This window comes from Coptis chinensis, chromosome 4, assembly GCF_015680905.1.
Source record: "Coptis chinensis isolate HL-2020 chromosome 4, ASM1568090v1, whole genome shotgun sequence".
Classification (NCBI taxonomy): domain Eukaryota; kingdom Viridiplantae; phylum Streptophyta; class Magnoliopsida; order Ranunculales; family Ranunculaceae; genus Coptis; species Coptis chinensis.
The window spans coordinates 4,596,380-4,714,430 of record NC_141459.1 but is presented as its reverse complement, the minus strand read 5'-3'; the positions used below and the strand labels follow the sequence as shown (position 1 = coordinate 4,714,430).

The 118,051-nt window shown below is 37.2% G+C and overlaps 7 protein-coding genes, 1 long non-coding RNA gene and 3 pseudogenes across 46 annotated transcripts; 5 read left to right on the top strand and 6 right to left on the bottom strand.

The window, feature by feature from the left end:
- Positions 1-25,984: 25,984 nt before the first annotated feature.
- On the bottom strand, positions 25,985-35,036 carry LOC147501362 (uncharacterized). The gene is given in 10 exon segments (XM_086606409.1): positions 25,985-26,255; positions 27,925-28,018; positions 28,103-28,172; positions 28,386-28,496; positions 28,978-29,139; positions 30,370-30,513; positions 30,667-30,754; positions 31,257-31,656; positions 32,288-34,530; positions 34,532-35,036. Coding segments are annotated over 4 exon segments (3,072 nt in total). The 5' UTR covers positions 34,954-35,036; the 3' UTR covers positions 25,985-26,255; positions 27,925-28,018; positions 28,103-28,172; positions 28,386-28,496; positions 28,978-29,139; positions 30,370-30,513; positions 30,667-30,747.
- Positions 35,037-45,380: 10,344 nt separating this feature from the next.
- On the bottom strand, positions 45,381-49,210 carry LOC147501361 (putative RNA helicase SDE3). The gene is made up of 4 exons (XM_086606408.1): positions 48,978-49,210; positions 47,759-48,447; positions 47,344-47,559; positions 45,381-46,691 (listed from the first exon to the last, which is right to left on the bottom strand). Exons 2-4 carry the CDS (start codon positions 48,428-48,430, stop codon positions 45,699-45,701), a joined length of 1,881 nt encoding a protein of 626 aa, XP_086462534.1. The 5' UTR covers positions 48,431-48,447; positions 48,978-49,210; the 3' UTR covers positions 45,381-45,698.
- Positions 49,211-54,715: 5,505 nt separating this feature from the next.
- On the top strand, positions 54,716-79,104 carry LOC147501358 (zinc finger CCCH domain-containing protein 6-like). Of its 2 annotated transcripts, none has more exons than XM_086606407.1 (4): positions 54,716-55,086; positions 77,368-77,577; positions 77,753-77,877; positions 77,955-79,104. In XM_086606407.1, exons 1-4 carry the CDS (start codon positions 55,027-55,029, stop codon positions 78,913-78,915), a joined length of 1,356 nt encoding a protein of 451 aa, XP_086462533.1. In that variant the 5' UTR covers positions 54,716-55,026; the 3' UTR covers positions 78,916-79,104. The 2 variants fall into 2 exon arrangements, with proteins under 2 accessions (XP_086462533.1, XP_086462532.1); XM_086606406.1 differs by lacking the exons at positions 77,368-77,577; positions 77,753-77,877; positions 77,955-79,104 and adding exons at positions 58,444-58,653; positions 58,829-58,953; positions 59,031-60,189 and having other exon boundaries at positions 54,719-55,086.
- LOC147501360 (uncharacterized) lies at positions 61,534-62,106 on the top strand. The gene is made up of 2 exons (XR_015221365.1): positions 61,534-62,010; positions 62,042-62,106. It is a non-coding gene; the product is annotated as an uncharacterized LOC147501360 (long non-coding RNA).
- LOC147501359 (putative disease resistance protein RGA3) lies at positions 62,029-69,860 on the bottom strand. 27 transcript variants are annotated; one of them, XM_086606402.1, is made up of 14 exons: positions 66,088-69,859; positions 65,049-65,318; positions 64,637-64,876; positions 64,445-64,574; positions 64,093-64,195; positions 63,823-64,017; positions 63,656-63,742; positions 63,289-63,525; positions 63,002-63,183; positions 62,827-62,920; positions 62,647-62,742; positions 62,498-62,560; positions 62,326-62,388; positions 62,029-62,200 (listed from the first exon to the last, which is right to left on the bottom strand). In XM_086606402.1, exon 1 carries the CDS (start codon positions 69,709-69,711, stop codon positions 66,145-66,147), a length of 3,567 nt encoding a protein of 1,188 aa, XP_086462528.1. In that variant the 5' UTR covers positions 69,712-69,859; the 3' UTR covers positions 62,029-62,200; positions 62,326-62,388; positions 62,498-62,560; positions 62,647-62,742; positions 62,827-62,920; positions 63,002-63,183; positions 63,289-63,525; positions 63,656-63,742; positions 63,823-64,017; positions 64,093-64,195; positions 64,445-64,574; positions 64,637-64,876; positions 65,049-65,318; positions 66,088-66,144. The 27 variants fall into 27 exon arrangements, with proteins under 27 accessions (XP_086462528.1, XP_086462529.1, XP_086462530.1 ...); XM_086606403.1 differs by having other exon boundaries at positions 63,289-63,400; XM_086606404.1 differs by having other exon boundaries at positions 62,487-62,560; positions 63,002-63,082; positions 63,289-63,400; positions 64,093-64,297; positions 64,445-64,876.
- Positions 79,105-80,322: 1,218 nt separating the features above from the next.
- On the bottom strand, positions 80,323-82,478 carry LOC147501357 (uncharacterized). Its single transcript, XM_086606378.1, has 2 exons — positions 82,038-82,478; positions 80,323-80,485 (listed from the first exon to the last, which is right to left on the bottom strand). Exons 1-2 carry the CDS (start codon positions 82,392-82,394, stop codon positions 80,459-80,461), a joined length of 384 nt encoding a protein of 127 aa, XP_086462504.1. The 5' UTR covers positions 82,395-82,478; the 3' UTR covers positions 80,323-80,458.
- A 1,176-nt stretch (positions 82,479-83,654) lies between these two features.
- Positions 83,655-91,717, bottom strand: LOC147501356 (disease resistance protein RGA2-like). The gene is given in 15 exon segments (XM_086603679.1): positions 83,655-83,826; positions 83,953-84,015; positions 84,125-84,366; positions 84,451-84,544; positions 84,626-84,807; positions 84,913-85,150; positions 85,281-85,641; positions 85,718-86,199; positions 86,262-86,500; positions 86,673-86,942; positions 87,714-89,226; positions 89,228-89,394; positions 89,396-89,568; positions 89,724-90,630; positions 90,633-91,717. Coding segments are annotated over 5 exon segments (2,856 nt in total). The 5' UTR covers positions 91,342-91,717; the 3' UTR covers positions 83,655-83,826; positions 83,953-84,015; positions 84,125-84,366; positions 84,451-84,544; positions 84,626-84,807; positions 84,913-85,150; positions 85,281-85,641; positions 85,718-86,199; positions 86,262-86,500; positions 86,673-86,942; positions 87,714-88,326.
- A 1,597-nt stretch (positions 91,718-93,314) lies between these two features.
- Positions 93,315-97,223, bottom strand: LOC147501355 (uncharacterized). Of its 5 annotated transcripts, XM_086606375.1 has the most exons (8): positions 96,593-97,223; positions 95,578-96,507; positions 95,347-95,465; positions 94,765-94,849; positions 94,609-94,662; positions 94,295-94,386; positions 94,103-94,206; positions 93,315-93,696 (listed from the first exon to the last, which is right to left on the bottom strand). In XM_086606375.1, the coding sequence occupies exons 2-3, from the start codon at positions 96,472-96,474 to the stop codon at positions 95,427-95,429; spliced, it is 936 nt and encodes a 311-aa protein (XP_086462501.1). In that variant the 5' UTR covers positions 96,475-96,507; positions 96,593-97,223; the 3' UTR covers positions 93,315-93,696; positions 94,103-94,206; positions 94,295-94,386; positions 94,609-94,662; positions 94,765-94,849; positions 95,347-95,426. The 5 variants fall into 5 exon arrangements, with proteins under 5 accessions (XP_086462501.1, XP_086462500.1, XP_086462497.1 ...); XM_086606374.1 differs by lacking the exon at positions 94,103-94,206 and having other exon boundaries at positions 94,565-94,662; XM_086606371.1 differs by lacking the exons at positions 93,315-93,696; positions 94,103-94,206; positions 94,295-94,386; positions 94,609-94,662; positions 94,765-94,849 and adding an exon at positions 95,010-95,257 and having other exon boundaries at positions 96,593-96,874; positions 96,981-97,223.
- A 612-nt stretch (positions 97,224-97,835) lies between these two features.
- On the top strand, positions 97,836-102,338 carry LOC147501354 (2-hydroxyacyl-CoA lyase pseudogene; annotated as a pseudogene). 7 transcript variants are annotated; one of them, XR_015221326.1, is made up of 5 exons: positions 97,836-98,182; positions 98,317-98,546; positions 99,341-99,410; positions 100,975-101,181; positions 101,554-101,791. The product of XR_015221326.1 is annotated as a 2-hydroxyacyl-CoA lyase pseudogene, transcript variant X7 (transcript). The 7 variants fall into 7 exon arrangements; XR_015221325.1 differs by having other exon boundaries at positions 98,317-98,686; positions 100,980-101,181; XR_015221324.1 differs by having other exon boundaries at positions 98,317-98,686.
- Positions 102,339-102,518: 180 nt separating this feature from the next.
- Positions 102,519-103,899, top strand: LOC147501353 (uncharacterized; annotated as a pseudogene).
- Positions 103,900-105,161: 1,262 nt separating this feature from the next.
- LOC147501352 (formate--tetrahydrofolate ligase pseudogene) lies at positions 105,162-105,415 on the top strand (annotated as a pseudogene).
- The last annotated feature ends 12,636 nt before the right edge of the window (positions 105,416-118,051 follow it).

The window sequence follows — 118,051 nt, the reverse complement described above, 5'->3', positions numbered from 1 at the left end:
AGTTGGAACTTCCAAAGGAAAGGAATTTGTGCATCTAATTATCGAGAGGCGTGGTTTTGAAATAATCTTGAGCTAAGCTCTCGATCATGCTAACCTCTCCATCCTAAATCGTATCTAGGAACTGTTTGGCCATTTTAAAACATTTACCTCAACAGAAAGATGGCCAAAAGACATGGACATCGAACCATCGCGACAGCTTTATGAGCTGCTGGCGATAAGCCAAGAAAGGGCGCCCTAAAATGATCTAACAGAGTCGATTAGCGACTTTTGTATTGAGGATAACAAAATTAACAGATAGTAGAAATCCCGAACCTTAACAAGCACGTTTTCAACCACACCCTTAGGATACTTAATAGACCGATCGGCTAATTGCAATGTCATTTTAGTAGGTTGCATCTCCCGTAGACCTATTTGTTTATATAAATAATACGGGAGTAAGTTAACAACACTTGCCCCGTGTCTAATAGTCTGCGGTCGCCGTGTGGGAATCTCCTAAGGTGCATTGTACAAGGGGATCGACCGTGGTCCTTTGTACTTAACGATTCTATTATGTTCGGTTAAAGTTGGAAACCGTTTAGTTAAAAAGCGCGCTTTTAGGCATATTTGTCTTCGCCTAGTAGTGCACAACTCTTTGAGAAACTTAGCATGGTGAGGTAACTTTTTAATTGCTTCAAAAAAGGGTAGGTTTATCGTTAGATTTTTGAAAACTTTCCTAATCTCATCGAAATTCGTATTCTTGTTTAACATTGTTAATCTCTGGGGAAAAGGTGGTTTCTCTCTATATTTAGCGTATGGATCAACATGATGTCTAACCTTGGCTTTCTGTTTCTTAGGTTGTGGTTTAACTGGTACCTCTATAGGGGTAGGATCTTCAGTTTCTATTTCAATATCTAGTTCAATATCCGGTGTAGGGACTACTGGTAGGGTAACTATAGGCATAGTTACGACGTTATCAACCACTCTGCCAGAACAAAAGTGGTGATGGCATTTAGCTCACCTACATTTGCATTGTCCTTACTAGTATTACCGTTTACCTCAAAGGCTGTGTTTGTTGTTTTAGGATTTGGTATCGCTTGACCTAGAAACACACTTTTTGGTTGTACTTTCTCTTGTGCTAACTGCTGTAAGAAAAATTGGATGACTTGTAAAATCTGTTGTTGGGTTTGCATAAAGGTGTCGAAACGATCCGGTTATGGAGGAGTGTTTGCTATAGGTTGTGTGACAGGAACTATGTCACGTTGATTATTAATAGGTGGGTTGTGATAGTTATGATTAACCGGAATGATACCTCTATTAGCATTATAATTATTATTGTTATAATTATTATAATTTTCTTGTCCTTGTCTCGGTGGAGCTTGATTGTAATTGTTTGTTGGCCTAACGTTTTGATTATTATACGCTGGAGGTGTAACTTGTTGATTATTTCGCCAACCGTAGTTGGGGTTTTATCTCCAAGGTGCGTTAGGTTCGCTATTAATGGAACAAACATTGTCCGGCTGTGCGGATTGTTGTCCATAGACTAGAGGACAATAGGAGTCGGGATGCTCCGAACTCAAATAGAAATTACATGGAATAGAGTTGATATTCATGACAGGGGTAAGCTTTTGTTGAACAGAAAAAGCTTATACCTTTTTAGTGAGGGATTCAATTAGAGTTTTAAGCTCAGGATCGGATTTATCCTCAAACATACTGGTAGCCTTAACTGTTGAAGAAGAACTAGCAGAGCGGGCACCTAAACTTAATCTATGGTCATGTAGGAGTAGTGCAGATTTTAATTTCAAGTCTTTTACATTCAAGTTTTTATTGCTTTATTTACTTTTGTTCTTCAATACAAGTTTTCAATTCAAGTTTGTTATTCAATACAAGTTTTCAATTCAAGTTTATTATTCAAGTTTCTATCCAAGTTTGTTCTTCAATACAAGTTTTCAATCCAAAGTCGTTAGTAAAGTTTTCATTCCAAATTTGTTATTCAAGTTCTTGTGTTGTTTGTAATCTCTATTTAATGCATTTCATTCCAAACCAAGTGTCTTTTCATTATTTGCATTCAACCATCCATTCAATACAAGTCATGAACTTTAAAGAACCACTACCTTCCCACCTTCATTAAACTCTCATTCATCCATCTTCAAAAGTCTGTGGTGAATCTCAAACTCCTTTATTTCTACAATAACACGTAACTTAAGATATATATGCTAGCTAGAAAATCAATTTCAGTTTGGAGCTTGGGTTATAAACATCTATTGGTTTGGGCTTTGTTAGTGGGGGTGTTTTGGGCATGTGGTTGTGTGGATTGAAGATTCAGTTCAAACCAGGGTCTCCTCTCTTAGAAGGGGAGGGATCAATATACCATGGTTTATACCATGTGTCCATACCTCACAACTTCACCTACAAGACTTAACTAGAACTTAGTTTTTGTGGATATGTCCAACAAACTATCAAGATCACCTCCATAAAATTTAAGCTCATTTGATGATGTTTAACTTAACAATACCAAAAGTTGATTGCAAAATCGAAGAATTTGGGCTATAAAAAAAAAAAAAAATTCAAAGTTGTTAATTTTTTTTTAAAGTTGGTTAGAGGTTTTAAATGAGCTGAATTTTTGTGGAGTAAATCTCTAAGTTAGTAGATCATATCTACAAAATATTAGCTCTTAAATGAGTTTGGTATATACGGTACGGGGTGTGTAAATAACATGATCATAAATTTTGACTACTAGGGGATAAATGCTCAAAAAGTGTATTTTAACCAGCAATTATACCTCTTGTTTGTCCCTTTTAGTGGACGAACATGCTTGTAAGTTAAGCTTTGTTACTTTACAGGTGAGAAAGAGAGATTTGCAAAATATTAGAGAAAAGGTGGGAGCAAAATAGAGTTCTTAAGGATCATATGGAAAACTTATGGATACATTTTCGGGAAGGCCCAAGATTTAAAGCCTATGAAGAAAGAAAGGACTTGGACCAGTTTTAAAGCCTATTTGGAAGCCTAAGACAAGTGTCACACCTCGAATTTCGACAGAATTCGGAAAAACAATATTTGTTCTCGACTCTTCGATTTCCGAGGTGTGACGCACTCTCCACTTCCAAAAACCCATAAACAGTTTAAATATGCGGATAATTAAAAACCAATAAAAATTTCAATTAAACAAAAGTCCTCTTCATTACAAAAATTCACAAATAAGATTAGGTTACAAATCTCTTTTCAATAACTCTTTATTTAAAATTACAAATGAAAATACAAATAACATTGTCTCAACTGAAAAATCTATATCACCTCAAGGGAAAACAAAACCTATCTTGAAATGCGACGCTAACGCAAACCACAAGCAACAACCAACCTTCTTCAACACTAAACCTGTCAAGACTTATCAACTATGTTCATTTAATGAACACACCCGATAAGCAAACATGCAAATCGGGTCAGCATTATAAAAATGTTGGTGTGAGTAGTTCTAAAATACAACATATACTTATACATATACATACACAATCTATAAGGCAGTTAGTTCCTCCACCGATGCGCCTTAACTTCCAAAAACTAATACGACATCTTTAAGTATAATAAGTAAGACAGGTAGTTCCTCCACTGAGGTGCCTTAACTTCCCACTAACCACACAACAAACCATACGCATAATAAAAAGGCATTTAGTTCCTCCACGAGGCGCCTTAGGTTCTAACTAAACTAATAACCAGCCAAGCATATTCTATACTTACCTCATTTCATGCTCAATTACAGAGTGGGTCGTCTCTGCACAAGTAATTAGTTTGACCCACCCTTCTGCAAAACCATATACGATCATCTATCTAAAGATATATCATTAAACAACATATTACCATAATTATATTAATTAAGGCTTTCTTTGCGTGTCCCTAAAATCACGTCGTATCTATGTCTTACCTAGTTTCCCTGGCTACCACAATCGCTTCCCAACGCCGAACATATACATCCACATGCCTCCCTTTACATAATGAACCACTCCGTGCGTAACTACCCTGAGCGGGATGACGAACACCAGGTAACTCTCACACGAAAGCCATTATGTAAGTACTGCCACTATTCGGCATAAAATATCGCGCGTCTCGTTCTAATTTTGTGAACGGAATAATCAAGCCACCATTCGGCTACGCTAGAAAGGCCATTTAGCTTCACTGAAACGCCAGAAGGGCCAATCACATTACTTATGCCAGAAGGGCCATTCAGATTCACTGAAACTCCCGACGGGCCAATCATATCACATACGGCCATCACAAAGGCAAATCACATGAGTTGTGGTAGCTAGGTTCTAGGATTTTTGTTACGTAATTTATTCAAGTGTCATACATTTATATCTCATAATAATTTCACTATATCACGTGCATGCCAATTAATTATTGCACTAAGCCACACTATTTAGAAATATCTCAATACATCTCATAACACCTTTCATTCTTTCACGTGCCAATATATTATTGCACTAAGCCACAATCCCATGGGAAAATATTCACCAATACTATACTACCTCATAGTAGCATCTCACATATATAATAATGGAGCGTTTATATACATTTCTCAAAGATATTGCATTTAATCGATATCCTAACATATGATATCATTTAACAAAACAACAATTTCAACATACCCCATAACGTCCACGATAGCTCCAAATGTATCGCGATAACATTTTTATAGCGTTTTAGGAATATTATATCTCATAAAATTTCACTCTTGTCACGTGTCTAAAATACAAACTATCAACGCCACATCCGCCTTAGATAATGACAACCAAGTTTATATAGACTTTCCCGACATTCTATTATTTGATTTGTCCATACAATTTACAACATAAAACGTAGCACAATTAAACAGCCCACAGTCCACAATCAAAGCCCAAAAATCTAAATATTTAAAGACCCATTTGGATCTATTTTTAATTCATATGGACCGCCCCAAAATAAACTTGAAACTGGCCCAAAGAAAGCTAATCGATTTTGGCCCAAGCCAACTAAAAATGTAACATAAACTGGCCCAAAACTTTACTTGGTTCGGCCCAAAGAAAATAAAATAGCTAGAACGGCGCAAAATTTCTAATGTGGTTTGGCCTTTACAAACTAACCAAATTGGCTCAAGGAAGCTAATCTAATCTGGCCCAAAACAAAAGTCTAATTTCGGCCCAACACTAACAAAATAGAACTGGCCCAAACTAAAGAAAGGAACTGGCCCAATACAACTAAACAAATTTTCAGCCCAAAACAAAAATATAACTCGGCCCAAAAACTAAACAAGTTAAAGCCCAAACAAAACCAACAATTTTCGGCCCAAGGCCCAACAGAATAGAACCAGGTCGTCTTCCTCATCTCCCTCACCACCAACAAATTCCACCACCATGCACCAGCTTTCGTAAGCCCACCACCCCATCTCTCCCCTTCATCCCGGTTTTGACCCTTGACTAAAACCCAATAACTTTAATAAAAGAAAAACACAAATCATTCAATATATGTTCTTTATCGAAACTAGATCTCAAATTCACGCTGCCATTAATGCTTCTCTCCGAGCTTTGACATCCCCCATTCGACAGCCCCACACACAATACACTAGCTACCCCATCACCTACAACCCATCCCAATCATTGTTTAACAGTTTAATCGCATATACCAACACAACAAATTTCTAATGGGGCTGGTGCCGCCATTAACGGCTTCTCCGAGTCTTCCAACAGCCCAGACATCAACCCAACCTCAAACCCTTAATCAACCAACAAGATTTAATATATAAAACAAGCATTAATCGTATACAAACGGTTCCAAATCATTATCTGGATAATCTGTTTGTTTTGGCTCGCCGCCATTAACGGCTTCTCTGAGCTTCGACAGTTCAAATCTCGATTTCAGTGTTTCAATACTACTACCCTTTAACAAGTTTTAACAACACGACATACACGACGTCGAATAAAATAGGAAAATAAACGAAAACATTTGACAGTAGAATTTTGTCTGTATACCAGTAAAACTCTGGATTCCATGAAATAGACAAACTATCTACTCACCTTAATTAACAGCTCGACGAATTCCTCCTAGTCCGAATCGTCGCGCTCCAACGCTCTAGCCAACGAGCTTTTATCTCCGCCTCCATTTTTTTTTTTATTTTATTTTTTATCTCCAAACCCTATATATTCTCTAGAAAAATATGAATATATACTTGGGTTCGAAACCTAAGCCCAATACAGACTCGGACCCAGAAATCAGGCCCACATATTCCAAATCCAATCCAGCGAATTTTATATAAATAAATAATTAATAAATAAATAAATAAATACGTATTTTAAATATGGGCGTTATAACAAGTGTACATATTGCTTGGATTGAAGCCCGCAAGATTAGGGCCTAAGGAGAAAGTTAGGATTCTAGAAACTGTGCTTCATTGTGTCTGGGACGCAAGGCTTTTTCCTTGATCGAGCATCCAGATGCATGCACCGCCCACAACTACAATATATCTTGTTTTTGGAAACATAAGCTAGGCTTGCAAGGAGGTCAATTTTGTAATAAAAAATTGGACTTGAAATCCCATGTTTTAAGATTTTTCTAGATCTCATTGTAACCCCTATATAAGGAGTACTTCGGTGCCAGTTGTAAACATCCCATTTATTGTTATTGGTCTCCAGAACTTGAGATAGAGAGGTTAATAATAAAAGGCCAGGTTTTTATAGCCAATGCAAGATTTAATAAATTAATCTTCTTAGTCCATGATCTTCTTCTTCTTCTTCTTTCTTCATGGAAGGCTAATAATTTTCTCCTTCAAGGGAGGAGATGAAGCCAATGCTTAGAGTTTGGTGATTTTTTTGGTTCATGGTATTCTCAAATCAGGTTAGTTCTTTATGTTTTTAGTTATTAGTCTCATTTCCCATACTAGGGGATGGAAGTATAGAATAAGGTTTATGTTTTGCAATTTAATATCATGCTAATGTTCTTTATACTTTTCTTCTAGTAGTGTGTAGTTCTTTATAGCTAGGGAAGTATTTTTTGTGTTTCCCTAGAAAGAGTAGCTAGCTTAGGAGTAGGCTGCCCAGAGAAGTATTCTTTGTGTTTGCCTTAAGTGGTGATTCATTAAATGACTGCCTAATTGGGAAGTACTCATTGATGTTGTTCCTGGTAATACATTGAATGGATGCCCGAACTTATATAAAAGGAAAGAAGATAATAGTAACATAAACATAGGAGCAACCTTAAGTAGAAATAATTGAATTGATAACGAAGTTTCGTCCAAAAAGGCACTACTAAAAAAAGGGGTTGTTGTTAAAGTAGTTAGAAAGTGGTGAGTTTAGTTTATTGAGTTGAAATCGTTAATCCTAAATCTTAAGATGGGAAAAATGGTGATGATTAAAAACAATAACTTTTTCAACTTTTCTTATTTATTGTTCTAGATCTAAAAGGGTATTGAAAAACAAGTTGCTTATGAAGGGAAAAACATTGAAAACATTGAAGTACGTTGGTGTGGGATTAAAACATCATGAAGTGAAAAGAGAGGAAAGGAGATAATCACCAAGTCACACTCATTTGATGTTTTCAAATGAGTGTAACTTGTGTTCTTGAGATTTAAATGGCAAGGAAGTTTAGAAACAAGTTTAATTGGAATAACAAGATTGAAAACAAGTATTAAATGCAATGAAGAACTTGAAAACAAAGGAAAATAATAAGATTGAAATAAAAAGAAATAACAAGACAAGAAAATAAATTGCAATAATGTAAATCTATCTAAAAAACATGATAAAATTTGATCTCAATTTTGGGTTGTCAAACCAAAAATTGGATAATGTTTTCTCTTTCTACTTTTTGCTTTTATATTCCTACTTTTACAATGATTGATTTGCCCTCTCCCTCTAAAATTAAGACACCTCACACATTTACTTTTTTACTTTTCCTTTTTTCCTTTATGCTTTTGCTTTTCTTCTTTCTTCTTGAGCAAGCTAGGGTTTGAGCAAGGCTACTTTTGAGACAAGGCCATCCATCTCCAATCTTCCGAAGTTAAAGACGTAATTTTCAGTCTTCTACGCTTTGAGTCCTTATCGTTGACTTTGACTTTTCAAAGACTTTTTTCATATAAGCTCGAGTCTTCATAAGAAGTGTTAATAGAACTCCTTTTGGTGCTAAAATGCATATTTTATAATAAGTGGTCTGAAATGACACAGAACCCGCAAAAATCTGATAAAAACTATGAGTTGTTTGTTTATTATGTGTAAAAAAAACTGTAATGCAGTAATGTAAAGGGATAAATATGCACATTTGAGAGCTTATCAGTTGTGTTGCTAAGAAAAAACTGGTTGTGTTGGGTATATAAGAAACTGACACAATAAACTTTCTTGTGTCAATTTGTATTAAGAACAAGTTTCTTGTGTTAATTTACTGAAAAGCGACACGACAAAATTTTCAATTGTGTCACTTTTATAGAAACTGACAGTACAAATCAAGTTGTTTTGTCGCTTCTGATAAAAATCTGAGTTAGTTTTTGTAGTGGTTCATTAGACCGACACATTAAAATTTCGCAGTGAAATGTTTCAAGTCTCCCACTCCAAAACCCTAACTTCTAGAAATTAAGAATGAGAAAAACTCTTCAAAATTCGAACCTCTCTCTCTTCTCGTCTTTGCCATCTCACTCCAAAACACAAACCACCAACGTTGTTGGAATTTACAACTCCCACATCCAACTCCCAACTTTCACCCCACTCAAACTCGTTATAAATTGAATATTAAAAACTAAATTAAATATATCAACATTCATAAATTCAAAACTATTAAAGATAAATAGCCACAAGATTAAGTTTAATATTTCCTAATCAAACTTTAAAAACATGTCATAAGTCTTACTGAAATAAAAACTTGAAAAATTGAGTTTTTTAGTATTATTTTGATTTATTTTATATTTTTTTGAGTCAAAATCCGTGTCCTGACCATGTTGACCGCGTCTTAACCTATGTCTGATTTACTTGACCGCATCCATGCCATGTCCGTGCCCGCGTTTGCGTCCGACGCGGACACAACCCTTTGGTAGTTGCGTCCATGCTTTAGAGGTTCTCCGAAACTGCCCCCACCTGTGTTACTTGGAATCATACTAAGATAATATCTCGTATTTTCTTCTTCTTAGTGTAGTCCGGTTATGATTTCTTCTTCCACTTTTTCTCAAAAAGTCTGATTTCTTTAAAGAAAATGAGATTGCATTTTATTCATCCCCAACTACACTCTAGATTTTGCCATTAACTCATAGATGTCTTATTTTTGACATATGGGTTCTCGATTAGATGTTACTGATGTTTCTCTCCGACTCAATCACCCACTGAAATGTTTTGGGGATTTTTTAACAGACTTGGTTAGCAGGTAATTCTTTTTACCCATTTTGCTTTTGAATGGTTTTGATGCATTTGGATATTCATGTGTTTGATTAATTGCTAAAATGGTTTATTTTTGTGAAATATATTGGGATTTCTATGTTTATATGTTTTTTAATATAAATATTATGATAATCTTTAAGGTTTTGCTATGACTCTATTTGTTAAATGTTGTGGTTGTTCCTTTGTGATGGCTAAAGATTTTTGTAGTAAATGTATGACCTGTTGCAGAAACTCCCTGTAAGATAAGTTGAATTGCAAAAACAGCCATACTGAAATATTGTAGATTCGACTTATAGTAGCACCATGTGTCCTGTTGTTCAGTGAACCTCAATCATTGATTCTTATTTGGAAGACCAAATCAAATTTGATAGCATTAAAACTATTTGAAGTTATTTATTTTTTCATCTTGTTGTTACTAACGATTGCTTAGGAGTGATAATTAACGTGCTCTTCTCCCTTGGACATTTTGTGTACTACTTTATATATATTAAGCAATTGCCGTTTTGTGTTACTATCTTTGTAGCTCAGATTAGATACTAGACTAAGACTAGCTACTAGGCGTTAACCCATTAATTGCATGCATGAGACCCCATATAATTGTAAGAATTCTTTAGTAGGTTAGTTATATATTGGAGCTTAAAATTTGAGTTAGTTCGATTAGGTTGAATTGTTATAGGTTGTTGAACTATGGACTTTCATTAGATTAGCTTTGGGATATGGTTTTAAATTTACTTGAACCTTGGGATATATTTATTTATTTCTTCTTCTATGAATGAGACTTCTTTTATGCGTATGCCAAAGGGATATATTGGAGTCTTTTACGTGGAGTCTTGTTGTACTTGGAAAAATAGAAGTAGGTGGTGAGTACCCAAGTAATTAAGCTTTAAAAGGTATGATCCTTATTTACTTTAGTTTGAAAAGAAATATATATATACATTAGTGATTGTTCAACAAAACATGCATAACAAATCTACGTTTATGCAGTAAGTTATCACTAGCATTTTATTATTCTAGGATAAGTTCCATTAATTAAGTGTACATTGGATTTTGCTAAATAGAAAGATTATTCTACTTTGAAAGGAAGAACTTGTTTGAATTGTTAAGAGTATGCTACTGTTTGTATTGGATCATATATGAACCTGCTTGTTGGTCACCGGATTTTTCTTTATGAACAGGAGTAGTTGATTTTAGTAGAACTACGCATAAAACTTGTTATTGGAAAATATTCATGATCCATCAACTTTTTTCTTGACTTGATGGAGTTGGCTAGCAAGAACAAGTACACGACCAGTGAAATAGATGCACTCCACAACTTCATTGATTTTATCCAAGGATCATCACGACTATTTGTGTATGTAAGGTCCTTTGGCACATGTTTTAAAATATTCTACCTTTGTCATTAATGGTCACCGACAAAGGTTCGTGATGCTTCATGAGTCACTCAAAACAATGGAACTTATCCTAGAATAATATTCTCTATATGCTTTTGAGTTGTCAAGTTATATCTGGTTAAGCTTGTTTCTTTCATTTTTTTTTTTTATAATTATTTTCTATCAATGTGAAGTAAATTTACATAATATGCCTATTAGTTATATTCTTTTTTTGCTATGAGATGGACTAAGATAATCCTCCATTGAATTCGAGGTTGTGACAAATTAATTTTCATTTGTTCTTGAATTAGGTAAGTAATGTTCATTCATTTTTTGTCACTTTTTCTTATGGTCAACTTAATTGCTGACATGTGTGCTTTTAACAGGTTTTGAAGCGTAAGCAAATTTAGGGTTTAGGGTGCCCATTCACTTAAAAAAATAAAGAGAAGACATTTAGTTGAGGTACCTTCCGGCGAAAAAGATGTGAGAGGTCAAATAGTGTCTCACGACATTAATAATAAATAAGATGGTTATGTTGGCCTTTCTGATAAGATGGTAATCAGTTCTATATGATTTTTGTTGTGTATTTTTTTAACTGCCCAGTTAGAATATGAAGCTACTTTTACCCAAGTTAAGTTCATGCGAGGTTACTGCATTTGGACCCATCCATTAGATATAGTGGTTAGCTTTATGTACTAGTATTTCTAAATCAACTTGGGTTCATGGATGCTATAGCAAATGGGTTCATGGATTGTGGATTGTCCAGAAGGATTAGTTATTGTTCAGTAGAAGGCAAGGGTGGTCCCCCTCATTCCTAGTTCAAATAAGGGGTGTGCGCCCTCTAGTGGATGTTATTACGTGTTTTATTTCCTTCAGTAGTTTTGGGCCCTTGTTTGGTCCATATTTTCGAGTTTGTTTTGGGTTGCCTATATATGGCTAAGTGTAGGGTTTTGAGAAGACAACTTTTGATTATTATTCTTCACTTAATCAATTCTTGGTTAAAGATTGATTAATTACTATCTTTTCTTGGTTAAAGGAGAGATATTTGGATTGTTTGTGAGTTAACGTTCTTAGTCATACATTAATTGGTATCAGAATCAGTAATGAGCTGGACATGCCTCGTCTAGCAGGAAGAGGGCGTGGTAGAGGACAGAGAGTAGCTGCTCTACAAGATGTGTATAACTATGAGTGAATGACCGAACTTTCTAGGCAAGTTGCAGCACTAACCCGCCAGTTAGAAACCCTAAATTGGCAGGTCGATCCCTCACAAGATCGCGAATAACCATTAGGGGAGGACGATTTTGAAGCAGAGGATGCTAATCCTTTCGCCGGCCTGGAAGACGAAGATGACCTACCGCTTTGTTCCACCTCACGAGAAAAATATGTGTTGGGAATCTGGTTTAAAAATTGATTTGCCCGAAGTTTCATGGTAGTTTGCAACCGGATGATTTGATTGATTGGATCGGCATCGTGGAGGAGGTTATGGAGTTCAAGAAAGTGCTAGACAACAAACAAGTGGCACTTGTTGCAACTCATTTTCGTGGTCGTACTATGGCTTGGTGGCAACAGTTGAAGGCAACTCGTCATAGAAGAGGTAATCTAAAATCCTGGCTTGGGAGAAACTAAAAAAACATCTTTGTGTAGATTTCTTACCATTCAATTATACTTGTGAACTATATCAACGCTTTCAGAACTTGCGTTAAGGTTCCAAATCTGTGGATGACTATACCAAGGATTTCTATCAGCTATTATCTCGTGTAGAACTGACAGAGTCTGATGATCAGTTGGTGCCTCGTTATATTGGGGGTTTTCGTTCTAACTTATAGGATGCTTTGAACTTGTTTGATGTTTTTTCTGTCTCTGATGCTCATCAATGCGCCTTAATTCTGGAGAAACAACTGAACTGCAGGGGTAGTGGTCCTGTTACCTGCACTCCCAATGTTCCTATCACTAGACCGCAGGGTCCAAAAATTGTAGGTTGTGGCACTAATGCGGTTAAGTGTTTTCGTTGTGGTGAGATAGGCTACTATGCCAAAAGATGTTCAAAACCGCTTGTTCCTGGTAAGGTTTTGTTTGCTGAGAATGAAGATATTGATGACGATCCTAATGGTGGTCTTCTTGGTGCTCCCATATTTGATGTGGGTCGACGATATACCGAAAGAGATAGTCATTGGTGACCAGGTGAACTTACGGTGGTGCGGCGATTGTGCTTTACTCCTTAAGAGACTGATGGTGATGGTTGGCTCCACAATCATATTTTACAGTTGAGTTGTACTCTTCTTAGGAAAGTCTGTAAGCTGGTTGTTTAGACCCCCACCTACGTGGCAAACGTCCATTGGTAGGAGTCTCCACTTTATTCGTTTAATCGACAGGGCTAAAGCCCAATTCGCAATATCATGGATCAATGTACAGGCCCGTTAACTCATGTGGCTAAGGTTGAACCTTAGCCACATGGCTTGCTACTAATGTACGTTGATTTATGTCCAAATTTCGCTTCTTATCAAAGAGATAATTATCGGTTGAAAGTTATAGTATATCACAATTACTCAAGCTACAAGATTACTTGAGCTACAAGGACTCTCTACTCTACATATATAAATACCAAACTATTTTTCATTAAGAACTACGTTCTTGAGACTTGATCCCACCGATAATTTGGGTATGCGGGCAACCGCAAGGTACATCTCATCATTCCCCGATCACCATCATTTTTCTAATTACTTTTCTAATTCTTCGCCTTTTTCATCAACACTTGGTGTTTTGATCATATTTGGTCGAAACATAATTGGCCGCCTGCGGTTCTTATACTACACCCTCGATCACGCTTTTGCGAAAGTTATGACGATACTTGAAGAGCTCAAGGTCCCGATGTGATTATTGACGATCATCACGAACATGATGGTCAAGGACAACTTGCTTACCGACAAAAATACCTTATAATAATCGTCGTTCCACCAATATGCCAAATTATTCAACGCGAGGTTATTGCCTCGACGATTCTCCAATTAGATCGATGCGGATAATGTAAGTCATATGTCTCGAGAAGCACTTCTTCAAAAGTTAAAGACGTCCCGTAAACGTAATAATTACTACAGCGCCATCTTAAACGACGCCCACCCACTAGCGGATGATGTTGTATCTCATCACACACACAACGCCACACACGCCAACACATAATAGTGTGTGGGATCGTTTAAGTGGTGAGGATGAGATTCACGATATTTGTAACAGCCATCAACGAGTTAAGAGTATTGGGCTTAAATTCCCGACCTCCACGCCGGAAATCTCCACCCACTTGGTCACGCTCGGTAGGGCAAGGTATGCTCGCTAATAATCGTCCGATCGCTGCACCCCACGATCCTACAAATTTTCGGCACGTCCCGAGGAATTCAATGGCTAACGAATAATGATCGCACTCATGATCGGAACCATCGATAGATGGTGAAACACTTCAAAGAACGCTCTCTTATCATTCAACATTATCGCATCGAAAGCCCAACGTACCATCCACAATCATCTCGACACGGAAACGATGAATCTTCATCGTTTTCTTCGCTCGTTCGCTTATTCCCATAGGCGCCATCGCGGACTATGATCACGATCCAACAGATACTGGATCGATGACTCCTCAACGTGTCGAGAAATGATTAAAAAGCTCTTACGGACGAATGATCCTTTTGAATCGACACTAGAAAATCTGGCAAATGAAGATGGTATTTTGGACAAATTTTCTCTCGCCATTCCAAAGGGCTACTTTTCAAACAACCGTGAGTTTGATAAATATGATGATGTCGAGGGTTGCCCTATGCTTCATGTGATTAATTTCACAAACAAACCGGGTTTTATCGGAGGTGATGATGCTTTAAAATGCAAACTTTTCCTTCTACATTAAAAGGGGAAGTATGGTTTAGCAATTACCTCCGCTTCATTCGTTCAAGGACTTAACCGAAAAGTTTTCAAGACGTTTTCATCATAATCTCAAACGCCCAAATGGAGTCCGAAGTTCTTTTCAACATCAAGCAACAACGCGAGGAAACTCTCCGTAGTTTTATCCGCACGCGTTTCGCTAAGCCGCAACGGTGAGATTTTTGAGCAATCGATCTAATGGTGGTTTACGGCTTTTAAAGAAGCTATCTTGTTTGATAAAATGGGTTATACAACTCTCTTGTTCGGGATATTCCATTTTCCCGACGCGTCGTTATACCGGTGAGTTCAACAATTTATCAATGTTGAAGACGACACGGTACCGCTTTCGAACTTCTTGTGACAAAGATAATAAAGGAAATGATTTTAATGATCAAATGAAATAAATAGAAGAATCCGACTTTTTGATCAACAAGAACCCAAATCGAAGCCTCTCAGATAAAAAAGAAGACTCCACGAGCAGGACCGAAAAGCCTTTTACTGATTTTGAATTAACTCCACTTAATACCAAATATACGGTAGTTTACGACAAAATCAAGGATAAGAGTTTGCTCACTCCGCCGTTTCCCTTGCGCGACGACACTAAAACAACTCGCTATAAATCGTTATGGTGCAAATTTCATAATGATTATGGTCATGAGACGGAGAATTGTCGGTCTTTGCGGGGAAGAATTGAAAAGCTTGTGCAGAATGGGAAACTTGATCAATATGTGCAGAAGAAAGTAACAACTCAAGCTTTAACTATCACTGATCACAATGTCATTAAGGTTGGACATTCCATCATTGATTCATTGTCCATATACTCGAAAAAACTGCTCGCCGCTCTAAAGTCAAATATCCGCCTAATTTGTAACGGTTAATCGGGATCAATTTCGTGGAAGGTTTTCGCGATGGAGACTATTAAAGATGAACCATTATGTTTCATTGACCAAGATCTAATGGGCGTGCATGTTCCTCATTATGATGTTGTCGTGATAATCTGCGATATCACCAGATGTATCGTGTACAACGATAATGATCAATAATCGGTAGTTCAAATAAGCGTCATGTTTTCCGGGTGTTATCGCAGTATTCCTTTTATTGATAACTTGGTCACCCCCCGAAAATGCGCTATCGTTGGTTTTGATGGTACCGCTTACTCATTCGTTGGAAAGGTGTCTCTCCGGTCACTCTTATGCGGAAAAGAAGTCAATATTGATTTCTTATTGATGGATTGTAAATCCCCACAATGTCATCCTTGGTCGAGATTGATTTATTATATGGAAGCCGTCGCCTCAACATATCATCAAGCCATCAAGTTCCCATTCAATAAAAAGTCCGTAAGGTGCTTGCAATGATCAATTGGCATCTTTAATTTGCCACGACAATGTTCTCGATGATTATAAGAAGTCTGAAGTTGTTGGACAAAACTATTCTAAGTTCCAACGCCGTCAAATAGCAATTACAAACATCCGGACCTTCGGTTTACTCACCAATAGAAATGTTGAAGGACCCCGACATACGATCCACTTTTAGAAGTTCAAATTGGCCAACTCCCCGAAGAGACTACTTTTATTTCAAATTGAACTTCCGTAAGAGGAGAGACAAGAGCTTATTTTGTTATTGCGGAAGAATAATCATGTGTTTGTTTGGCGAATAGAGCAAATGCCTCGTATAGATCCTTCGGTGGCTTGTCATAAACTTCGACATTGATCCTAATGCAAAACCAGTTCGACAAAAGCCCCGGCGGATGGCCCCGATAGAAATATGAAAGTGAAAGACGAAATCAACCGCCTCTTGTCCGTTAACTTTATAAGGCCCTCGTGACTTATCCAACATGGATGTCAAATGTTGTCGCAAAGGCCTAAAAAGAACGACAAATTACGTGACGCGGTTTGTATCGATTTCACAAATCTCAATAAGGCTTGTCCGGTTCATCCATATCCATTGCCTCATTATATCCGAAATGGTCGATGCAACATCCGGGTTTCAGCGTTTGTCTTTTTGGATGCTTATTCCGTTTATCATCGATTCCATTATTCATTGAGGACCAAGAGTTCATCAGCATTCATTACGCATCAAGGCATTTACTATTACCGTGTAATGCCTTTCGGTCTGAAAAATGCTGGAGCTACATATCAAAACTAGTCAACACTATTTTTTCTGACTTACTTGGAAAGACAGTCGAAGCATACATCGACGATATGGTTGTCAAATCTACAGAAGCACCTGATCATCTTACTGATTTGCAAGCTGTTTTCGACAGACTCTCCAATGTCAACATGCGTTTGAATCCGGCTAAGTGTTCTTTCGGTTTATCATCTGGTAAATTCTTAGGATACATGATGACTAGACGCGGAATTGAAGCAAATCCGGATCAGATTCGAGCTGTCCTTGAAATGCCTTCTCCGACGTCAAAGAAAGAAATTCAACGACTTACAGGACGCTTGGCTGCCCTAAATCGCTTTATCTCTCGGTATTCTGATCGATGCCGTCCTTTTTTCCAAACATTGAAAGACGCAGCAATTTGGACGGAGGACTGTGAACTTGCATTTCGTCATTTGAAAGCATACTTAGTCCAACCTCCAGTTCTTGCCAGTCCAGCAACGGGGCAGCCTATAGGTCTGTATTTAGCCGCCACTGATCATGTCGTAAGTGCCGTCTTATTTGTCAACGGTGGCGATGGTCGTCCTATATTCTTTGTTAACAAGACTCTTACAACTGCTGAAACAAGATATTCTCGAGTGGAGAAAATTGCATTGGCTTTGGTTCATGCTGCCCGACGTCTTAAACCTTATTTCCAGGGACGAGTCGTCAAAGTTTATACGGAATATCCACTGCGAAAGCTTTTTCGCAATGCTTTCGTGAATCAAGTCGCCTCGCAGAATGGGAAAATTACCTTAGCTTATAGCATTGTGTTTGAAACTTCGCTGCCGGTGAAAAGGGACAAGCTTTGGCTTCGCTTAATGGCTGATTTTCCAATTGAGGATATTCTTATGTCTGACGCATTACTAGACGAAGAGAATGTCGTCGACAACACGCCATTACCTCTCAGGGACGATGATTTGCCAAACTTATCAGATGTATCTGCTGATTGTTGGATTGTTTACAATGATGGTTCGCATAATAAGTATGGCTCCGGTATTGGGAGTGTAATCTTGCAACCGAATGGAGAAAAAATTGAGAAGTCAGTGTGTTTGGGTTTTGACGCTTCAAATAATGAGGCCGAGTACGAAGCTGTCATTTGCGGCTTGCGCACTGCTCTTCACTTGGGGGCGACTAAGCTACAATTATTCACAGATTCTAAGTTAGTCGTTAGCCAGTTTAGTGGATCGTATGCAGCTCGTGACGATAGAATGGCGGCTTATGTGGACTTAATTCATCGGATTGCTCAAAATTTTGATTCTATCAATTGTTGCGGCATCCGCCAAGGCATGACGCGCGCTACATACGCGGATTCTCTCGCATATTTATCCACGCAGTTAAGTCGATAAGTCTCGCCGAGATTACCATTGAATTTCAAAAGAAACCGAAGTATCGATCCGTCCATCGAGGATGTGCGCCGATATGTACATCACTCATAGTTGTTTTTCATCAAGACATTTTCTCGAGGAATCACGCCATGCCAATTTGATATCTCCCCGGCCGACTCTGAAAGCGCAAGCGCGATCTTGATAATCAAGCTATCATTGCAGAGAAAACGCTTTGATCCATTAACTTATGCTATCGATGACCACAATGATCCTTGTCAATGATATTGTCTCGGTCCATACCGAATTTACGATCATGAAGCCGACAATGCTCCGAGGTTCCCCGATATAGAGCTAAGTTTTCCGCTTACACCTTGTGATGAAGATGATTGGCGTCTTCCTTATATCACATATTTACATGATCACATCTTGCCTCCCCGATCATAAAGTGGGTGATCGTGTCAAAACGCGATGCTTGGAAATATTGTCTCATATCGACTTGAACGGTCTATTGCAACTTTATCACAAAGGCACAAGTCTTAACCCTATGCCGTTGTCTCCGGCCAGAGAAGGTTTGCTCATCCCCGCGGAAATTCATTCAGCCTATGTGGGAACCACTCCCGGCTAAGTCTCGCCATAGAGCAATGACACAAGGATATTGGTGGCCGTTACATGCAAAAGGATGCTAAACGTTTGTTTAAGAAGTGTGTTCCTTGTCAGAAATATGCTAATATGGGAAATCTTCCAGCAACGGAACTTCATCCAATCTTGAGCCCTTGGCCGTTTGCAAAGTGGGGTCTTGACATCGTCGGTCCTCTTCCGAAAGCTCCCGGTAGTGTTCGCTTTTACTCGTCGCGAATTGATTATTTTACTGAAGGCTGAAGCTATGCCCTTAGCCCAGATCCATGCTTCAGATGTTAAAAAATTCTTATGGCGACATTGTTTGTCGTTTCGGTATTCCAACATCATTGACTTCCGACAATGGCAAACAATTTGATGCTGAAGAAATTCGACAATTTTGTTCTGACTTGAAGATTAATCACAATTTCTCGGCACCATACCATCCTCAAGCTAATGGACAAGCCAAAGTTACTAACAAATCCATTCTTGCAATGCTCGCTTAATTTCTTCAACAGTCAAAGGAAATTGGGTTAAGGAACTTCCCCGCGCGGTTATGTGGGCTTATCGAACCACACCTAAACATTCAACCGGATTTTCTTCGCTTAATCTTGCTTACGGTGCGGAAGGTCTTGCCTACAGAGTTGATGACACCAACCACACCGAACTTCTAACGGGAATTGAGTTGAATGATCAAGCACTTGCTCAAGCCAAAAGCCTTGATAGATGAGACAAGAGATGTTGGTCTTCAACGCTTAATTCGCTTATCAAAGTCGATATGAAACGAAAATATGATAAGAAAGTTCGACTTAAAGTATTTGAGAAAGATGACCCGGTACTTTTTGTCGAAAAGACGAGGTTGATAGATTCCCGTAAATTTGGAGAAAACCGATAGGTCCATACATCATAGATCACCCTGCCACCAAAGGATCTTATTTTCTCCGAGATTTAGATGGGAATGTTCTCGATAAGCCATGGAATGCGTTTCATCTGCGTAAGTTCTATAAGTAGATTTTAGTTGTGTTTTTTCGTTATCCCGAGAAAGAAAATAATACAATATTTAGTTTGTTTCCAGCCTCGGGCATGTATTTTCCGTTGTTATCTTTGCATTTTTAAGACTTCGGAATCAATAAAGAAGCAGTTCTTTCACTTCAGTTCAATGGTATGATTTTGGTTTTAGCTTAACCTTATAATCGCTATAACAAAATCGGCAAATTACCACGCTTAATTTCACGTTAAACGCTTTTACGCCTTAGTTGTTACTATCGCTGAACGCTTTTACGCCGCTTTAGTCGCTTACTATCGCTTATCAACAAAATCGCTATAATAAAATTACCACGCTTTAAATTTACGCGCGATTCCTAAGTTGAACGCTTTTACGCCGCTTAATCGTTACTATCGCTACAACAAAATCCGCGAAAATTACCACGCTTTAATTTTGCCGGTCTAAATTGAACGCTTTTACGCCAGCTTAGTCGTTACTATCGCTATAACAAAATCCGCGAAATTACCACGCTTAATTTCGCTACCTAAGTTGAACGCTTTTATGCTCGCTTAGTCGCTATTATCGCCCGACAAAATCGGACGCGATTACCACATTTAATTTTGTTAGTCTGAATTGAACGATTTTACGCTCGCTTAGTCGGTTACTCACGCTATGTCAACATCTGATGAAGTTACCCGCTTCGCTTTCACATTACCAAGGCCGGAGCATTTTTTCGCTCAATCTAATTTTGCAAGCTTAAAGTTAGCATTGGGGGCGTTTCATTCTATTTCGTGTCATCTATATAATTCAACAACATTGTCAGTTTTCCATAGATATGTTATCTGACATCACAATGATATTCAATTACCAACACATACTTTATTTTATTCAAAAAGAATTTTTAGCTCTATGGTATTACAAACGCACAATCACATGATCATTGGTTTGGGCAAATCCAATGGTTCCTAACAAACTTTTCGCATATACAACTCGTACAAATCTTTGTAATTCATCTTCTCACGTTCTAGTTCATCTCCCGTTTCTATTAAAGTCTCTGTCAATTGTCTTACGGACGATTCACAATGTGTCATTTGCACGTGATCTTGGCCGAGCCGCTAGTTTAAATCTGTCATTCGCTTGTTATTTTTCTATGCCTCTTTTTGCGCACGTTTAAGTTCCTGATCTTTGGTCGCCACGAGTGCCTTTAATTCTATCACATCTGCTTTTAAGTGTTTGTGTTCTTCCATTATCTCACAGGCTTTCCCAAAGTCTTCGTACGATCTCTGCTCGGCTTCTTCCATCTGCTCGATTAAGTTTTTGTTTTCGTCTTCTTATTCTCTGTTGGTTCCGCTTAACGCTTTGTTTGCCTCTTCCAATTTTCGGTTGAATATTTTCACTTTCTCTATTTCTTCTACGGCATTGACTTCATTCGGAATGATACTTTTCTTCGCAACTTTTTCATGAATTTCTTTGGCCCGTAGTACCGCCGTTTTAACCTGCGACGAAAAATATCTGTTTTCATCAATCTTTCAGACTTAAACACAAGTTTGCAATAACTGATAAAAAAAAAATACTATCATACCTGGTTCATATTATCGAAAATCATTAACATTGCTCTGTCATATTCTCCGATGTTCTCCGTATTCTGGTCACAGTTTTGATATTTTTCGAGCCCCTCCATTGGCGTGGTCCCTGGCGATACCTTTGCTTCGTCGTCCAGACTTGAACATCTTTGCTTCATCTACCAATGTCATCGGTTTAGTGTTGGACATAATTTCTTTACCGTCCTAACGCAATAGTAAAAGTCAACGGTCAACTTACTGTTAACAGATTCTGTGGTTTTCCTCCATGAGTAGTATTACCCCGGACCCGAAGACTTGCCGCTGGTGTTGGATTCTTTGCTCCTGCATTTTGTTTTGCCGCTTGTTTTCTTTTCACCGACTTTGTGTTCTTCACCGCACTATCTTTTGTAAGTATCACGGTTTCGTTCTTTTCCCGCCATTCTTTTCCTCAGATATACCAAACCGTGAGCGAGATATTACATCTCCCCACACTTTTACATATATATGTTTTCTACGGTACATACCTTTTCCTCTTTGTGTTGAGAATGTACTTTATTTCGTCCCAGGCTGTTTTGTGCATTGTAGTCTCGTCCCTCGAGGCATCATACATTGTAACGCTGGTTGTCTCTCTTAGTCTCCGTCACCCGCTTTTCTTGTGGAACATCTTCTTTTGTACAATTCGCTATTTGTGTTTGGCAAGCTCAAAGACTAATTCTCGGCCGTGTTAATTCCGCTCCATCTTCTTTTTCACTATCGCTATCGCTGCCAAATATTGCATTTATGAGAATCTTATTCTTCTTCGCCATTTCACTATGTGTCTTCTTGGACCTATCGAGCTGTTGTTCAATACCCCCATAGTGTTGGAAATCAACAATATCATCAAAATAGCTCGATCTACCAATCTTTCGTTAAACATTCATGAAAGAAGAAACGGGTTGTTCTCCACTTCCTTGTCCAATTCAATGTCCGGTAGTGTACTCGCAGCGTTTTCTCGTTAGACACAAAATAACTTCGTGTTAGTCAACGGTTTTACTCGTGAGTACAATTTTCAATACTTATGTTTTGGCTTACCTCGAATTTGTTCGCACTTTAAACTCGGCCAGATTCCACTTCCCTCATCGCAAGCGTACAGAAATCTATCACATCCGTGTATACTTTTGGGAACCCTTTAAAAGTTTTGTTTGAATCCTTGAATTCAACTTCAAATTTTATGTACCCTTTCGTCGGATGGCTTTCGGTCAGATCAACGCCAAGATTTCTTGAGCCCCAAACCTTCATTTAAATTCATTTTGTAAACGGTGCGCCTCGTAAAGATTAACCGTAACGATATTGATGGTTGTCCCGCAATTTGCCACCACTCCAATAATTCGCGCAAGATTTTGTTTGTTCAACGGAATTGTATTCCTGCAATTTAATTGTGTGTGTAAGCATTACTACTTCATCTTCTTCGACTTTCGCTTTTAAATTTGTACACTTCTTCCATCTCAAATTTCTCGAGTCCTAGTATTTTCAGTATTTCCTTTTACCACCATCGACGCTGTTTCGGTTTAGTCAGCCAGATTCATCGCCACCTTCTTTCCACCTCACCAAGTCTTCGATCGTCACCGAGTTTTTTTTCTTCTCGATTATCTTTCATCCGTGTAATACAGTCGTTTCTACTTGCAAAAAAAAAAAAAACCCCGTTAGATAGCTCAAAAACCGGATGCACTAGCTCCACAAGGGTGAACCGGGTCAGATCAAGGCAATCACTCCACCGAAAAAACCCATGAACCCATATATAAACCCAAACAAATAAACCCTATCGTATTCATAAAAAAAAAACAGAAAAAACAACAACAACAACAACCGCTCACATACTCTATTTATCGTCTCCTCCATTTTCTATTATTGCAAATTAAAATTTAAGTCTTATACTCTTCTATCCAAACGCACACTTTTACACCTACCGGTTTTGTGGAGGTAATTAGGTAACCCTTATATTATTTAATTTTTTGTCGTCTTTTTGTACTGATTCTTAAACCATGTTATTTAGATTTTTATATATTTGTGATTATTATTTTATTTTGTGCACATCATTGGTGGTTTATTTTAATTCGTGCAATTTCAATTAAATTGATTGGTGGTTTATTTTAATTGTTTAAATAGCTATACTAAAGTATTTGATAAAAGAAAATTTGTTTCCCGCTCAACCAACTAGTAACACAGATCATGTTGTTAGTGTTGAAATATGATCCTCTTAAAAGCGAAATCATTTGCTGCTTTCGATAAGTAAAAATAGATCTATTTTGCTCGACTTTATCCCGATAATTTTTCAGAGATAGATTAGATGAAATTAGCGGCCTAGCCAAAAAAATAGTCAAGACGAAGAAAGACATTGTGTACCCACTTGTGTATTTATTGATTAATTTGGCGCTGATTTTACCTGTTGCTACTGCTACTGTGGAGATGACATTTTATGCTATGAATATCATAAATAATCGTCTGCACAAACAAATGGCGAATGAATAGTTGAATGATTGTTTAATAACATATATTGAAAAAGAAGTTTTTGATAAAGATTGATACCGAAATGATTCTAAACGCTTCCAAAAATAAAAGAAAGACGACAAAAAGAAAAGGTCGTCAAGACAACCATGAAGTACTTGTTTATATTGAATTATTTTTTCTCTTATTATTTTTTTTATATTACATTTATTACAATCATTTTATATAATTTTTTTATGTTTGAAATATACTTGTTTTGTAATCGGGTTTGAAATTTTAGTTAAAAAAAAATTAGTATATATATATTTTTTAATGCTTGGATTTTTTTAATTTTTTACGATTGGTTTCTGGGTGGCTCCCCCTTTCTTAAATTTCTGACTCCGCCAATGGACATGGAGTACGTACTCTTTAAAATTTTAAATTCGAGACCAAATGATTTTGTGGTCCAGTTCGTCTATACGAGGTTGTCTTGTTGGCATTATCACGCACTTTTCTTTAACCAGGGCTGCATCGAGCAACTAGTAAAAAAGGGTTGCTTTTAAAGTATTTTTGACTTTTAACGTACAAGAGTTGTTTCTAAGCATTTCTCTTTTCTACTCTAAGAAAAAAGACAAAAAAATAACTTTCAAGTAGAGACGCCAGTTGTCTCTCTCTTTGTTTGTAAAAGGAAAAGTAGAAAGAGGAGAGAAAGTGAAGTACGTGATGGGCAACAACAGTTCCTCTCAAACACAGAAGAGGATGGTCTTCTTTGACTAACACACAGGGGTTAATCATCAATGGAGTAATGCCTTCACCAACTCCTTATTGTTGAATTCCTCACTTGAGATATATCATCTGATCAATCCACTATGGTAGTAATTGTGCTGGAAGCAGGTTTTCTAAATATTGGATGTTGCAACCCGAGTGTGGTGACACGTACAGTTCAACATTGCGGGTATATACAAGAGTCTGGCTGTCCTTGAAACCTGAACACCAAGTATTCACAAGCAGAGCCAACTGGGAGGGTCTCAATAGAAGCAGTCTCACAAAACACATTACAAGATTACAGACTAGCTCAATAGATGCATAAACATTCTACAAACAAAGATATTTACCTGAGTGTCACAAAAACACAAACCAGTTATCTCTAAGCAACTGTTGCCCTGTAAACACGAGCCCGTAAGGTGGGATGTAGATCCAGAGTCCTGTAAGAACAAAGAAGTGTTGAGCACCCTGTAAACCTGCCAACATCAAGCTACAAGGGATGAGTGGAATACATGCACCAGCTAAGCACACAAATGAAATACAGACAAAGCATGTAGTCTACAATGTAAAGGTTCCCAGCTATGCTTTGAGGAATGAGGACCCAACAGAGTTACTGAGCACCAGCAGTCACAATACCACAGAAAACACATACTTTCATAGCCCAAGGAGCCACCTTCGAAGTTTTGTTCACCTCAACATATTCATTCAAAATTATAGCGCAGACGTGTTGATCTTTCTGGCTGCATACTAATGCCAGACAACAATCAAGACCAAAAATCCCACAGAAGGCCAGTTTTACACACAAGGTTTATTGCATGGACAATTATCACGATACGAAAAAGATTAGGTATGAACATACAAAGGGTAACCTCCTGGAAATACATACAACAGCACTCACAAGACTAGTCCCATACTGTCATGCACTGTACCACAGAAAACGCCCGAGTCCGATGGGGGCGATGGGAATGCCAACAGGGTCCAGGTCAGCCAAAAGTCGTGGGTGGTGGTACTTTTAAACACAATAAGATAGAAGTTGAGATTCAACAATTCAACCACAGACATAAAAAATATATATAAACCAAGGTCATAACATTCCGCAAGTGCCGACTAGCAAAGTCAGTAAAACTTTTGGGTGATAATACCAGAGGTCTGGGGCTCGAACCCCGCCAGAATCAAAGAGTTACTGATCTCATTTAAAACAGGCTTACCAATCAAAATAATAATAACATCCCCTTTAACCCAACATCTATGCTAATGCTTCTAAAGAAGATGAGCCGACAATCCTCAGACAGAAATTTTCTAGATTACAAACTCAAAATGTGCTCTTTTCAATGTACACTTTGAAATCAACTAGCAGATAAGTACAATTTTGGAGACATATAGCATACAGCAAAGTTTAAGGACATTTCAAGCAATAGCAAGAAGGAATAGATAATATAAATATGTATGGAAAAATAAAAACAGGTATAAGAACATTGAACGAAAACAAAAGTAAAATTAACAAGATTTATTTAATAAAGATGTACGATAAAATATTCGTCATAGAACAAATGTAGCAATTACAAGAGCTTCCTTCAGTCAAGAGGAGGAACCTCATCAACTTCTTCTGGAGAAAATTATTGTCCTCAACTGAACCTAGAGAAAACAGTTGGAAGGGGTGCACAGCGGTCGATCATCACCAATGCCTTGGATTGCCAACCCTAAGGCATATCCTAAGGGCCTGTGCAACTGGGATTGCAACTGCATTCCCTACTTGTGTGTACCTTCAAAGAAATATAAATCAAATATCAATATAAAACAATGGAAGCAATTAAGCTATGGTAAGATTGTACTCGGAAGCAAAAACAACATAAGAATAAATATATTGTATTTGGTTGTATATTGTTCAAGTGTCACTATATATTAATTAAAAACAACGACAAAATAACACAGATAAAGTATGCCACTTGCACTGCTTTTATAGAAAAGCATAAACATCTACGGGTCTAAAGAAAACATAAACTAAAGAAAAGTAGAAAACAGATCCAAAAAGGTGTCTAGAAGCCAAGGCAGATAAATCCAGTAAACAGTATACCACTGCAGTTGCTGCTATCACGCAGGAACAAAGCATATCGACTGTGACTAAATTAAGCATCTAATGTATGCATTAAGAAGAGATACCAAATTCAAAAGCCAATGAATACCATGACCATTATTCCTGGAAATCAATGCAAGACAAACTTATGATAATTATACTTTCATTATTTCCACCCTCAACAATTTTCCTTCTAAAACCAGGAAAAGAAAAAGTTCCGCTCCGTCTAGACTCCAATATTTGAAGAGGATTTCATCAAAAATTCACCAGTACAAATCAAAGAAGTTTGACGACCAAAAACCTAACACATTGACTATACAATTTCATCTTTTCAACAATACATACAATCATTTGTTGTTTTATTGATATCTCGTGAGGTGAAGCCTATCATGTAACCCATCAAAGAAGCCCACGATAACTTGCTGATGAGTGACGAAAAGGAAGCCTCACCAATGCATATGCATATGATGGGTTTGTTACTGAAAATGATTCATGCACAGTCTCCCCATTCTCAGTAAAGAGCCAATAATTGGAAGGAATAGAGTTCAATGATTTATCCCCCAAGCTAGGGATTCGAACAGTGGCAAGGTAGGTGGCTAGGCAGGTATTAAAGCCTACACACTAGAATTAAACACTGTTAATTATTTTGCTGGCAGACACGAAAAGGATTCAGGAATAACTTTAGGCAATTCTATGGTGTCTAAATTATATTTTAAGGATGTGTAGGTTCAAAGTGTTGATCAGATCTAGGAATTTCTGAGCAACTAATCTAAGGTGAATTCTTTTCCTCTTGATAAAGTACTAGACAAACGAGTAGAGAATATTTCATCAGCGCATAAACTAAGTACCAATAGAATAAATTTAGACACTTATGAGGGAGAAGAGTTAAACTGATCATATGAGAAGTTGTAACAAACCATAGACATATATCTTTATTTTCAAAAGAAAAAAAAAATGAGTGTTGTTCCAGATCTTACAGTAGTCACAGTTCTTTTTACTTTTTTTGTTCGAATCTGATAAACACTAATTAGGAAAGAATCAAGCAGAAAGGAAACTGAAAGGTGTCTACGAAGCCAGGGAAGATATCATTATACGTATACAACTGCAGTTGCTACTATCGTGCATGAATGAAGCACATCGAATGTGACTCAATGAAGCATCTATTGCATTAAGAACAGATACCAAATCCAAAAGCCAATGAATTCCATGATCATGATTCCTGGCTTTTGAACTATGCCAGTATACTACCTGTATAGAATAACATAAACTTCTACAGATCTAAAGAAAGCATACACTAAAAGAAAACAGTACAATCACAAACATTCAGTCAAACATCCAGTTTACAATTAATTATCTACCTTTCTTTAGTTGGGCCACAAAGTTGATAAAAATCTGGAAAACCCTGAAGGCGTGCATTTTCTCTGACTGTAAGCACTCTGGATGAAGAATGATCTATTGACAACGACTATTATTACAGATGCATATAAGAAATCACAATAAATACAACAAATATAACCTTAACAGCACAAATTATACCTGGTTATGTGGCTCGGCACGGGTGACTACGATGGGAACAATTACATCCCACCACAAGCGCCGGAAAGGCCTGCACATATTTGAACATTCTTAGGAAAAAATTAGAGAACAGATTTTAAGTAGTTAAAAGCACGTGAGATCTCAGAAAACGGCACTCTTTGGAAAAAACATCCTTAAAGGTAACTGCATAATCAGGGACCTAAAACAAAGATATCGATTGGAAAAGTAAGAAATCAAAGCACAGTTGAGACATAAGAATGTAAATACTCAAAAAAGTATTTACCAAAGGTTTTCCCGAAGAGACTGTAGCTCTTTCAACAGAAGCATCAAAGTCAATCTGGTTATTACCATGGATAATTAAACCGGCAAGATTAAGATCACGAAAGTTTGCACCCTAACAAAACCAAATATATCATAGATGTCAAAAACATATAAATAAGGTTATCACCTGTATCGGTACTTATTCTTCAAACTGTTGATCGAGGAGGTGGTTCCAACGGAATTCTGTGAAATTCGTTTTCACGAGTAATGCCCGCGTTTTTTGCTTGCATTTAGTAGCTTATTTTTCTCACATACTTTTATGAGGGTAGAAACTAGGAAGGCTCAAAAGAAACTATAATTAACAGACTGTTTTCAACATACTTGCTAAATCTGACAAGCTTTATTCATCTTAAGTTCTTAACCTCTAAATATCCAATAAAAGCATTCAAGTCTGTCATAGGTCTGTTGCAACAATCAAAGTGTACATCATGAATTACAGTGACTACATTCAATACCCTAATTGATATAGATCTTTCACTGGTCAGATTTACTGATAGTTATTTAGCCAATTCATTAACCAAGAAAGATATCTATATAAGTATTACAATAAATACCTTTCCTCTCCTTCCTTCATACACATTTGTGTCTGATCTTGAATGATGGGACCTTGATGATATTTCGAAGCTTGAATTTGGGTTGACGATGATTATAACAGCATCGGATCCAGCAAGAATTGCTCCTTCTCTTGTGCAGATTTTGAATATCTTGATAGAGCACTGCAAATTTCATTCATGTTGTGTCCTTTAATATACAGATAGCACCATCCAACTCAGTCATAGATAGAATAGAAACCAGTAGCTAAAATGTAAACTATCAATCTTACAACGTCCCGTTTGTGTCAAATATATGAAGGCAAACATTCACTAAGCTGAAACTTGTCATTTGTTAGTATATACAAGAAGGAGGTTTAGGGCTGCGAACACTCAAGGAGGTTAATCTGGCCCTTCTCATGAAACTGGGATGGAATGTACTAAATGGTGAAGATGAGTTTGCATTGTTTATGAAGAGAAAATTCTTCTCCAAAGAGGGTATTAAAATCAGATTTCACAAGCCGTCTTCAATTTGGAAAGGGATTGAGAATGCCTTGAAGGAGATAAATCCAAATGGAAGATCTATACAACAAATTTTTGGTCTATCCAAGTTTCAACTGAAGAACTACACAACTAAGTTGTCTCTAATTATTCAGGATGGGCATTGGAATATGACTAGTAGATTTAAAGACATGTTAGCAGCAAAAGGAGTGAATGTGCTGCTCTTGCCTAGCCCTAACTCAGAAGTTGTAGACGCATGAATATGGAATCCTGACCCTAGAGGAAAGTTTACTGTTAAGTCATGGCTTTTGTAAAGGATCAAGTCCCGTGGAAGGTTAGCGCAAGGTGGACCAGCTGTAAGAGGAAGTTTACATATCTCCTAGTTTCACATACTTGGAGAGAATCGAACTTTGCTGCAGATACAGCGGCAAAAAGAGGGACAATAGAGAGATGTTTCTGTAATCTATGGTGGTCGACCTCCTTGGCTCTTTAATTTGGAGGTGCCGGACCAAAAGTACTTGAGATTTTTCTGATTTTGGTTAGATGTGTATGAGCTTACACAGTCTGACACACTTGTATTTTCTTTTTCTTTTTCTTTCTTCCTTTTTTAAAAAATCAATATATTCTTCTGACCAAGCAAAAAAAAAAAAACCCAACAGTCATCTGAGATCATGACTCTCAGATTCCATGCTTCAGTCAGCACCCATACAACTGAAACGTTACTCTTTACTTTACTGCACTGGTACTCCAAAATAGAAGCCATTACACTGTTAGGCTTACCAATTTTTTTAACAATTAAATAAAATACGTTGTCCCCGGTATCCCAATTTGACTTATTATCATTACTACAAATACAGAGGTACACCATCTGGTATGCCATGCCAAGACAACAAAGAAGCCAGAGTATATGCATACCATTCAGTACTCCAGCATCAGATCAATTGAAACAGTAAGGTTATCGGGAGTAGAAACACCGCCAGACATTTTCTTCAGAAGCTAAGAATCCATGAAAGCCTACAACCAATGTGTCCCAGATAAGATGTATTCTCTCTTCAATTCCTGAAAATTCCAGATGGCCCATTGAATTAACAAGTTGAATAACCAAAAAGAAGAAGAAGAAGAAATCGGACAAAAAAAGGTCTCATTTCAGTTACCCTGTACAACCTATTTAACTTTCAAATCACTCTTTATGTGACAAGAATTGAAAATTACCATTAGCACCATTAGGAATTTTCTGAAAATCATCGATTCCAAGAGCTATTTGTGTTGAATTGAATGTACAATGATCAGTTCCTACAAGCTGCACAAAAGAAAACGACAAACTATTTAAGAATTTCCTAGCTTAAATATTAAATATTAAATGCAATACTGTGTTAATCATAATACAAGCACAGTTGGAAGGGGAAAAAGAGAGAGAGAAAGAGATTATCAAAGTCGTGTTAGTAAACCTCGTACTGATTTCAATTGATACATTCATATGCACGATAGACCAATAGTTAGTATTTTTAAGGCAAGACTATCTCATCTAAGAACTAGATATTGTAGACTATTCCTTCTCACAGCCGAAGGAATTTCACAGACAACATACATTCATACTAGATATCATATTTATAACTATAGAAAATTCATGGAGAGCCACCTACTTTTTTTTTTTTTGGTTTTGCCGTGATCAACTTTTGTGGGATATATTTCCCAAGATATTAGACTTCATACCAGATACTATTGAAGACAAAAAGATATATGAGGCAATGCAAATGCACTTAATTTCAAAATAACAGCCAAAGAAAAAGATGTGATTTTACCTTTCAATTATGAACCTAGTACCAAGAAATGTCTCTCTGCTAGCGTGCAATTCTTTACTCACATCTCTAATATCCATTCTCTCTGACGGTGATTTAACAGAACATGCAACCCCAATTCTGACCATTGTAGTCAAGCACTCTAGCAGTTTTGCTCTTCTATGATTGCCGATTTTCATACTATTATAAGTATCTCCTAGCGTGCCATCTCTTTCAGATAGAAGTATTGGATCTATGATCTTTATAAGTTGATCTTGCAAACCATTGCTAGCATAGTTATGGAGGCATAAACCGTCTTTAAACATCTCGTCGGTTGGTCTCCTTCCTGTGGACATCTCCAACACCAGAATTCCGTAACTGTACACATCACCTTGTATGGATGCATCAGCTCCCATACCATATTCTGCAACATATACATCAATCACTAGTTTCCATAAAACCATTTAAATGTAAAAAAATAAATATATTAAGAGTCACATTGGCAAGCAAAAAGAAAATGAAAACAGCCAAAAATAAAAATAATATATATATATATATACTATAGAGAAATTGAAAAGGTCCTCACAATCGGTCAGTTAAGATGTTGATAGAAGTAAAGAAACTGGCTTAATTACCACTACAACCACAGTTCTTTCATCATCCTCGATCTTTTCAATTCTAACTCAACTAACATGTACAGAAAAGAAATTAGATTAAGTTGATAGTTTTTATTCAATCTAACAGCTTTTCATTTGCACTAACAATTCATTTGTCCTCTTTAAAGATATCTAAATAACTATGCTATAAGCTCCGGAGCTGAAAACATCTAACTATCCAAGACCCTCTTGTACCTATATCAGCTCGTGTAACTGGGTTGTTAATGGTGTCTAACTTAACATGGGGGAAAAAGAGGCAAATAAAAGCATTTGAGTGTCATTAAAATACGGCGGCACATAAATATTATAACTAATGCAGTATACCAGATATTGATTTTCATGCATTTATGAATTGGAAAAAGGACTGAAATCAACTTATGTCAATCTTTAAATTCCTACCTGGAGCGGCATAGCCAATAGATCCCTTTACCCCTATTGAGGTACTTTGATTGTCATGCAAGTTCTCTATCGATCCCAAAAGAAGCTTTGCTAAACCAAAATCACCAACATGGGCTACCATATCATTATCAAGAAGCACATTACTTGGCTTTAGATCACGATGAATAACCAAAGCGTGGCACTCGTGATGAAGATAGCTAAGCGCAGAAGCAACATCAATGACGACATTTAGTCTTTGAAGTAGGTTCAAATTCAATTCTTCATCTTGTTCACTGATCTCTGGATGCAACCACTTCTCTAGACTTCCATTTGGCATGAACTCAAAGACTAGTGCTTTGAATTCATTTCCTTCATAATCCATACTAGAGCAAGAAGTTAGAATCTTAACAAGATTTCGATGGCGGATATTACGCAACGATTCACACTCTGCCGTGAAACTCTTTGAAGCTCCTTTCAATTGAAGTTTGAAGACCTTAACAGCAACAACGGTTTCATATTGGTTGAGCATTCCCTTATACACAGTGCCAAAACCACCAGAACCAACAAAATTAGTCGGAGAAAATCCACCAGTCGCTTTCTCAAGATCTCCATAAGAAACCTTAACATGTTGCTTGAATGATTGCAAAGAAGTCATTTTAAGTTTACTTTTTCTTCTCAAGTAAAATATTAGAGAACATGATGCCAAAAGAATAAACATGGCCACACTGATCATAATTGCTATTTTGGACGGATCGAACCTTCCTTGCTTTTTTTCATCTTGCTTTTCAGATTTGTTAACTCGGCATGGTGGCAATTGCAGTTCATGTATACCCCCACAAAGATCAGAATTTCCAACAACTGAAAAATTACCTGCAATTTTAAAAATTCCGTTGACTGGTACCTCACCTTCAAATTTATTGAAGGATAGATTCAACAGCTGGAGATACGGAAAGTCCTCCCAATATTTTGGAATTTCACCTGACAAATTGTTGCTTGATAGATCTAACTCTTGGACATTCTCTAAAGAGCTCCAAGATTGAGGAACAGTCCCTTCAAACAAATTATCTTGCAAGTATAACTTTTCTAGACTCTCACACCCACCAAGAGTACTAGGCAATAAACCAAATAACTTATTTCCAGACGCATCCATTGTACCAAGATTTTTAAGTTTTCCTACTACTAAAGGTAGGGAACCAGTGAAGGAGTTGAGAGAGAAGAAAAGTTGAAACAGAGAGGAAGTATTAAAGATCTCTTTAGGTAGGGTACCATTTAGATTATTTTGTTCTAGATCCAGTCGTAGCAATTGGCTAAGAGCACCAAGACCGGAAGGAATGTTTCCTTCCAGTCTGTTCCTTCCCAAATACAATACATTCAATTTAGTATTGTTTGCTAGAGAAGATGGGATCGGTCCAGACAATTTGTTTTCTGACAGAGCTAACCCCTGTAAACTACGAAGTTTTCCAACAGAAGATGGAATACTACCGTAAAAGTTATTAGACTCGAGACCTAATGCAAACAAATTGACCAGGTTCCCAATCCCTTCTGGGATAATTCCAGATATATGATTGCGTCCTAGATACAACTTCTCCATTTGGTTGGAGAGATTGGTAATTGAGTTCGGGAAAACACCTCCAAAATTGTTTTGGTCCAAGGCCAATGTCTTTAGATTACTAGAGTTGGTCAAATAAGTGATAAAGCTCAAATCATGAGCTTCTCCTGTTCCTAGATAATTTCTTTCAAAATTTATAGTTTGGATAGTTTGAGGGAACAGAAAATCCTTAGGAACTTGTCCTTTAAAATTGTTTGTTGAAATACCAAAGTTTTGAAGTTTAGAAGCATTAGCTAATGAAACTGGGAGTTGTCCAGAAAGTTGATTTCCACTCCCAAAGAAATCAACGAGATTAGGAAGGGTGATACCCATGTCTTGTGGAAGACTACCACTAAATTGGTTAATGGCAATTTGTAATCTATTCAGGGATGAGATGTTGAAAATTGATGAAGGGACCTCACCAGACAGTCTATTAACTGCAACATCGAAGTATATTAAGCTTGACAGTGTACTAAAGCTGGCTGGAATATTTCCAGCCAATTTGTTTTCTCGTGTATAGAAGCTTTGAAGCAACGAAAGATTACCTAAAGAAGGGGGTAGCACTCCTGTCAGATTGTTTTTTTCAGTAAGCAACAATACAAGCTTTGACAATGAGCCAAGCTTTGCCGGAATATTTCCCGACAATTTGTTCCAACTTAAATCAATGGACCTGAGTTATATTGACTGGAATTTCTCCTTGGAAAGTGTTATCCCACAGATTGAGTTCTTCAAGACGAAACAACCTACCAGTTTCTTGTGGGATCTCACCGTAGAGTTCATTGCGCTGTAGGTTGATGACCCTAAGGAAACTGAGGTTTCCAATATGAGGCGATATCGATCCAACCAAACTCTGGCTGGACAGATTCAAACTTACAACTCTTTGATGACGCTTGCCGCATGTAATGCCTTGCCACTGACAGAAATGAAAAGATTGGTTCCACGAGCTTAAACCTTCAATTCCATCTCTAATGGCCATTAGAGACTGGAGATCTGTCTCATTTCCTGAGGTGGCCACAGAAGGTTTTGTTTGTGACAATTGGTTAAAGAGTAGGAAGATCATGTAAAAGTTGAGTAATGTAAATGCCTGCTTTGAAATCATCTTTGCTAATTCAGTAGGAATAACATGTAAACGTTTAGTAGTATATACTATATAGGAGCAGACTTCAAATTTGGTCTTGCCACTCTGTCTGTCTCTTTAGATAATGACTCATTTTGCCGGCTAATGAATCATTCCCAAAAAGTCAAAAACTGTCACTTTCCCTTGAAATCAACAACTGGTTTTAAATTTACTTTTATCTCCGCCTACAAGAAAATAGAGCCCAAATTAGTAGGTGTTGACGTGAGATGTTACGAGTTTAGTATAATAAGGGGTGTTTGGATCCTATTTATAATTTATATAATTTATAATTTTGTGTTGTTTTTTTTTTGATAATATAATTTTGTGTTGCAACTTTTCAATTTTTAATTGAAATTTATATTTTATTTTTATAGAAACACCAAAAAATGAAAAATTTGTGGAGAAAAAAATTGAATGATTTGTAGAGAGAACAAAATAAAATTTTGGTTAGATTGTAATTAACTAGAGTGAATCAATCCATAACAAGATGGTGGATGGCAAATCAATTCATAACAAGATAAGAAGATGGTGGATGGGTAGTGAGGAGACTTTTCGCTCACAAACAAATCAATTCATAACAAGATAGCAAGATGGTGGATGGGTAGTGAGGAGACTTTTCGCTCACAAGCAAATCAATTCATAACAAGATAAGAAGATGGTGGATGGGTAGTGAGGAGACTTTTCGCTCACAAGCAAATCAATTCATAACAAGATAGCAAGATGGTGGATGGGTAGTGAGGAGACTTTCCGCTCACAAGCAAATCAATTCATAACAAGATAACAAGATGGTGGATGGGTAGTGAGGAGACTTTCCGCTCACAAGCAAATCAATTCATAACAAGATAACAAGATGGTGGATGGGTACTGAGGAGACTTTTCACTCACAAGCGCCTAGGAGCGAATGTTTCCTCTATGGGCTAAAAAACAACACTTGTCAACTATATTGGAGATCCAGCTAGCAATATATTTCTTAAAATTTACACTTCTGATTTTACCCTTAGAATATTGGTCATTCTTTCTTTAGTTATTTAATTTAATCAAAAAATTCAATAATTATCATTTGAGCCCCAATAAAAAAGAGATTTATGGGGAATCACTTTATTCATGAGTCGACATAGAAATTGAAAAAAAAAACACATTTGAAAGATCATTACCTATTTTTTGAAATAAATATTTTATATTTTCTCTTTAAATTTTGTCGAGGGCAAATTAGTAAGTTTAAGAAAAAGATGGTTATTGGTAGTTGGATTTCAAAATATTATAGACATGTGTTTATGTGTTGGTTTTTTATTCAAGAAATTGGGCTAGAGCTGCTTCAAAAATAAAATTACTTTTAAAGATCCGGAAGTATTATTTTTGGGTTTTAATACCATTTTGGTTATTTTCATTACTAAAAGTCGTTATTTTTTAAAATGTTTTCGAATTTGGGGATATGACTCGAGACTGCCAGCGAAACCTTTTTTTTCAAATTTTTTTGTCTTCTCTTTTTACCCTTTAACTGTTTTTCATTGCATTCTTGATGTTGCTAGCAGTACATTGAGTCTCTGCCTACCCGATTTTGACTTCAATTCTCTGGCTGTGAATGCTACCGTCCCCTCAAAACCACAAAATGTTTTGGCGGAAGCGTTCTACGGTAAGATTGTTGTTGGTCTCGAGAGAGAGTTTGATTTATCTGTTCGTCAAAAGGCAATCATGGGATGCTTGCAGTCGGAACACTCAAAAGATTTTCTACTTGCTATTCCGATGGAGGGACTTGGACAGTGTATGTCACCGGTAGAGTATCGTTCTATTCTCCAATACCGTCTCATGATCTCTTTGTACTCTGACGGTGGTTTGTGCCCTGTTTGTAAAAATAGTGGATTGGATGCTTTCGGGGACCATGCAGCACATTGTCGACATTTTCCAGGTTTCAAATACTGACATGATCATGTCAGAGATATTTTATGTGATGCATTTTGGGGTGGGGTGAAGAAGAAAAGCTCCCGGTAACTTTCTCACCGATCCGAATGAGGGAAGATCGACTCTTCACTGCGGATGTCTTGATTCTGATTTGTCCGAGGGAAAATATGCATGTGTTGATGTAATCGGAGTCTCTCCGTTGATAGGATTGGGGAATGGTGACTTTGAGGTGGGAGAAGCAGCTAAGAGAGCAACGACAGGGAAGATGGAGAAGCATGAGGAAGCTTATGGGGCTAACCAAAGATTGTTTCATTCCGCTTTAGTTTTGACACTTTTCGGTTTCTTGGAACAACGATCAGTGTGGAGTTTGTCAAGAGACTTGAAAAGTTATAAACAAAGTAATGTTATGACAGCTGGTTCTAACGAGTTTGTTTTTAGAATGATAGGATTTGCTATTCAGAAAGGACTTGCGGCGTAACTTGTTGCACGCTTGTCCTAATTTTTTTGTAAAATTTGTTATCAGTATCAATAAAATTTCCACTTCCAAAAAAAAAAAAAAAAAAACTACTTCACAGAGTTTCTGTGATTCATATTCTTCACTTAAATTCTTTCTTTTTATTTCAAATTTATTTCTTCCACAATCTCAATGTACATAAATTCCGTCAGTACTCCGGTATTATTGAGGTCAGACTCTTTTCTCGATTTAAAATGCATTATATTAACGTCAGTACACTATAGCTTTTTTTATTTATACATTAAATCAACATTACACAACAAATTATTTATCCACATTTGTTTGTTTGTGTTGCAGTTCAATGGGATAATCGAGTTGTCAGGGGTTTCGTACAGTATGGATACACTTGCTATTCATTTTGTGAGGATTCTATAGTTGGCAAAGTTAAGCGCACATATGTGAAAAATGGCGATGGGGATTACCTTAACGTTCCTATAAGTTTGTAACCAAGCCTTTTATTGAGATGGGTTCAGTTGAAGATGAGAATCTTATAGTTAAAAGAGCAATCAAAGAGGTATTGTTAGTGTCAAATCTGTAGCACGATGCACTACGTGTTCACTTCCGTTGTTTTGATTCACAGGAATGCAAATAATTGTTGTAAAGGCTTTTGAAGAGGGGTAGCATGTAATGTGGAATGGTGTTTGAATTTTGATAATGCTTGTTTTTTTTATAACTTTATAGGTCATTGTATCTGCTTCCTCTACTCTAGCCATAAATAAGGTTTTCTGTAGCCAAATTTTATATGTTGTAGCTCGTCAGAAAAATAGGGGTTTGGCCGTCTAATCAAGTCATTTCTCTTGCTTGGAAATAACTCTTTCTATGAGTTTAAATTTTAAAATGCATAGTATAGGTTTGTTCTTAGTATACTATTTCAGAATATAGGCCACTCATAACAACAAAAGGTACTGGTGTATTGCTCCATAAAGTATTGTCCAAGGGCCTAGAAGCCTGGGCACGAGTACACCCTGCGCACCCTAGACATCCTCATTTATAAATCCATTTATTTCAGAAGAATTCTATTAAGCGTAAAAAAACACTTGATTTCTAAACTCATAAAAGCTAATTCGGCTAGATCTAGACATATTTCCCTATTTCTTAAAACTTTTCACTCAAAAATATTCTTTTGTTATTGAGTTTTTCCTATTTCGGTAATAAACTGAAGATATTTCTGATTTGATAACTGTTTCTGAGAGATTTGGGGGAGAGAAATTGTTTAATCCCCGTACAAATAGTTGATGACTTGATGTTCTTATCTCAAAAGGTTTCCTTTTATGTAGAACCACTACGTTTTGAGTAGTTAATTTTGGTTGTTTGCAATATGAGGATATTTCATCTACTTCTTGTAAAATTAGGTGACATGTGTCAGTTTTCTATTTTGGTCAAATTGAAGTATTAAATCCAAAATTTTTTTTACCCGAGTTTTAGGACTAATAAATATTCTTAACTAACCCCTCTAGCCTAATTTAATTTTTTGCTTTTTTATTGGGATTGGAGCCCTTGGAAGAAATATTGTTGGGAGCAAAAAATCCATCTTTGGACTCTGCTTTCATATTAGGAATCCTCTCCTTATGGAAGTCTGAATCTGGACCATATCTTATTAGAGGTAGGTTTCCTTGTTGGTTATAATATCCCATTGCATATGGGAAGATTAGATCTAAAAGGTAACTCTTAAAGATATCTCATTCTGATTCCTTCCTTATCATCAGAGATCGCCTCTCCAAGTTTCTTATGTTCGAACTGCCTTTATCGGCCCTAATGACTTGAGAACTGGGTATATTCGAGAGGCGGGGCCAGTCATGTGACTAGCACATGCTTATTTACACACACTCGATAATAAACACGAGATAACTTATTCACAGAACTAATCCGATGGTTCTTGTCTTATTCCAGGTATCCATAGTCCTATGTCATTTCCCATCCACGTGTCATCTAATCAATGATGGGAAATCCCCCTTACAACTAGATTCCGGTGGACCAATGTTGGGTTTTTTAGTACGTTTAACAAAAGTGTAATGGTTTAGAATATCGGCAAGCCTGATTTTTTGGGATCTCCGCATGTTGGGATAAAGATGGGCATTGTAGTAGTTGCAAATATGCATCAATCTCCAAAAATTACCCATGCCTTGGCCGGGAGAGATGTTTAAATGGTTCAGCACCTCGCGATTGAGATCATTGAACGGGAGTCGTAGACCAGCAGCTAGTTGTCCGGCGGTAATGATAATGGAGCTTGCATCACCACTATGACATTTAGTACCTTTCCTAGCTCCAGCATAGTGTCGGAGGGTGACATTGTCTAGTATCTGGTATGCAGCTCGCACTAATTCTAGATTTGGTCTTTTTGGAAAGTAGGGGTTTAGACCTCGACTCCATATACTAGTATCTTTAGTAATTTCACGCTCCGATTCCGAGGTCGATCACGGTCTCGAGAGGATGGCATGGCAAGCTTTCTACAATATAAGAAGGCTCCCAGGTTTGTTCATTATGAACGCATATTTAGGATGTCGATGCTGATACGAATGAGGTAACTCGAACATCAGACTCGGTGTCTTCACTAGACATATTGGTATCACTAGAAACAACAAATTTATTATTAAGATCATATCCTCTATCGACACTACTATCACTATACTCAATACAATTATATATTATATTATTTATTACGCACATGTCGAAATTTCGTGGTGGCGATGACAGTGTTCGAAGTGGTGGGTTTTGTCTCAAAAGCATACATTATTGTCGTCGAAGCCAGAATCGTTTCGAGACGGTTCGCCTAAAGTTAACACAATATTTTGTCCTAGTCATATTGAAAAAAAAATAAAGACATATAATTCAAAATTCTAACTATCATAGCATCAAAAATTTCAAAAGGCTCGAGTTCTAACCCTAACCCTAGCCGTTTTTATTGAGTTTATGACTATTTAGTACCATGTACTTTCATTTTTTTTTCCTAAATAGTACCCGTACTTTTTTCTCGCCTATTAGTACCTTGAACTTTCAATTTATTTCAATTTAATACCTCAGTCTCTTTTCCGTCTCAATCTGTCTAATTTCGCTAACGGCGAGCTCACGTGAATAGTCAATTTGAGCTTGGTTTCTCTAATTAACGAGGCTAAATAACCCAATTAGGTATGTGGACACATTACAATCGCGTGGAAAGGCAAGGGGATCCAATTAATTTGTGTCCACATAACTAATTGGGTTATTTAGCCTCGTTAATTATATAAACCAAGCACACGCCGTTAGCAAAATTAGACGGATTGAGACGGAAAAGAGACTAAAGTATTAAATTGAAACAAATTGAGAGTTAGTGGTACTAATAGGCGAGAAAAAAAAAGTAATGGTACCATTTAGGAAAAAAAAATGAAAGTACATGATACTAAATAGTCATAAACTCTTTTTTATTTAAAAATAAGAGGAACAGACGTGATGTTGGTGATGAACAGATAGAGTGAAAAGTAATTAATAATAGTAAACGTGCATAACTAACCTGTTAAGTTTGCAGGAAATTTCGGGCACTTTAAGATCTATCGAAGAGGTCAGCAAGTAAATCCAAACCGAAGCTTTTGAAGATTTGTTAATGGCGGTGGGGCTTGGATGTTTGAGTTTGCAAATAATTTAAGAGAGAGAAAGCGACGGCAAGCTTTTATACTCGCGATTTTGATATGACTTTTCATTTCCAACAGTAACCGCCTGATATTTTGAATATTAAATCTTTGTATTTCAAATTAATCTTTGATTTTCGCAGTTGTTTCTCGAAACATTCAAATTTTCGGGGTCGAAATTTGAAAGTTTCGAGAGGGGGCGATGTCGTGGGAAAATATCGTTAGGCCGATATTTTAGTCCTTGATTTCGTGACTAACTCGAAATGTCAACATGATAGTCGGTATTTTCTCTTTGTTAAGTTCATATGTTGTAGAGAGCGGAAAAAAAAGAAGGAGAAGGAGAAGGAGAAGGAGAAGAAGAAGAAGAGGAATGGACATGCGTCAAGACATAATTGGACAAGACTTCAGCTGGAGGACTATATAAAGTGAGGATCAGGAGAGAGAAGGGGCATTCTATTTTTTCCACAAAACTTGTAAAACCAGAGCGATAGGGAGGGAGATTGAGTGATGTGTAACCGCCATTGCTGTTCAATACAAAAGCTTCACTTCATCTTAAACTTCGATTCAATCGCAGTCAAACACTCAAACCTTAATTCAATATCAATTACATTGATCTTAGCGAATTTCCTCCAGACACTACACCAACCTCCTAGACACATTCCATGAATATCTTCATTACTTCTGACGGATTATTGAAGCCTAGAAAACCTAGTGCGAGTCGCCTCTTTAAGTTTAACAGATCTAGCTCAATATAGGAAAGAAGATAGAGAGCGAATTTGTGGACAGACTTGTCCACAAACAGCAGCTTCTCACTGGTCCAAACAATTTTCGGGCACACAAACAGTTTTTTCGAGCATAATAGCAGTTTTCTCGGGCACCAACTCCACCAATCAAGCATTTAGTTGCCTTGTGGACGACAAATAGTAGCCCATTCCCACAAAGTTATTCCTCCAAAGAAGATACTAAATTTTACATACCTTCCTTTTTGTATTTGAGATGTTTGGTTGGTTTACGCCGACGTGCACCTTTTACATGGAATTGGGATACCCACCCCCACCCACCCCAAGATGAGCCAATTAGGATCCCCTAGATGGGAAATTAGGGTCTCCCCCCTAAATACACATAAAAAAAATCAAATTGGGTTGACCGATGTTTTTTTTTTGTACTTGGAAGGGAGACCCTAATTTCCCATCTAGGGGGGATCCTAATTGGCTCATTTAGGGGGAGGGACAAAAGTCGTCCAACCAAAATATGATACAATCAATTTCGAAGCAAGGACATATAATATGCTGAGATCGATGAAATCAAAAAGAGTTTCTTGGCCATCAGATGTAAATCTTTGTCTTTTTTTTTGTCTAAAACTTGTAAATTTGATTGATCTCTGTGTTTTTCATTCCCGCTTTTGCTCATCCAAATTGCAATTGTTGGTATTGAAGTTGATTGGATTCACAAATTCTTATCATTCAAATTAACTTTAATAATTAAGGTATAATCTATAAAGTGGATTGATAAAAGCCCAATCTTTATGCGTTTGATTCTTGGATAGGGTTTTAATATCCCCGACCGTGTTTTTTAAGTGAAACGACTTTGTGTTACAAATGAGAGTGAAGATGTGTCCGTAATCTCGCCTACGATTCTGAGGAGTTTAATCGTTGGAAAAAAAAAAATATAATAAATATGGAAAACCTGCATTTTAATCAATCAAGAATATTGTAAAAGGGTCGATTGAATGTAGAAAATATGCACCGCTCATCGAATGAAGGAGGTGACTAGGGTTAGTATGAAAGTAATGGGAAACTATATGTTCTGTCTTGAGCAATTATATGGAAGGATTTGGACGAAGTGTATATGAAAATTTGTGGTTTCTGCCCACTAATGCAATTCGAAGACATAAATACACCTAACATGGCTTAAAATTTTCCGACAGATTAATCGAAAACTCTGATGGCAGTTAAACTGCATAATAGTATACTGTAGGCTAGACTACTTACCAAACCTTGTGAAAATGGACTTTCAAGTTAACAGAAAAACATGACTAAATGGCATCTTATTCAGCACATAGTCGACTCTGTCAAACATATTTATCGTCATATTTAGTTGAATCAGGGGCCTATATTATGTTATAAACTGATTTGGGGTAACAGTTATATGAAAAGTTGTTGTTACTCATTTCTGCACACTGTCACAAAGTTGCAAGCCATAAACCCAGATATTGAACACCAATCGACTAATAGCTCGGACAGCAGATTAGTCTTAATACAAGAGAATGATCTAGATATTTTGAAAACCCTGCAGTTTATGTGGTTGAAAGTAACTATTCATTTGCTACATTATTTTCCTTTTAGGAAACCAAAATGTGAGATCTATTTGGTGCTAGAACATGATTTTAACCGAAAAGGGAAAAAAATACGAGGAAAAAGAAAATTTACACAACTTGCAATAATCATTACTGAAAAGTAAAGAAGTTGTCTAATTATTAGAAACAATGTGATGCCAAATAAATAACCTGGAAAATCAAATAAAAAAGATTTGAACAAAATGACAGCAAGAAAAGCAACAGTTTGCTGGAACACTGGAGTGCATAGCTTCATTGAAACGACATGGCCACATCCAGTTTTTTTTTCTAAGTCCAAATTCCAAATGACATGGCCACATTGTTTTGGACTCAGTCCAGACAGTGTGACCAGACCATTTGGTGTGCAATACGAACGACCTAGCCAGGTCGTTTAAGCCTTCGAATTTTCTCTTTCAGTCACATCACTGTACACATAAATAATTACTACATGCATAATTACTACATGCATAATTATGTTTAATTTAGATTTACCTTATTCTTATTAAATGCATCATCATCCATTCCTCTATTTTCTTCACTTTGAACTTGTTCTACATTTTCTTCTTGAATGGGGTCACTTGGAACTTGTTATACATTTTCTTCTTGAATGGGGTCATGATGCATTACATTTTCTTTTTCATTTTCATGTTCTAAAATGGGGTTGGGCTTTTCTATTAGTGTTTAGTGTTAATGTTAAGATATAATTTTCTTTAGGGTTTAAGGGTTTAAAGGTTTAAGGTTTTTGATGGTGGAAGAGAAGATAATATAAGAGAAGAGCTGAAAAAGTTGCAACAAGTCAAATTTACTTTGGCTTAGGAGGTGTCAACACAAAACAACTTTTGGGGCCAATGACACATTTGTAATAATTGTTTTAGTTTTTGGGTCTGCCCAACACAATATGGGGTCCGGCAGTAACAAACACATTTTTTTTAATGCTTAGATTTTTTATTTTATTATTATTATTATTATTAGTTTATATTATGATTGGTTTATGGGTGGCTCCCCCTTCCTTAAATTCCTGACTCTGCCAATGGACATGGAGTACATACTCTTTAAAATTTTAAATCAGAATAAATTTGTGGACAAGCAGCTGTTTGCTGTCCACAAGACCTCAATTTCTTATTGGTGGAGTGGCTGCCCAAAAAATCTGTGCTACTGCCCAAAAAACCTATTAAACTGACCGAAAAAACTGTTAACCAATAGAATTTTGCTGTTTGTGGTCCACAAATTCGAACTCAATTTTAAATTCGAGACCAAATGATTTTGTGTTCCAGCTCGTCTATACGAGGTTGTTTTGTTGGCATTATTACGCACTTTTCTTTAACCAGGGCTGCATCAAGCAACTAGTAAAAAAGGGTTGCCATTTTTACGCACTTTTCTTATTCCTGAAAGTAGATCAAAGCCTTGTTAGCAATTCAGGATACGGCAATAATTCGTGAATTATTCGGTGATTCAAAAAAACGGTACGGTCAAATATTCGGTCAAAAATTCGCAATACGGCAATTATGCGGTGTTTAATTAATACGCGTTTTAAACGTTTGGTTGCAAAAATTCGGAAGTCAAAAATTCGTGATATTATGTTAGTAAATATTAATAATAGTTGTCATTCTTTACAACATAACAAACATATCTAAACAATTTAGCTACAAAAACATTGAAACCAATTAAATGATCCACATAGGTACCTTCATTTATTTGTTCTTGGATTGAAATTACCGTTCAAATTTCAAAATACACACACACACCATGACATGACAATTTAAATATTGCCCAAAAAGTATAAAAACAAAGCTTTTGGATTAATTTATCACTGAAAATGTAAGAGTGAGGATATAAAGTACATAAAAAATAACAAAAATGCAACCGAATTTTCATTATTATTATTATTTTATTTTATTTTTTAGCCAATGAATTTTTAAAAAATTCAGCAAAAATTCGTATTATTCGTTTCAAGGCAAAAAATCGTGAATTATTGCGAATCATTCAAACATTCGAAAGTATTATACGTTTTGCCCTTCAAAAATTCGATTCGCGAATAATTTGGAGAATTGCTAAGAAGGAATCAAAGTGCTGCCATTTTCCATAGATTACACTTGCGTAAACCATACATCTAAACAAGACAACCGAAAAATATATACAAACTTACAATAAACTTCGCAATTACAGTATTGGCAGCAAAATGGAAAACCATTACAAGGTAAAAACTTCACTGCTTTATGCACACACTTCAACGCAGTAGACGAATAGAGACGGGGCAATGAAAAACAACATGTTCAAATTGGCTCACGGTACCCCACTGAAATGAGGTTCACACTAACATTCCCAAATGATGTGGTACTAAATTACTATCTGACATAGTGACATTCATGATATCCATTCAGTATGATTGATGTGATCCCGACTCTCCCCCATTGTCTTTAACACACGCAACAAACATAGGATCAAGGCTACTGTATGGCGCGGTCTCTAAAAGCCTGTGAAAATATGATATCTTCAATCCATAATTTCGAGCAATATCTGATCGAACCCACCCTGAGTAGTTGTTAGTAGCACCAGTGACTACAACTGCTGTTTTTTCATCAGCAAGATTTGCAAGAGCCACCATCGTCTCTGGTTCAGTAGTGGAAGAAGCATCGACCAGAAAAATATGACTAAAATGGCCGGAAGTTATGCCTTCATTGTGTAGCCGAAAACTACTCACAAACGTTGATAGTACCACCTTAAATCTGCGGAGCTCTTGCAGAGGTGGACATGTAAAACACTCTCTGTTATAAGGGCACAACGGAAGGATTTCATAGGGTACACCATCAATCTCTCGAAAGGCAGCGTTAGCTCGAAAAACTTCAGATTCATGAATCTCCTCCATCAAGCTTTCCATTAGCACATCACATGTGTTATTGGTAGGTGCACTTATAAGGATTCGGCAACCAGGAGACCTTCTGCAAATTTGGAGGACTGCTTCTCGAATTACCAAACCAGTTGCCGATAGTCTCTTTTCTCGAACAGCAGATCCTGTACTTGACAACCTTCTTGTAGTATATACAGAGAGCTGACCTACAACTAGGAAAGGTGGAAAAGCGTTGAGACTTAATATACCGCAGACTGCAGAGACCTGGTCCTTGTTGAGGTTTCGGAGGGAAGTGACGACACTTGGACTGGCCCAGCTAATCCTACTTTTCTGGCTTGGAAAGAGAAAGTTGCGAAACAAACGGTCAGTTGCTGATGCGACTGCTTGGTGACAACGTTTTAAGCAGACTCTATTGAATGAGAAGCTAACATCATATCTACGCGTCGGAGAATGTTGCAGACGAAAATCATCTCCAAACTCTGCTAACACAAGATTACTTTTTACCACACGGTACAGAATCCCCTGTAACGAAGATATTAGAAACAAGTAAAGGTAAGAACCGTAAGACTCAGACAACGAATATAGAATCTTAAACTTTCTGTTACAATGAGAGCACAGTAATGTTTTATTTTGATTTATGAAGTATGCTTAAGCAGGAGTCAGGGTGTTTAAGTGTGTTTAACATCAGACCGTTGGCAAATAATAAAGGTACAAAATACACTCACCAACTCAGTCTGCGTCAAGCTTTCTTCAGGTTTGATTTGGCTTCAACTTGCATATTGTACCATAAGACAGCTGACAGCCTATCTCATCCGGTTTCCAATAAAATCAATGCAGACATGATAACTGGTTGGACTTGACTAGTTCATGGTTTCACATACGAATGTCTTGTAATAGACTAATAGTTAACACTAGCGGCACAAGCCTGATAATCACTTGCTACTCGGTGCCAAAGCCCATTAGAATGGTTATGTAGAGATTGTGTAGACTAAAGGCTTCCAACATAGATCCAAGTTAAACGTGAGAGTCTAGTTTTCTTTTCTTTTCTTTTTTTCCCGGGAGGCCGGGATAAATCAGCATTTACATGTTCTGTGTTCTTACTAGTTACTAGTACTCATCATAAATTATTAAAGATGTGGAACAGGATATGATATTGGATAAAATAGAGACTAACCTGAAATGGTTTTCCATTCTTTCCTGAAGGATGTACAAGAACAAAGTCCCTTGATAAGAGGAAAGGCCGCTTCTCAGGAACAGAATCGATTCGAAAGGCTACAAAAAGCTTGTCTTCATCATTCTCAATCAAGTTCTTGTTCTTGCTAGACTTTGAATATATCGCTGCTTTATGCAATTCTAGCTTGACATCATGTAAACAGTAATCATTCCATTTCTGATACCAATAAAATTCTAGTTAGCTCAAGCTTGACTCGAGCAACATCATTGTATCATAGCATAACTGCATATCTAGCCATACTACATACGAATTTCATAAACTAAATAATTAACAACTATTGCAAAATATGCATGTCCAGGTCCAGCTAGTTGCTAGTTTCATTGTTATGCAAACAAAAGTTTCAACAGTTTTGTACCTCGATGTAGTAATCCTCGGCATAAAGCAAAGCAGCAAAGTAGTTCCCATAGGTTGACGGAGTCAAAGGTTTGCGGAGAACTTCAGGTATGATGTCCTTCTCAATCAATTTCTTGATACCATCTGGAATGGAATAAAGAGGAGTAGTAGTACCCTTCTGAGCCCAAACATAATTAGTTTTGTTGGGTCCATTTGAAGGAGTTGGAGTTGATGGAGATGGTGGGGTATCTAAGGAACAAAGCGCAGGCGGCTTGAAGGAATTAGGTGGAAGTGGATCTGCTCCTGCTCCATTCCTATCTGGAACTGATGAGGTAGAGGTATTAGGAGCTATTGGTTTCTTTTCCTCCAACTTCGAAACATATTTCTTGGCAGTTGTAGTAGTTGGAATTGAACTGGGAACTTTTATAGAACGACTACATGATTCTTGAGTCTTAGTTAATGAACCCGTAGGATAATGGGTAGATAAAGGAGGAGTTGGTGGCGGTGGACTGTATATTGACTTCTGAACAAAGTAAGTTGACGAAAAAGAAGAATATCCATCTGAATTGCCGTGGATCAGAGGTGATCTTACTGAGTTGACACCAGAACGTTCGTTAAAATCGTGATGAAACTCAAATGATTCTTCTTCAACACAGCAAAACATGCACCGCAGAATTTTAAAAAAGCCTACCATCTTCCCTATGTAGTATTCTACACAGTGGAACCAGGAAATTAAGTGAGGTTGAGCCACCCAGACAACCAAACATAACAAAAAATAAAAAATAAAAATAATCATTTTTTTAAAACTAATATTTCAAACTCAAAACAAGTATAAGATAAATATCAAAAATCATATAAAATGATAGCAACAAATGTATTATAAAAAAGAAAAAAAAAAAAAAGGTGGGATGTAGAGTGTAACTATATTAGTGTGTTACTGTTTTCGGGTGGGTTTGGTTTCTTTTTTGCGTTTTTCTCTTTTCTTATTTGCTTGTGTTTTAGCAGGTTTTAGTTACGAGGGAGAGGAAATAGTACGTGAATATGATGAATAGTGTTTTTTTTTCTTGTTTTTTTTGGGAAAGTGAGTAGTAGAGAATAGAGATAGTATTTTCATGGGGAATTGCTTTACTCGGAAGCCTCCACCTCCACCTCGATCAAGTATACACATTATTAAATGTATACTGACACACAACTAAACACTATTAAATGTAAGCAACATAGTTAAGAGATGGGAATTGAACCTCGATCAAGTATAGATATCTAGGGTATTGAGATGATCCAATAATAAAAGCTTGTCTATGCTACTGAAATATGCTGTATGCACTTCATCTGCTACCGCCACCGCCACCGCTCTAATGCAAGTGTTGTTTGATAATTTGATTATCCCAATTCCCAAATTTTAATGGTTTTAAATAACCGCCAGTAAAGTGCGCTTTCCTCTTTCCCCATGGTAATACTATCCATTCTCGAAAGTTTAGTACGAACACTGTTACAATTCATGAAATTGGTCCCAAGCCACCACTTTTTTTTTAAAAAAATCATTCTCAAGAACAATTTTCAGATGAAAATAACTTGAAAACCTATTTTCAAGTAAAAATAATGCATAAAGACAAATATTCCAGATTTGAAATAAATATTTTCATATTTTACCATTTCGGTCGTTTTGCTATAAACAATAAATGTTCATACCTTATGTTGATGTATAAACAATGATTGCCTCATGTCTTGATAGGTGAACATACCTCATACAATATATTAATGTATGAACAGTGATTGATAATATCTCATGTTAAGGTATAAATAATGATTGTTCATACTTCAATAGGTATTCTTACTTATCATACACTGTGTTGAGGTATGTATATTGATTGTTGATACCCCAAATAGATATGAACAATGAGTGTTCATATCTCTTGTTAAGGTATGAACAACCTAAATAGTTATGAACAATGATTGTATATACTACAATAAGCTAAGTGTTTATTGTTGATTATATATTATGTTGAGGTATGAACAATGATTGTTCATACTATATACACTAGGTTGTTTCGGTTGGGGCGAACCATTTATTATTTTGTGCTAGGGGTATATTTGGTTTTTTATCTACTCGAGCCATTTTTAATTTCGCAACAAAGGTATACTTGACCTTTCATTTGCAGATCTACCCTGTCCTTGTGAGTGATTTAAAAAAAAAATAGTTTGAGAGTTACTTTTTCCCCCGATCTGTCCTGGAGAGTAACTCCCTGTAAAATTCACGTTATTCAGATTAATCTGTCTAACTGTCCCTAACAAGCCTTTGGGTTGGGCACTTGGTCCCATATTTACTATCCTAAAATATTTGGCACCACATTTTTTGCAACCCAGCCCAGCTTGAAAATGGTATGGGTTTCAACCCGAATCCGACCATATCCGAATCCATTTTACCATATATGGTTTCTATGTTTGTGACTAGAATCTGTCTCGAACCATTTTAACAAGATTAATATTTTGATGCCTAAAAAATAATTTATATTGTACATTTATATATGAAATTCATTAAAATAGTGTATTTTTTTAATGTTTTTGAATGGATATGGATATCCGAAATCCGACCCGAATACAGAATCCAAATGATTCTAATATGGTAAAGAGTTTTGAGTGAGAATCCGACCCAAAACCCGCTCCATTTCCACCCATACACGTTCCTATGGCTACATTCTCTCATAGTAAAAATGTCGGCCAAACTCTCCAAAGCACATAGTTGGAACACTGAGGGTGATAATGTTATTCTAAGGTTATGGGATGTCAATCCAAGACCAAGGAGAGCACCAAGCATCAAGCAATGTTGTTGGATACCTACTAACAACAATATCATCAAGCTTAATACCGATGGTTCAACTATAGGTAACCCAGGTCCATCAGGCATTGGTATAGTTTTTAGAAACTGCTTGGGTGAATTTTGTCACTGCCCGAATTTCTAAACAATTACAAAGTGAATATTTGAAATATAAATATTTCAAACATCGCTAAGTTCAATTGTCTAAAAACCCAGGCTATGACGGGGTGGATACAACACATGCCAAAATCGAAAACCCACATCATAAAGAATCAACTTAACAACAACAATCTTCCAAAATTTCTCAATTTCACTTTATAAAAAGACTATATTCTGTCCCAATAAAACATCAAACAAACTCTAAGAATAAAAGTCTTCAATATCGTATTCGTATGTCATATGAATATGAAACTACGTTATTACATACTTCCAAAAAGATCAGACCTAATAAAAGAACTAACAGACTGCTCCATGAAACAAATCCAAATCAAACGCTGTGGTTCCACTGCCTTCCACCTATGTTCACAAGAATACACCCACGTTGCCAAAACAAAGTAAACATGAGTCAGCAAAATGGAATTTGCTGGTATGAGTATACTAACAACATAAATACAATATCATACTTTAATTATCCAAACAATCACTATATATTTTTTTCCATAACTTAATCATTCTCAGCTTGGAAGACAGGTAGTTTCGTCATTTCAACCGACATAGTTTCTTCCCAAGCAAGACTTCCATTCTATTAACTCATTATAATAACTCATCTTAATTACTTAATAATTGAATTAAATCTCACCGATATCCACTTCGGTATAAGGGTAGAACAGCGTCCCTGCACAAAAGATTATTAAGTCCTACCCTCCTGCAAATGGAAGTTAGAAATTTTATATAACATATGTAGATATCCTATAGGTATTCAAATGTAAACCTAAGCACACTCACCCAATCAAAATAATTTCTCTTATTAATTAGTTGATTACTTTTCTTATACACACACCCTTTAGTACCTATGTACCTTAGGTCATGCTCGCCACATTCAATGAATACCCACCTATCACATGACATCTTCAGTCATAAAATCTCATTTTCAAAACTTGAGGCGTGGAGAGATTCTAAAAGGGTGTGGTAAATTTGTTGAGAACATTATTGAATTTTATTGTTTCTTGTATTATTGTTTACGCGTTATTAATATAGATTGATGTCTAAGTGTCATAGCGCCGTATATCATAAAAGACTGATATATCACATATTAGTTAATACACGTGTATATATATATATATATAAAGCCTTAGCCTAACGCCAAACACGTTAATAGCCCTAGTCATATCATAATAGACATAATCATTTGTCGAGTCAAAGGTCAAACTTGGTCAACTGGTCAAAGTCAACATGCCAAGGGTCAACAGCAGTCAACCAGTCCTAAACTCATCTAACCAAAAACCCAAAGACTAAGGCCTAAAGTGTTTAGTCTTTTCCAAGCCCAATCTAAACTTAAGCCCATAAATTTATAACCTGACCCACTTGGATTTATTTTAAGTTCTATGGACATCACCCATCCAAAATAGAACTGGCCCAAAACTAATATGAAAATGGCCCAAACCACTAACTAACTTAATCCGGCCCAAGAACTAAAATTTAAAGCCCAAAAACTGAAACCGGCCCAAACCAAACAGATTTCGGCCCAAGGAAAACAAACTAAGGCCCAAGCCCAGCTAAGACCCAACATGTCGTCTTCCTCATCTCCAGCGTCAGCAGGCTGCAGCTCTCCTCCACCACCAGCCACCACTCGTCAACCACCCTCATCCTGACGGTTTCTGCGAAAACCCCTACCACTTTAACCAAAGCACAAACTCGATTCGCTATCTCGCTCTCACTCACTCCAAACTGGATATGGATATTTTCGACCTCCATAAATGCTTCTTCAAGCTTTAACAGCTCGCCCCCCCCCACTTTACAACACTCAAACACATCCCCTACAATCAATTCTCAGACAACCAAAACCACTACAATATAAATTGCAGCGAACCCTTTCTCCACACTAGATCGCGCTGCCATTAACGACCTCCACACTTCGACAACACCCAACCAAACTTCAATAACCAACATCGATCCCTAAATCAACCAACAACCCAAACAACAACATGATACACATTACACCCAAGTTCAAATCATATAGAGGATGATTCATTTCTTTTGGGCTTGCGCCGCCATTAACGGGCCCAATAAGCTTCAGCACTACATTTTCAGAGTTTCACACTTCACAGTTGCAAACACAATATGCTAACATTTACAACAATTCGGTAGGATGAAAAAATATCGACAGTAAGCAGAACAATAAAAATATACTGAGCGGAAACAAAACTATGACAGTAAAACTTTTTCCGTAGATTTGGTGAAATAGATTTAAAATATAACTACTCACCCGTGATACGCTCCTGCTACCTGCTGATATCAGCTATCAGAAAAATCTTCCTTTTCCTCTCTCAGTATAACTATCTTTTTTTCCTATGTGTTTAAACTCTCCCCATAAACTCTTACGCGCGTGTTTTCCATTTTTTTTTTATTTGAAAACCCCCCGAAAATAGGGAATGGGGTTTATCCTCTTTACCTTATCTTTCTTTATCCATTTTTATTATTATTATTATTTATTATACTAGGAAAATATAATTAATAAAACACGGGGTGATATAAATTCCTTCTCATTGTGTGGCAGATTATTGGAGTGGGCACAAACTTCAGAGCTGAGTGTTTAGCAATTATTGTGGGGGTCGAAACGGCTTTACACAAAGATTGGAAACAACTACGGGTAGAGTCTGATTCTGAAGCGGCTGTCAAGACTTTTGAGAATGACCAGATCCTTTGGGAGCTTGTATCGAGATAGTTGAGCTACAAACTTGAAGTTCAATCTATCAAATTCACTGCAATTTGGCGAGAGGCCAATATCATTGCAGATGCACTTGCATTTGCACGAGTTGGTGGTGGTCTGCAAAATCAAGAAAAGTTCATTTACCTAGGAAGACCAAGTTGGATTTAAAAGTGGAAGCTCCTTTCCAAGTCTTCTACAGGTGTAAATGAATTATAACTAGATTTAGGTCTGATTTGGCTAGAATATTGTGTATAGCAGTATGTTGCCTACACTAATTATTTTTGTACTCTTTCTCTTTTCTTTTAATACAATTTAAACTTACTTAGCAAAACAAAAAAAAAAAACATTCTCTCGTAGTCTGGTACCCTATAGACATGGAGTACGTATTCTTTAAAATTTTAAACACGAAACCAAGTGATTTTGTGTTCCAGTTCGTCTATACGAGGTTGTCTTGTTGGCATTATCACGCACTTTTCTTTAACCAGGGCTGCATCGAGCAACTAGTAAAAAAGGGTTGCTTTTAAAGTATTTTTGACTTTTATGTTTATTTTTCACCCTCCTGAAGGCAAGAGCCCATTATGTACAAGAGTTGTTTCTAAGCATTTCTCTTTTCTACTCTAAGAAAAAAGACAAAAAAATAACTTTCCAGTAGAGAAACGCCAGTTGTCTCTCTTTGTTTGTAAAAGGAAAAGTAGAAAAAGGAGAGAAAGTGAAGTACGTGATGGGCAACAACAGTTGGGATCGGAGATGAATGTCATAGGTTTATTTTTCCCTTACTGTAGTGAGTAAAAGGAGTGGAAGGAGCTGAGGTTGTTTTTTTATCTACATTATTTCTCAAAACTGTGAGCTTGGTGGAAAGGAGAACCTACACTTAACTATCTCGTTTCACATGTGTTGTGCTGAAACTGCCGATGGTAAGTCGATCTACTACTTACCTTTTATTTTATGATGACTACTCAAGTTTCTTATTTAAAGCGCATCCCTTTTTTTTACATAACTTTTGGTTAATTAATTACTTTCCTTTATTGTTACTCTAAAAGTGTAAAGTGTTTGAAGATATGCATATAATATCATATCATTCTATTACATAAAGATTCACTTGCTTATTACCAAGTTCTAGTTTTTCTTATGTACACTTGCAATTTTGAATTTTGAATTTTGAATCCACTGGCAGTTGGTTAGTTACTTGGCCTCGCAAGTTGACTTGTAGTCCCATGTTGGGTTGGATACGAATTAGAAAATACAATAAATTTGAGCCCACTTAAATTGGTGAACCGCAAAAAACTGCAAAGTATATTAAAAACACGCCGAGAGATAAACTAACAGGAAGCGGAAAAAAAAAAAAAAAAAAAAATAGTTGCAAAAAAACAGAGGGCATCTAAAAGCCTCTATGTTTAACTAGGGCAAAAAAAATTGTTTCTCTCTCTTCTCCATCTCTCTCCTCTAAAACTGGATTAGTAGTTGGAAAATATCATTATAAGGTTTTAAAACATTAAATTGGATTTGATATAGAATCTAAAAGAACTACTAGGGTTTCTGGAGATTCAGATTTGATTTCTAATTTTCAATAAATTTGACAATCAATTTCGAAGCAAGGACATATAATATGCTGAGATCGATGAAATCAAAAAGAGTTTCTTGGCCATCAGATGTAAATCTTTGTCAGGTATAACACGTTATCTTTTTTTTTTGTCTAAAACTTGTAAATTTGATTGATCTCTGCGTTTTTCATTCTGTTTTGCTCATCCAGTTGCAATTGTTGGTATTGAAGTTGACTGGATTCACAAATTCTTATCATTCAAATTAACTTTAATAATTAAGGTATAATCTATAAAGTGGATTGATAAAAGCCCAATCTTTGCGTTTCGATTCTTCAGATAGGGTTTTTAATATCCCTGACTGTGTTTTAAGTGAAACGACTTTGTGTTACAGTGACAGTGAAGATGTGTCTGTAATCTCACCACAGTTACAGGAGTTTAATCGTTGGAAAAAAAAAGATAATAGATATGAAAAACCTGCATTTTAATCACTGAAGAATATTGTATAAGGGTCGATTGAATGTAGAAAATATGCACTGGCTCATCGAATGAAGGAGGTGACTAGGGTTAGTATGAAAGTAATGGGAAAGTATATGTTCCTGTGCTGAGCAATTATATGGAAGGATTTGGACGAAGTGTATATGAAAATTTGTGGTTTCTGCACACTAATGCAATTCGGAAGACATAAATACACTGAATATGGCTTAAAATTTTCTGACAGATTAATCGAAAACTCTGATGGCAGTTAAACTGCATAATGGTATACTGTAGGCTACACTACTTACCAAACCTTGTGAAAATGGACTTCCAAGTTAACATAAAAACATGACTAAATGACATCTTATTCAGCACACAGTCGACTCTGTCAAACATATATCGTCATATTTAGTCGAATCAGGGGCCTATATTATGTTATAAACTGATTTGGGGTAACAGTTATATGAAAAGTTGTTGTTACTCATTTCTGCACACTGTCACAAAGTTGCAAGTCATAAACCCAGATATTGAACACCAATCGACTAATAGCTCGGACAGCAGATTAGTCTTAATACAAGAGAATGATCTAGACATTTTGAAAACCCTGCAGTTTATGTGATCGAAAGTAACTATTCATTTGCTACATTATTTTCCTTTTAGGAAACCAAAATGTGAGATCTATTTGGTGCTAGAACATGATTTTAACCGAAAAGGGAAAAAAATACGAGGAAAAAGAAAATTTACACAGCTTGCAATAATCATTATGCTGAAAAGTAAAGAAGTTGTCTAATTATTAGAAACAATGTGATGCCAAATAAATAACCTGGAAAATCAAATAAAAAAGATTTGAACAAAATGACAGCAAGAAAAGCAACAGTTTGCTGGAACACTGGAGTGCATAGCTTCACCGAAACGTCCAATGAAGATACTGTGGATCAGGAAGAAGCTCATTATGAAACTAATGAAAGCAACTTTTCCTCCTTACCAACCATGGCATATGATGTCTCTAATATTAGTATAACTGCTATACTGTATTGTCCTTAATATTGTTACAAGAGGCATTAGTTGTTGCAGAGAACAGTGAACTTGATCTATAGATCGGTCATAACTAGACGGCAGAAATGAGTGTATTGCTTAGATATGATTATTTATGGCCGTATCCCATCCAGGTAATGGACTCACTTATAACTACCTTGAAGAATGAGATTATGCAACCTAGATTAGCCGTGGAAAGATCCATAGTATAGAGCATGACTTATACTTGGATATTTGGTCAAGAGTATATCTACACACAAGTACAAGCATAACATATCATAGTCTAGTTGGAACAGGAGGAAGCATTGTTGAATTTGTATGTGTGTTTTGTGATATATAATAATTTAAAATAATCATGAGTAAGATTGTGAGACAGTACTCCTCACATTCTACTCTATACTAAAGTTACACGCTGCAGCACCAAAATTTTATGGATGGAACAATTTTTATGATCTTGTTGGGCTAGGCTGTTGCCCTAATTTACCGAGTTTTGAAGTTATGTCGAGCATGATCACTTTTATATGGATTGCGAGGGCCTGCATGCCTTTTTTGTTTTTTTGCTTATATATTTGTTTGTAATGCTGTGCTGATGTGATCCTTGTTTTTCGAGCTGTTAGATTATAGAAAAATGGATAATACTTCGTGGCAGAAAATTGAAAGCCTTTGAAATAATAGTTTACCCTCTCTAGTCTGATGTTTTGGTGTTCAAACTGAAGCTTACTGCTACATTTTGTTTGGATTTTTGTATCGGACATAATAAACCAGTACAAGTGCAAGCTAAGAGCTGTGTCAGAAATGCCTACCAAAAGTTTATCTTGTCCAGTATCTTGTATGAATTCGTAGATGAATAGGTGTTTAATTATCTTACATTTGATCAGTTATCGTTCTCTAGTTTATTCCTTGGATGTGTGACCTGTTTTGGGAGACTAATCCAATGAGCACAGAAAGAGTTGGTTCAATGCACAATTGCACATGTATTTACTGCCTTGCGAGATTTGTGTTACTGAAACGAAAAAGTACAGAAAGAGAAGGTTGAAAAATCTGTTAAACGGGAACCAATTAAGAAACTGCAAACTAGAACCATTGAATCATATAATAAGTGTGCAGACTCATCGATTGTGTTTAAGCCACTTGTCGTATAATAATAATAGTAAAAGAGAGTGCCCTACAGCGAACCGTCAGATAAATCTGAGAATTTGCAGAAGATTTTTAAGTTGCTGACAGAACCCTTGACAACCAAGATGATTCTAAGAAGTGACTCCAAACACAGTTTTAAGTATCTATTGGACATGCTTAACTAATTACCAGCCAACTTATATTATGACGAAATTTGTGCGTCAATAACTAAGTTTTTTAAAAGAGACAAATAACCACTTTTAATCCGTGACAAGAAGTTGAAGTTCTTTTGGAGAGATCCAAATCAATCATTATGGAAAAATGAAGGAGCATCTGGGAGTAAGAGTTTGAACTGTCTCATTGATTATATTCACTATTTGGTATATCTGGCATTCTCGCGAAAGATAAGCTGGATACTTACTGAAGAAACACTGCCAAGGTTGTCAGCAGATTTTGCTAACTGATACTTGTTTTTCGTGAACATTTGGTCTGGTGGTAACTCCTCTCACGATACCAAATGGTTGATAAATCGTACATTGCACTTCGTTGCTAACGGTTGATAGGAATAGAGTTTATGATTGGTGTTAAGATTAGTATTTGTTGAACTTGATTAGATTTTGATTAGTGTTCCACTTCTTTGCCCTGTAGACTTATCCTCCAAGTTTATTCTCTGCATTGTTATCCATAGATCATTTCATGCATCGTTATGAATCTCCTTATTTATATATTATTGATTTAAGCTTGTACATTTTGAAGATTATTTCTATTTCACAACTTGTAGAACCTTGTTTATGTTGTCATTGGTTCTTAAGCAAGCCTCGTAACATGTGGGTGATCCAATGGTTTCTGATGAACAGGTAAGGCTTTTTCTATCTGAGGATTCTCCTTCGCAAGTTGGACTTGGAGCTCAAGATAACCTCCAAGTGAAGGCATCGTGGTTATTGCATTCATCTGGAGTTGGTTTTGAAGACCAATTGCCACCTGGTTTTGAAGGAGCTCAGTCTACTAATCAGTTGACGAACAAACTGTCTCAAATCCCATTGATCAAATGGGAATACCCTCCCAGAGTAAGCTAGTGTTTGCACATCTCTTTTGTATTCTCTTTAGTTAGCAATGTCAATGATAAATTTTAGGTGTGCTGTCACATTTTTAAGTTTAACTAGTTCTAGTTGGACCTCTTTCATTGAAATATAAGATCTGTAGTGCAACCTTTTGACTGCTGGGTTGTTATTCGGTGTATAGTTTTTGTTAAATCCACATTGGCGAGTTGTTGCTGGCGAAGAAAGCAAAGAGGCAGAGGTTCAAAAGCAGCGGGAGATGAGAGTGTTTGAAGCTATTTATCCTCGCCCTTCTGCCATACCTGCAAGGTCTGTCTTGCCTCCCTGCAAAGCTTCATTAGGTTTCTTTTTATTTTATGCTAATCTTATACATTTACTCTGCACAGCCCATCTGTTTCATCAGAACTGGAAGATTCACATAATGAAGATCATCAGATTACTCTTATTCCCATCACTCCCATTGAAGATGAAGATGTGGCTCAACCATCATCAGATTCAATTAGAACAAATAACAGTCCCATAAATTCACAGCTGCAGTCGTTACCCCAAAGCCTGGTTCAAGGATTTACACAGAAACCTCAGAGGAATATACTCACTGCTCCAAAGCCTCTTAGTTCCAATGAAAAATCTAGTGCTGGGCTTGTTCAACCAGATGTGGTTGCAGCTGCCTCTGCTGCCTTAACTGCATTCATGAGAAGTAATGAGCAAGGGAGCTTGATCGATCAGGAGTTGCTCATCAAAATCCTCAGCAACCCAGAAATGATAAAAAATTTGGTTACAGATTATGGACCAGCAGCCAACGTACAGAGTGTACAGATGCCAAGTACATCGTCATTGAACTTGTCAGTCACACAGCCAGGTATACCACCTGGTTATATCAACAGGGTAGAACCTAATATACCCTTGTCAGTACCACCTACATCTGGACTCTTCCATCCTGTGACAAATGCAGTGACATCCATGCGGCATGCACTGCCTTCACCTGGAATTGCTCATATAACCGCACCTGCAGTTAAACCCCCTCCTGTGAAGGATATGAACTATTATAAAAGCTTAATACAACAACATGGTGGAGAAAAACCAGAAGCTCATGACAGGACTCCTCAATTCGTCAACCACCATCACATGGGAACTAAAACAGAAACATTACAGAGTTCCAAACTAAGAGAACCTAAAACCAAGAACAAGAAACATTGCCTCTACTTCAATAGTTCTAGAGGATGCAAAAATGGTGCCAACTGTGCATTCCAGCATGACATGTCAGTTCAGCAGCGGATTGGCAGCGTGCAGGAAGCACAGAGTGCAAAGAGAATGAAAGTAGATAGGCAACTTACAGGAAGAATATGAAAGAAATATTTAGGAGTACTTGCATGTCTTAGTTTCAAGTGAAAGTTGGTAATGGATTCTTGGAATCTCTTGCATCTCGTACAGTAAATAGAAACTTTCTATTTATTTCTTGCCTTTTTTTTTTCCGTCCGTTCTTGTAGAGAAATGACAGAAATTATATTTGAAGAGAAATAGCTTTGATAGTTAAATTGCAACCAATTTTTTTTTCCTGAATTTAAGGGGTATAGCCCGTTCTACAATATGCTTCATAAAATGGAGATGGGGCAATTGTTCTTTGTTCGGATCACATAATATGCTTCATAAAATGGAGTGGGGCAATTGTTCTTTGTTCGGATCACATGCCTCGGCAAAATCCTTGGTCGACACTCGACATATGTTTGTATCAAAACCGTTGAGAGTCTCCCTTTTTCTGGGTGGCTCTCTTATATGCTTAAAAGAAAAGAAAATTAATAAAAATTAAAATAACAGCAAGGGTCTGAGAGTTTGACACTACGATATAACAGAGGCAGTAAATAAAATAAGCATTGTCGAATTTAGAATTGAAGATACTCCAGTTTATATTATTGTCAAATGAAAACTTCTGTGGTACAAGTACTCACCATTGTTAGCTTGTTAGCAAAACGGTACGGAAATAATTCAAGAATTATTCGGTGGGTCAAAAAAACGGTAACGGTCAAAAATTCACAATACAATAATTATGCTGTGTTTAATTAGTACGCGTTTTAAACGTTTGGTTTTAAAAATTCGGAAGTCAAAATTTGTAATATTATATTTATAAATATTAATAATATTCTCTACAACATAAAACGTGTTCAAATAGTTTAACTACGAAAATATTGAAACCAATTGAACGGTCGACATAAGTACCTTCATTTATATGCTCTTGGATTGAAATTACAATTTAAACTTTAAAAGACACACCGTGACATGATAATTTAAATATTATCAAAAAAATATAAAAACAAAACTTTTGAATTAATTTATTATTAAGGATGTAAAAGTGGAGACTTATAAGGAGGACATAAAATACATAAAAAATAACAAAAACACAACTAAATTTTCATTCATTTTTTTAATGCCAACAACCAACGAATTTTTGAATTGAATTTTTAAAAATTTTACCAAAAACCATATTATTCCAAATCGTATTATCTTTCAAAGATTCGGAAGTATTAAACTAACGTATGGCCCTTCAAAGATTCTATTCGCGAATTATTCAGCAATTGCTAAGATTTCCACTGAGAAGACTAAACCAAACAAAACAAAACACAAACTCATATTTTTGCTTGGTGTTTGTATCTGTTCATTGTAGTAATCCAAAATATAATAGTTTTCTGCATTCTCCCATTCGTCAAAATTAGATTTTGAATTTTTTTTCTTCGTCCTCATTCGGTTAGTATTCATCTTCATTACTTTGGTATGATAGTGTTTGCATGTTTATTGATGAGATAAAAGAATAAGAGGTTATTGAAAAAAAAAAAAAAAAAAAAAAAAAAAAACAACAACAATAACAACAACACTGTCTTTTTCTTCTACACACAATAAGAGGTTATAGTAAATGACCTGTCTTAGTCAATAATTATCTTGGGTACGGCCTAATAAAAAAGAAGAGTAATTTAGGAAACTAAATGTGTCTAAAATCATTTTATTTATTTATTTTAAAGTGGGGTAAGAGAGTGTTTTGTTGGGTATGTCCAAGATCACCCAAAAATAAACGTACAGATACAAAATTTACAGATTTGGCATTTGACCCCAAATGGTTAGGGAGTCCTTTGTTAAGTTTTCATTTGCAAGCTTATGAGCCAGAGAGTTTCGTTCCCTATGAATATGGGAGATCCGTCCTAAAACTATCTCGAAGAACATTGGGGTAACCCTCCAAGGTCCACTTGACGACAAGTTCGGACTCCCCTTCAATCCACACTGGGCTGGAAGGAAGGGTGGAGAGTAACTTCAATCCATTCCAAAGAGCCAGAACTTCTGAATCTACTGACGGCACTTCTCCAGCGGATCCAGCATAAGGCTTTTTTTTTTCCAGCGGATCCAGCATAAGGCTTAATGACAGGTCCATCACTACTTGAAATTGTACCACCAAAACCAGTAACTCGTCTGCTTCCCATACAAACCTCTTTACTACTTCCAACGAAGTTGAGCTTGAACCATCCTGAGAAGGTAGATGCCAAGAATCTGATGGTCCACCAACATGATTAACCTAAACCAAAAAATAAAATAAGAGTATCAAGCCAAATTTTACCTAAACCTACTTCTAACCCTGTGAATAAGAGTAACAATCCAATTTTTACTATTTTTTTTTATACACAATGGCAAAACTCTAACCTGATAAAGATCTAAATGGCTTGTTTGAGAACGTTGGAGGCTTGAAGATCCAACTGTCACATCCTGTCAAATTAATTAAAATGCACTGAATTATACATACCTAACAGAGCATGCCTCCTGCAACAATTACATTAATAAAAAATAACATACCATGTTCTTACCACATGCCCACCTGATTAAGATCAAAATTTTTTGGTTCAGAAGCCTTGATGCATGGAAGGCCAGCAAAAGGTTCCTGTAAATGACGCAAAATCACTTTTTACAAAATTATTCACTTCTACTCCACCAAACAGAACACAAAGATTGTTCAATAAAACTAACCCCAAAAGCTGTAGTTTCAGATGAGTGATACTGATCGTTCAGATCACCTGAGGGACCAGGAGGGCAGCATATACACAAATGTCTGCGGACATGTTCCTACAGTAGGAAGTTTTTTAAACCATGTCAAGTAAACTCACAAGTTAATCACCGTATAGAACAAGAACAATTAGATCAACTTACAATAGTCTATGACTTTGAGTCTCTTGACCACCCGCGTCTCCCGCATGGCAAAGATCATGCGGTTCTTAGGTCAAACCAAATTAACATTCATCCACTGGGAAAAATAGATCTATGAATAGTAATATAAAGATTTGCATTTTATGAAGATTATCGTCAGATGTATATGAAAAGATACCTGGCAGCTATTGAGGTTTCTTCATTGTATCCTGATTCAATTGAACCCGACTTCGGGGGAGAGCTATCTGGGGCGCAAGCACTTCATATATGGGAAATTGGGCAACAAAAAGGTTCAAGGTGAAGTGAGGTTTTCATGCAACTCTAGCAAAGTAGTCAACCCTTAAAATTCACTTATCATCACTACACACGGTTGGATTTGTAAAATGACAACACAAAAACCATGTTATTGGAATGGGATGGCTATTAAAACCTTAGACTGGGCTACTCCATGATGAAGATTGTTACCTGCTTCCATCTCAAGAATCCAATAGTCGCTGTCTTCCTTCTTACCCTTGGGAAGTCGCATGGCAAAAGATGCTCAAGTCATACTTCTCAAGGTCTTTTAAAGGCTCTACCTCTAACCCCAATACACGTTACAGAACACAAAACAAGTTGGAGCAATGCGATATCAGTGCTGATGACAGATTTGAGTGAAAGTAGAGGCATCAAATATTCAATTTGGTTTAAGAGCATTCAACAAACCTACCAGAAAGGAATAATTTAGATTAGAGAGTACCAGATTTCTTAACGAATCAAAGATAGCTAATTGGTGTATGATGATGGTGAATGTTATCAATTTAAGTAAGCTGTGCAAGGGAGTAAAGGGATGTACCTGAAGAAGAGTGAATAAGATGACCAGGATGAGAGAGCGGACGTTGAGGCCTTTCTTCATTGTATCTGAATGAGATTGACGATGATTCTGGGAATATGAGCTATCTTGTGTCAGTCCTCTCCTGTATCCTCTGGACATCGAGATTTCAAGGCATGACACCAACTTACCCTCAGTACTCGTAGTGCGGGGAGGAACTGGATCCATTCTGGCAAGCAAGGCAAATCTGGAAATCACAGATTTGAAGAACTCGAAGGGAAGTGAAGTTTTGCAGCCATTCCGGCAAAGTTATGAAAGCTATTATAGTTAGAAACTTTAAAGCAGGAAGGCGTCGCATTGCTTCTGGCCGTGACAGGTTTGAGGACCTATAAAGCAAAAGTGATGTAAGTAATGGGAGGTTGGGCCAGCTCATCAAACTTCTACAATTATGGATCTCCAACCTTTCTAGTGTGGTGGGAAATGAGATTCTTTCTGGAAAAGCTTGCAACAGACCTTGACAATTCTTGATGACAAATTTCTTCAAGGCTGTGACAAACTGTAGCCCTGCAGTTATTGATGCCAGATTAGGAATGTTTTCAATCATGAGGGTATGAAGTGAAGTAAGACCATCCATATCGTCCTCCGAAATATGCAACTTTTTACAACCTGCAAGATCCAGGTTTTGAAGTGCTGCTGGTTAAAGTAGATTAGTCTGGTAGAATATACACTGATGTTACACTCTCTAAGGCCCATTTCAAAATTTAACCAACTAGGGTGCGATTGCCATGAATAATGACAACCATGATGACATACGCATTCCAGAGCTCGGACCTCCTTGTAGCTGTGTTACATAGGTAACTGAAACCACGTACACCAACATTCACACTCAAAACTTGAAACAATATCATCAGGAAGAAATATGTCTCTATGCTTCAGCTAAAACCTGTAACCATTTTCAGAGGGACGGAATATTAGAAATAGCCACTCTAGAACGAAGCTAATTACCTTTTCGATCTTCAGAATGTAATAACCTTTGTTCTAATTTCCATCATATAATGCATAGGAAGCAACAAACTTGGAATATAATTTAGAGATATTGCCCGCTTCTTTTAGAAAATTGACTAAATGGTAATATTTCCATATTACAAAAAGACAGAACTGTCTCAATGTGATATCATCCTTCAGACTGTCAGATTGAATTTCTTTGATGCCTCACATAGCCAAGTTAGGTCCCACTCGTGCAACCTATCACAGGAAAATAGAATAGAAATAAAAAGTTTGCTTTTTCGTAACCCAAATGATGAGGATACAACAATTACTGGTGATGGTTTAAAAAAACAAGATGGGCCAGTTCCAGTACTGAAAGTCAAAGATAATAACCACTTGTAACATAGTACTCTGGATTAAAGATTGTTACCAGCTCTAAAATCTCAAAAATTGCAATAGTAACTGTCATCTTCAGCGTTACAGATACTGAAATAGCAAAATATGCTCCAGGCATACTTCTGATGATCTTTCAATTGCTCTAACCAAAAGTGAGGCACTCTTGTAATTTGTGTGAATGACCTTTTTATTGCATCCATAAAACACATTACAGAACTATGACTAACTGGAACAAGTTGAGGACATACGACGGACCAAATGAACTAAGAGCCTCTACTAATCAATCCATAGAACATCGAACAACCTACCAGAAAAGAATAAACTAGAAATCAGAATATATTATATTCAAGGAAAAATGACGGAGCAAAAAACATTTTGTATTCAGATAACGCCATATTAGAAAAGTTCACTCGGGGAGGAGGGAGAGAAAGCAAGGTCAATTTGTAGTGTCGGGAAGAGGATTAAAAGTAACTTCAAGTGGATTGTGAAAAAGATTGGTATAACACCCTGAAGAAGAAAAATGAGTTCACAAGGATGACAGGCACACTTGGTGGCGGCAATTCATTGTGTGTTTATTCAATCGAGCTCAATTCTAGGACCCGAGATATCTGGTGCCACTCCTCTCCTGTGTCTTTGAGCCATTGATATGTCAAGCAAACAAACAGATATAAAAATAGTTCGTTCAGAGGGGAGAATCACTGCATTCTTTTCTAGCAAGCGACACATCTAGGAAACCAAAAACTTGTAGCAAAGTAAAGTTTACTAGCGAGTCAGGCAAAGTAGATTAACCCTTCAAGCCTCTTATGGATAGACTCTGCAAGGGTGCAAGATGTTGCACTTCTTCTGGAGGAAAAGGCAGGCTTGAGGAAGAAGAAACACTTAGACCTTGAGTCATAAGAGGTCTCCCACAACATTTGGTGTACTCGTTGAACCCTCCCAGTCCCCAATAACGAATTATCATATATCATAGTGTGGTGGGGTTTGACATCTTGTAATGGAAAACATGTGGATAAGGACAGCACAACAGATATTATCAATTTAAGTTGGTTGTGGATGGAAGTGGAGTGACATACCTGAAGAAGAGTGACTATGCTGACGATGTCTAGAGAGCTGACATTGAAGATTTTTTTTTATTGTATCCGAATGTCATTGACATTGATGTTTGGTATGTGAGCTATCTTGTGCCAGTCCTCTCCTGTATCTTTTTGACATCGCGTTGTCAAGGCATCACAGCGATTTATCCACAGTACTCGTAGTGCAGTAAGGCAATGGATCCAATCTGGCACGCAGAGCAAATTTGGAAAATATAAAATTGCCAAGAAACGAAGGGAAGTGAAGCTTTTCAGCCATTCCGGCAAAGTCTTCAAACCGTCCCAGCCTCCGATCGCTAGAACTTTTAAAGCAGTAAGGTGTCGCATTTCTTCTGGCAGAGACTGCAAGTTTCTGGAAAGAGTAATCAAAAGATCCACAAGTGATGTGAGGTTTCCCAACCCATTCGGCCAGCTCATCAAACTGGGACAATTACCAATCCACAATTTCTCTAGTGTGGTGGGCAACGAGATTCCTTCTGGGAAAGCATGCAACAAACTCTGACAATCAAAGATGATAAACTCCTTTAATGCAGTGGCATTCTGTAGTCCCTTGGGTATTGATACCAAATTAGGGATCTTTTTAATCTTGAGAGTACGAAGTGAAGTGAGACCATCCATGTCGTCCTCCAGAATATGCATCTTTTCACAACGGGCAAGATGCAGGTTTTGAAGTGCAGTGAGGTACCTCATACCAGACAAAGAAGCCAAGCTTTCACAATCTGAAATCTTCAGAGACACAAGGGAGGTTAAACCCCCTAAACCTTGTTCTGGCAAACTTGCCATTCTGGGGCAAAATTGAATATTCAAAGTTTCAAGAGAAGCCAAGTTCTGTAACCCATCTTCCGACAAAGACAAAAGGTCATCGCAGGAAGAAATATCCAAATGTTTCAGATTGGCAAGAGAAGAAGAATTGGGTAAGGAGGAGGTTGGTGCGTTCTTTTCTGGATTCACTTTGAGCAATGACAGCATCAGCTTCTCACTACATTTCTCTATTGTCAATTGTTCAAGTGATGGAAGAATTGGCATTGTACTTAATTTGGGGCAATTGCGAACAGACAACACAACAACGCTATGAAGGGACACTTCTTCTTCTTCTTCTTTTACCCAACTCTCGAGGTTAGGGTTAGCAAAAAGGTAAATTTCTTTCAGTGATGGGAACCATTCTCTTTGTCTTCTCACCACGCCACCACCTTCAATGAGCTGGAGAGCATCCAATTCCTCCAGATGTACTTCCTTAAGAGATGGGAGTTGACCAAGTGCTGGGAGATTTTGACAATTTCTACATTGTACAAGAGTAATCACGACTAAATTTGGGAGCAATGGATCCATCATCCACCGTGGGAACCTGTTATCTCTGTAACCTTTTATGCCCAACGCTTTAAGATTTCGATGTGGCTCGAAGTTTCCCAGCACATCAAAATCAATTTTCACTCTGTTAACGCCTTCGTCATTCCATACTAAATGTAACCATACAAGGTTGGGCTTACCCTTTAGATTTGCTTCCACGCAATCTCTAACACTGCTCACATTTTCAAGATTTAAAATCCTCAACAGGCCTTTGATATGTATTAGTCCATTCAACTCATTCAATTTGCATCCAATCCCCTTCCCCACAAAAAATTCTTGTAACGTCCGAATAGAAGTTAAATGACTAAGGCCAGATGGCATGTATGTTAACACAGTGTCGTTATGGGTATAAATGTGCTTGAGTTTTTGCAATTTCCAGATTTCTCCAGGCAACAGTGTAATTTTACTACATAAAAGCGACAAGGTTTCTAAACTTTGCAGCTTGGTAATAGAGTTGGGGACAGTCGTAACAGAGTCAGAGTCAATCTCAAGGTATCTTAGGTGCTTCAACTTACCAATGGAACTTGGAACTTCCCCAGTTTCTACCAGCAAACTCAGCACACGTAAGCATTTAAAGCATGAGAGAATATCCTCAGTGAGAAATTTCGAGTTATAAAAAAGAAGTGTCCGTAAGCTTGTATGTTTACGCAAGGATTCTCGGAACGGCAAATCTTCCCCCATGCAGTGCAGATGCCGTACCCCATTAGGGATGTCTCCTTTAGTTTCCTTTCCCGCAATGAAGTACTCTGTTCCTGCAACAGATTGTGCAAGGTCATGAACAAGGTCATGCATTTTCAAAGTTCGAATCTCCCCCAAGTAATATAGTTCTGCTTCTTGAAAGAACGATCTCCACATCAAATCTTTGACATACACATTAGCTATATCTTCTAAGATTTGATTTTCTCCGAACGTGTGAACAAACCCTTGTGCCACCCAGAATTGGATCAGTTCTGGCTTCTCAATTACCCAACCTTTAGGATATATAGCACAATAGGAAAAGCATTGCCTCAAATAGAATGGCAAATGATTATAGCTTATTCTCAATGCTGGCAAAATCTCAACTTCTTCTAGAGGCAATCTCCAAAGATCACTATCTTTGATACTCGTCCACTCATGTTCCTCAGTCTTAAACCGCATTAAGCTTCCAAGGGCTTTAGCTGCTAGAGGCACTCCCCCACACTTTCTCACAATTCCCTTTCCAATTTCCACAAGGTTCGGCTTTCCTTGCTTTTGATCTAAACCAAATGCCCTTTGCTTGAACAAATCCCAACAATCATCTTCCGACAACCTTACCAGTTTATATTGTGAAACGGATCCCATTATAACTGCAACCTTTTCGCTTCTAGTGGTTACAATTATTTTGCTTCCCATTGCACCTCCTAATAACAAATCTTTCAAGTTATTCCATTTCTCACCGTTTTCATTCCACACATCGTCCAGAACTAGTAAAAATCTCTTCCCTTTAAGTTGTTCCCGAAGACGAGATTGTAACTGGTCCATCTCCAAATTAGGACATTCACTGTTGGTGGCAGATTTTATCGTCTTTTCTGTAATTTTCTTAACATCAAAATCCTCCCCAACACACACCCACAATTTTAAATTAAAAGTACGATCTACTCTCTCATCATTGTAAACCAATTGAGCAAGTGTTGTTTTCCCCAGGCCAGGCATACCATAAATGGGAATGATCGAGAGGTTGCCTTCCCCGCTCAAGTCCAACAATAGTTTTACAATCTCCTCTTTCTCGACATCTCTTCCAAAAACTTTTGATTCGTCTACATGAGAATGCGTGTTTTCCCTCTCTGCATTACGCACTCTAGTTTCTTCAACTCTCGTATCCAAGTGAAAGGACCTATCAGCTTGAATCTCAGTTAAGCTTTCCCTAATATCTCTAATTTTACGAGAAATTTTAAAACGATATGCAATAGGATTTGAAGAGAAGAAGAAGTAACGAACAATATTGACGACGCTATCCTGCATAACCAGTCTTTTCCGCAAAGCTTCAATGGCAAAGTCATCAATAATGTCATCCGCTTCATAAACGGCATCCTTGATCCTTCGAAGCCATTCTCTCACCTCAGGCTGGCGGACTTCAAGCTCCTCAGCGTGCAAGAGTACAGCTTTGATGGTGGATAAAGTCCTTTCGAGCTTTTTCAGTTCCTTCTTGACTCCCATAGCTGATCCAAGCTCTTGGATAGCACGAGATCCTAACTCAGTCAAAACTTTCTCAGCAAGGCCAAAAGCAATTCCTTCCGCCATTTTTTGATAGTAAGAAAGCAGAAAGATCTTTCAAGGGTTTGTAAGTAGTACAGTGTAGTGTTTGTGTTGCGAAAGAGAAGAGTATGGGGTTCTGATCTAACTATAGGATAGCACACCTGTGGCTGAAGCAAAAAAGAGAAAAAAACAAAGCAAACTTGACTTTGGAGAGCATGCAGTACACTATGTGATGTGATTTGTCGGGCAAGTGTGAAGTGAAGAAAGATACCTAGTTAACTTTCCCACACCTAATGAAGGTAGATCGATATTTCGTCCGGCAGATATTTTGATATATAACTGGTTAAAAGGAACCATGCATGCAGTGGCGGAGCCAGGAATTTCATCCGAGTAGTTAGGGCACCACAGAATGTGACTTCTGCTGATAAATTCCTCATAAGGAATTTCTCCACACAGCTTCGTTTTAGTGCAGATTGCACTTGATTAGGGGGTATTTTCTACTACCATAGCCACAGGTGATTGATCAGGAATAGTTTTACTTGTGAGGAAGTTATCCATATTTACGCAAAAATCAATTGCATATCACTATATTAAAAAAAAAAATTATTCTTTAAAGGCTAATCGATTCATAACTTTACAAAACATGCCAATTTAAATCTTTTAAGTTTCCATTAGAAAATCTATTCTTGCTCCCAATCTCCCATAAACTAAGCATAACGTAAGCACTTCACATATAGTTCATAAACAACTTCACATAAAATTATGGAAGTGTAAGCACTCAACTAAAATTAAGGCAATAGCAAAATTGAGTTTAGGAAAGTTAGTAATTAATTCTAGAAATTGGTTACATAAATAATAGAAAATGAAGTTTGCAAGAATAAAAAAATGACAAATATGGAGAGAATAACTATGGGTCTATTGGTGACTGGTGACTTGGTGTGCACAAAATAACAACACATAGGTCATACCGTCGTGGGTGGTCTGGGTAAGTTTGCACACTTGCACTTAGGCTTTTTTTCTTTTTCTTTTGGGTCTGGGATGTAGTCTGTGGGCCTAAGGTAGGATGGTAACACTACTATTTTCCCTGCATGCATGTGTTGACCTAATAAGAGTTTCTCCAATAGTAGAGTTTGGGAATGGAGTTTTAGAAGTGGGTAATAAGCCGCCAACATGGTTTTTTGACATCATCTTAGTCGGTGGAACTCTTTAGGAAATTACAAATAAAAGGTGATGGATAGCAATGTAATGACTGCCTAATTCAAATGAATATATATATATGTATTTAAGGCAAATTGTCTTTGCTATTAAAAAAGGGGCTTGCGGTGCAATTTGTAGGCGTTTGTCCACTATTATTTTTGTATTATTTATTTTGGATAAGGAATAAGTATACCGTTAAAAAAAAAATACACCTGTAGGCTGTGGCTATAGATGATGATTGTAGAAGAATTTCTACTATTACTAACTTTTGGGTCATACAGTGGGAGCCATGCATGGGAGTTTTTCCCCACGTACCTTCAAACTGCAAGTGGAAGGAAATTTCTCTGAGTTGTTGAAATGGTACTAAATTAAACCAAAAGAAAACATCTTATGTATACTCTTAGTCACCAGTTCGTTGAGCGGGAGCAAGAGCGAGAGCGCAAAAGCGTCTAACTTGAGAAGCTCCCATTTTGAGAGCGCCTATGGAGCGTTTTATTTATACTAATATAATTATTAAATATTGAAATATAAACCATAAAATTTGTAATTATCACTGATTTTTCATTTGATAAACCTATGTTTAATAAAGTAATTGTGTTTGAATTGATAATAATTTAAAATAAAAATAAAGAATAGATTTAGGAAAAAGAACAAAACTATAGCCCACATGCCTTTTATATTTTTTTTTTCGATAATAAGTCCATAGGCCCTTTTATTATACTTTGAACACTTTGAAGGTTGATTTACAGTTACGTTGTCAGAACAGTTTGGGTCACATGTCAAAGACTACTCTTCTACTAGTAAGTACTAAGCATAGTTATATTTTGATATGGGGAGTACAGTATCATAGTTATGGTCTCCTTCTTTAGACCTTTCCTTCTTTGTACTATATCAACTTACACAGAGACCCACGAACTTCATCATTTGAATTCAAAGCAACAAACGACTCTCTCTCTCTCGACCAAGACTGGTTTAGCATGGATCCTCAAGAAGCAATTATAGCAGTCTAGCTATTTTGATCAAATTCTTATTTTTTTCATTTCTTTTTTTGGGTTTCAAAACACTTAACTTTCATATGGATCTTCAATTTTTTCAATTGAGGTTTAGAATATAGTTTATTTAAATCTGTAATTGTTTGATTTAAAACTTATTAACTACTCTCACTGTAAAAGCGTGGCTTTCAAATCCAGAGCGCTGTTTCGAAAATCCAGAGCGCGGTTTAGGAAAATCTAGAGCGCGGTTTCGAGGAGCTTTTCGATAAAAAGCGTCAAACCGCGGTTTGAGAACGGGAGCTTTGTACTCTCCCCACGGTTTGTGTGACTAAGTGTATACTACTATACTGTGTATAGTGGTCTCATTGACGTGTTTGCTTTCATTAGTTAAAACTCAGGAATATTTTTTTCGTCAAATTTTTGCATATTATTTATACTAATCTGGGCTTTGAAAAACCCATACAGTCGAAATAGATCGAGTTCTTTAAGATAATATCATCAGGTGGTCGTCTACTATGCCAACTCATGTATCTAGCTAAAATAATGTCATGCTGTGCAAGATTGTCTGCACTTGTGGAGTTGCCTTCTCGTAGGCGTGATTGAGGATATATTTTTCAAGAAGGACAAGAGTTGTCGAATATCCTCTATGATTCCAAACCTCCCATGGATTTGTCCTTGTCATCTCCCATAATGCGACTTTATTAAGGGCCTTCGAGTCACTTTGGATGTGTATATGTGATGCTATAGGAGATAGCTAGATAGAGACCTAGTCTCATTGCCAGCTTCCGACAAGGAAGAATGTAGACAACGGTACCAAATATCTTTGAAAGCGAAACGAAACTACCGTCATAATTCCTTAGCACACATCCCAACCCCGAAGGACCTGGGTTTCTGTGACAAGCAAGGGCGGCTCTGAGGGTAGCCGAGAGAGGTGGGCAGCTGGGGCCCCAAAGTTTTTGCTCATAACTATGGCCCGAAATTCGATGACAATTATTACTACACGTTTTATGTTTTCTCCGCCAACTAAGAAAACCACTAGTTTGTTCACACGACAGAACGTGTACTGCACAAAGGCACTTTCTTCTTCTCCAACCTATCAATTCAGCTCATTTTAATCAACTCTCTCTATAGGTTTTTTGTTAGATCTCAAAGGTGGGGGCCTCACATTAAGTGCTTGGCTAGGGCCCTTAAGAACTCAAGGTCGCCCCCCCGTGACAATCGACATCCGTGTTTAAGGTAATATATGGGGTTGTATGAGGCTTCCAGTAGAGATGAATGAGTTGTTTCTATCTCTTGGTTTTAAGGAGTAATGTCTGGACATTCTTTGTATACTTCTCCAAAAAGCAAGACTAGCTTTGAGTGTGCCTTGAGGTGTCACCCTTTTGTGTTCAAATAACATTGCATTTCTACTATTCCAGATGTTCCAGCAGATGATTGCAAAGAGTTCCATAACAAAGGGTATATATATTACTATGTTGATTTCTCATCAAGTTATGGATCTTATTCATCCATATATGTGGTGTGTCATTGAAGGGTACGGAGGCAATGTGGGGGATTGGACTAGTTCTCCATATGGTTTGGGTGAATGGGCATTCATATAATAGGTGTTGTGCGGTATCTGGGTGGCTTTTGCAGAAGATGCAGTCTAGCTAGGTTAATTAATAAAGTTCAACCCTATATTGATTAGATTAGAGAAGGAGTTCAGAGCATCTCGCAAAAGTTTCCACATGAATACTTTCACTCGCGGGGGACATCGGAGTTTCCATATGATTCTCCAATCAAAGAAAGAGGTGGTGTGGTCTGAGTTTATTGCCTAATAGCCCAATTTCACCGTATATTTCCCATTTACTGATAGAGTCAAAATTCTTCTGTCGGGTTTTTCACTGTCGGAAACTGGAATGGAGATTATTTTCTTTGCAATTTTTGCCAGCTAGCAGTGGTAGATGATGTTTGAGCGCCATTTTCTTGTGGTACTATCAATGAGGTCCAAGACGAAGGTTGGTTTGATGGTGGGATTTGAGTATATTGGAGCGGTAATACCTTCATCACTTGGAATCCAGCTCTCGGTGAAAAGGTGGATTGATGATCCATTGCCTATCTCCCATCCCAATCCTTTATTAAGGACTGTACGGGCCTTGAGGATATCTCTCCAGACTCTAGAGTCAAGTGGTTTGGGGCACATTGTTAAGAAGCCTTGACTTCGAAGGTATTTTGCCTTGACATTATCAACCCATAGAGACCTGTCGCTTGCCTTGACATTATCTCCAGAGAAATGCACGCAGATGTATATCAATGGGTTGAGTAATCACTTATAGTAGTTTAAAAAAATGCCATTTGGTAAGTAGGAATTGCGGAGCAAACTGCGTTGATGAGTGTTAATCTACCCGCTTGAGAGAGGGTAGATGCCTTCTATAACCTGAGTCTGCTTTTGCGCCTCGGAAGAATCAGTGAAGAACTTGCTTGTTACTCTGCCGAGGCAAGTTGGGCTCCCCAAATAGACCTGAAATTGGTTCTTTGTCTTTTAATGCCAAAATCGGAGCGTGAGAGTTTTGCTTGAAGTCTACTTGTCGAATGAGAGTTGAAAAGCAAATCAGATTTATCAAAATTAATTTGATGATCGATGATTAATGAGAAAAGTTTCAAGGCCGCGGAATGTTTCATTAACTTCTTTGAGGTCATTGTTACCAAAGAGTACAAAATCATCTGCAGATAGGCGGGTGGTGTATCGAGGGTACACCACGACCAATAGAGATTCCTTTTATCGGTTTGAATTTGTTGGGTATGTAGGAGATGAGTGGATAGGACCTCCATTCCTAGAATGAAGAGGTACGGTGAAAGCGGATCACCTTGACGTATACCTCTCTTTGGGTTGAAGTAGCCGCATGGTTTTCCATTGACGATAACAAACTAGGAGATAGACTGCACACAGAACATCACCATGTTGCACCAGTGCTCATTGAAACCAAATGAAGAAAGTGTTTTTCTCATAAAATATAAGCCAATACGGTCATATGCTTTAGATAAGCCGATTTTTGCTCCCCATTTTTGTTTGGCTTTTTTGTTTCTGGTGTTGATGTGGTGAAAAAGTTCGTTGGCAATAAGAATGTTGTCATGGATGCATCGAAGTTTTGGAATGAAAGCGCTTTGGAATGGTCCTATAACCTTATTCATGTAGTAGTAAATGTTTATTCACTATAACTTTGGACAAAATTTTGTAGGCCACATTACAAAGGCTGCAGATTGGGAAAAATGAAAAGGATGACCCGAGGTTTTTGTTTTGGGATTAAGACGATGTTTGTGTGGTTCAGAGGTTTTGTGAAATGGGCATTGAAGTAGAATTGTTGAATGAAGTTTGTCATGTCTCCGCCAACGGTATCCAGTAGGTATGAAAAAACTTTCCTGTAAATCCATCTGGCCCTGCGGATTTGTTTGCTACAATCTAGAAAGCTGCTACTCTGATTTCGTCCTCCTTTGGGATTTCGTTGTCTAGCGCAGTAACTCTTGGTGTATAGGAGTTGAAGATTTGGCTTGTCGAATCATCATCAGAACTTTCAAAGTTTCTTTGGAAATGTTCTACAAAAACCTTTGAGATGGTTTCTTCTTCCTGTTGCCATTTGTCTTCCGTGTCTTTGATTGTAGTGATACCTTAAGCTTTTGTCTGTTGATGATGACAGACAAGGGAAAAAATTTGGTATTGTCATCTCCTTCTTGGTGCCAGGTAGTATTCGCTCTTTGTGTCCAATGACTTTCTTCATGTAGTACGAGGTTTGCAAGGAGCTTAGTTAAGGTTTTTTTCTCTTTGATCAATTGCTCTAGTTCTATCAGAAGGTGGGAGTTGGTGGATATCCTCAAGTATCTCTTCAATTTCTGTGATTTTCTTTTGAATTGGGAGGCAAATATGACGCAAACATTGGGAACTTTTCCACACCTTCAAAAGTGAAAGTGCCGTAACCTTTATTATTTTTCAGCCCACAAATCCTAATTAAACAAAACAAAACGCAAGTGGCAGAAAACTTAGCTGAGTTGCTGAAACAGTGCAATGCAAATCCACAAGATAACAAATGCTGAAGAATCTCTTTGACATTATATTCTAGATTAACAAATATATAATAATAATCTCTTGAAATTATAATGATTTAAATCTAAACTATAGTCTATTTATGGGTTTCATCCGATTCCAAAAGGACGGTGAAACTAACATTTATAATAGTTTACCCTCTCTAGTCTGATGTTTTGGTGTTCAAACTGAAGCTTACTGCTACATTTTGTTTGGATTTTTGTATCGGACATAATAAACCAGTACAAGTGCAAGCTAAGAGCTGTGTCAGAAATGCCTACCAAAAGTTTATCTTGTCCAGTATCTTGTATGAATTCTTAGATGAATAGGTGTTTAATTATCTTACATTTGATCAGTTATCGTTCTCTAGTTTATTCCTCGGATGTGTGACCTGTTTTGGGAGACTAACCCAATGAGCACAGAAAGAGTTGGTTCAATTGCACAATTGCACATGTATTTACTGCCTTGCGAGATTTGTGTTACTGAAACGAAAAAGTACAGAAAGGGAAGGTTGAAAAGCCTGTTAAACGGGAACCAATTAAGAAACTGCAAACTAGAACCATCGAATCATATAATAAGTGTGCAGACTCATCGATTGTGTTTAAGCCACTTGTCGTATAATAATAAATTAATAATAGTAAAAGAGAGTGCCCTACAGCGAACCGTCAGATAAATCTGAGAATTTGCAGAAGATTTTTAAGTTGCTGACAGAACCCTTGACAACCAAGATGATTCTAAGAAGTGACTCCAAACACAGTTTTAAGTCACTATTGGACATGCTTAACTAATTACCAGCCAACTTATATTATGACGAAATTTGTGTGTCAATAACTAAGTTTTTTAAAAGAGACAAATAATCACTTTTAATCCGCGACAAGAAGTTGAAGTTCTTTTGGAGAGATCCAAATCAATCAGAAAAATGAAGGAGCGTCTGGGAGTAAGAGTTTGAACTGTCTCATTGATTATATTCACTATTTGGTATATCTGGCATTCTCGTGAAAGATAAGCTGGATACTTATTGAAGAAACACTGCCAAGGTTGTCAGCAGATTTTGCTAACTGATACTTGTTTTTCGTGAACATTTGGTCTGGTGGTAACTCCTCTCACGATACCAAATGGTTGATAAATCGTACATTGCACTTTGTTGCTAACGGTTGATAGGAATAGAGTTTATGATTGGTGTTAAGATTAGTATTTGTTGAACTTGATTAGATTTGGATTAGTGTTCCACTTCGTTGCCCTGTAGACTTATCCTTCAAGTTTATTATCTGCATTGTTATCCATAGATCATTTCATGCATCGTTATGAATCTCCTTATTTATATATTATTGATTTAAGCTTGTACATTTTGAAGATTATTTCTATTTCACAACTTGTAGAACCTTGTTTATGTTGTCATTGGTTCTTAATCAAGCCTCGTAACATGTGGGTGATCCAATGGTTTCTGATGAACAGGTAAGGCTTTTTCTATCTGAGGATTCTCCTTCGCAAGTTGGACTTGGAGCTCAAGATAACCTCCAAGTGAAGGCGTCGTGGTTATTGCATTCATCTGGAGTTGGTTTTGAAGACCAATTGCCCCCTGGTTTTGAAGGAGCTCAGTCTACTAATCAGTTGACGAACAAACTGTCTCAAATCCCATTGATCAAATGGGAATACCCTCCCAGAGTAAGCTAGTGTTTGCACATCTCTTTTGTATTCTCTTTAGTTAGCAATGTCAATGATAAATTTTAGGTGTGCTGTCACGTTTTTAAGTTTAACTAGTTCTAGTTGGACCTCTTTCATTGAAATATAAGATCTGTAGTGCAACCTTTTGACTGCTGGGTTGTTATTTGGTGTATAGTTTTTGTTAAATCCACATTGGCGAGTTGTTGCTGGCGAAGAAAGCAAAGAGGCAGAGGTTCAAAAGCAGCGGGAGATGAGAGTGTTTGAAGCTATTTATCCTCGCCCTTCTGCCATACCTGCAAGGTCTGTCTTGCCTCCCTGCAAAGCTTCATTAGGTTTCTTTTTATTTTATGCTAATCTTATACATTTACTCTGCACAGCCCATCTGTTTCATCAGAACTGGAAGATTCACATAATGAAGATCATCAGATTACTCTTATTCCCATCACTCCCATTGAAGATGAAGATGTGGCTCAACCATCATCAGATTCAATTAGAACAAATAACAGTTCCATAAATTCACAGCTGCAGTCGTTACCCCAAAGCCTGGTTCAAGGATTTTCGCAGAAACCTCAGAGGAATATACTCACTGCTCCAAAGCCTCTTAGTTTCAATGAAAAATCTAGTGCTGGGCTTGTTCAACCAGATGTAGTTGCAGCTGCCTCTGCTGCCTTAACTGCATTCATGAGAAGTAATGAGCAAGGGAGCTTGATCGATCAGGAGTTGCTCATCAAAATCCTCAGCAACCCAGAAATGATAAAAAATTTGGTTACAGATTATGGACCAGCAGCCAACGTACAGAGTGTACAGATGCCAAGTACATCGTCATTGAACTTGTCAGTCACACAGCCAGGTATACCACCTGGTTATATCAACAGGGTAGAACCTAATATACCCTTGTCAGTACCACCTACATCTGGACTCTTCCATCCTGTGACAAATGCAGTGACATCCATGCGGCATGCACTGCCTTCACCCGGAATTGCTCATATAACCACACCTGCAGTTAAACCCCCTCCTGTGAAGGATATGAACTATTATAAAAGCTTAATACAACAACATGGTGGAGAAAAACCAGAAGCTCATGACAGGACTCCTCAATTCGTCAACCACCATCACATGGGAACTAAAACAGAACCATTACAGAGTTCCAAACTAAGAGAACCTAAAACCAAGAACAAGAAACATTGCCTCTACTTCAATAGTTCTAGAGGATGCAAAAATGGTGCCAACTGTGCATTCCAGCATGACATGTCAGTTCAGCAGCGGATTGGCAGCGTGCAGGAAGCACAGAGTGCAAAGAGAATGAAAGTAGATAGGCAACTTACAGGAAGAATATGAAAGAAATATTTAGGAGTACTTGCATGTCTTAGTTTCAAGTGAAAGTTGGTAATGGATTCTTGGAATCTCTTGCATCTCGTACAGTAAATAGAAACTTTCTATTTATTTCTTGCCTTTTTTTTTTTCCGTCCGTTCTTGTAGAGAAATGACAGAAATTATATTTGAAGAGAAATAGCTTTGATAGTTAAATTGCAACCAATTTTTTTTTCCTGAATTTAAGGGGTATAGTCCGTTCTACAATATGCTTCATAAAATGGAGATGGGGCAATTGTTCTTTGTTCGGATCACATAATATGCTTCATAAAATGGAGTGGGGCAATTGTTCTTTGTTCGGATCACATGCCTCGGCAAAATCCTTGGTCGACACTCGACATATGTTTGTATCAAAACCGTTGAGAGTCTCCCTTTTTCTGGGTGGGTCTCTTATATGCTTAAAAGAAAAGAAAATTAATAAAAATTAAAATAACAGCAAGGGTCTGAGAGCTTGACACTATTGTCAAATGAAAACTTCTGTGGTCCAAGTACTGACCCTTGTTAGCTTGTTAGCAAAACGGTACGGAAATAATTCAAGAATTATTTCGGTGGGTCAAAAAAACGGTAACGGTAAAAAATTCACAATACAATAATTATGCTGTGTTTAATTAGTACGCGTTTTAAACGTTTGGTTTTAAAAATTCGGAAGTCAAAATTTGTAATATTATATTTATAAATATTAATAATAGTTATTATTCTCTACAAAATAACAATCATGTTCAAATAGTTTAACTACGAAAACATTGAAACCAATTGAACGGTCGACATAATTACCTTCATTTATATGCTCTTGGATTGAAATTACAATTTAAACTTTAAAAGACACACCGTGGCATGATAATTTAAATATTATTAAAAAAATATAAAAACAAAACTTTTGAATTAATTTATTATTAAGGATGTAAAAGTGGAGACTTATAAGGAGGACATAAAATACATAAAAAATAACAAAAACACAACTAAATTTTCATTCATTTTTTTAATGCCAACAACCAACGAATTTTTGAATTGAATTTTTTAAAAATTTGCCAAAAACAGTATTATTCCAAATCGTATTATCTTTCAAAGATTCGGAAGTATTAAACTAACGTATGGCCCTTCAAAGATTCTATTCACGAATTATTCAGCAATTGCTAAGAAGGGTACCGACATCATCTAATATGTACAACACAAGTTGTGAATATTTTTCTAGGAGTTGATTGAGAGTTGTAAATGAATTTAAAACTGTTGATCACCCAATAGAGTATGACATTAAAGCTTCAATTCAAGATTAAATTGCATAATGAAAATACTTCAATCCTTATTAACAATTTATCAGTTCCAACTCATCCAAAAGTGATACATTTTAAGAGACCAGCTTCAAACTGGATGAATTGCAATAACTAAAAGCCTCAATAAGTTGCTGACCAACTTTTGCCTTGATCAGCTAATATTTTCTCGGCTGAATGAAGCCCCATAGATCTGGTTCTGTCATTAAAACTAAGGGGGCACATACAGCAAAGCAAAACCATTATTTTTTCTCTTCTGCCTTCCTTGGCTGCAAAAAATGAAACAGTTGATGATATGAGTAAATGAACTTTCATGAATTCCAGTGTTTGGAATTTTATTCGAAAACAGAACCACTATTATTCTGTCGAAGCAGTAACTCGTCTTCCTCAACTGTAGGATGCAGCATTGCATAACCATTCAATAGTTCCGAGCAGGGAATGCTCGAAAAAGTCATCAACAAAATCACTAACCATTCTACTTTCATTTTGAGCATCAACTATTTCCCAGTACATGTCAGAAAATCATACATCAATAAATGATAACTCGTACGATTAGTAAATATACCAAATGCTTTTGTTAGGCTTTATTTAAATACATTTACATTAAAACACTGAAACCTGTTTTGCTTACATCTGATATCCATGATGTGATATATGGTCTGGCAGAATTCAGGATAGCAGACATTCAAAACTCTAAATAAAGTGCCTTTGGTATATTAAGTGTATTCGTAGACTAGTAGTAGCATAAACAAGTAAATACCGAGAAAGAAGAAACTAACTGTACAAACTATCGGACCCTTAGTTGTATCAAATTAAACTTTCTAACTCCAAAAATATCCAAATGAAGCAATAAACAAGAGTATACATCTTAGTTTACCTAGAACCAATAATAAAGACATTGGCTGCGTTTGGTTCACGGAAAATGGGAGAGAAGAAAGTGTTTTCCTGGATTCTAAATTCTCTTGGGTGTTTGGTAGACCATGGAAAGTGATTAACAGAGAAAACCTTTTCCATTTAGGGTCAATAATGAGGAAAACAACATCCTTTTTTACAAGAAAAAAGTTGCTTTCCTTATTCTTTAGACTGAGATTTGGCTGCAGTTCCATCGCTATCGCTCAAGAGAAACCGAGAAAGTCACTCGTAAATAGAAACCGGGAAGTTTTTGGTGGGGTTTGATCCAGTGGACCAGTTTTTTGAATTGTGAACCAAACAACTAGAAAACACATTCTTCGTAAATGGATTCTGATAAATTAGTTTCTGAAATTTTCACTTTCTTTAAGATTCGAAATTTTTTGAACCAAACACTGCCATTATGTCCAAAATAAAAGGGCCAACACTGGAACTGAACAATTAGTATAAATTATGCTTAACTGGTTATCAGTATTTCGAACATAATGTGAACATGAGAGTAAATTGTATTACAACAAACAGACCAGATACCTGAACTGAAGCCTAAGCCCCATGTAACAACTAAGTGCCTAACAATTATTATTCGAGTCCTCTACTTTATCGTACTACATGTGACATTTACGATGACCACGTAAACCACTAATCCAAGCACAACCTACAGTAATAACCATGTCATAGCAAATACCATCATCAGTGTACACCAACTGTTCGACCAATTGGCCAAAAGCAAAAAAGCACTTCGGTTCAAGACCTCTAATTATCGTACTACATGTGTAATTTGCGCTAATAATGATGATACTATGCACAACAGCCAATAACTAGACTAATATACAAATATTTATCTACGCGCACCATCTGCTCGAAGAAATGTCCGAAGGAAATAATTTGCTAAATCAAAGGAGAAGAAATCACCTTAGTTCCAGGAAAGCTCTGATTAATCTCCTCTTCAGGAATCATAACAGGCCAAGTCTCATTATTATCACGAAACATTTGCTCAGTCTCTAAATACTGCCCCTTCTCCAAAATCATCTCTCTAATGCTCTGTGCAGATGTGCTGGCAGCATCAAAAACTTGCTCAACTCCGTTAACAAATGTGACTTTGATTTCTGGTGGATGGTCGTCGGTTCTTCTTTGCACTTGAAGTTGACAGGCTGGGTTGGATTCCTTGGCTTTTCTAGCATTGCATTGGGCTAAAAATTCCATGCACGCAGCAGTACGTGGGTCTAGTGCATTGAATTCAATTCTCACTTTTGATAAAAATTTCAACATTTTTTTTGCCTTCTCCTAATAATAGGAAAAAAGATACCTCTTGTAGTCCAAAGAAATGAGAGGCGGCGGTTTGCTTGATTAGTATTATTATGTAATACAATAGTGACTCGTGAAAACGGGGCTATTGGGCCCATGGGTTCGAGGGGTCGAACACACCCTTTGTATAGGACAATGAACAATTTTGTTACTTGCGGCGGGGGTGTTGTACATAGACTCTTCCAGGAGGATGATCGTGGACATACCCATAAAAACACTTCTATAACCCATAACTAACATAAGTTTTTGTCACCCCAATAATGGCCTAAATCTAATAACATCTCCCAAATTAATTTGAGATATTTCCAATAAAGACAGAAATAAAAAAAACCGAACAAAAAAATAAAAAATAGGATGAATGGGAAAAACAAAATAATAACACGAAAATAGGAAAAAATGGGAAAATCAGCATTTTTATCTGTATATAATCAACCTGAAAAATCTCTTTACCAGGAATTGATTTCCACTGAGAAGACTAAACCAAACAAAACAAAACACAAACTCATATTTTTGCTTGGTGTTTGTATCTGTTCATTGTAGTAATCCAAAATATAATAGTTTTCTGCATTCTCCCATTCGTCAAAATTAGATTTTGAATTTTTTTTCTTCGTCCTCATTCGGTTAGTATTCATCTTCATTACTTTGGTATGATAGTGTTTGCATGTTTATTGATGAGATAAAAGAATAAGAGGTTATTGAAAAAAAAAAAAAAAAAAAAAAAACAACAATAACAACAACGCTGTCTTTTTCTTCTACACACAATAAGAGGTTATAGTAAATGACTTGTCTTGGGTACGGCCTAATAAAAAAGAAGAGTAATTTAGGAAACTAAATGTGTGTAAAATCATTTTATTTATTTATTTTAAAGTGGGGTAAGAGAGTGTTTTGTTGGGTATGTCCAAGATCACCCAAAAATAAACGTACAGATACAAAATTTACAGATTTGGCATTTGACCCCAAATGGTTAGGGAGTCCTTTGTTAAGTTTTCATTTGCAAGCTTATGAGCCAGGAATATGGGAGATCCGTCCTAAAACTATCTCGAAGAACATTGGGGTAACCCTCCAAGGTCCACTTGACGACAAGTTCGGACTCCCCTTCAATCCACACTGGGCTGGAAGGAAGGGTGGAGAGTAACTTCAATCCATTCCAAAGAGCCAGAACTTCTGAATCTACTGACGGCACTTCTCCAGCGGATCCAGCATAAGGCTTTTTTTTTTCCAGCGGATCCAGCATAAGGCTTAATGACAGGTCCATCACTACTTGAAATTGTACCACCAAAACCAGTAACTCGTCTGCTTCCCATACAAACCTCTTTACTACTTCCAACGAAGTTGAGCTTGAACCATCCTGAGAAGGTAGATGCCAAGAATCTGATGGTCCACCAACATGATTAACCTAAACCAAAAAATAAAATAAGAGTATCAAGCCAAATTTTACCTAAACCTACTTCTAACCCTGTGAATAAGAGTAACAATCCAATTTTTACTATTTTTTTTATACACATAATGGCAAAACTCTAACCTGATAAAGATCTAAATGGCTTGTTTGAGAACGTTGGAGGCTTGAAGATCCAACTGTCACATCCTGTCAAATTAATTAAAATGCACTGAATTATACATACCTAACAGAGCATGCCTCCTGCAACAATTACATTAATAAAAAATAACATACCATGTTCTTACCACATGCCCACCTGATTAAGATCAAAATTTTTTGGTTCAGAAGCCTTGATGCATGGAAGGCCAGCAAAGGTTCCTGTAAATGACGAAAATCACTTTTACAAAATTATTCACTTCTACTCCACCAAACAGAACACAAAGATTGTTCAATAAAACTAACCCCAAAAGCTGTAGTTTCAGATGAGTGATACTGATCGTTCAGATCACCTGAGGGACCAGGAGGGCAGCATATACACAAATGTCTGCGGACATGTTCCTACAGTAGGAAGTTTTTTAAACCATGTCAAGTAAACTCACAAGTTAATCACCGTATAGAACAAGAACAATTAGATCAACTTACAATAGTCTATGACTTTGAGTCTCTTGACCACCCGCGTCTCCCGCATGGCAAAGATCATGCGGTTCTTAGGTCAAACCAAATTAACATTCATCCACTGGGAAAAATAGATCTATGAATAGTAATATAAACATTTGCATTTTATGAAGATTATCGTCAGATGTATATGAAAAGATACCTGGCAGCTATTGAGGTTTCTTCATTGTATCCTGATTCAATTGAACCCGACTTCGGGGGAGAGCTATCTGGGGCGCAAGCACTTCATATATGGGAAATTGGGCAACAAAAAGGTTCAAGGTGAAGTGAGGTTTTCATGCAACTCTAGCAAAGTAGTCAACCCTTAAAATTCACTTATCATCACTACACACGGTTGGATTTGTAAAATGACAACACAAAAACCATGTTATTGGAATGGGATGGCTATTAAAACCTTAGACTGGGCTACTCCATGATGAAGATTGTTACCTGCTTCCATCTCAAGAATCCAATAGTCGCTGTCTTCCTTCTTACCCTTGGGAAGTCGCATGGCAAAAAGATGCTCAAGTCATACTTCTCAAGGTCTTTTAAAGGCTCTACCTCTAACCCCAATACACGTTACAGAACACAAAACAAGTTGGAGCAATGCGATATCAGTGCTGATGACAGATTTGAGTGAAAGTAGAGGCATCAAATATTCAATTTGGTTTAAGAGCATTCAACAAACCTACCAGAAAGGAATAATTTAGATTAGAGAGTACCAGATTTCTTAACGAATCAAAGATAGCTAATTGGTGTATGATGATGGTGAATGTTATCAATTTAAGTAAGCTGTGCAAGGGAGTAAAGGGATGTACCTGAAGAAGAGTGAATAAGATGAACAGGATGAGAGAGCGGACGTTGAGGCCTTTCTTCATTGTATCTGAATGAGATTGACGATGATTCTGGGAATATGAGCTATCTTGTGTCAGTCCTCTCCTGTATCCTCTGGACATCGAGATTTCAAGGCATGACACCAACTTACCCTCAGTACTCGTAGTGCGGGGAGGAACTGGATCCATTCTGGCAAGCAAGGCAAATCTGGAAATCACAGATTTGAAGAACTTGAAGGGAAGTGAAGTTTTGCAGCCATTCCGGCAAAGTTATGAAAGCTATTATAGTTAGAAACTTTAAAGCAGGAAGGCGTCGCATTGCTTCTGGCGTGACAGGTTTGAGGACCTATAAAGCAAAAAGTGATGTAAGTAATGGGAGGTTGGGCCAGCTCATCAAACTTCTACAATTATGGATCTCCAACCTTTCTAGTGTGGTGGGAAATGAGATTCTTTCTGGAAAAGCTTGCAACAGACCTTGACAATTCTTGATGACAAATTTCTTCAAGGCTGTGACAAACTGTAGCCCTGCAGTTATTGATGCCAGATTAGGAATGTTTTCAATCATGAGGGTATGAAGTGAAGTAAGACCATCCATATCGTCCTCCGAAATATGCAACTTTTTACAACCTGCAAGATCCAGGTTTTGAAGTGCTGCTGGTTAAAGTAGATTAGTCTGGTAGAATATACACTGATGTTACACTCTCTAAGGCCCATTTCAAAATTTAACCAACTAGGGTGCGATTGCCATGAATAATGACAACCATGATGACATACGCATTCCAGAGCTCGGACCTCCTTGTAGCTGTGTTACATAGGTAACTGAAACCACGTACACCAACATTCACACTCAAAACTTGAAACAATATCATCAGGAAGAAATATGTCTCTATGCTTCAGCTAAAACCTGTAACCATTTTCAGAGGGACGGAATATTAGAAATAGCCACTCTAGAACGAAGCTAATTACCTTTTCGATCTTCAGAATGTAATAACCTTTGTTCTAATTTCCATCATATAATGCATAGGAAGCAACAAACTTGGAATATAATTTAGAGATATTGCCCGCTTCTTTTAGAAAATTGACTAAATGGTAATATTTCCATATTACAAAAGACAGAACTGTCTCAATGTGATATCATCCTTCAGACTGTCAGATTGAATTTCTTTGATGCCTCACATAGCCAAGTTAGGTCCCACTCGTGCAACCTATCACAGGAAAATAGAATAGAAATAAAAAGTTTGCTTTTTCGTAACCCAAATGATGAGGATACAACAATTACTGGTGATGGTTTAAAAAAACAAGATGGGCCAGTTCCAGTACTGAAATTCAAAGATAATAACCACTTGTAACATAGTACTCTGGATTAAAGATTGTTACCAGCTCTAAAATCTCAAAAATTGCAATAGTAACTGTCATCTTCAGCGTTACAGATACTGAAATAGCAAAATATGCTCCAGGCATACTTCTGATGATCTTTCAATTGCTCTAACCAAAAGTGAGGCACTCTTGTAATTTTTGTGAATGACCTTTTTATTGCATCCATAAAACACATTACAGAACTATGACTAACTGGAACAAGTTGAGGACATACGACGGACCAAATGAACTAAAAGCCTCTACTAATCAATCCATAGAACATCGAACAACCTACCAGAAAAGAATAAACTAGAAATCAGAATATATTATATTCAAGGAAAAATGACGGAGCAAAAAACATTTTGTATTCAGATAACGCCATATTAGAAAAGTTCACTCGGGGAGGAGGGAGAGAAAGCAAGGTCAATTTGTAGTGTCGGAAGAGGATTAAAAGTAACTTCAAGTGGATTGTGAAAAAAGATTGGTATAACACCCTGAAGAAGAAAAATGAGTTCACAAGGATGACAGGCACACTTGGTGGCGGCAATTCATTGTGTGTTTATTCAATCGAGCTCAATTCTAGGACCCGAGATATCTGGTGCCACTCCTCTCCTGTGTCTTTGAGCCATTGATATGTCAAGCAAACAAACAGATATAAAAATAGTTCGCTTCAGAGGGAGAATCACTGCATTCTTTTCTAGCAAGCTTACACATCTAGGAAACCAAAAACTTGTAGCAAAGTAAAGTTTACTAGCGAGTCAGGCAAAAGTAGATTAACCCTTCAAGCCTCTTATGGATAGACTCTGCAAGGGTGCAAGATGTTGCACTTCTTCTGGAGGAAAAGGCAGGCTCGAGGAAGAAGAAACACTTAGACCTTGAGTCATAAAAGGTCTCCCACAACATTTGGTGTACTCGTTGAACCCTCCCAATCCCCAATAACGAATTATCATACATCATAGTGTGGTGGGGTTTGACATCTTGTAATGGAAAACATGTGGATAAGGACAGAACAACAGATATTATCAATTTAAGTTGGTTGTGGATGGAAGTGGAGTGACATACCTGAAGAAGAGTGACTATGCTGACGTCTAGTCTAGAGAGCTGACATTGAAGATTTTTTTTTATTGTATCCGAATGCCATTGACATTGATTTCTGGTATGTGAGCTATCTTGTGCCAGTCCTCTCCTGTATCTTTTTGACATCGAGTTGTCAAGGCATCACAGCGATTTATCCACAGTACTCGTAGTGCAGTGAGGCAATGGATCCAATCTGGCACGCACAGCAAATTTGGAAAATAATAGATTAGCAAGAAACGAAGGGAAGTGAAGCTTTTCAGCCATTCCGGCAAAGTCTTCAAACCGTCCAAGCCTCCGATCGCTAGATCTTTTAAAGCAGTAAGGTGTCGCATTTCTTCTGGCAGAGACTGCAAGTTTCTGGAACAAGAAATCCAAAGATATTCAGGTGATGTGAGGTTTCCCAACCCATTCGGCCAGCTCATCAAACTGTCACAATTACCAATCCACAATTTCTCTAGTGTGGTGGGCAACGAGATTCCTTCTGGGAAAGCATGCAACAAACTCTCACAATCAACGATGCTAAACTCCTTTAATGCGGTGGCATTCTGTAGTCCCTTGGGTATTGATACCAAATTAGGGATCTTTTTAATCTTGAGAGTCACGGCGAAGTGAGACCATCCATGTCGCCCTCCAGAATATGCATCTTTTCACAACGGGCAAGATGCAGCTTTTGAAGTGCAGTGAGGTACCTCATACCAGACAAAGAAGCCAAGCTTTCACAATCTGAAATCTTCAGAGACACAAGGGAGGTTAAACCCCCTAAACCTTGTTCTGGCAAACTTGCCATTCTGGGGCAAAATTTAATATTCAAAGTTACAAGAGAAGTCAAGTTCTGTAACCCATCTTCCGACAAAGACAAAAGGTCATCGCAGGAAGAAATATCCAAATATTTCAGATTGGCAAGAGAAGAAGAATTGGGTAAGGAGGAGGATGGTGCGTTCTTTTCTGGATTCACTTTGAGCAATGACAGCATCAGCTTCTCACTACATTTCTCTATTGTCAATTCTTCAAGTGATGGAAGCATTGGCATTGTACTTAATTTGGGGCAATTGCGAACAGACAACACAACAACGCTATGAAGGGACACTTCTTCTTCTTTTACCCAACTCTCGAGGTTAGGGTTAGCAAAAAGGTAAATTTTTTTCAGTGATGGGAACCATTCTCTTTGTTTTCTCACCACGCTACCACCTTCAATGAACTGGAGAACATCCAATTCCTCCAGATATACATCCTTAAGAGATGGGAGTTGACCAAGTGCTGGGAGATTTTGACAATTTCTACACTTTACGAGACCAATCACAACTAAATTTGGGAACAATGGATCCATCATCCACCGTGGGAACCTGTTATCTCTGTAACCCTTTATGCCCAACGCTTTAAGATTTCGATGTGGCTCGAGGTTTCCCAGCACATCAAAATCAATTTTCACTCTGTTAACGCCGTCATTCCATTCTAAATGTAACGTTACAAGGTTGTGCTTACCCTTTAGATTCGCTTTCCACGCAATCTCTAACACTGCTCACATTTTCAAGATTGAAAATCCTCAACAGGCCTTTGAGATGTATTAGTCCATTCAACTCATTCAATTTGCATCCAATCCCCTTCCCCACAAAAAAATCTCGTAACGTCCGAATAGAAGTTAAATGACTAAAGCCAGATGGCATGTATGTTAACACAGTGTCCATATGGGTAAAAATGTGCTCGAAGTTTTTGCAATTTCCAGATTTCTCCAGGCAACAGTGTAATTTTACTACATGAAAGAATCAAGGTTTCTAAACTTTGCAGCTTAGTAATAGAGTTGGGGACAGTCGTAACAGAGTCAGACTCAATCCTAAGGTATCTTAGGCTTTCAACTTACCAATGGAACTTGGAACTTCCCCAGTTTCTACCAGCAAACGCAAGCACAATTTAAGCATTTAAAGCTTGAGAGAATATCCTCAGTGAGAAATTTCGAAAGTTAAAAAAAAAGAAGTGTCCGTAAGTTTGTATGTTTACGCAAGGATTCTCGAACTCAACTGGCAAATCTTCTCCCACGCGTGCAGCAGATGCCGTACTCCATTAGGGATGTCTCCTTTAGTTTCCTTTCCCGCAATGAAGTACTCTGTTCCTGTAACAGATTGTGCAAGGTCATGAACAAGGTCATGCATTTTCAAAGTCTGAATCTCCCCGAAGTCATCTAGTTCTGCTTCTTGAAAGAACGATCTCCACATCAAATCTTTGACATACACATTAGCTATATCTTCTAAGATTTGATTTTCTCCGAACGTGTGAACAAACCCTTGTGCCACCCATAATAGGATCAGTTCTTGCTTCCAAATTACCCAATCTTTAGGATATATAGCACAATAGGAAAAGCATTGCCTCAAATAGAATGGCAAATGATTATAGCTTATTCTCAATGCAGGCAAAATCCCAACTTCTTCTAGAGGCAATCTCCAAAGATCACTATCTTTGATACTCGTCCACTCATGTTCCTCAGTCTTAAACCGCATTAAGCTTCCAAGGGCTTTAGCTGCTAGAGGCACTCCCCCACACTTTCTCACGATTCCCTTTCCAATTTCCACAAGGTTCGGCTTTCCTTGCTTTTGATCTGAACCAAATGCCCTTTGCTCGAACAAATCCCAACAATCATCTTCCGACAACCTTAACAGTTTATATTGTGAAACGGATCCCATTATAACTGCAACCTTTTCGCTTCTAGTGGTTACAATTATTTTGCTTCCCATTGCACCTTCTAATAACAAATCTTTCAAGTTATTCCATTTCTCACCGTTTTCATTCCACACATCGTCCAGAACTAGTAAAAATCTCTTCCCTTTAAGTTGTTCCCGAAGACGAGATTGTAACTGGTCCATCTCCAAATTAGGACATTCACTGTTGGTGGCAGATTTTATCGCCTTTTTTCTGTAATTTTCTTAACATCAAAATCCTCCCCGACACACACCCACAATTTTAAATTAAAAGTACGGTCTACTCTCTCATCTTTGTAAACCAATTGAGCAAGTGTCGTTTTTCCCAGGCCAGCCATACCATAAATGGGAATGATAGAGAGGTTGCCTTCCCCGCTCAAGTCCAACAATAGTTTTACAATCTCCTCTTTCTCGACATCTCTTCCAAAAACTTTTGATTCGTCTACATGAGAATGCGTGTTTTCCCTCTCTGCATTACGCACTCTAGTTTCTTCAACTCTCGTATCCAAGTGAAAGGACCTATCAGCTTGAATCTCAGTTAAGCTTTCCCTAATATCTCTAATTTTACGAGAAATTTTAAAACGATATGCAATAGGATTTGAAGAGAAGAAGTAGCGAACCATATTGACGACGCTATCCTGCATAACCAGTCTTTTCCGCAAAGCTTCAATGGCAAAGTCATCAATAATGTCATCCGCTTCATAAACGGCATCCTTGATCCTTCGAAGCCATTCTCTCACCTCATGCTGGCGGACTTCAAGCTCCTCAGCGTGCAAGAGTACAGCTTTGATGGTGGATAAAGTCCTTTCGAGCTTTTTCAGGTCCTTCTTGACTCCCATAGCTGATCCAAGCTCTTGGATAGCACGAGATCCTAACTCAGTCAAAACTTTCTCAGCAAGGCCAAAAGCAATTCCTTCCGCCATTTTTTGATAGTAAGAAAGCAGAAAGATCTTTCAAGGGTTTCTAAGTAGTACAGTAGTGTTTGTGTTGCGTAAGAGAAGAGTATGGGGTTCTGATCTAGCTATATATAGGACAAGACAACCTGTGGCTAAAGCAAAAAAAAAAAGACAAAAACAAAGCAAACTTGATGCCTTTGGGACCATGCAGTACACTATGTGATGTGATTTGTCGGGCAAGTGAAGAAAGATACCCTATAATAGTTAACTTTCCCACACCTAACGAAGGTAGATCGATATTTCGTTCGGCAGATGTTTTGATATATCTATTCTAAGTTGTAATGAGCACTGTTCTAAAAACTAGCCATTTGTCCCGGCCTATGGCCGGATTTGCTACATAGATAGCTAATGACTCAAAAGTCTAAGTTTAAAGAGTTTTGGCGAAGAGTTTTATTTCTAGGTTTACAAACTCCCTTTCAGTAGCGAGTAGTCTATATACAATAGAGTACGTATTAAGTATTGATAGTTTTAGACTTCTAGTTTGAAGACGCAAGAGGAAAAATTGTAGGACATTGCCTATACATGGCAAAAACATGATCTTTGAGCACTGACTTGGTCTCACCCAGTTTCCTAGCACATAGCATAAACAATGTGTAAAAAATAAAATTTCCAAGAACAGTATTGATAGTTCAAAATTTTGTAGGAGTACGTTTAATGTTGTGTAGTAGAAAAAGAGACAGTATAGTGATATTCTAATCCCAACTTGATATGTTAATCTATAGTCGATACCAAAGAAAGTGAAGAATACTTAAGTAAATTTTAATTCCAAATTAGACGTAAATTGGAGATTAGAATTTTGTTGGCCGGGCTGCTACATTGATAGCTAACAATTCAATAGTCGAAAGTCTACTTGAATATCTAATATATGTAAAAAAAAAAGTAAAGATCACTACTTTATTATTATTTTCTTCGCCCATTTGAGTTGAATCGATCTTCTTCACACTATGTTGTTGTTGTTGATGATGATGGTTTGGAAAATAAGAAGAATGAGAAGATGGGACCACTGAAAAAAGAGACCATGTGATTCCAGCAAGCCTCTTATTTCTTTGTTATTCTGGGACTGCATTTCAATTTTGCTTGTATGCAATAAACTGACCACTACACAACTACAAAAACAATAAAACATAGATGCTCTGTAGTTGTTTCTTCAACTGAATGAAGATTTTTATAGTATGCTATGCACAATCTACGCTTTTGTTGAAAAATTACAAAAATGATAAACAGCTCAGAGATAGAAAATCATGCCTTTTTTCTTCTTTCTAAAAGTAACTCGCTTTTATCACGGCTAGGAAAACTCTCGTCAACAACTCCATGCCGAAGTTGAATGAAATTGGACTCTTTGCCATACTCTCTGTATTGGTCGCTTCTTTCAGTTGAGAGAAGAACATAACTAAAGGCTCGGAGTATCTTTTAAAACTAATTACTTGAAGAAGAGAAGAATAAGAGAGAGGGTTTGAAGAGATGAATTTTTTTTTTTGAGAGTTGGGAGTGTTTTGTAGAATTGAAAAAAAAACATGGAAAGAGGTTTTTATCTATTTTGGTACATTAATAGTGGATGATCTTATGATTATGTTTACATTGTATTTCAATCATCGCACAAACGTTAATAAATATTCATACACAATAATATAATCAACAAATGATGGAGATTATTAAAATTCAATTGTGCATAGTTGAGAAGTGGAATGAGTAAATGAGTTGTAGGTGGAATTCATGTATGCGCAATCACAACCAAGTGACGAATAGTATAAAGCAATTGACCAATATTTTTGTGCATGGGTGACTTAATTAAATTTATTTATTTAAAACATGTGAGGTTTTTTCTAGACTAAACCAAGTTATTACGACTTAAATTTTAAAATCACCTACAAAAAGATTCTGAAAAGTTTTGGTTGCTTAAGTATTGAATCCTATTAATTTCACATAACAAGTTTCGATTGTAATCCAATACTTAGTGTTCTCATTTCATCAAACTAAACTCATTCTAGATAAATCTCTGCACAAAAATAATTTATTTCTAAATTACATAGTAAGCACTGCACCGATCTAGAAAATAGCAAAAAAGAGTTTTCAAGAGTTACTTGAGTCATAGTCTCAAAACCCATGTCTTTAATAGCTTTCATGGTTATAATTGTGCACTAAGCTATCATTATACCTTGCTCCGATCCAATAGAATTACAAAATCAGGCCACCACCAAGGCATTTTAAGGCAACCGTGGCAACTGGCAACCCCAGATGAACAATATGAATCTGGAAAATTCCATACTAATCTTCTTCTTCTTTTTTCTATCCGGCTAGAGTTGCATATATTCTGGGGCTTAACTGCAGAATGGAGTTGAACATATATATGTACATTACTCTGACAGAAGCATCCTCTTTATAAAGCGTGTGGAAGTTCATTTTGAGTTACTGATATAGCTGAAATTGGATATTTGTCTTTTCAATTTTCTAAATTCTAACATACATTCTCCTTAACATACTTCCACATTAATAATTTTATTTCTTCTAAAAACGTTTACACAACTACCAGTAGTTGCTATTAACAAAGGAAGATGGCACACACTTCTAAGAATCATTATTTGTTTGCAATTTTTCAATGCATTTTGATGAACCTCAGATAAAAGAATTTAAGAATAAGAATTCTGCATATAAAAAGGTATGTATCATTGTTCATTGAAATAGAACTAACAGGAAAACGAACAACGTCTCAAATGAGTGTGTTTCTCACCGTGAGATGCTGAAAGAGGAATTTTGTAATTCATCTGTACTAAATGATATTTAGCAAGATAAAGCTTCATAACTGATATGTTTCCACCAGAGTCTCCAATATACCTACAGTGTTGCAGTGTGTCTCTAGTGACATGTGATAATCAAGAACTTTGAAATCCTACATAACGTTGGGAAAGTTGGAAAAACTTACGCATAAGAAGTTTGTTGAACGACTATAAAAGAGGTGATATCTTCTTTCAACATGAACACATCACACAATTGCTTCCTCTCTATGTCCTAGACCTAAGAAAATGCAGTGGTTTAACAAACCAATAAGTCACAAAATATTACGAAGGGCCAAAGAGTGCATAAAAATAAGGCCTAAAAGTAAAACTGCGGATCACATTTGTAAAGTGAACATATGACACATAGTTTATTCTGTAAACAAAAGCTTAAGTTATATGACTATTTTTGGACTTACTACCAATCACATTTATGAGTAATGAGTCAACATATAGGACTTGCCTCAATGTTGTTCTGGACAGTAACATTAAATAGAATGCCTTGGTTCTCAAGAAACTGTAACAACACAAATAAAAAACAAATGTCAATTAAACGGTACGTAAAGAAACAGGAATAATGCATGCAATGATACCACTAAACAGTAAATAATATTTAAACATGCATGAATTTGCTCGGAACTGCGTCATTGGATTGTAGTAGAGCTTGAGTAATATCTTTACCAAGTAACTTAATTCGACCATCTCTGTAACAATCAATATATTGTTTCAGTCTACATCACTACATGCTATATATATGCATAGGATAAATAGATAAAGAAATAAAAGGGCGGGATCCGGCTAGAGTTGCATATAGTCTGGGGCTTAACTGCATAATGGAGTTGAACATATATATGTACATTACTCTGACAGAAGCATCCTCTTTTTATTACGGTAATGGTTGCAACTGATTCAATTACAATGTATGAATGTAATTACACTATTACAGACACCAATACCAAAATTGAATTTCAGTAAATCGGTGACTTCTACAACAACAAAAAGTGGCTTGTCAAGAGAATTGGCCAGCCAAGGAGATGTATAAAAAGAGAATAAACAACATTGGCTAACTTGTACACTTCAATCTCGAGAAGATTAGAACTGAAACTTATCACCTGTTAGATAAAAGAAATCAGAGTAAGGCGGATATTCATATCATAATATCAATTTGAAGAACTATAAGAATGACGAAAACAAAATTTACCTATTTACTCATTGACAACTCCACTTGTAAGATTGAGGCATATGAGAGAGTCCATGGAGGTAATCACAGACCTTACACTTTTAGGTTTCTGATTGTTGTGGTGGAGGTGTTATTGATTCCTAAACAAATAAACAAAAGGAATTGACGAAATAAGTATCATAGGATTCACAGGATGCCTTACTTATCGACATACCTAGTACATGAACAAAACTAAAGTAGTGATGATATTACCTCTGAAAACTGTAAATGACTATGGTAAACATTGGAAGTCTTAACAATTGTTTCCCATGTTTGATCAACAGAGGGAGGCTTGGAACACTTTTCTAAATGAAATGCAGCAGAATTCTTGGAGGAAACAGAAGGTAAGGTACGCCATAGCCAAGACTCAGAAAGTGATTTTGGTAACAGTGGGGCAAGAGGAAACTGTGAAGAGTACACATCTAGACTACCCTGATACACTTCTCTTAAGAACTGTGGTTTATCAAAATCCAGGTCACCGCTATTCCGTACATTTGAAGACATAAAGGACCTAGCCTCCCGATCAAGAACATCACCGTTTCTAAAGCCATCCAAGCTATGTCTATGTCTTGCAGGATTTGGTCTATCGGAGGAAGACAATAAATTGGGAGAACCAACCTTTGAGAATTTGGGTTTTGAAATTTTCTTCTCTTGTGGAAGATCCAAGTTGTGGAGATCACCAGAGCAAGATACTGCAAGCATGTCTTCCTTTTCAAAATGTTCTGTTAGAATTACATAATCGTTCTCTTTGAAACCAACCATCCCACTCATATCTAAAGAACTGGACTTTGCAATTGAAGTCTGCAAGTGTTCATAATCAACATACACAGTTTTCTCAACCATAAGGCTCAGTGAATCTGAACCCCAGTAACCATCTTTATATGAAATGGAATTGTTCACCTTAACGCTCTTCACTTGCTTAGGAATGCCAAGAAAACACTCATGAAAGGGGGATTGAATAGCCTCACTCCGGTAAGGTGATATTCCGGAACCCCCTGAATGCATGCGGGATGATGATCCTTCAGTTGTCTGAGAATTGCTCCATATTGTTAGCTGGTTGGATTCACTTGTCAGCTTACTCTCATCCCCCAGTGGTTGAAGTCCACTCATTTGTTTATGTTTATAGACTGCTTCCCAGTTGTTCTGTTTATAAAAAAGTGTAAGACATGAACAGAGAGTTCTAGTAGATAATGACACCAACATTTAGGAAAGAGGTAGGATTACTTACCACAGGATCAGGTTCAATGTGTGACCTGGAATACGTGGTTTTAGTGATTTATCACATCTACATTCCTCTAAAGTTAGTGTCTTAAATACATCAGCTACCCTTACCTCTCATTTCTTCGTGTTTTTGTCCACCACATCAATGCCACGGGATCTGACTTAAGTATGCAATATGTGCACTTTCATCTAAATTGGCAAACATCTGACATCGAGACCAAATTCTATTCATATCTGTTGATTGGATATAGATGATTTCTAAACGTTTACGTTATCGGACCTGCACACTCTAATAAAGAACTAAGTAGAATGAATTGACGAATATTTAAGCTGATACACTTATATATGATAAGACGTGCTAAGAAGGATTCAATGGCTGACTTGCCCATCTGTACCTCAAATTCTCAGGTTGATCTTGGCATTGCTGTTCAAAAAGCATGTGAGAATGTTACACTGGCATTCAGGTTTTTGTATCCTTTGGACATAAGCATCAAAGAGAAAATAGAGGCGATAGCAGGGTCCTATGGTGCCAGTGGTGTCGAATACTCAGAACAGGTAAAACCTTCACTTTGTGTAGCAATGTTTTCAATCCCCCTCTCCGGCACACCTTTTTTTATTCATGTTCTCCCTTTATTTTGTAGCAGTCACTACTAAAAAAATGACATATTATGACGCTTGTTTTTTATCTATATTGACGACTTTGTTAAAAACCGTCAAGATAGGTGTTTTAGTAATATTTTTATGACGGCTATTGCAACATTATGTCGTGTATGACACAAACGTCAAGAAAATATAATAATTTTATGACGGCTATTGCAACATTATGTCGTGTATGATTTAAGCGTCAAGAAAATATAATAATTTTATGACGGCTATTGCAACATTATGCTGTGTATGACACAAGCGTCAAGAAAATATAATAATTTTATGACGGCTATTGCAACATTATGTCGTGTATGATTTAAGCGTCAAGAAAATATAATAATTTTATGACGGCTATTGCAACATTATGTCGTGTATGACACAAGTGTCAAGAAAATATAATAATTTCATGATAGCTGTTGTAACATTATGTCGTGTATGACACAAATGTCAAGAAAATATGATGGTGTTTTCTAAAACTGTCAAATTAGTAATAGAATAAACCGTCAACCTTCTCACAATTTTTTGGGCACTAGGTTGGACCATTTTGGCTTTCAATTAAACTGTCGACAACTTAAAAAAAAAATCAAGTAACTCAGTAAGAAAAATTGAACCGTTAATACACTCTGGAGTTTCCTCACCGGCTCACCCATCTTTTTAATTTTTCAGTCTTTTAATTTTTATTAGAGAAAAAAGAAAAAACACGAAAGTGTATTTTCTTCCTGGAAACCTAGGTCATCTTCTTCGTCCTCTCCAATTGGAACAAACCTCTCCATTCCCTTCTCTGAAATCTAGGACATCTCGTTGAATCTTATTTGCCTCTCATCTGGCCATGGAGAAAAAGGCGCCTCCTTTTCTCTCAGATTCCAGTTTTACTTAGTTATCTCACTGAGTTTTTGTTATGGTTTTTGACAGATTGAAACGGAAAGTAGTGGAAGGCGTTGGGTCGATCAAGGTATGGCTCCATGTCTTAATTTCTCCAACCCTATTTCCTTTTTCATTTCGTTTCCTGCTAATAGGTGTGAGTTTTTTGTGTTTTGGATTTGATTTCCCTGATTTCGTGCATTGTATTCATCTGTGTATGATCAGTGATTGGTTCAGTCTATATATCTCCTTGAATGCTCAAGTGCTTAAGTGTTCTGAAACAAGGGTGGGATTTGATGGTTAAAAGCTTCAGGCTCTTGAATGATTGCAAGTAAAGCTTGTTGATATGGTGCAATTTGTCCTTTTTATCCATGCTGGCCTTTGTCTTATCATATAGCTTGTGATTTGCTTGTCTGATTTGGTCTATGCGAGGGTTGAGTCAGAACGAATGCAAGGTTTGCATTTCTATTTTGCAACTCTGAACAACTATTAGAAGTACTTTAAGTTAAAAAAAAAAAAAGTGGTCTCGACTTCCTACGGGTATTACTAATTTTTGCCGAGAAGGATTCGGATTTTTCTGAACGTTTGTGAACAAGTAAGATTCTATTCCATCTTTTGTTCTTCTCGATCTTGTTTGATGTTTTTAAGGAAGAAAAAAGGTTGCTCTTTTGAATTTGGTTTCCCCCAATTAATCAAAATGTGTTCTTATAATCGAAAATATCTACTGTACAATTACGGTGTTTGAATAGCAGTTCATTCTTACTGTTTTAGGTTTTGCTCATCGGCACAAAAAATTTCTTATAGAAATTAATTTTCTTCTTAAGCGGTTTCGAAGCTTTTAGCTTTCTTTTACCTTGATTAATAAACTGATAAATTATTAGAAACTAATAAGTAACAAGAATAAACTTTGTGTGAATTAATGGGTAGTTGAAAACTTAGTTCACTACTTTGCTTAGTGCTAACAGTGAACCTGCCAACCACTATGCAAGGTGCTAAAATTATTTTGATTCTCTATGTTCGGTTTGCCTTTCATATCAGGTTGCATGATTCTTGAGATTAATATTACTAAGTTAATGTCCAAATTGACGATAAGATGTTTCTAGTGGTGTGAGGTTGATTTCTCAGGTTGTATAGTTGTAGTCTTTGAAGAATCAAGAGAAAGAGATTGATTACTTATAATTTCATATTATACTTTAATATAATCCTTTTACTATGTGGACTGAATATTGGTTTGGTTTTGAATTTGCAGGTTTCATCAAGTCAAAAGAAATCCCAATGATTGTGATCAAACTAGTATAGGAACCAAAACTATTAAGAAGGTACTCGATCTGTCTTTGCAACCCATAATGTATATAATTTAGTCGTTAATATTTAATTGTTTGTCTTACTGTTTAGAAAAGATTGGAATTGGTATGCTTTAGCGCATGTTAGTAAGTGAACCAACTATATGAAATAGTACCAACCTTTTGTTCAAAGGGTGTTGACATGTACATTTGTGTGCTCACCAGCCGCTACTACTTTTTTCTGGCATTTTGTTTCTAATGTATATATGCTCTCTATCTTTCGTAGTCTGAAATTTAGCCTTTAGTGGCATATATCATGGATAGTTATTATTTTTAATCACAACGTGTTGTTTTGCTAGCTAGTATCATTTGTGTATTTTCTTAATACTGTAGAAGCGGCTATCTGATTATGTTTAGTTAACTTATTAAACAAACTAGCTAACATATTCTTATTCACATTGTTTCTTAGGTGATAAGTCAAAAAGTAACTTGAACATACAAGTAAATGTGACTTAGTATTTGACCTGCCTCTAGACGTTAATTCTTGGCTGAAACCAAATTTTCAAGGACAACCTGACCCTTCAAAATATAATTGTCCTTGGCCTGGTAGAACCAAATTAGGACATGGATCAAGGGAAGTGAATTAAGTACACCATTGATACCATAGCAAAATGGTATTGCATCAAGTGTCGGACACTTTATATCTATTAAGGGGCAATTAGCCCTTTTCCATTTTTTGTTTTTTTGTTTGTTTTTTTCAATTAGCCCTTTTTAAGGATCCTGGAATCTGTCCTTTAATATGTTAGTACTAAAAAATATGGCTTAACATCAACTGCACTTTTATCTTATATTCAAGCTGTTAATGACTACACTAACGTACTTCTCTCCAACTTGCTGTTAATGACTACACTAACGTACTTCTCTCCAACTTGCTGCTATCTCAACTGGAGACCCTTTTCAAGGAAAGCTCAACAAGCTCTTTTTCAATAGAAAGAATCCCATTAACATCCAAGGAAAACTCAGATGACTCCCTTAGTTGGGAAACAATGCCATTAACAGAGTTCTTATTCCGAACTTATTGGAGATGTGCATGGATAATCATATGTTGGTTACTTGTGTGTTTTTCACTTTTTGCATGTAAATTCATAGTATCGCAATAGAAAAGCATTTGAGGTCATGGGATACTGCTTGTGTACTACAAAGGGTGTTGCAGAGACCCTGAAGTTCAACATGGCACTGATTCTGCTCCCTGTTTGCCGAAACACTATTACGTGGCTTAGGAAGAACTGTTCATTAAACTTAATTATCCCGTTTAACGACAACATCAACTTCCACAAGGTATGTTCAATTGTGTTCCTACTAGACCTGCCATACGATGTAATAGTTCGGTGACTTATGTGGGTTTTCCAGAATAAATTTGATGTATCTTTCCAAGATTGAAGCCTCGGGGCTCATGGAGATGGACAAAACACATTTATTTTGAGTAAATAGAAAAAGAGAAAATCATGTTGCCAATTACAATATGTCCTAGATCACTGACTATGTTCTGAATATTTTGAAATTTGTTCTAACTTCTGAGAGTGTTTCACATTATTTTTAGTGTAGCTGATTGCAGTGTGCATAGTGATTGGTGTAATTCTCCATGGTGGCACGCATCTTGCCTGTGATTTTCCAAGAATTGCTGGTTGTAGTCATTCAATCTTTCGCACTACAATACGTGCTGATTTTCAAAACCACCAGCCATCATACATTGAGATATTGGTGACAATAGAGGTTGCAACTGGAATCACAATGGTTCTACTGATGGGTACGTCACTTGTGTATGTGAGTGTAATTAATTTGTGATCTCATTAAACCAATTAGTTTTTGTTGTTTGTAATAATATTTCCTGATATAATTTTGGTATGCTTTTTAAATTTTTCAGCAAATCATATCCCTTGAATGGATTTTGTTTTTTAGAAAAACAATATTAGAGTTGTGTATGACAGAATTTGAATTTCATAAATTCTTGTCTTAGATACTAGAGTTGTGTATGACAGAATCTTGCAGTCCTCTTCTTCTATTTTCTTATTATTGCAGCAATGTGTAGAAAACCGTTCATTATTGTTACTTTGAATGGTTCAGCCTGTGGTCCTGATCACTTGTCATTTTGTTCCTTCTCATCTCTTTTCTTTCTCAGGTTGGTGGTCCTTGTGCTTACTGTTGTGCACATGGCTCTATTGTATGGTTTGTTTGTCCCTGATTGGGAATACTAACTTCCAAGTGAAGCCCTGCCCCTATTTTGGTTTCAGAAGGTGCAAACACGATGGATGTTGGCCGAGCTGTTCTCGTTCAGACAGAGCCAAGGACAAGGTTAGATGCAGGAACTTGGGGGACCATGGGGGTTGGTCTGGGTTATTGCATCGCTGCTGCAGTTGCATCACCTGATCGCCTTGTTGTTGCTGTTGAAGGCGATTCCGGATTTGGATTTAGCGCCATGGAAGTTGAGACATTAGTACGATATCAGTTGTCTGTGGTCGTGATTGTTTTTAACAATGGTGGTGTGTATGGAGGTGACCGGAGGAACCCTGAAGAAATTACTGGGCCTTACAAAGATGATCCTGCCCCTACTTCTTTTGTACCAGTGCAAAGATATCATACTGTAATGGAAGCTTTTGAGGCAAAGGTTATCTTGTTGGAACTCCGGAAGAGCTCAAGTCTGCACTTGCAGAATCATTTTCTGCACGAAACCAAATTGTAATAAATGTCACCATTGATCCTTATGTTTGGTGCGAAAAGTGGGAGAATGCAACACAAGAACTGAGACAATATTTCCGATCTTTGATAGGAGGTGGAATCGAACATATTATGCTATGAATATCCTAGCTTTTTACCTTGTGTCCTTTTGATTGAATACTTGAACGTTATTGTAGGATAGTTGTAATAAGGTCATATGCCGATGAATGTTGTCTTTATAGGTTCAAATTTTTATTTGTAAATACGAAATGGATTCATAGTTATCTACTTATCCTAAAAAAAAAACTTCCAAGTGAAGGCACTTCATCTATTGCAACAAGGACCTTCACTGTAGGTTCAACACTCTTAGTATTAATATTAAACTTGATTTCCGTAACTTCGTCCCTTCCGTCTGCGAAATCAGAGCTAATGAGTTGTATATATTTTTATTTCCATCCGAAGGTGAAATATGGAGTAAGGGGAGACACCGGACACGCTTGTAATGCCGTTGGAATGATAGATCGTACATTATTAGGAGTTCAACATCTATATAAAAAGGCTATATATTCTAGGACAAAGGTTACGATTGCAGTAATGGAAGAATTTGATTACTCTGTGCTCTTTTTCCTTGGTCAGATGTTATACCTCCAGTTTTTGTCCTTTTTCAGAGTCACCAGATTATGGTCCACTTCCACAAGGTGCTCCTTCTTGTTGTTAGTCTGCTTTTGAACCTGAAGGAATCTTAAGGTTTGTTATGGTTTTCTTGCATTTTCAGGATTAATTTCATTTTCATGCCAACACAGGTTTACATAAAAAGTAAATGTGATGAATCCTTCTCACTATGTTGTATGTGTAGTAAATTTGATTTACCATGTTGTGCAGCTCAGTGATGGCAGTTGTTACTTGCATGATTTGATTACATTATGGCCATGTTATTGTACATTTCAAGGTAATTCATCTTAGTGCAACTAAATATTTCTTCATTGACAAAGAATTGTAGTTTGATGTCTTATCTAAATCTGAACTGCATGCAGGAACACAAAGACAAAATATTGCACTAGATAATCCCCGCCTCCTGTCTTGTAGTCATGGGATTTATTTTAGACTTTTCTGGTAAGCTCATTCTGTTTTCATTTCTATTTTATTTGAATTTTCTGAGGTCAGTGTCAACTAATGCCTATCCACCGTAAACTATTATACTGGTTCCAAAAAGAATTTTCAAATCGAATGGAGGTTGTGGACTGGTGGAGAAGTGCTGCATGCAGTAAATAAAACTTCAATTTGTTGGTCCGACAATAACAACTATACATCTAGTCTTCAACTAACCAATCTGCTTAATGTGACAGAATGCATGTGAACAAGGCCATTTACAGTTCAAGTTACACATGTGTTACAAAACCGGTCAACCGGAATTTTCTTTTTACTTGGAATTTATGTGTTGGTTAGATATTTGAATTCCACGTTGCAAACTTATGTGTCTTAGTTATGCATTGCATAAATCCTGTTTGGCATTTTGTTTCATAGTTTGATATACTTACAGACGTACAATAACTAGTTGACAGTTGTATCGTATATTGAAACTGTAACACTCTAGAGCTAAAATCTTGTTTTGTGTTCTTCTTATAGGTTGATGTGTGGGGATATAGACAGCCAACTATTGTTCTAGATTTGATGGGAAAGCATGCATTGATGATTTATATCCTTGCCGCCTGCAATCTACTACCTCTCTTCTTACATGCATGGATTCTACTGGAAGAGACCTGAAAACAATATTGTGAGTGGTTCATTCTCAAATGAAGTTTTCTACTGATGTACGTGTTCTCCTTTGACATAATTTAGCCAAATTTGTTTATTTATGTTTTTGTGTTCTTAACGGTTGACTTTAATTGAGTTGGGTCATGATCCGTTGGCAAGGAAAATCTTTTGGTTAGGCTGCTCATCGCCCTTAAAATACTACATCGTTGTTCATTGTTTCTACACTTGACAGATGACATTAGACGCTTCGATATTTTTTTGGTGTAAATGGAAGTGAGGAAAGGCTTATCTTTAACCATGTACTATATATAAATGTAGTAGTGTATATCTTTAACCACAGTCTATTTGCATTGTAGGTATTTTCATTTATTTTTCCTTCCATTGTGAGAACTAGGTCCCATCGCATTGTTCCTCTCATGCCATATATAAAATAGCCTACTTTTGGTAAGTGGCTTGAGCTTTTGGTAGCAAATTTACTAATAATGTTTCTTTACTTTGTTTCTTAGGTTTGACAACGTCGATCGATCGATGGATAATACTTAATTTGTTGATGATGGAGTTGATTAAAATGATTTTTAGTTTGGTTGAATGTACTATCAAATAAATGTATCTAGCATTTTTCAATGATGTTGGATAAATTGATGTAAGGAATAAATATTTTTGAATGGTTTGAAAATACATAGGGTTGAAGTTATTGTGGATGTTATAGTTTTATTTTTGAGAATTTTATAGTTGTTTTATTGGTGAAATAAGTTTCCGTGTTAGGAATTGAATTACAGTTATTATTATGCAAGATTTTTTGGCGGGGAAAAAAATATAATAAAAATATAAATAATATATATATTTTTTTAAAATAAAAATAAAAGTAGATGACGGTTTTAGAAGAACTGTCATAGTGTAAACTATTTGTTGACGTATTTTTCTTCCATAAAATGACGGTTCCATAGTAGTCAATGAGTATTCTTGACGGTTCTAATTATAATTTATGACGGTTACATATGAGGTGTCATAATAAAATTTACCTACTATGACGTTTTAAAAACAAATATATGTCATAATGGGAGGGACTTTTAAGACGCCTTTCTATGAACCGTCATAACTTTAATGACGGTTTTGGTTGACTTTTTATGACACCCCCAGTAATGACGACTAGTTTTTCAATCAGAAAGTGTCATGATATGTATTTCATGATAGCTAAAAGCTGTCATAAAAAGCCATTTTTTTAGTAGTGAGTCTTTCTTTCTACATTATCCTGTTGGTCATTCTTTTTCACATGCTCTTTCTTTCTTGGTTATCTAGGCTGAGAAACAGATTGAGATGTACGCAAAGCAAGGATTTTCTTCTCTACCAATCTTCATGGCGAAAACGCAAGATTCATTCTCCCACACTCCTCGAAAAGGAGCACCAACCGGATTTGTGTTACCAATTAGGGATGTCGGGCAAGCGTTGGTGCCGGATTCATTTATCCTCTAGTGGGGAACATGAGTACAATGTCGGGCTTCCAAGTCGGCCCCGCTTCTTTGACATTGATGTGGACACTACTACTTGGGAAGGTTCTTGGTCCGTCTTGATTGCGGTTTGAATATTTTCATCCGTTGTATTGTATTCATCCGCCTGTTGTGGTAGTTTCATATTTTAACAGCTTTAAAGCGAATAATACCCGTAGTTTGTCCCGATTTTCAAAGCATAAAATTCATGTACCATGGACGCCTTTTTCAAATATCTCTTTTCTTTCACCGGTAGATGATTCTCGCTTTATAGACTTTATATTCATGAAGATCAACGGCACTCTCCAAGACCGATTTCTTCGCCGAGTAACTACTTGAAAGTTGCATTCTTCTTCATCATTTGATCTTTGTATTTGTGGTAGCTTCTCGGAAGAAATTATTGTCCGTTCTTGATCTTGCATTAGCTCAACCTTTGAGAACATATTCTTGTCCATGAATTGGGTAGATGTAATCGCTTTCGATAAATCATGCCACACCTAATCCATTCTTATAACTCCTATAATGAAACGAAAACAGAGAAACTAATTAGTTTCATATATAAATAATGTAATCAGATGTACCTCTTGGATGACCAAGAATACATGCCGGTCATGCCTTTTCCGCACAGAAAGAGTTCAAACGATTTATTACATCTGCAAAAGAAGATTAAATCAAGAACAAAATTACATACAAATTCTCCTTGAAAAACTCATTCAATTCCTACCAGAGTTTTAGATAGTGGCTTCTTGTAAATGGGTGCCCAAGAAAAGCGAGTTGCAGCCACCGTGGTGGTGGTGGCCATGGCTTGAGGCTAATGCGCACTAGTGTGGTGGTAATGGCGTGAATAAGAAGTGGTTTTTTTTTTTTTTTTGTGAAGAAGTTTTGTTTTTTTATCTTTGTTTTGGTTACTTAACAATTGAAATTTGCAAAAAAAGGGCGTAGAATTCATTTTTTATGAAAAATCTGATGTGTCAGTTTCAGAGAAAAAAGGGGGGCTGACGTGGGTCACTGGAGCATTTTCAACTACTCAGTATTAATGGTCTTTGATTGGTCTAGGCCGTACCCAACCAACTCGCCTAGGTCCAAGTCGTTTAAAAAATCAATGGGCCGACTAGGCGGGTCTAGGCGGACCGATTATGCGGGCTAGGTGGGGCTAGGCGGCCTCTAGGCGGTCCAGTCAATTTTTTTTTAAATGATTAAATATCGAAAATTAAAAGCCCGTATAGACACTGTCTAGGCGTAGGCAAGTCGGTTGTATATTACCATATATATTAGGAAAAAAAATCGCCTAGTGCCTAGCCCGTCTAGACACTGTCTAGGCCTAGGTGCTAGTGTCTAGACGGGCTAAGCGCTCTCCCACCGCACGACTACCACCTAGCGTTTTTTTAGAACACTGGTAACGAGGCGTAGGAGAGTGAGCAGGAGAGTTTTGGAATATCCATGCACAAAAGACAATTTCATTTCTATTTCTTCGGACTTTTTTGCCACCAGTATTCATCTAAAATTACAATAGAGTCAGCTAAATATTATTGTAATATTGAAGAGATTATAAGGGCTAAAAGGTAAATATAATGGCTGACTTGATAATTGGCGTGGGCCAACTTTTTATTGAGTTGTCTCAATCAAGATAATCTATTTAGACTATTCTGTCCCTATTTGGATTCTTAAATTACAAAATAAGTATTTAGATATCTGATAAACTAAAAATGAATAGTTTTACCTACAAAATAAACCGATGACAAATTACCAACGCAAGTAAAACTAAACTTAATGATGCTATATTGTTTATCAAAGCTTCTACTCTCGATGCGAATTGCACTAAGTGGAGTACGAAGTTCGTTCCACTCCTAGTTCCCTAGCATGGATGTTTTCTAATCTAACTAGTCGTTTTTAAGTCAATGAGAGTTTTACGAAGGGGAATTATACTACGATGCAACTACCCACAAGAAGCAACTAGTCGCTTATCACTCAACTAAGGGAATGCTACGTTGATTCTATGATAAGGAGTTAGAGGGGGATTGATTCCACCTTAACTCAACTTAATCCACTAACGGCAATCGAATCGTCAGTAATCCGAACCGAATCGCTTCGGCAGAACAATTGGTTATTCCTAATCCCTAATTATACATGGCATTTCTACCAATTCATAACTAGCATGTGAACAATTAAACCCATTCTCATGGTGAACTAATCATTTCTAGAGTGGAATAGAAATTACGAATTACTCTAATGATAATCGAATCAAGCTTTCATCAAGGCTTCACAACCCCTCTAATGGAGGTTTAGCCTTGAATCATTCCATGATCATTTCCATTTAAATTAAAACTAACCATAATATAAAGCATGGAAATTTACTAATTAAAACAATAATGCAAACTAATTTAATGGTTTGAAATGAAATAAGGACATGAATTGAAATTAGATCTAGAATTGAATTGACAAAATCGAAATTGATAAAGAATACTACTTTATTAATCTAATCAATTTGAAGAACAAGATCCAAAGGTTTAATCTAATAAAGGATTTGAAACTAATTAAATAAAACAATTAAATCTAGATCTAGAAGTTATTTTAATGGCTACTTTCTATTCTAAGCTATCTACCCTAATTCTCTACTTATCAATCTACCATTAACAAAGACTTAAGCTTTTGTTCTTATACATTCAGATCCAAAATTCGTGCATGGGCTTGGAGCCATGTTTTGGGCGCAGAATCGCCCAAAACCCAATTCTTTCAAATTCAAAAGGCCTCTTCAGCTGCAGTTGACTTCCACAGACGTTTCGTCCACTTCTGCTCCTCTGATTGGGTCAAGGCTTGGACCATTGCAAAGCTCTTTCCGAGCCGGGTCGTTTTGACATAAGGTATGGCCAATTCCGGTGGTCCGAGTCCAAAGATACGGCTTTCGAAGTTCTCACGACTTTTTGCTCCTTTATCTCGCTTAAAGTGGTACATTTCTCGCACATAATGGACTTTGAAGCCCGAAATGCATAAAACGCTGCGAATCGTTGTTAACTCTTACTTATTATTCACATAATTGGTCTAACAAGATGATTATTAAGGGTTAAAACTACGCTTTGGGCTCTTATCAAACCACCCCAAAACAAAGATTTTGCTTGTCCTCAAGCAAAGATGAGAAATTAGAATAAGTGACCAAAAATGGAGTTCTACCTAATCTCGTTTACTGAGTCGCGATTTGCATTGACCATATGCAACAAGGCCTTAAACCACTAGGAATTCCCTAGTGGACGAAGTTATAGCCTCGCGGAGAGTTTTCCAAAGAAGAAGGTACTCACAAACTTCATCTATACTACAAATCGACTAAGAAAATAAAACTATTGTTTCCTTATTCATGCTCAACTATCTATACATCTCTAGCAATTACATAAGAATAACCAGTCAAAACCCTAAGTTAATATATGCATAATAATCAATCATCTACAATAAACATATATACAATGAGTAGTACTATCAAATGTTTAGCGAGGGGTGTTTTTCGAGAACTCTAATAGCCCCTTAAGTAGGTTCTCACAATAATAGTCAAGAAACAACACTGATTTTTCACTCAAGTTTCATTATCTCCGATTAGTACAAGGTGGGCACTTTACCTTACAATCTCCATGACAACAAGGAAGCCGGGTCAATCAAACACATCGCCACTTACTATCACACTAACCTATTCCTAATCGAGCTAGGTCTCTTTATTAGGTGTTACAGGGGATTAGGAGATGGTTTAAGAAGGAAGGAAATGGATATTCAAAAGGACAAGTCCGAGATAATAGAGTCTTCAGATATGTAACTTAGAGAAACCCTTGTTATTTTCTTTTTGCTTCTACACTTTGTTTCCATCCTTAGCCATATTTTTTTTTTTTTTTTTCTTTGGCTTTTGACTCCTTTTTTTCTATTCTATTTTTTTTTTTGAGTTTTTATTTTATTTCTATTTTTCTTTTTCTTTGGATGGAAACTTCTTTTCTTTATTTTCTCAAGCAAGTAACAATTTTTGTTTACACAGGGGTTTTCTCTTCTTCTTTCTTCACTCATTCTATTCTCGGACTTATTCTAAATTGGGTAGGTTGATTTATTCTTTTTTTTTTTTTTTATTTTGTTTTTTTTTTTGTAACAGGTAAAGGAATTGTGGTGTATGGAAGGCTAAAGAAAAGGCTCAGAGTGGCGACTAGCGAAAAATAATTCTTAGGTTTGAATTTCGGCTATATCGATCCAAAGAGCCTAAATTCTCGCTTTAGGATATGGCATAGTGATCAAGCAAGTGGACGTGTGATTTCTCTATCCGATTTTACTTCTCCCTTGTGTCATTTCTCAAATGTTTCACTCATATAAGGCTTTAGGCTATATTCTCACAGGATTTGTAGAATAAGTACTCTAGCCTAGATTTCGTAAACTTATCGCTAACAATCATAGATACTCATGTAATATATTTATAGATAGATGCAAAGATTATTATCTACGTATTAACCTAAGTTTCTAACAATTATTCTGATGCAACAGCTATGTGAGACTTCTAGATTGTTAAAAGCATGGAGAAAGAACAATACCAATATTCCTAAGTGTATAGCATAATTTTTTTTTATTTTTAACTAGAAAACAAATGCATATTATGTCTATCTATATCGTAACAGATGTCTTAATTACACGTGTTTCTATGCCCCCCCAAACAAAAAGCATGCTTTGTCCTCAAAGCATTGTAAATAAAGAGGGTAGGAAAAATACCATTGAAATGCGTGAAATTCAGGAACATCTGCAAAACAAGGTTAAAACATACTAATATAGGAAAGAAAAATTGACGCAACTCTATAAGAGTTCCACCCATTATGGGGTTAACATAATTAAATTGCTTGGGACATAAGCAGACACTAACAGAAACAAAAACTTACCTCCACTCCCGTGTTATTCGTCATCTTCTTCCATCCTCTACTTCTATAAAAGAAGTGAGGTTCCTTCGCCCCCGCCATGCTATGATAATTTGCCGCTTCACGCCATTTATCATCTATGGTTGCTAACCTATTAAGTGCCACTTGGTCCGATGGGGTGTAGGGTGCAACCTGGTGAGGTTGTATCCGCCACCCATGCCAAGTCATTGCACGGAAAGATCGGATAATACTATTGGTGGGTCGCACCGCGGTCTACCTTTTAATCCAATCCGCGAAACGTGTACAAAAAACAGAAAGAAACATAGCATAATACGCGGAAATTAGAACAGGCATAAGAAGGTACTTATGCCTCATAGTATAGGCCCGCTAAACTAGACATCAAAGTTCGAAGGTCATAGAACCGGGCGGCCCATTGGCTAAAGCAATGAAAACGCCGCAAGTGGCGCCATTCACGTAAGAAAACGCCATTCCCTAAAATGTTTAGCATTATCCAAAACATAACAGCTTCCTATGTTCATGGACAAAGCTACCAAGCGGCAACGTTATAGTCCCCTTTGGTCCTCAATCTGAAAATGCCTGCCCCATAAGCCTCGTGTGCAAAGACTCATAGGTGTAGATATGCATATTATCGAATCAATAGCACCATGGGTCTTGTATCTCACCGGCATAGCAAGTCCAAGAACAAATGCTAGCAAGAACCCGGTAATCTCCATTGGTTCATCGTCAATGTTGATGGAGAACACTTGTTCTCCATCCGGTCTCAAAGAAAATGCAGTTATTATAAAAATAAGATGCAAGTTTGGAGAATAAAGTTCACCGGTCTTACCATAAGAGGTTCCCACCAACATATGTGATCACCTCACAAACCAAGCACCGTAAGTAGTGCTTTTGGAACAAATCTTCGAAAAGACTGTTCCGGTATCAATATTGGAGATGTCATCTCAAAATTACGCTTTGAATAGCTACTTAATGATCCGAAACTACGCCAAAAAAGCGAAAAATTTCGGTCCGAGAAGTCGGCGCGGGCGCCAAACTTAGGCGTGCTGGCGCTTTTTTGTATTTCGATTTCCGGTAACTTAGCTGGTCGCCGACTAGAAGGCGGGCGCCAGCCTCGACCAAATTTTTCTCGACAGATTGAAGGCGCGCTGAACTAACTAGCTGGCGCCGCTCGAGTTGCGCACTTGCGAAAATGAAGTCGAAACGGGGAATCGCTGGGTTTGAAGGGGGCGCAGTATGGAGTTTAGGTGTAGTGTGAGTTGTGAGGATAGATTGTATCAAGTTTATATAGGTATAAAGAGGCTAGAATTGATCGGAAAGTTGCCAAAACTAATTACGGCAGTTTCCGGAAATCCTAAAATTTCCAAACTCAGAAACGGAAACAACTCATATCCTGGATTCTAATTCAAACCCAGTATCTCTTATTTGGATTTTATGACTGAATATACCTATTTAATCTAGATTTCATCCTACAATGATTCTCAATCATAGATATGCCTAAACTACCATATTTTCACCTTACTCCGCAGTAAATTCTAACACTAGGGTATTTTATTAAAAATACAGCTTGAAATAATCAAACCACCCCCAAACAAGTTGGGAAGGTGGGGTCAATATGAAACAAGCACACAAACTGAAAATAACCCCTTATATTAAAATTTTCATTCGGAGGTCCTTTCACTTACAGAATTCAAATTACGAAAATAAAAATTACATTACAATAAAGACAACAAAAGTAAAGAAAACAACAACTACTAAAACATAAAAATAACACGACTATCACTGCTCAGCCTCTGTAAACACCTCGCCACTGGTGGCGGAGGGTACAGTCTCTAGTGGTGGCTCCCGAGCTCCGAAGGTCCAAAGATTCGCCGCCCTCCGGTCGACGACGCCATGCCTAGCACCGCGTCCTCGAGGGCGAGTCTGCAGTATGGGGTGGGAAGCGTGCTAGCATCTCTACTCTAAACCGACGGGCTTCCATCTCAGCCTCCTCGCTCCCATCTCTCATCCTCCCTCCTCGGTGCGGAGCTCGAAGTTGCGATGAATAGTCGCCGTCGAGTCCGGAGGTCGGCACAGAGGTGTTGAGTGAACGCGATGCCCCTATGAAGCATAGCCATGCTTTCGGATCGACCAACACCTCGAACGATCCAGATTATCAAAGCAGGTGCCATCCTCCTCATCCTCCTCCGACTCATCCTGGCCGTCCCCCCAGCCTCCTCCTCCTCACCGTTCCCTATCCTCCGGCAATTTCCAGACTTGTTGGACACACTCCCTATAGATACGCCGGGTTCCCGCAAGCAGGGTAATGTAAATCCTCTCGTAAGTCGGAGTTGCCTTCATCTTCAACATGATCTTAGTGATAAGCACGGAAGAGGTGCCAACGACCGTCCGAACCTCCCGATCATGTTCAAAGAAAAAACTCCGTGATACGAAATCGCATTCTTCGCCTCCCCGAGTATCCATAGGACGGGAGGCAGGTCGACCGATGTCACCGACCTTGTCCTTGCCTCAGATATTCGACCAATCCACCGGGTCAGAGCCAGTTGGTTGGTCCTCGAGAGAAGCTCGGGCGCACACAATGGGAGTTTGGATTGTAGCTCCCATTGATGACAAGAAACGCCATCAACGCTCAACCCGTCAAACCGGGGATCCCGTAAACGGCATCCGATGGATTCTAGGCGAATGCTTAGAATCTCACCAACAAATTTCCCCAGTCAACTCCCTCCTCTTCTTCTTCACCGTAACAAAAATCCGACTCCCTCCAACTCCCCGGTGTTGTAAACCGCCCGACCAAGTCTTCATGGTAGAAGTCTTCGGTCGAAAGTACCGAGAGACTATTCCAGCCTTTCTACTAGCCATTTCACCACCGTGAAAACGGCGAAAATGGTCCGGTCAGCGAAAATCTGCTCCGGTATAATACGGCGTTGAGCCATCTAGTTTGAATACGGTTTGGGGTTTGTAGAGGGTGTGGTAGTTGTGGTTTAACTTGACCGACGTAAAGAAAAGTGGTGGTGGTGGAGTGGTGGCGGTGGATCAACAATTTTTTTGAAATTTTGGTCGTTTTTGTTGGGTTAAATTGGTGGAGTTTGTTTGGATTGGTGTTTAAAGTCGATTTGGGGTTGGGTTTGATTTTTGGCGTGGGTTTTTTTAGTTTCTTTTTATTTTGATTTTCTTTTTAGGTTTGGAGCTTGTTAATGGCGGTGGAAGATGAAGAACGCGATGAACTGTAGCTGAAAAGGTAAGAGCGCGAGCGCGCTCTCCATGGGCGCGGGTGGGCGCGAGTTGGGCCCAAGCCCAAAATCGAAATTTTCGATTTTTCGATTTTTTTCGCTAATTTCAAATCAAAATTCCCGCTTCAAGTTACGGGTCCGATTTTTTATGAATGAGGTATGGAAATGATCAGAGAGAATTTCCTATCCAATGATCCATAAAACACTCTATTCCGACTTCGGATGACATATGAGATAGTGGAAAACGCCTCGAAATGCGCATGACGTAAGTTATCGCTTAACGAATGAACTCTAAATTAATAGATCATGTCAATCCGAATCGTAATACAATAAAAAGGCCTAAGCAACTCTAATGGGACATAAAACATTTAGTACGGAAATTTAACACCCACCCCAAACAAATTTTTACAAGAATTTTAGAAAATTTGTTTTTAGCAGTGGGTTTTTTAAAGTCAGATTCCCGAGACTTCCTAGATTACTATGTTTATTTTTATTTTTTTATTATATTTTTATTTTAGTTTTAGAACGAAAAACAATAAGCAATAAAGACATAATTCACACCATAGAGAAACATGACTCAAAAAATCCGGTAAAAACATGCAAGAGTGGAAAACGAACTATGTTAACCGTGGACTTAGGATCCGGTACTTACAGCCACACACTCCATAGGGAGGGGCCCGTTACCTTAATGGTGCACTCACCAATATATTGGAATGAAAGGAAATGCACCAATACAGAAATTTGAGTCGTTTATAGTCAGATACTCAAGACTTTATCTAAAACATATGTATGAACATGTAGTTGATCATATATCAACAACCGAAATAGTTGTGGATCATTCCATAAATAAATATCACAGAAAACATATCCAAATACAATGAAACACCAAGATTTCCTACGACACAGCCTAGTGGAATCCAAAAGAAGTCGGACAACCCTATTGTGTAACCTATCATGCACCTTCTTTTTCATTTTTTGAATGAGTGGGTGTTCTTGTAAATAAGTGTGGAAAAGTGAATGGTTGTGAAGGATATGGTGGATATGGATAAGTTTTAGAAAGACACCGCATAAAAATGAGGTTGTGGTTTTAGCACCGAACTCATTCATTGTGTGTGTAGGGACTGCCCTCAATTCTGAAAATGAAGGTGTCACAAAGATTGTCCTTCCGGAAGTATCTCGCTTGCTAGGAGGATTTAAAAATTATAGAGCACGAAAGAAACAACAGGATCGAGTGCAAACTCGGGGTTCCTTTGAAAGGGTGGAAGGAGGGGAATCGAGGTGGATGTTGTGCAAGTTAGTTCTTGATAGGGTGAATTGTCACCTACTCGAAGAAACTCATCAAATTCCTCATCTAGATTGGTCATATCCACATTACTATGGTAGTCCTCTACATCTTTGAGAAAGTCATCTATCCCATCCTCATCAATAATACGTGTATCGACTAGTGTAGGAATGGAAATATTGGAGTCTGACTGTCCAAAGGAAAGAATTTTGGGCATATGACTATCAGGGAACGTGTTGTTGAAATAATCTCGAGCAAAGCTCTCGATCATGCTAACCTCTCCATCCATAGACGAATCGGTAATCGCGGTCCTTGTTTTAAAACATTGACTTCAACAAGAAGATGGCCAAAAGACGTGGACATTGAACCATCACGGCAATTAATGAGCCGCATTGGCAGTTGCCAAGAAAGGACGCTCTAAAATGATCGACAGAGTCGTTAGCGACTTTCCGTATCGAGGACTACAAAATCAGCCTGATAGTAGAATTCTAACTTTTACCAACACATTTTCGACTACACCTTTAGGATACTTAATAGACCGATCGGCTAATTGCAACGCCATTTTAGTGGGTTGCATCTTGTCTAGACCTATTTGTCTATACAAATAAAATGGGAGTAAGTTAACACTAGCCCCCGTGTCTAATAACGCCGTCGTCAGATAGGAATCTCCTAAGGTGCATTGACAAGAGGATCTAATTGTGGTCCTTGTACTTAACAATTCCATTATGTTCGGATAAGGTTGGGAATTGTTCTGCTAAAAAGGCGCCTTTTGGTATATTTGTCTTACGCCTAGTAGTACACAATTCCTTAAGAAACTTAGCATGATTGGGTAGCTTTTTAATAGCTTCGGTGGAAGGGAAGGTTTATAGTTAGATTCTTAAAACATCCCTAATCTCCTCATAATTTGCATCCTTAGTTAACATGGCTAATTTTTGTGGAAACGGTGGTTTCGCCTTATATTTAGCAATGGTATCACCCCGATGTTTTACCGTAGCTTTCTTTCTTTGGTTGTGTTGTGAATCGGTACCTCTACAAAGCAGTAGGCTCTTCAGTTTCTATTACAAAGATCTAGTAATATAGCAGTGTAGGGTTATCTTGGTGGGGGTAACTATAGGCATAGTTACTTTGTTATCAACCACTCTGCCGAGAACGGAGAGTGGTGATGACATTTATCTCACCTACATTTTCAAATTCATTACTAGTATTATCCGTTACCTCAAAGGTCGTGGTTTGTTGTTTTAGGATTAGGTATTAAGCACTGAAACACACCTTTGGTTTGGGCTTTATCCCCGAGCCAACCGTTGGGTTAAATTAGTTACGGATTGTAGAAGCCGGTTGGATTGAGCCATGGTTTGAAAAGTTTTGGCTCACTTGTATAAAGGTGTCAAGACGATCCGGTTGTGTGGTGTAGTAGTCACGGTGGTGTTATTCGAACTATTTCCCGTGAATTATTTATCAGTGGATTTTGATAGTTATTATTTACCTAACGATACCTCTATTAGCATTATAATTATTATAATTACTTTGACCTTGTGCTTGACCTTTGTCGAGGTTGCACTTGGTTGTTATAATTATTAAAATTACCCCTCGACCGTCCTTGTCGTGAGTGGGGCTTGGTTAAAGCTTCATGAGGCCCTAACATATTGATTATTGTACCGCGAGGTGTGACTTGTTGGTTATTTCTCCAACCGTTGGGATTTTGTCTCCAAGGGCGTTTAGGTTCACTATTAATGGAACAAGCCCGCTCATAGGCAATAGGACAGTGGGATTCCGATGCTCGTGACTCCAAATGTAAACTACATGGGTTTGAATTTACATTCATAACGGGGATTGACTTTTGTTGTACGTAAATGGCATCTACCTTTTTAGTGAGGGATTCAATTAGAGTTTTAAGCTCGTGGATCTGATTTAACCTCAAACATACTTGTAGCCTTAACGTGGAAGAAGAACTAGCGGAGCGGGGATATCATCACTACCCCCGGTTGTTATTTCGCTTAGTTTGATCCTCTAAAATTTATAAGCCTCCGAGGCTCCTTTACTTAAGAAACTACCCCCATTCATTATGTCAAGGACTTCTTTATGGTGATGTTGAAGTCCTTTGAAAAGGCACCTAACTAACGTGTCTTTTGCTAAGTTATGGTGTGGACACTCTATAAGCAGATCGGTGAAACGGTTCCAAGCCTCCTCAAAATGATTCATGAGGATTTTGTCGAAAGAAATGAATCTTGGAAAGCATCTCATCCGCCTTTAGGGGTGGGTAAAAATGTTCCATAAACAAATGAACAAGTTTGGCCCACGAAGTCCACGTAATTAGGCGCTTTGGCGCTAAACAAGACGCCTTTATCGGGCTAAGGTGAAAGGGAATACCCTTAATTTAATTTGTTCAACCCACCGTAGGATGGTGGAATGTTGTTAGGACTTGTTCAATCCTACGATCTTTTGGTAAGGTTTTTCATGGTCTAAACCATGAAAAACGGGTAACAAATTAAAAATATTTGGAGGGATTCTCAAATCCCCGGCCGGGTTTGCTAGAACGATGCAAGATTTGGGGCTATCGCCAAGGCTTTGTAGAAGTCCGAGAGAGAGTCTCTTTCTTCCCCATTATATCGGTGGTGTGTGTGGAATAGTAGCTAGAGGTGTAGTGTGTGGTATACTAGATAGACTTGATTGTTGATGTTGTTGTGTATTTACGCTCGGTGTTTTGTAACGACTGCATCTTTAATCTCATGCAAGACTAAGTCGAGCTTAACTACACATGCAACACTCCAAACAATTCGATATACTAGTATAAACCTCTAACAGAGATGCGAGGTGTGGAAGAAAGGAATACCTGATTAAGGCCCTTGCTTCGCTTATGAATAGCGCCTTGTGGTAATGCGTGTGTTCAAGTAGTAAGAGATTAGAACACCAAAAAACTTGACATTTCAAGTTCAAATCAAACCGTGGAAATCCCGGTATTTCGTAGAAGCTATGCTGGCGCCATCTTATCTTTCATGCGCCAAGGCAAAGTCGAAGCTCCAGAAGATAGCGCTGGTCGCGCTTCTTTGAAGCGTGGCTGGGCGCCGCCATCGCGTTTTCTCGAATTTTTCCAAAACTCAAACGGCAACCACAAGATGAATCAAACAAGGGTGGGTGGGTGAAATGGGACTTAAAAATTACTAATTCTATTATGAAAACAATGCTAAAGTGCAACTAAGATGGCAGCGGCGCCATTTGATAAACTAAAAATGAATAGTTTTACCTACAAAATAAACCGATGACAAATTACCAACGCAAGTAAAACTAAACTTAATGATGCTATATTGTTTATCAAAGCTTCTACTCT

Excerpts from the sequence above, each read along its gene's own strand:
- LOC147501361 (XM_086606408.1), bottom strand. The coding sequence starts at position 48,430 with ATGGTAGGCTTTTTTAAAATTCTGCGGTGCATGTTTTGCTGTGTTGAA. Across the intron at positions 47,560-47,758 it reads CCGAGGATTACTACATCGAG|AAATGGAATGATTACTGTTT; the intron begins GTACAAAACTGT and ends TATTGGTATCAG. Across the intron at positions 46,692-47,343 it reads AGAATGGAAAACCATTTCAG|GGGATTCTGTACCGTGTGGT; the intron begins GTTAGTCTCTAT and ends TCTTCGTTACAG.
- LOC147501357 (XM_086606378.1), bottom strand. The coding sequence starts at position 82,394 with ATGTTGAAATTTTTATCAAAAGTGAGAATTGAATTCAATGCACTAGAC. Across the intron at positions 80,486-82,037 it reads AGAGCTTTCCTGGAACTAAG|CCAAGGAAGGCAGAAGAGAA; the intron begins GTGATTTCTTCT and ends CATTTTTTGCAG.
- LOC147501355 (XM_086606374.1), bottom strand. The coding sequence starts at position 96,474 with ATGAGTGGACTTCAACCACTGGGGGATGAGAGTAAGCTGACAAGTGAA. Across the intron at positions 95,466-95,577 it reads GTCATTTACAGTTTTCAGAG|GAATCAATAACACCTCCACC; the intron begins GTAATATCATCA and ends TTATTTGTTTAG.
- LOC147501359 (XM_086606392.1), bottom strand. The coding sequence starts at position 69,711 with ATGGCGGAAGGAATTGCTTTTGGCCTTGCTGAGAAAGTTTTGACTGAG.
- LOC147501358 (XM_086606407.1), top strand. The coding sequence starts at position 55,027 with ATGCTGAGATCGATGAAATCAAAAAGAGTTTCTTGGCCATCAGATGTA. Across the intron at positions 55,087-77,367 it reads CAGATGTAAATCTTTGTCAG|GTAAGGCTTTTTCTATCTGA; the intron begins GTATAACACGTT and ends TCTGATGAACAG. Across the intron at positions 77,578-77,752 it reads AATGGGAATACCCTCCCAGA|TTTTTGTTAAATCCACATTG; the intron begins GTAAGCTAGTGT and ends TTTGGTGTATAG.